Below are 144,179 nucleotides of genomic sequence, written 5' to 3' on the forward strand. Positions count from 1 at the left end.
TGCTTAGGTTGTGTTGAAAAATTTGAGCATGTAAGTTGCATATTTGTTAAAAGTGGAATTGCAATAAAACACCCTTTGTGTGTTTGCAGTGCAGTGTGTTAAATACATATGTAAATTATGGTACAAATTTAGTCTGCTAGGACAGATGCAAACCAAATTGCTAAGTAATATTGTTCTAGTGCCTGCACCATTTGTAATATAAAGTTTATAGTGCACAAAATGTTTATTATTGTGTGTTGTTATTGAAAAAAACTGTTTATGTAATCAAATCAAAAAGTGGCTTTCTTGTGCACTTTTTTTTTCTGGTGTGAAGTGTGTGTTCGGTTCCATTTGTCTCAGCATCTGTGTTTTGAAGTGAAGTACCTAGCATAAGTATTTCAGGGTCTAGCAAAGGAATGGGTGCATTTTTCCAAAGTATTTTTTATATATTTTTGGTTGTTTTGTGTAATTTTTGTCTTTGAGTGTATTTTTTTTAGAGATTTAGTTTTATCAAGTTGTTTAAATCATTTGTGTTCAATGCAAATTTATTTGTTCTCATGTGTTTATTGTTCAAGAATTCTCAAGGAAACTTTAGAACGTGGGGTTTGATTCAGAGATATTGCTGTCTTTGTAAAGGAATCATAAATCCTGGTGTGCTGTTCCAAGCATGTCATTCACTGATCAAACCCTGGAAGTCACGTTTATCCTCTTGTCAGGGTGAATTATAATGAAATAGCATGGAACCAATGTTATAAGTTATGGTATTTATATTTTTTTCATGTATTTGTTCAAGCTATTTTCAAGTGCTTTAAAGTGTACTTACACTCAAGGGATTAATGAGGCTTTTTTTTTGTAAATACCTAATATTATATAAATTATATGTCAAAAATAGTCAGAATATTTAAAAATTCTTAATTTAAACTGTTTTATTTGTACATAAAAAGTTATATTTCGAAGTTATGCCTTTGTAAATTTCGTATCACTCTTGTCACACAAATAAAGATATTTCACAAAAAAAATACAGCCTTTTCAATGGTTTAAGTACTCTATTAGTAAAAATAAATCACTTTATTTTATTTACCTTTAAACCTACCTTGCTAATTGTTTTATGAACTTTAATTTATATGTATATAATAATTTTTATAGGGCTTAAACCAACTTCCTTTCTTGGGAGGATACATATGGTAAGTCAACCATTAACTTAAAAACAGCTAGAATCAACTGACTTTACTGTGAGTGAAATGAGGTATGGATATTCACACAGAACTTCCTAATACAATGTACTTTTTTTATTGCTATACTAGCTGCAGTACCCGGCTTTGCCCGGGCTGAACACCGGGTGATATATTATCCGCGAGCTACAGCAAAATGGATAGCGATATGTCCAGTGTGGTGGACATTAAGAAATGACACACAATTACTGTTTGTGTATCTGTAAACTATGATTTTCTGTTTACCCATGGCGATCGGTTGAAAGGTTTAGAAGTTGTTGCGCTACAGCGCCATCTAGCGGCGAGGTACAAAAAAAATGGATAGCATAAAAACCTTCTCCATGATAAAAACACATCGCTGTGCCAACTTTCATGGCGATTGGTCAAACAATGTAAGAGTTTATCGACTTCATACATGCCAACATCCAATTATATATATTCTTATATTTCGAATTTTTGGGGCTTTCACTTTTGCGGAAAGTGGATGTTCAGGACCTCGAATGGTTTGGAACACTCCATCTCGAAATAAATTATATTTGAAATTCCTGAAATTTTCGAGATTTTGGGGCTTTGTCCCCAGAGGGGGAGGGGTGATTTTGAGGACCCTGAATGGCAGGGAAACACTAAAAATCGAAAGAGAATGATTTTTGAAATTTTTTAAATTTTGGGGCTTTGACCCCTGAGAAGGGGGGAGGGGGTTATGTTGAGGACCCCGAATGGCTCGTAAACACTCCAAATCGAAAGAGAATATGTTTTCGAAATTTTGGGAATTTTTTTTATTATTGGGTCTTTGACTCCTCGTGGGGGGAGGGTAGTTTCAGGACTCCGAATGGCTCGGAAACACTCCAAATAGTAAAAAAGTATACTTAAATTTAAGAAATTTTTTAAATTTTTCGTAATTTTGGGGTTTTGCACTCCCCCCCTCCCTCAAAATTGGGTGGGAAGTCGACTTTGGGTAAAAGTTCCACCATCCCCCGGAGACGTTAGTTCGTAATGACTTAATTTTAATACAATTTCCTCCAATTTTTCTAAATTTTGTGGCTTTCACTTTTGGGGAAGGGGAGGGGGTGGAGGTTCAGGACCTGAAATGTTTCGGAACACCCCATCTCGAAAGAAATTATATTTGAAATTCCTATAACTATCGAAATTTTGGGGCTTTTTCCCAGAGGGGGGCGGGGGGGTTCGAGGACCCTGAATGGCTCGAAAACAAAATTGAAAGAGAAAGATTTTTAAAAAATTTTAAACTTTCGAAATTTTGGGGCTTTAACTACCTTGGGGGGGGGGGGGGGGTGATGTTGAGGACCCCGAATGGCTCGGAAACACTCCAAATCGAAAGAGATATAAAGGAATATAAGAATGTAGGCATTTACTGTACTCCTATCTACCTTAATAACAATATTGACAAATAGAAAAACTTATTACCTACCTATGAATAATGATTTTTTTCTGCAATTTAAATTGTAATATACAAAAACGGTATTGAAAATTGAAACAAATATGGCGACACTACAAACTGTCAAGATCTTCATTTTTTCCTTACTCTCTACTTAGTTCCTTACAATAGAAAAACGTAACGTAATGGCTTGAAAGCTATTGCTCGGCAGGCATAGAGGAATGACACTAACAGTTTGTATATCTATGACACATTACATAAAATTAAGATATATTTTTTTAACCCGTTTAAAGATTATATTTTTAGACAAAAGATATCCTATGTCCATCCCCAGGATATAATCTATCTCCTTGCCAAATTTCATTACGCTCCGTTAAGCCGTTCAGCCGGGTAAAGGTAACAAACAAACAGACATACAGACAGACCACGGTCTAAGAAGGGGAGGTCTGGACACTCGCCAGATAAAAGTGACCACTTACTGTCTCCATAGTTCGTTCGACGTCCGCTATTCAACTCTAGCGCTAGGTGTCTTGCGGTGGAAATATATCATTAGGCGTTATGATGATTTTGTCAATTCTCGTGAAAAACAAACAAGAGGTAAATAATATACGATACAACGATAGTTTAAAATCATCGCCGGAGGACGCACAGTAACGTGATAATCGGGCATAGGGCCACATTTCCGCAACCTAATTTGTTAATGTCTATAAAACTTTAAAAAATACACTCGTTTAAAAAGGTAATTTTTATGCAAATTACTGGAAATATCGCAATGCCGTTTTGCAGAATGATCAGGAATCATGTAAGGAAGTAAAATAAGTTTTGTTTTTACTTTTTTTATTTCCATGGTGGCCCTATACTCCATAATTACAAACGTAGAGAGTTACGACAGTATTTGATGCACTGCAATGAATTTTAATATAATTACACTATATTTTAACATTTAAAATTAAAGGCTGAATCAAATTACATAACTTGGCTGATTTACGTATTTGAATAACAATACCAAACCTGCATTTACAATACATTATTTGCTACACAAATAAGTGCCATCGTCAATGTTTCGTGTCTCATGTCAAGTGTTGACGCTTCAGCTTGGGTGCATATTAGGGACGTATTTTTTAATTTTTTTTATTTACATTGCCTTACAATATCCAAATAAAAAATATATACGTTTTTATAAGTTGTCGAAAACAAACAAGACGCACATACACAGCAAGCAAAAATAATGTTGATAGCCGCATGAATGCACAGGTATTGTAATGTAAATTACAAACTGCTATTACTCCTAAACGAGTTTGAATTCCGTATCTGCGCCTTTTAAGATAACAAAGGAAAGTTTAAAGGACTGAATAAAAGTATTTTGGGATTTTAATATTTTTTTTAAGGAAGAGATCGCACTCGTTTTGCAAATTTTGTATTTTAATAAAAAATGGTGTATTGTCAAACTACTTACAAACAGGTATTATCAGGGTTGTGCTGGTCATTAATAAAATTCGACATCATACATTCCATTTTTAAAAAAGTTGGGCCTATACAAAAATAAGTAATCTTTAGACTTCATTCATACAAATAATAAAAATTAACTTACTATTCCAATGACGTTTCCGAACTGATCTTTGTGTTCCTTTTTTTGTGAGAATGTCGTCTTCCACAAAATGTTTTTCGCATACATAATGGGATCTTTTAAGTACAAACTTGTCTCATGGAATTGCTTTCTGCCACAATTGCCTAACATTGTCATCATTGGGAACTCGGAATATTGCAACTTTCTCGTCCGACTTTGCCTGATAATTTGTTTTGCACCCAGGTGCAACACAAAGGTTAGGCATTTTCACAATTAAAATAATATACGCTTATTCTCTTTACTAAAATCAATGCTCCTTGCTCACAATGAAGTTCCCGCCAATGCCAATGTGGAAACTATACTTCGTAACCTAATTGACCTAATTTATGAAATAATTCCCAAACTTATAAAAAATAAACACATCCAATTTAATACTGTATCGATATCTGGAGATTAATGCATTTTAAACATTTAAATGAAAATTTAAATGATTATTATGTTGAGTTGTTCATAACAACAAAGCTTAAAATACCACCGCAGAACAACCAGCGCTACAGGTCAGATGGTGGAGCGGAGCGGAACTACGGAGACATTAGGTGTGCCACTTTTGCATGCTGGCCAGGTTGGGGAGTGTCCAGACCTCCCCTTCTTAGACCGTGAGACAGACAGACAGACAGACAGAGTTACTTTCGCATTTATAATATTAGTATTGATGTACAAAAGAATAGAGCTAAAAAAAAAAATCTTTATATCCAAGAGGGTTTGTTACTCTGGCGTAACAATAAAGATTAACTTTAGAATTTATTACTTTAGGGCCAATTTAACCACAGTGTCGTTAAACGATTATTAACTAAGTTTTGTTTAAAACTACCTCTCCTTTTTAAACTACTGTTAAGCTTTTACGCTTCACCATACATTTCTACTGTTTCACGAACTTCGATCAGTTAAACTAAATGTTACTTTATTAAAGTTCGTTAGAAATACAATTGCATTCTATTTTGTTCGTTTATAGGTTGTACCAAGTTAATTTTGTTAAACATATATAATTCAAAAAGAAAGAAAAAAATTCATTTCTTAAATATTCGTTATGTTATATGCAATTATTTATGTTCATAGAAACTGCAGTTTGACACACAACCACATATTTTATTATTTTAATATATTAATATTACAAATGAGTGAAATGAGAAACTTTATCAAATTAATTCGGTTACTTTAAATGGTGTATTATTTATTAAGTGTTCAAAATAAAATATAAACGACCTTTCTATTTTGTTCTAACAATTACAGTTACCTACCTTTATTTTAAATCTTGGGAAAAAAATAATTTTACAAATAATTCATTTTTTTAAACACATCAAATATTAAGTTTAGGTTAGATTATTTCTGTTGGATGAAATTGTATACCTTATGCAAAAGTACACATTTTTATTTGTTCATACACTGCTCTGAGCACAGGCACTGTATATAATTATAATAATTAATTATCATGCTCTGGGTCCATAACCTGTTGAGTAGTCGCCATAACCCACGGCATCGAGGCTGAAACCCGGGGCGAGCCTAGTGGATGACTGGTGATGGATGGTTGAAATCTATCCGCGAGGGCGCCAGGCTAGCTTGCAAACCAACCAACTGTGGTTGCATGGCTGTTGTGCCATGCGTTGGTAATATAAATAACATAGTCATTCCCCTCCCACGCACACGTCCGTTCTGTGTGCTCTTGTGAATCGGTAGGTTCGAAAACATGGCGGTCAAATCTTGTGCGCACTGTAACTTATTTTGATTTTCAATTGTGCACTCAGCTTAATTTATACTATTTCACCGGCTGGCCTCTACGTTCAAGACCAGGGCTGACAACCGTGCACACGCTCGTCAGAGAGGGCCAAATATAAATAAAAATAATTACCAACTTAACAAAATAAACCCTAACTAAAGCGAGACAGTTACCGATTCGGGCCACGTTCGCGTGAAACGGTAACAACTAGAAGGGTAGCCATTTTTTAATAACCAAAGAGAAAAAAATAAACATACAAAGAGACATTAAACTACAAGTTCCAACAATTTTCCATTTGTTTGTTCTACATACAGATCTACAGTTCTAATCCGATCTCGTTGAAATTCTGCACTCTTGACCTTCGAAACACGAAGAAGGTCACTGACTGGGTGATATTTCGAGAAAACCAACCCTAAAACAGAATTGAACTACTAATGTTGAAATTTTCGCCATTTCATTGTTGGTGCTTTCTTTTTTCCATGTCTGCGGGCTCATGCACTGTCTATGCCTTGTGAGTGCCCATGGCAACGGGCTCTTGCGGCGACAGTGGCGTACCCTGGAGGAGGGGCGAGCATGTGAGCTGTGCTGGTGTTCGGCCTGTGGACTGTCGTAGCGAAGTGCGGGCTCATAGATTGTTTGAGAATAGGTAGAGACCGGAAAAAATTCGCGAATTCATTTCACGATAGGCTAAAATACAAATAGTTACACCTCAGTGCTGCCTCTGCAATTGGCTCACAACTCATCTGGATGACTCTGGGCCAATGAGAAACAGCCGACCAAAGCTTTATATGAATCACAGGCTGCTACGTTGGGACGTCTCACAAGACAGCAGCCAATGAGTGGGTGGCATTTGACCGAGTGTACGTAGAACTATGAAGTTCATCCTAGAGGTCATTGAAGCCGCGAATTTTTCCTGTCCCTAAGATTAAGGAACAAATGAATATTGGATATACTGTACACAATTTTATTTTTAATTATAAAATACCGTAGCATAAGAAATCAATATTTATGTATACACATACACAACACATACATTTATCACTTGCTTGTTTGACAAAATTTCAAAGCTGACATTAAGAAAAAGAATCACTTCTTGAGTACGTTTTTATGCCTTTGGCAGATTTGAAGAAAAATACAAAATCTTCCTGTCTTTGATAGGGCAAACAGCAATTCATAGAACATTTTAGCTTGACTACTTTCCTGATGAACTGCAACTTAGTCGAATGCTTCATCAACACAAAATGCAGTATCCAAATAAATCAGTTTAGCAATATCAGTTACCCTTAAAAACTTATAGTTCAACTATTCTGAAATAATTTGTTCCCGCCAAACGGACTGTGATGGGAAGTTAGTACTTCATGTTCTAAACTCGACTTCGCTCATTTTCACCAGCGACAATAATAATCGTTTGTACTGTTTACATACAACCCATGATTGAATTTCCAAAAATTGAAGCAGTTGAATCTTTTACATTATAGCAAAGCTAGAAGCGTGTTGTAAAACGTATTTTGTACATACACAAGTCAAAAATTTCGCTGGTGAACCTCGAAAGGTTTTGTTACCACTAATCTCGCAGGCAGTCAATAGTTAAAAGAGCAACACAGTCTTCTTCAAGGACAGAACAGTTACAACGTGTACTTCGCATGTTGTACACATTTAATGTTTACGTAAAATAAGTCCAAAAATTAAAACGGCGGCGGGCAATCACATTTGGGCGATCCTTTGCCTCAGGGCTTGCAGTTCTTCGCTGATCTCCCCTGGAAGGTCCTCTCCCACTTGCTGCTCGAAGTACCTTCCAATGTCTTCCACCTGTCAACAAGTGACACTTACCATCACATGACATTCACCGTGAACACACCCACTGCATGTTTCAAAGAGAATCTGATGTGTACACAATCACTAAATTAACGTTTATTGCATTTACGCATCAGAAAACGAGTTGTGGAGCATTTCAGAACATCACAACTTCGAGCCAATAGCACCGCCACTTTACTTGGTATGGCCCGCCTAGTAGGGGTTGTACATGTGTTAGTGAGGCGGGATGATAAGTGCGGCGCTCGCTCTAAGCAACTGGCGCACTGCATTCACGTTGTGCGTGGAGCAATTACATCTGAGCGGTAACCATGCCATTACATGGCGGAGAAATGTCGATAAAGGTGTAATGCAAGTTACTTGAGTGTGTTTCATGCCTAAAAAAATTGGTTGTCTGTAAAGTCGGTTTACAGACGATAGTTTAACGTTACGTCATAATAAAACATTCATGAAATGATTGCATACTTTTATTAATAAAATTGAATCATTTTTATTGAATTATCACTATTTTGTATGGATACAAAGAAGGAGTGAAATGAAATCTACAATTTAATTTATATATTTACTTTTATTTGCACTCATTAATTCAAATATGTTTATTACTTTGACGAAGAGATTATTTTAACTATAACTTTTATACATGTTTGCTATTTAACTTCTTCCAATCTGTGTTATTCTGTTGAGGATAGGACGATGATAGGAAAAGTAGGAAACGAATGGGAGTGTTTCAAGTTTAATGTGCCTCGAAAAAGTCAAATCGATGGTTGTTCCAATCGAGTGGAAGAGAGATAGATGCGGCGCAAGCGTACAATGAGCGTAACGGGACATAGCGTAACGGGACAATGTGCGTAACGGGACACTTTTTCGTGCGTGTAGCCGGCGTTCATCGATTTATTAGACGTTGTCACGTCAAAATTATAAGAACATACGTTATAGCCATTTTCACTCCTAAAAACACAGTTTAAAAATTAAAAACAGAAATAGTACCACTCATCCGCCCTCAGGGTTTTCTTAAATGCTTTTCGTAAACGGTCACCACTCTGACACCTTGAGCAGTTTTCAAGTCGCTTTCTTTCTTCCGGAGCTCTCCACTCCGCACGTGATAACTAACACTTTTATGTAGGGATGTGAAATAATCATATTACAACGTAAAAGGTTTAAGAAACATTCATGAAGGTTTATAAAGAAAGATATTATTTAAAATTTTCTTATTTTGGGCAAACGATATATTCCATGTACCACCAGAGTATTTAACCAAGGTGAAAAAATTTTGCACTTAACTTGCAATTCATATATGTATATCTTATATTGGCAATTCTTTTTTTAGTATTAGCTATCCTTATTTTCTCTCTACATGCATAAATAATTTTCTATTAGAAAGTCATCTAAAGAAGTATATTAATTGTATTCCAGATAATGAGTGCTATAAAGTGGTTAAACAAAAATCTAAAAGAAAAACACACACAGTTTTTATTTGAGGGTTGAAAATAAAACACATTATAACTATAAATGAAGACTTAAACTTTCTGTTTTGTCCTTATTCGAGTAAATGTCTATGAGAGATATAAGGACAGTCTGACAAGTACTGACAGCAAAACTATCCCTCTGAAGAGAAGCAAGTCTTCGCTTTGCGATATCATTCCAGATTCAAGACATGTATGTAACCTATGATGATAATTAAACTTTTATTTATCACGTCAGCACTTGTGTGTACGAACAGGATGTAATCAGAAGCGTATACAGAATTTAATTTTTTGGGGGGGAATAGAACAACCTTGCCCACTGTTTGCTTTAAAATTATATATTTTTGATGTTGGGGGATGATAGATTATTTTAGGAATTTTGGGTATACAACCCCCCTCCCCCCTCCCTCGTGTACACTCACGTCCCTGGATTTAAGTTTAGATAACTTTGGTGTTAGCAGTTTGCATTCATGTTAAATATTTGTCATTATTGTCGAAAGGGTTAGCAACTCTATGTTGTTGATGATGATGATGGTGATGGTGGTGGTGGTAGTGGGGTGAAGGGGTGATCACCCCAGAAGCTGAACTACACCCCAGGCATCGCCACAGGGAGTTGACCACGGCACGACTGGAGCTGACGAGGCAAAGTGAACCGGCAGTGGTTCGCCGTTGCCTTCCGACACAACACCGATTCCTGAACCCTGGGAAGGAATTTTCCACTAGTGAAACATTCCAGACTCGGTTGAGAATCCAACTCGATAATTTTGGTTCACCAACCAAGAGCTCACGCCACTTTTAATTTCTATATTAAAAACGAAAGATTTTTTTTGTCAGTGTTTGGGTCATTGATAATATTTATAACCAAATAGCTAACTAAATCCATTGTTTTTTTTAATTTGAAAGTTTTATTGACTTTTACATTATTTTTGTGAAAAATTCAGACAGTATAAATTAACACCCATGCCTTAAGCCGGGACTCGAACCCACAAACCGTCGCACTGACTGCCAGCCTGCACCAGACTGCTGCAGCGATCAGCACTAACAAGGTGGACACTGTGAAGCAGAAACTGTTAGACAGCGGTACCGCAGGGGCCTTGGAATTATAGCAAAGTCTCCAGATTCCGTAATTTTTTCCGATCTTTCGAGCTGATCTAAGGTGTCATTCCCAGCAAGACTTTTGGGAAAAATTTGCTTTAAGACATAGATAGGGACCGGAAAAATTCGCGGATTCAATGACCTGTAGGATAGCCTCCATTATCCTCTGCATTTCTCAAGTAAACACGCGTGTTCATTGGGTACTAAATTGTGAGGCGTCTCCACTGGGTAGCTTGTGATTCGACGCTTCTTTTGGTCGATAGTCTCTCATTGGCCCAGAGAGCTCCAGTTAAACTGCGAGCCAATAGCAGAACCAGCAGAATTGTACACATGTTTGAATTTCAGCCTATCACGAAATGAATCCGCGAATTTTTCCGGTCTCTAGACATAGATAGTGATCTGTTATCGTAAGCCTAAATTAGATTAACTTTAATGGGGATTACGCCCTACTATCTTGGATTTTTCCATCATTTTGCAAATAATTCCAATTTGAACTATGTATCCCAATTTTTGGCATGTTAAGGCATAAATCATTTCTCCCGGAACTCAAATACATTGTTTCAACCGCATATTTACTGGCAGTCTCTAGCCTGAAAGCACCGCGAAGAAATAACTTATTATTTCACGTGGGTGACTTCAACTGTCCTGATAACCACACCTCTTCACGAGTGTTGACTTCAACAATTAACCAAAGCTAAGTTCTATGCCATGTCAAAACCAAAAACCAGCGGTATAAAAAATATTTGGAATTGCAGGATGGCGAGCCCTAATCCTCCTTAAAAGGTGCCATTTACCGGCCGGGCGAATGACGGAGTGACACGGAATAATCTACACTGAATAAGAGATGGAAAAAAAATACCACTGCGCCAACTGAAAACCAAGATTACATTCTTATTGTACTCGTGTTATCTGTGCTTGCAGCCTGGCTGCCTCAGACCTGATCACTCCGTGGCCTGACTCCGTATAGACAGAGACCGGAAAAATTCGCGAATTCATCTCGCGATAGGCTAAAATACAAACAGTTATACCTCAATGCTGCCTTTGCTATTGGCTCACAACTCACCTGGATGACTCTGGGCCAATGAGAAACACCCGACCAAAGCTTTATCGAATCACAGGCTGCTACGTTGGGACGTCTCACAAGACAGCAGCCAATGAGTGGGTGGCATTTGACCGAGTTTACGTAGAACTGTGGAGTTCATGCGGTACCTCCTGCGCCCAGAAGCTCTTGGGCAGACTGAAGAGCTGCTGCAGGTCCGGGGTCTCCCGGAGGCCGTCCAGCCGCAGCGACCCGGGCTTGGGCAGCAGGCCGACCGCAGAGCCGAGGGCGATGTCCTCCCCCTCCACCCTCCTCAGCACCCAGTCCAGCACCCGGCAGTTCTCGCCGTAGCCGGGCCACAGGAACCGGCCCTGCCGCGCACAACACGTCCCTCAGGCCACGTGCGGGACCTTCCAGCACTCAGCTCCCCCGTGCTTTCAAACCTCGTTCAGGGGGTGCCTCCCATTTCAGGTCATGATTTTATATTTATATTAATCACTAATCAGCTTTTAGACTTTTCCAATTGTTTAACGTCCTAAAAAATGAAAAATATATGTATACAGCGCATACTTTTTGCATAATTAGCTGTCAAAGTTACTTTTTTTTTTTTTTTTTTTTACGTTTTTGGGTTGTACAAATAAGGAGAACTCAATTCATTGCAGAACTGAAACTTTTTAGGTTTAACTGCAATGCCACTGGCTACTTCATGATATGGTTTGCATTTCAGTCACAAAAACTCATTTCATGTTTCTTGACTGTCGAAAATCGTAACAAATTTGAGAATTTTGAAATGCCAGGTAAAATTAATTAATATTTTCTGAAATAAATTCAAACCATTTCTTGAAGTAGCCAGTGGTATTGCAGTGAAACCTAAAAAGTTTCAGTTCTGCAATAAATTAAATTCTTCTTATTTGTACAACCCAAAAACGTTAAAAAAATATAACTTTGGTAGCTAATTATGCAATAAGTATGCGCTGTATATATTTTTTCCATTTCGTGAAAGTTAAACAATTGCAATAGTCTACAAGTGTATCTGTAATTACTGTAAATATAAAATCTTGGACCTGAAATGGGAGGCACTCCCTTAACAGGCTTCTATGTTCGGGAGAAAATATATGATAGCTTCACAAGAGCAACTGTAACTGCTGTAATCATTACACAGATTCACGGATGTTGACTTCAACAAGTGCCCAGGGTTGCTAGCCCCATGCCGTGTTGGGCCGAACAATATTACATGTAATCTTCACTACGGGCTGTCCATTAGCATTTGAAGAATAAATTCAATGAAGCCTGATCACCCTTCAAGTGCAGGGAAGTGAACAATATATTCCGTTACTGATTATGTATATATATAAACTCACACACTTTCTCAAACCATTAAGTAAAAGAACAAAAAAAAGCAATGGCCTGAAATATTTAAATTTATAGGTTAGATTTTTAGGCCAGTTTTGGGCAAAAATCCATATTTATCTTATAAGATAGTAGCGTCATTTTGCGCGATCATCGTCAATTTATCAAAATATTTTCCTGTTTGAAAAAAAAAAAAAAAAGAAAAACAATATTCAACCTTACAAAAAAAACTTGATAGGTACTATTGATAAGCCGAGTGCAGCTGATGGCTGAACACTGGGCGATACACACCTGGCTGTCCTTCCTGAACCAGTTGACGTGGAAGATCTTCGGCATCTTGGACCCGCCCCTACGCTCCATGCTGCACCAGTGGGCCAGGTACTGGCCGAAGTTGTATCCGAAGAATGGCCGCATCGCAAACGGATCGTGCATGATCACTTTGCCCTAAACAACAGGACCACAGTTCTCAAGATGTGTTTGCACAAGCACATATCTTAATTTTGTTGATGTAAGGTCTTGATGTAACAAAAAACATTTCCACTATGAAAACAATTTGGTTGTCTTTAAAAACGGTTTACGGACGATAGTTTAACATGACAACGTCATAACAAAACATTCATGAAATGATTGCATACTTTTATTAATAAAATTGAATCATTTTTATTGAATTATCACTATTTTGAATGGATACAAAGAAGGAGTGAAATGAAATCTACTATTTAATTGATAAATTTACTTTTATTTGCACTCATTAATTCAAATATGTTTATTACTTTAACGAACAGATTATTTTAACTATAACTTTTATACATGTTTGCTATTTAACTTCTTCCAATCTGTGTTATTCTGTTAAGGATAGGATGATGATAGGAAAAGTAGGAAACGAATGGGAGTGTTTCAAGTTTAATGTGCCTCGAAAAAGTCAAATCGATGGTTGTTCCAATCGAGTGGAAGAGAGATAATTGCGGCGCAAGCGTACAATGAGCGTAACGGGACACAGCGTAACGGTACAATGTGCGAAACGGGACACTTTTTCGTGCGTGCAGCCGGCGTTCATCGATTTATTAGACATTGTCACGTCAAAAAAAATCCTCCTGTATAAATTCATGATCCTGAACGAACATAACCTTTACTGGTGGCTCAAAACAAAGTGTAGAGGTGCAATTCTTTCGCCGGGTAAGGTCCACGGGGCCATACGAAAATAAAATAGGAAAAAAAAAAAACGAAATTTATTTTTTAGACAAATTAACATTAGTTTTTGAGGATTATAGAAATTTTCTCTAGCTACAGGATTTTTAATTTTTTTTCCCCCTTTGGAAGGGGAAGGAGGGTGGTCGCCCCTGTATGCGCTCCTTGTATCACCTTGGTCTAATTGGCACGGCAGTCAGATGTTTGCTGTCCAATATAAAATAAAAAAAATAAAAGGAAAGGATGTAATTCAGAAAACAAACCAATTTTGATTTTGTGATTAAATATTAAATTTAATACTAATCTATATTCCGCCTATACTTTAGAAAATAAGTTCCGATCTAAAATTCGATTCCTGTGATACCAAAATTAAATTGTAGCTAGAAAAATTTGTGTTCCCGTGTAACGTACTAAATATGTAATTATTCAACTAAACATTAAACAGTTTTCTTTCTGTACTTCCATTTATGTTTTTCTGCTAAAAAAATTGTATTAGTATTATAATTTAAAAATTACATAGCCGTTTAATATCTATGGTACCTAAATATTTTAATATCTGGTCACGTATAGTTTTTTCTTATATTTTTATATTTTGAAGTTATAATCCTTTAGGCGCGTTTTGTAAAAAAATATGAGTGAATTTTTACTATGCGCGCGCATTATCCAACGAAATTTTCACAGGATGAAAAAAAGGCTACATACAAAAAAGGCACATACAAATAAATATTACGTATGTGCTTTTAAATCTTATCTTTTAGTGATTGATATGGGATAGTTGTTCATATCATTAAAGACTTTTATTTATTGAATATTAGTGATACAAATTGTATTTATAATTATTTTTCCTGAACATATGACGTATCTTCATTATAATTTATAAATTATTTCATTATTTAAAAAATAATTTAAATTAATAAATTAAACTAAACATTAAGTGAAGTGTCATAGCTGTTGCCAGTTATCCTGGACTAATACAACAGGTCCAGGGAAAAGGTGCAACGATGCGAAAATATAGCATCTCAGCACCAACGTCAATCCTCTGCCTTCTCGCATCCCTGCCTCGGGCATCCTAAATTGTCTGAATGGGCACCATAAATGGTGAATGGGCTGAATCTGCAGGAAACAGCAGGTGCCTTTGAACCATTCTGGGGGGGTTCGACTGCTGAGCCTTTAATGACCGTTGGGTCCCAAAAGCCTGTCTCACTGTGAAGAGACAAAAGGATAAAATTGTAATGGAGAGGACAGACAACGGCATTGGTAGTTATGTCGCAAACGGGGAATTTCAGCTGTAAACCCCTATCGCTTGGAGCAAGCTTTGAGTGTTCCCTGGTCCTGTGAGGAGTTGAAATGGATGGCGACGTCACAGTTCTGGCTTGGAAAGATAGGAGTGGTTGGATAGTCCTCCAACGGACTACAGGTTTTCTGGGCGATTGAGCAGTCCCAAACACAAGTGTTGGATCGGGGTAGGCGCCAGCAGTTCTGTGTCCAAGGGTTCAGGGCACAGTCAACTGTCTAGTTAGCTGAGTGAACTGGGGGGGGGAAGCTGGTGGCGTCGATGCTGGGAAGGGTGGCCTAGCCTCTTAAACATAGCTGGGGTCCTATCAGCTTTTCTGATTGCGATTGGAATGAGCGTATCCCCTTCCGGATCTGAGGCTCTGGACTGGGATGAGCCTGGTGGAACCTAGTACGGTGCAGTCTACTTATGGGTAGAGACCGGAAAAATTCGCGAATTCATTTCGCGACAGGCTAAAATACAAATAGTTATACCTCAGTGATACCTCTGCTATTGGCTCACAACTCACCTGGATGACTCTGGGCCAATAAGAAACGCCCGACCAAAGCTTTATCGAATCACAGGCTGCTATGTTGGGACGCCTCATAAGACAATGAGTGGGTGGCATTTGACCGAGTGTACTTAGAACTATGGAGTTCATCCTAGAAGTCATTGAACCCGTGAATTTTTCCGGTCCCTACTTATGGGTGTAAGGGCCGGTACAGTGGGTTGGTGCTGGCTGGAGTCAGGTCAGTAAAGCCCTGGCGGGGACAGTATTGCTGCGAGGAAGGATGCCCCCAGTGTCCAAATGGAGATGCTGGTTCTCTGACCACACAACAAGATCTGGCCCGCCGGGAAGCAGGCCGAGGACCGGAGGAGGCCAGCGGGGATTCTACCTTGTGCTCCGCCGCGGCCGTGGCCTCGGACCTCATGGCGGCCCCCACGAACACCCCGTGGCGCCAGCTGAGCGCCTCGTACACCAGCGGCACGCCCTCCGGCCGCCGTCCCCCGAACAAGATGGCGTCGATGGGCACGCCTTCGGGCGCCTGCCACACCGGGTCGATGATGGGGCACTGCTCCGCCGGCGTGCAGAACCTGTCGAGTGATCAGAGCCCGTCCGAGGTCTTGGATCCGGCTTCCACGGCGAACACTTGCCTCCAGGTGTTCTGGAGGATTCCGGCAGTGTCTCAAGACTGCGCTGCAGTGCTTCCTGTTTCCAAGGTCACATTTGGTATTTCTGCACTAATACAATTTGGATATGCAGGGGCATGTGTCCTTTATGTCACTCTCTTTAATACACCATTGGGATAAAATGAACATGCTTAAAATACAAATACGTACATCACAATGATGGAGTGATCATTGAAGCCGCGCTTGCCGCTAGCATGGTTTGAGTCAGAGATGGGCAGGTGGTGCCATTGGACCCACAAGGTTTCTCAAGAATAATGCAACTCATTTACCAGGTTCAAATAAATCAAGTACGCCTCAATTTTTGTTAATGCAATATGCAAACCATTCAACACGTCCTAGAATTTAACAATCATAAGCAGAGGCACATATTGTAAAAAAACTATCTTTATCAATATAATTTTTTATATTGGAATTTCAGGGTTATAAGAAGTAACCAAAAAATTAGTTTCAAAGCATCATCTTTTTGAAAATATTTCTGAGGAGAACCACCGGCCTCCGCTGCAATTCCCAGCCAAAATATATTCTTCTAACTAAAGACCCCCTCCCCTCTTGCACAAAACCTGGCTACGCTTGTGGTCGCCGGGCGGGTCTGCCGACGCACCTGGAGTTGGGGTGCGCCGCGGGGCGGCCGCTGCCCCTCTCCCACGGCTGGCCCAGCCAGTCGGTGACCGCGACCCCCTCAGGCAGCTCCGACTCCAGGCCCTCCCAGAACACCCCGCCGTCGCTCGTGGCCGCCACGTTGGTGAACAGCGTGTTGCTGAAGATGGTCCTCATGGCGTTGGGGTTGGTGCTGCTCGACGTGCCTGTGGGAGCAGCACTATGACCTCCGTGCGCATGCGGGGTCGACGTGGTGTGTGTCTGGTGCACGAGCTGGCAGGACCGACCTGGGGCGACGCCGAAGAAGCCCCGCTCCGGGTTGATGGCGCGCAGCCGGCCCTGCTCGTCGAAGCGCATCCACGCGATGTCGTCGCCCACGCACTCCACCTTGTAGCCGGGCAGCGACGGCTGCATCATGGCCAGGTTCGTCTTGCCACAGGCCGAGGGGAAGGCGGCGGCCACGTAGCGCTTCCTGCCGGCGGGGGTCGTGATGCCGAGGATCTGCGGCACGTCAACCCGTCTGCACCACCCTGTCTTCATCTAACCGTCTTTGTCTAACCGTCTTTATCAAACAGTCTTTATCTAACCGTCTTTATCAAACAGTCTTTATCTAACCGTCTTTATCTAACCGTCTTTATCAGACTGTCTTTATCAAACAGTCTTTATCATACTGTCTTTATAAAATCGTCTTTATCAAACTGTCTTTATCTAACTGTCTTTATCAAACAGTTTTTTTTATCAAACTCTTGTTTTCAGAGTAACTTTCAGACGTACAAACCCGGTATGGATTCTTGAAAGCTGTTAAGGGTCTTGCATTACACCCTTATCTTCATTCCTCCGCCATACAATGTTATGATAATCTCTCGAATCTCATAGTTGCTCTATGCATGACGAGAAGACTGCGCACCAGTTCAGATACTATACCGCGCTAGAAACACCAGCGAGCTTCGCACTTGTCATCCCGCCTCACCAACACATATACAACCCTGACTAGACTACTCGAAGTTTGTTTAATAGCTTGAAAATAAGACAGTAAGAAGAACTGTTAAAGAATTGCCGTCATGAAGTGAGTATCGTTTAACAAGCACAACAACGCATCTGCAAGGAATCAGCATTAAACTTTACTGTACCAAAAAATTGTTTTGCTATCCACATAGCAAATACTGTACAGCCACAACTATTATTGAGAGGATTCATTGGGTAGCAAAGTAGACTTGAAGCACATATACAGTACATACGCTTCACACTGATGATAGGACCACGGAGCTATTGCACGCCTTGAGCCAATGTATGTGACCTGGTTATCGCCCAATGAGCACTCTAGAAGACCTGTTAATGTATAAGCAAGTTGAGTCTAGCCTGGAGTGAAATGAATCCACTAAATAATCTTGGCTCTAATGCTGCAGTCGCAATAGCGCGAAGACGCAATGTAATGGGACGTAACTTAAATGAACACTAGCATTTTGTTACACTAGTGCGCTGGTAATATTTTATGTTTATTAAATTAATATGTACAACATATTAAATATGTTCACCCGCAGTGATTTTTCCAATTGAATGTTAAATTTCAATCAAACACTTTACTCTCAAACATGTCTTTTAAACATCTCCAGCAAGCGTTGATGGCTATCGCATGTCTGTGTGCATGTAACGGAAAGAAACATTTAATAATTTAATTGTCTAAGTTTCTTCGTCACGAGGGCGAGAATAACTTGTTCAGATGCTGTCGCGCCAATGCACTATAGTGCCTCCAGCATGGCTTACCAGCATGTGCTCCGCCGGCCCGGCCACGCGGCATGGCTTACCAGCATGTGCTCCGCCGGCCCGGCCACGCGGCATGGCTTACCAGCATGTGCTCCGCCAGCCCGGCCACGCGGCATGGCTTACCAGCATGTGCTCCGCCGGCCAGGCCACGCGGCATGGCTTACCAGCATGTGCTCCGCCAGCCCGGCCACGCGGCATGGCTTACCAGCATGTGCTACGCCGGCCAGGCCACGCGGCATGGCTTACCAGCATGTGCTCCGCCGGCCCGGCCACGCGGCATGGCTTACCAGCATGTGCTCCGCCAGCCCGGCCACGCGGCATGGCTTACCAGCATGTGCTCCGCCAGCCCGGCCACGCGGCATGGCTTACCAGCATGTGCTACGCCGGCCAGGCCACGCGGCATGGCTTACCAGCATGTGCTCCGCCAGCCCGGCCACGCGGCATGGCTTACCAGCATGTGCTCCGCCGGCCAGGCCACGCGGCATGGCTTACCAGCATGTGCTCCGCCGGCCAGGCCACGCGGCATGGCTTACCAGCATGTACTCCTCCAGCCCGGCCACGCGGCATGGCTTACCAGCATGTGCTCCGCCGGCCAGACCATGCGGCATGGCTTACCAGCATGTGCTCCGCCGGCCAGGCCACGCGGCATGGCTTACCAGCATGTACTCCTCCAGCCCGGCCACGCGGCATGGCTTACCAGCATGTGCTCCGCCGGCCAGACCACGCGGCATGGCTTACCAGCATGTGCTCCGCCAGCCCGGCCACGCGGCATGGCTTACCAGCATGTGCTACGCCGGCCAGGCCACGCGGCATGGCTTACCAGCATGTGCTCCGCCGGCCAGGCCACGCGGCATGGCTTACCAGCATGTGCTCCGCCGGCCCGACCACGCGGCATGGCTTACCAGCATGTGCTCCACCGGCCCGGCCACGCGGCATGGCTTACCAGCATGTGCTCCACCGGCCCGGCCACGCGGCATGGCTTACCAGCATGTGCTCCGCCGGCCCGGCCACGCGGCATGGCTTACCAGCATGTGCTCCGCCGGCCCGGCCACGCGGCATGGCTTACCAGCATGTGCTCCGCCGGCCCGGCCACGCGGCATGGCTTACCAGCATGTGCTCCGCCGGCCCGGCCACGCGGCATGGCTTACCAGCATGTGCTCCGCCGGCCCGGCCACGCGGCATGGCTTACCAGCATGTGCTCCGCCAGCCCGGCCACGCGGCATGGCTTACCAGCATGTGCTCCGCCGGCCAGGCCACGCGGCATGGCTTACCAGCATGTGCTACGCCGGCCAGGCCACGCGGCATGGCTTACCAGCATGTGCTCCGCCGGCCCGGCCACGCGGCATGGCTTACCAGCATGTGCTCCGCCGGCCCGGCCACGCGGCATGGCTTACCAGCATGTGCTCCGCCGGCCCGGCCACGCGGCATGGCTTACCAGCATGTGCTCCGCCGGCCCGGCCACGCGGCATGGCTTACCAGCATGTGCTCCGCCGGCCCGGCCACGCGGCATGGCTTACCAGCATGTGCTCCGCCGGCCCGGCCACGCGGCATGGCTTACCAGCATGTGCTCCGCCGGCCAGGCCACGCGGCATGGCTTACCAGCATGTGCTACGCCGGCCAGGCCACGCGGCATGGCTTACCAGCATGTGCTACGCCGGCCCGGCCACGCGGCATGGCTTACCAGCATTTGCTCCGCCGGCCCGGCCACGCGGCATGGCTTACCAGCATGTGCTCCGCCGGCCCGGCCACGCGGCATGGCTTACCAGCATGTGCTCCGCCGGCCCGGCCACGCGGCATGGCTTACCAGCATGTGCTCCGCCGGCCCGGCCACGCGGCATGGCTTACCAGCATGTGCTCCGCCGGCCCGGCCACGCGGCATGGCTTACCAGCATGTGCTCCGCCGGCCAGACCACGCGGCATGGCTTACCAGCATGTGCTCCACCGGCAAGACCACGCGGCATGGCTTACCAGCATGTGCTCCACCGGCCCGGCCACGCGGCATGGCTTACCAGCATGTGCTCCGCCGGCCCGGCCACGCGGCATGGCTTACCAGCATGTGCTCCGCCGGCCCGGCCACGCGGCATGGCTTACCAGCATGTGCTCCGCCGGCCAGGCCACGCGGCATGGCTTACCAGCATGTGCTCCGCCGGCCCGGCCACGCGGCATGGCTTACCAGCATGTGCTCCGCCAGCCCGGCCACGCAGCATGGCTTACCAGCATGTGCTCCGCCGGCCAGGCCACGCGGCATGGCTTACCAGCATGTGCTCCGCCGGCCCGGCCACGCGGCATGGCTTACCAGCATGTGCTCCACCGGCCCGGCCACGCGGCATGGCTTACCAGCATGTACTCCTCCAGCCCGGCCACGCGGCATGGCTTACCAGCATGTGCTCCGCCGGCCCGGCCACGCGGCATGGCTTACCAGCATGTACTCCTCCAGCCCGGCCACGCGGCATGGCTTACCAGCATGTGCTCCGCCAGCCCGGCCACGCGGCATGGCTTACCAGCATGTGCTCCACCGGCCCGGCCACGCGGCATGGCTTACCAGCATGTGCTCCGCCAGCCAGCCCTCCCGCCGGGCCATGCACGAGCCGAGGCGCAGCGCCAGACACTTCTTGCCCAGCAGAGAGTTGCCTCCGTAGCCGCTGCCGTATGACACGATCTCGTTGGAGTCAGGCCTGCGGACACATCGCCAGTTGAACACGCGTGCGCGCAGGTCATCAGGCGCAACAGAACACTTTAAACTGGTATACATTTGCGGTTACAATTATAGTGTGGACTGTCAGCTAGCGATGGGGAATATTTACAGTCGCAGCGACTGTGACTGCAATTCACAAGGCCAGACCAATACTCGGGACATCAAGACAGTCACGTCGCTCTGATGCGCTCTGCTCTTCTGAGCAGTGTCGATACGAGTACACTCCTGCCCATGAGCGGGGTCAGTTACTCTCTGCGACATTACTTGTGAAGTTAAACTTAAAGTGAGCGTCTACCGCTAAATAACGAACAAAACAAAAGGCCAATTAAATAATAATTTATTGCAGCTTCACTTGGGCAGGTTGAGAGGACAGTCTACGTGCTCGCTAGTCTATGGCTCACTGGTGCAGGGTGAGAGGACAGTCTACGTGCTCGCTAGTCTATGGCTCACTTGTGCAGGGTGAGAGGATAGTCTACGTGCTCGCTAGTCTATGGCACACTTGTACAGGGCGAGAGGACAGTCTATGTGCTCGCTAGTCTATGGCTCACTTGTGCAGGAAGAGAGGGCAGTCTACGTGCTCGCTACTCTATGGCTCACTTGTGCAGGATGAGAAGACAGTCTACGTGCTCGCTAGTCTATGGCTCACTTGTGCAGGATGAGAGGACAGTCTACGTGCTCGCTAGTCTATGGCTCACTTGTGCAGGAAGACAGGACAGTCTACGTGCTCGCTAGTCTATGGCTCACTTGTGCAGGATGATGGTGCGCTCCGGGTCGCAGGGCCAGCCGCGCCGCGCCGAGGCGCGAGGTTGCGCCGGCCGGCCGACAGAGTGCAGGCAGCGCACGAACTGCTCGCCGCTTGCCAGGGCCTCCAACACCGCGGCGCTGACGTGCGTCATGACGCGCATGGAGCACGCCACGTAGGGCGAGTCGGTCAGCTCGACGCCTATCTTGGCCAGCGGCGACCCCAGCGGCCCCATGCTGAACGGGATCACGTACATGGTGCGGCCTGGCGGAGGAAGCGCGAACACTGCAGTCCGGCGATAAACCCCGTTGTGGGCATTTGTGTGAGTTATTAGGAATTGTGAGACAACTAGGTTAACCTAACATTCTCTAATACGATCTTACATCATAACGTTTAGTTTCTAATATAGTATTTAATTTTTTTAAATTAAGTTAATATTTTATTACAACGCATAATTAATTGTATTTTAAAGTCCTAGACCCTGAACCCGAAAGATATAATTGGAAACGAAACTAAATTTCTTTGTTTTTATGCTTTTGGTTGGTAGTATCATAATCGTTAGTGACCAACTTCAGAGAGAAAAAAATCATGTTTCACATGGGCGTGTAACCTTTTTACATCTATACTCCTGGGACTGTAGCGTTCGTGGGTAAGAGATGAGGGAAATATAGAATATACAGATGGAGCATAGTGTCCATAAGCATAATAGTTAAAAGCGGAGGGGGACTTCAGTGTACTACACGTACCAATATGGCGTCTGTTTGTTTACAAATGTATCAGCTGTACCTGTGGTGGTTAAATTGAAGAAAAATGTCACTCATATTAACCAGTAATAATTTTATCTGAACTACGGTCGTTAATAAAAGCTGATACAAGTGTAACAAACGTTCGCAATGTTGGAATGTGGAAATGAGGAAAAGGCTCGACGCGTGACAACAATGCACTCGACACTGGGAAGCCTAGGATGTCCATCAAGTTCTGTCCCTGCCCGATTACACCAGAACAATTCACCTTCGGCCAACCTCGGGTTTATTTTTATATATTTATATTTCTCTGTTTATTTTAATGTAGCTTTACTAACCTAACTAACCGTCCACAGTGTTTTAAAGTGGTTTAATGTAGCTAACCTAACCGACCACTTTTAATATTTGAATTCTTTTTTCCTGCGTAAAAATAAAACAAATCCCGAGGTTGGCCGAAGGTGAATCGTTCGGGTGTGATCGGGAATGGCAGAACTCGACACTCACCTGCCATGCAGCCGGGCAGGCGCTGCGAGACGGCGGCGCGCATGTCCTCGGGAGACATCCAGTTCCCCAGCTGGCCGCTCGCGGCGCCACCTGCCGGCACGGCGTCGCGCATGCGCGGTGTGCACACGAAGGTGCGCCCCTCCACCCGCGCCACGTCGGCCGGGTCGGTGCGCGCCAGCCAGCTGCGCACACGCCAGTCGCACCAATCGTCAGCACAACCTGCCACACTCGGGAAGCCTACGATTCACGCCGAGTATTCGACATGCCCGAAGATTACCGAATACCTGCCTTCGGGTGACTTCGGAATTCTTTTGTTTAGGTGAAAAAACGCATTTTTTTTTATTTTGCCGTGTGTTCGTGAATGCCAAATTAATTAAAATGGTCGATTATGTCAGGTCAGTTACATTATAAATACTTTCAACCTAAGCGGACATTAAACTTAATTTGAATTATTTTTAATGGTTGTTTAGTTTTAAAGTATTTATAATGTAACTGACCTGACATAACAAACCGGGACAAAGGTTGAACAGTAGAAACCACGTAATTTTTTTTTTTTACTTATTACTTGCGCAACAATATCCAAACAACAAATAAATCTTAAGTTAATTACATCGCATTTTAATTTGATGACATTGCAAAACGAATGTAAAAGATAAGCAAGTGCGTATATTTACTCAAATATTAGTCTTGGTTTTAATGGCTTAATTTGTATTATTTTCATGAAACTTCCTACCTTTATTTGTTTATGTCCGGCATTTAAAACAGACTTTTTTCACCTAAACAAAATAATTCTGAAGACACCCGAAGGCAAGTATTCGGTAATGTTCAGGCATGTCGAATACTCGGCGTGAATCTTAGGCTTCCCGCTACGCTAAGAGATTAGAGATAGTTACAGATGGAGCATAAGCTCTGAGCACTGTGGCCAGTTTGTTCACGTAAGAAGATGGTGGCCATTTGTTTATGTAGTATATAGAAATGTAGTTTACTACATTCTCTTGTAAACAATCATTTTTTCTCGAGTCAACAGTCTTTTATTTGTTTAATATTCATGCACTTTTACACCACCATACATATACATCACTTATGAGAAAATGCGACTTTCTTCATTGCACAATATGGCGGCGACCTGCTTCCCCCTTACGTCCCCTGGCTTCAGCAGAGATACCTACAAACTGTGTTTATGCTCCATCTGTAACTTTCTCTAATCTCTGGCCACATTCCCATCGAGTTCAGCCACACGCGCTCACACCATTGTTGCGTGCCTAGCGATTTGCGTGCGAGAAAGTCGCTGTCGGCGAGACTCTAAGGGGCAATTGAGCCATCGTAATACATTTTCAGAAAAAAAGCTTCAAAATAATAGTAATGACAAGAAAATGAAATAATCAACTCTAATTCAAGCCTTAATTTTGCCAGTTGTAATCTTCTAGATCACCCCCCCCCCCCCACTTTTTTTTTGTTGGTAGATATTAAGTACGTGTAAAATCTCAGTACTACTACTTGTGCATGTTTATTATTCAGCAAAAGTGCGTTTACGAACGCAAAAACTGGTTTAAAAATAACATGGTAGTGTGAATGTCGATCCAGGAATTTTGTGGAGTGGTAAAAAGCTTCATACACCAGAAAATATCAAACACAACATTATTGAAATAGTCGTAACAAATTATCTTGCTTATACTTAATTTAATAATTTATTTGTATATTAATGTTCACAGTTTTGCTTTCGAGTTCAGCGTGAAAATGTTTACTTAGGGCCTTATCGCGAAACAATGCCTCATTCAACTGGAGAGCCTATGGATCACTGAGTTCTGCTCTCCTAGATAATTTACAAACTTTACAAAACAATGCTTTTAATTAAAAAATCAAAGCTTTTTTTTTTTGCTCCACAAGTTGAAACACCTTCAATTCAGACAGAAATAGAAATAAAGTATTCCATACTCTTGACTACACAGCCGACAGCGGTCGTATTTTATTCTTAAACTGGCTGTACCGGCCCCGCTACGTTAAATGGGAAAGAAAGAAAAGAGAAAGCAGATAATTTTTTTTAGTAATTTGTTTCAAGTTGGTACACATAGGCTATACAAAGAATCTCTCTATTTATGTCTCTCTATAAATCTCACTATAATCCTCTATGTATATCAACATCTCTATATCTCTCTATATCACTATTTCTCTCTCTATATCCATATCTATTTATCAGTATCTCTCTACATCATATCTCTATACATCTGTTTATTTCTCTCTACATCTCTCTATATATACCTCGATATATATATAATATATATACCTCTATATCTATATCTCTCTATGTCTGTATTTACTTATCTATATCTTTATCTTTACAAAGCAGGTGATGAACACGCATTACATAGGTATATAAAAACCACGCATATTCGAAAATTTGAAAGCATTCGGTGTAAAACTTTCAAAGATTTAAGATTTTGAACTAAGGAACCTTTACATGTGTATGTATAGAGATTGTCCACCACAGCGCCTACGACATCTCGATATCTGCAACCAGCACAGCTGTGTCATTAAAGTGGTTGCCTACATGCAAAGGCGCGCCCTCAACTCTCCTGCAAGGTCTAACACAGCTGTTGTGATACGACTCGGCAGTCGCGAAACCAAGAAAAAACATAGAAGATGTACGTTCACAGGCTCACAGAAAAAAAAAATATTTATTTCTGCAATTTAGCACCAGTATGCATGACATATACCTCAATACAACCTGAATAACTATTAATTATCATTCCTCTTTGTAAGAGGAATATAATGTTACGGTAAACCCTCAGATTTCATAGATGTGATATGCAAGACGGGAAGACCACATGCTAGTACCGCGCCAGAAGCAACAGTCAGGGGTGTGTCTATAAGTGCGACGCTCTATGGTTTGGCGCGGTTTTCTCGCCGCGCATAGGACAACTGTAAAATTTGAGTGGCATAGATATTAAGATAAAGGTTGTTTTTAACACATTTTAGCCATTTTAACTCTTGTATAGATGTTTGCGTGTTTATCTGTTCTGACAGACAGTGAAACCAGCAATCGATGTTCCCCGCTGCAAGACCAGTGAAAGGAGGCATGCACCCTGTGTGTGTCTAGATGCGGGCAGGGCCGGGCAACCCAGCAACTGGGCAACCCAGGACCGGGAAACCCAGCAGGATTGGGCAACCGAGGACCGGACAACACAGGAGCGGGCAACACATGACCGGGCAACTGATCCACACCCCGCGTTGGCGCATTTCATTTATATTTTCCTTGGTTGTCCAGTGAGTTCTGTTGACTATATGGTCACTAGTGTAAATTGTTATTAGCTTACTAGAAAAACTTTGTAGAGATTTAATTGCTTGGTATAAAGATGTGATTTCTCAGGAATTTTATCGCAGATACATTAACAGTATTACCTTTACAAAATTTCTATTTGAAAGAGTTTACTTTTAGAAATATTTTCTGGCGGGTGCGCCGGGGAGCTGCATTACAGTGCGACCATAAAGGCATGTGCCAGCCACAGGTGTAGGTGAGCCTCGGATGTCTATGTGCGAGAGTGGTTGCAAGTGTAAGTGGAAGACGCCCGACATAACGCCGCCAGAGTGGTGTGTGTGTGGTGACGAGGAGAGCTGAGCACTGACCAGTTGCTGTACTTGGGCAGCGGCTGCGCGGTGCCTTGTTGCTGTAGCAGCTCTAGCAACCGCCTGTTCTCCTCGGCGGAGCCGTCACACACGTGTACCTTGTCCGGCCGACACGTGGCGGCGCTCTGCTCCACGAACTGCCGCACCTGCGCCCACAGTCGTGCCAACTCACCCATGCACCTCCCACACTCGCCATTTCTTCAGTTGTACAGTTCCTGTGGTACTAAACACCATGGCCTGGCAACTGGTAGTAATGTTCGCAGGCGGTTCGCACGTTTCGGTTATTCCACATTAATTTGCTCTCGGTATACGGAATTTGGTAGAAGTAATTTCGCGAATGGAGTAGGCCTAAGTCACATGAGACGGAAATGAGTAACTATGGTGCTGCTATCTGTGGTGAATGGCTTGAACCAAAGTTAGCACAGACAAAGGGAAACGTTATATGATTAACTGTTTAATGATTTTTTTACCAAGATAAGCAGTATTTTTTAAAAAAAATACTGTCGAAAATAAGGTTTAAAATAATAAGAGTACTCATTGGGAAGCGAAAATGAGTCCGCAGTTTCCCAAGCCATGCGTCTGACCACTTTTTTTTGTTAATTTGTTTTTATTTAAAAATAGAGCCAGTCAGTTGAATCTTGGTACAATTACATTAGTACATTTGGGGGTAGAGGCTCAAGTGCGCATACCCAAAACTTTGCACAGTGTACATTCACAAGGCCATTAGCATTATATCGTTGTATTTGCAGATCAAAAGAAGAAGAGGTAAGGACCAAACTTCGGTTGAAGAGTTTTGTTTTTTACCACAGTACACCGGGCCATACGAAGGGTTTCTGTAAGGTCACGTACTAAATAAGGAGTTTGGGTGTGCAGGGTACAGTCAATAAGGTTCACCAAGAGCCATACCAAAGCTCGAGGTTTTACGGTGGGAAACACTGAACAACGCCACTGCCTTACTAAAAAAACGTTAAAAAGTTAGTTTTTATACTGTACTTTAAAGAGATTTTCCTCGCTTCCTATGGCCCACTCAGGCGAGATACTTGACACCTGCCTGCTTCTACTCACACAGTTTAACCAAGACGATGAGCTTTCTATCGGACCCTTCCCTTAGTAAGATTTCGACTCTAAATTTTGCCGCTTGCCATTTTTTGTCGTTAGGTAGGAATAAATATGAAAAAAAAAATCTTGACGGTATTAAGCCGTCACCTTCATTCAGTGGCGTAGCCAGGATTTGTGTATGGGGGGTGTTAAGAAGCATGCCCCCCCCCCCCCGTATTAAAGCGGGGGGGTCCGGGGGTCCTCCCCCGGGAAAATTTGGATTTTAAGGTGTAAAATAGTGCTATTTTAGCAGTTTTCTGTACTTAAATTTAAATAATGTAATGGTAAAAATTTTATTAATTTTAATATAAAATTTGTTTGAGTGATGAATAAGAAATTAATTAAAGATTTGGTGCTAAAGGGGGGGGGGGGGGTTTGAACCCCTAACCCCCCCCCCCTGGCTACGCCCCTGCCTTCATTACAGCCAGGTGCGATACAAGAGCGAGGCATTCTCTCTCACCACTTTAAAGTAACTAACAAATGCGGGATAATGTTAAGGCATTTAGAAAGCACCCTAACTGCTACTAGCGCCGTCAGCTGCCCAGGATCTGGGGTGACGGTGACTGACCCGGGGTGACGGTGACTGGCCCGGGGTGACGGTGACTGACCCGGGGTGACGGTGACTGGCCCGGGGTGACGGTGACTGACCCGGGGTGACGGTGACTGACCCGGGGTGACGGTGACTGACCCGGGGTGACGGTGACTGGCCCGGGGTGACGGTGACTGGCCCGGGGTGACGGTGACTGACCTGGGGTGACGGTGACTGGCCCGGGGTGACGGTGACTGACCCGGGGTGACGGTGACTGACCCGGGGTGACGGTGACTGGCCCGGGGTGACGGTGACTGACCCGGGGTGACGGTGACTGGCCCGGGGTGACGGTGACTGACCCGGGGTGACGGTGACTGGCCCGGGGTGACGGTGACTGACCCGGGGTGACGGTGACTGGCCTGGGGTGACGGTGACTGGCCCGGGGTGACGGTGACTGGCCTGGGGTGACGGTGACTGGCCCGGGGTGACGGTGACTGGCCCGGGGTGACGGTGACTGACCCGGGGTGACGGTGACTGGCCCGGGGTGACGGTGACTGACCCGGGGTGACGGTGACTGGCCCGGGGTGACGGTGACTGGCCCGGGGTGACGGTGACTGGCCCGGGGTGACGGTGACTGGCCCGGGGTGACGGTGACTGGCCCGGGGTGACGGTGACTGACCCGGGGTGACGGTGACTGGCCTGGGGTGACGGTGACTGGCCCGGGGTGACGGTGACTGGCCCGGGGTGACGGTGACTGACCCGGGGTGACGGTGACTGACCCGGGGTGACGGTGACTGACCCGGGGTGACGGTGACTGGCCCGGGGTGACGGTGACTGGCCCGGGGTGACGGTGACTGACCTGGGGTGACGGTGACTGGCCCGGGGTGACGGTGACTGACCCGGGGTGACGGTGACTGACCCGGGGTGACGGTGACTGGCCCGGGGTGACGGTGACTGACCCGGGGTGACGGTGACTGGCCCGGGGTGACGGTGACTGACCCGGGGTGACGGTGACTGGCCCGGGGTGACGGTGACTGACCCGGGGTGACGGTGACTGACCCGGGGTGACGGTGACTGACCCGGGGTGACGGTGACTGGCCCGGGGTGACGGTGACTGGCCCGGGGAGACGGTGACTGACCTGGGGTGACGGTGACTGGCCCGGGGTGACGGTGACTGACCCGGGGTGACGGTGACTGACCTGGGGTGACGGTGACTGGCCCGGGGTGACGGTGACTGACCCGGGGTGACGGTGACTGACCCGGGGTGACGGTGACTGGCCCGGGGTGACGGTGACTGACCCGGGGTGACGGTGACTGGCCCGGGGTGACGGTGACTGACCCGGGGTGACGGTGACTGGCCCGGGGTGACGGTGACTGACCCGGGGTGACGGTGACTGACCCGGGGTGACGGTGACTGACCCGGGGTGACGGTGACTGGCCCGGGGTGACGGTGACTGGCCCGGGGAGACGGTGACTGACCTGGGGTGACGGTGACTGGCCCGGGGTGACGGTGACTGACCCGGGGTGACGGTGACTGACCTGGGGTGACGGTGACTGGCCCGGGGTGACTGTGACTGACCCGGGGTGACGGTGACTGACCCGGGGTGACGGTGACTGACCCGGGGTGACGGTGACTGACCCGGGGTGACGGTGACTGACCCGGGGTGACGGTGACTGGCCTGGGGTGACGGTGACTGGCCTGGGGTGACGGTGACTGACCCGGGGTGACGGTGACTGACCCGGGGTGACGGTGACTGGCCCGGGGTGACGGTGACTGACCCGGGGTGACGGTGACTGACCCGGGGTGACGGTGACTGACCCGGGGTGACGGTGACTGGCCCGGGGTGACGGTGACTGGCCTGGGGTGACGGTGACTGGCCTGGGGTGACGGTGACTGACCCGGGGTGACGGTGACTGACCCGGGGTGACGGTGACTGACCCGGGGTGACGGTGACTGACCCGGGGTGACGGTGACTGGCCTGGGGTGACAGTGACTGACCCGGGGTGACGGTGACTGACCTGGGGTGACGGTGACTGGCCCGGGGTGACGGTGACTGACCCGGGGTGACGGTGACTGACCCGGGGTGACGGTGACTGGCCCGGGGTGACGGTGACTGGCCCGGGGTGACGGTGACTGACCCGGGGTGACGGTGACTGGCCCGGGGTGACGGTGACTGACCCGGGGTGACGGTGACTGGCCTGGGGTGACGGTGACTGGCCTGGGGTGACGTTGACTGACCCGGGGTGACGGTGACTGGCCCGGGGTGACGGTGACTGGCCTGGGGTGACGGTGACTGACCCGGGGTGACGGTGACTGGCCTGGGGTGACGGTGACTGACCCGGGGTGACGGTGACTGGCCTGGGGTGACGGTGACTGACCCGGGGTGACGGTGACTGGCCCGGGGTGACGGTGACTGGCCCGGGGTGACGGTGACTGACCCGGGGTGACGGTGACTGACCCGGGGTGACGGTGACTGACCCGGGGTGACGGTGACTGGCCCGGGGTGACGGTGACTGGCCTGGGGTGACGGTGACTGGCCTGGGGTGACGGTGACTGACCCGGGGTGACGGTGACTGACCCGGGGTGACGGTGACTGACCCGGGGAGACGGTGACTGACCCGGGGTGACGGTGACTGGCCTGGGGTGACGGTGACTGACCCGGGGTGACGGTGACTGACCTGGGGTGACGGTGACTGGCCTGGGGTGACGGTGTCTGGCCTGGGGTGACGGTGACTGACCCGGGGTGACGGTGACTGGCCCGGGGTGACGGTGACTGACCCGGGGTGAGGGTGACTGGCCCGGGGTGACGGTGACTGACCCGGGGTGACGGTGACTGACCCGGGGTGACGGTGACTGACCCGGGGTGACGGTGACTGGCCCGGGGTGACGGTGACTGGCCCGGGGTGACGGTGACTGACCTGGGGTGACGGTGACTGGCCCGGGGTGACGGTGACTGACCCGGGGTGACGGTGACTGACCTGGGGTGACGGTGACTGGCCCGGGGTGACGGTGACTGACCCGGGGTGACGGTGACTGACCCGGGGTGACGGTGACTGACCCGGGGTGACGGTGACTGACCCGGGGTGACGGTGACTGACCCGGGGTGACGGTGACTGGCCTGGGGTGACGGTGACTGGCCTGGGGTGACGGTGACTGACCCGGGGTGACGGTGACTGGCCTGGGGTGACGGTGACTGACCCGGGGTGACGGTGACTGGCCTGGGGTGACGGTGACTGACCCGGGGTGACGGTGACTGGCCCGGGGTGACGGTGACTGGCCCGGGGTGACTGTGACTGACCCGGGGTGACTGTGACTGACCCGGGGTGACGGTGACTGGCCTGGGGTGACGGTGACTGGCCTGGGGTGACGGTGACTGACCCGGGGTGACGGTGACTGACCCGGGGTGACGGTGACTGACCCGGGGTGACGGTGACTGACCCGGGGTGACGGTGACTGGCCTGGGGTGACGGTGACTGACCCGGGGTGACGGTGACTGACCTGGGGTGACGGTGACTGGCCCGGGGTGACGGTGACTGACCCGGGGTGACGGTGACTGACCCGGGGTGACGGTGACTGGCCCGGGGTGACGGTGACTGGCCCGGGGTGACGGTGACTGACCCGGGGTGACGGTGACTGGCCCGGGGTGACGGTGACTGACCCGGGGTGACGGTGACTGGCCTGGGGTGACGGTGACTGGCCTGGGGTGACGGTGACTGACCCGGGGTGACGGTGACTGGCCCGGGGTGACGGTGACTGGCCTGGGGTGACGGTGACTGACCCGGGGTGACGGTGACTGGCCTGGGGTGACGGTGACTGACCCGGGGTGACGGTGACTGGCCCGGGGTGACGGTGACTGACCCGGGGTGACGGTGACTGACCCGGGGTGACGGTGACTGACCCGGGGTGACGGTGACTGACCCGGGGTGACTGTGACTGGCCTGGGGTGACGGTGACTGGCCTGGGGTGACGGTGACTGACCCGGGGTGATGGTGACTGACCCGGGGTGACGGTGACTGACCCGGGGTGACGGTGACTGACCCGGGGTGACGGTGACTGGCCTGGGGTGACGGTGACTGGCCCGGGGTGACGGTGACTGACCCGGGGTGACGGTGACTGGCCCGGGGTGACGGTGACTGGCCTGGGGTGACGGTGACTGGCCCGGGGTGACGGTGACTGACCCGGGGTGACGGTGACTGGCCCGGGGTGACGGTGACTGACCCGGGGTGACGGTGACTGGCCCGGGGTGACGGTGACTGACCCGGGGTGACGGTGACTGACCCGGGGTGACGGTGACTGACCCGGGGTGACGGTGACTGGCCCGGGGTGACGGTGACTGGCCCGGGGTGTCGGTGACTGACCTGGGGTGACGGTGACTGACCTGGGGTGACGGTGACTGGCCCGGGGTGACGGTGACTGACCCGGGGTGACGGTGACTGACCCGGGGTGACGGTGACTGACCCGGGGTGACGGTGACTGACCCGGGGTGACGGTGACTGACCCGGGGTGACGGTGACTGACCCGGGGTGACGGTGACTGGCCTGGGGTGACGGTGACTGACCCGGGGTGACGGTGACTGGCCTGGGGTGACGGTGACTGACCCGGGGTGACAGTGACTGGCCCGGGGTGACGGTGACTGACCCGGGGTGACGGTGACTGGCCCGGGGTGACGGTGACTGGCCCGGGGTGACGGTGACTGACCCGGGGTGACGGTGACTGACCCGGGGTGACGGTGACTGACCCGGGGTGACTGTGACTGACCCGGGGTGACGGTGACTGACCCGGGGTGACTGTGACTGACCCGGGGTGACGGTGACTGGCCCGGGGTGACGGTGACTGACCCGGGGTGACGGTGACTGACCTGGGGTGACGGTGACTGGCCCGGGGTGACGGTGACTGACCCGGGGTGACGGTGACTGACCCGGGGTGACGGTGACTGGCCTGGGGTGACGGTGACTGGCCTGGGGTGACGGTGACTGACCCGGGGTGACGGTGACTGACCCGGGGTGACGGTGACTGACCCGGGGTGACGGTGACTGACCCGGGGTGACGGTGACTGGCCTGGGGTGACGGTGACTGACCCGGGGTGACGGTGACTGACCTGGGGTGACGGTGACTGGCCTGGGGAGACGGTGTCTGGCCTGGGGTGACGGTGACTGGCCCGGGGTGACGGTGACTAACCCGGGGTGACGGTGACTGGCCCGGGGTGACGGTGACTGACCCGGGGTGACGGTGACTGGCCCGGGGTGACGGTGACTGACCCGGGGTGACGGTGACTGACCCGGGGTGACGGTGACTGACCCGGGGTGACGGTGACTGGCCCGGGGTGACGGTGACTGGCCCGGGGTGACGGTGACTGACCTGGGGTGACGGTGACTGGCCCGGGGTGACGGTGACTGACCCGGGGTGACGGTGACTGACCTGGGGTGACGGTGACTGGCCCGGGGTGACGGTGACTGGCCCGGGGTGACGGTGACTGACCCGGGGTGACGGTGACTGACCCGGGGTGACGGTGACTGACCCGGGGTGACGGTGACTGACCCGGGGTGACGGTGACTGACCCGGGGTGACGGTGACTGACCCGGGGTGACGGTGACTGGCCTGGGGTGACGGTGACTGACCCGGGGTGACGGTGACTGGCCTGGGGTGACGATGACTGACCCGGGGTGACGGTGACTGGCCCGGGGTGACGGTGACTGGCCCGGGGTGACGGTGACTGACCCGGGGTGACGGTGACTGACCCGGGGTGACGGTGACTGATCCGGGGTGACGGTGACTGGCCCGGGGTGACGGTGACTGGCCTGGGGTGACGGTGACTGGCCTGGGGTGACGGTGACTGACCCGGGGTGACGGTGACTGACCCGGGGTGACGGTGACTGACCCGGGGTGACTGTGACTGACCCGGGGTGACGGTGACTGGCCTGGGGTGACGGTGACTGACCCGGGGTGACGGTGACTGACCTGGGGTGACGGTGACTGGCCCGGGGTGACGGTGACTGGCCCGGGGTGACGGTGACTGGCCCGGGGTGACGGTGACTGACCCGGGGTGACGGTGACTGACCCGGGGTGACGGTGACTGACCCGGGGTGACGGTGACTGGCCCGGGGTGACGGTGACTGACCCGGGGTGACGGTGACTGGCCCGGGGTGACGGTGACTGGCCCGGGGTGACGGTGACTGGCCCGGGGTGACGGTGACTGACCCGGGATGACGGTGACTGGCCCGGGGTGACGGTGACTGGCCCGGGGTGACGGTGACTGACCCGGGGTGACGGTGACTGGCCCGGGGTGACGGTGACTGGCCCGGGGTGACGGTGACTGGCCCGGGGTGACGGTGACTGGCCCGGGGTGACGGTGACTGGCCTGGGGTGACGGTGACTGGCCCGGGGTGACGGTGACTGGCCCGGGGTGACGGTGACTGGCCTGGGGTGACGGTGACTGGCCTGGGGTGACGGTGACTGGCCCGGGGTGACGGTGACTGGCCTGGGGTGACGGTGACTGGCCCGGGGTGACGGTGACTGGCCTGGGGTGACGGTGACTGGCCTGGGGTGACGGTGACTGGCCTGGGGTGACGGTGACTGACCCGGGGTGACGGTGACTGGCCTGGGGTGACGGTGACTGGCCTGGGGTGACGGTGACTGACCCGGGGTGACGGTGACTGGCCCGGGGTGACGGTGACTGGCCCGGGGTGACGGTGACTGGCCTGGGGTGACGGTGACTGGCCCGGGGTGACGGTGACTGGCCCGGGGTGACGGTGACTGGCCCGGGGTGACGGTGACTGGCCCGGGGTGACGGTGACTGGCCCGGGGTGACGGTGACTGACCCGGGGTGACGGTGACTGGCCCGGGGTGACGGTGACTGGCCCGGGGTGACGGTGACTGGCCCGGGGTGACGGTGACTGGCCCGGGGTGACGGTGACTGACCCGGGGTGACGGTGACTGGCCCGGGGTGACGGTGACTGGCCTGGGGTGACGGTGACTGACCCGGGGTGACGGTGACTGACCCGGGGTGACGGTGACTGGCCTGGGGTGACGGTGACTGACCCGGGGTGACGGTGACTGGCCCGGGGTGACGGTGACTGGCCTGGGGTGACGGTGACTGGCCTGGGGTGACGGTGACTGGCCTGGGGTGACGGTGACTGGCCCGGGGTGACGGTGACTGGCCCGGGGTGACGGTGACTGGCCCGGGGTGACGGTGACTGACCCGGGGTGACGGTGACTGGCCCGGGGTGACGGTGACTGGCCTGGGGTGACGGTGACTGGCCTGGGGTGACGGTGACTGGCCTGGGGTGACGGTGACTGGCCTGGGGTGACGGTGACTGACCCGGGGTGACGGTGACTGGCCTGGGGTGACGGTGACTGACCCGGGGTGACGGTGACTGGCCTGGGGTGACGGTGACTGGCCTGGGGTGACGGTGACTGACCCGGGGTGACGGTGACTGGCCCGGGGTGACGGTGACTGGCCCGGGGTGACGGTGACTGGCCTGGGGTGACGGTGACTGGCCCGGGGTGACGGTGACTGGCCTGGGGTGACGGTGACTGACCCGGGGTGACGGTGACTGGCCCGGGGTGACGGTGACTGGCCCGGGGTGACGGTGACTGGCCCGGGGTGACGGTGACTGGCCCGGGGTGACGGTGACTGGCCTGGGGTGACGGTGACTGGCCCGGGGTGACGGTGACTGGCCTGGGGTGACGGTGACTGGCCTGGGGTGACGGTGACTGACCCGGGGTGACGGTGACTGGCCTGGGGTGACGGTGACTGGCCTGGGGTGACGGTGACTGGCCTGGGGTGACGGTGACTGGCCTGGGGTGACGGTGACTGGCCCGGGGTGACGGTGACTGGCCCGGGGTGACGGTGACTGGCCTGGGGTGACGGTGACTGGCCTGGGGTGACGGTGACTGACCTGGGGTGACGGTGACTGGCCTGGGGTGACGGTGACTGGCCCGGGGTGACGGTGACTGACCCGGGGTGACGGTGACTGGCCTGGGGTGACGGTGACTGGCCCGGGGTGACGGTGACTGACCCGGGGTGACGGTGACTGGCCTGGGGTGACGGTGACTGGCCCGGGGTGACGGTGACTGGCCCGGGGTGACGGTGACTGGCCTGGGGTGACGGTGACAGGCCTGGGGTGACGGTGACTGGCCTGGGGTGACGGTGACTGGCCTGGGGTGACGGTGACTGGCCCGGGGTGACGGTGACTGGCCTGGGGTGACGGTGACTGGCCTGGGGTGACGGTGACTGGCCTGGGGTGACGGTGACTGGCCTGGGGTGACGGTGACTCACCTGGGGCGGCAGCGCGCCGACAGCGCTCAGTCCTCGCGACAGTCGCGGCGGCAGGCAGAAGCTCGGCTGTGACCGCGCCTTCGCGAACTGCGACGCCGCCTGTCTGCCGCTGGAACAAGCAGTTGTCAGGCAGTTGTCAGGCAGTTGTCAGGCAGTTGTCAGGCAGTTGTCAGGCAGTTGTCAGGCAGTTGTCAGGCATGCTGTCAGCTAGTTCAGGCGTGTCACATCTTAGCTCCCGGCGCGAACCATAGTTCACAAATACAAAAATAAAAGTATTAACTTTTTAATGAATTTTAACAAGATGGACAGTATTTTAATAAAATTCCCTATCTGAAATCAGCTCCAAAACCAGGGCTTAGTACTTATTTGTTTCAATTATTTTTTTACTTTTATCGGAGCCGTTTCGTTGTACAGTTTAAAGTTTCGCTCTGCAAATCGAAATGATTCGACAGTCGACGTTAACTGCGCCGGCAGCGCATTCTAGTAGCGCGTGTGCAAACTACGCGTGATTGGCGTTCAGAAATGTTGTTGAAAACACGATACTCTCAGCATTATTTTTAAAAGAATTCTATGTTAAATTTCGTGTGCGAGTTTTGTGTTACAAGTGTATTTTCAACACGAGAACACGTGAATTTGCTCGTTCGCGTGTTTGTCACCTCGACATCGCCATATCGCCACGTCCAAAGCATCGCGGAAATGATGTTTGACCGTATGAGATGCAGTTTAGCAAGTATGAATTAGAATCTTGTGTCTTCTATCAAATACAGTCTTGGAAACTTTTTCCACAGTGCCAACAACTACATTTCAGCCGATGCTTTACGCAGATCAGTGACGCTAATAATAGACGGCTTCTCTCGGTTACCACGTGACCATGTAGACTAGGCCACGGCTCGCTAGTGCATAGTGGGCTTCAGTGCAAGTGAATCTTCGTTCTTTCTCCATTCGTATTCGCTATTCAATATCACCAACTTCGGACACACGAAAGCGATTTGTTCATATTTTTAATTGTTTTAAACGGATCATAAGACAAGCAATTCAGCATATTATTAAAAAAGTTATATATATATACAGCTATGATCTATGTAGGTAAGCAATAAACAATTCAAAAGTTATTCAAATCTGCATGGAAAAACTATAGAATTTGTTTTTCACTAGCACGTGCAATAGCACCTCTGAATTTATTTTTAGGGCATTGACACATTTTATTTAGATATATTTAGGTGAGACATTGAAGAATAGCATATATTTTTTTTAAACTACTGTCTTTGTGGTATTACACACATTAATTATTCAGTTCACGCGTTTTTCACAAATATTCCGACCACTGAATGAGACTGCAGCAAACACAACAGTCACTGTCGCCACTTTTGTCACTTTGTATCTTTCGTTTTGTCGAAGTCCGGCATGCACAGCAAGTGATAAGAAATCAAATAAAAAAGATATTATAATATTTAAAAATAAAAATTTAATTCCGCTAAGTTGAAAACTAGTAAAATAAAATACTCAATGTAAAAATATTTTCGGCTAGTAGAGTTTTAATCATTTTTCCAAGGTTCCATTTAGCGTATATATAATTTTTAGCCGACAGTGGTTTTGAGGTATAGAGACTATGAAACGAAAAACATAAATTTTTCCGGACGTCACACCATAGAAATGACTGAACCAGATTATATATATAGATTAAAAAGGGGGGGGGGGTTTGTCTGTAAAGTCGGTTTACGGACGATAATTTTACGTGATAACGTCATAAGAATACATTCATGAAAAATTGCATAAGTTTTAATTTTCAAATATTATTTACAGATTTTGCAAATTTAATTTAAATAATTTGTTTAAATATAATGACGAACAATTAGTTTAAAAGCCCGCCTTAACCTGTTTGATATTATAAAAGATTTTTCTCGCACGGTGGTTGGCCGGTTCTTGCACTATCGGCTCAGGCGGAACGTGTAAATGAGTCATGCTCATGCTTTTTCGTGCGTGCAGCCAGCGTTCATCGATTTATAAGACGTTATAACGTCAAAAAATCTAGATAAAATTGGTGAACGCAAGTGTTTCTCATGATAAAAACATGATGTTTCCCAGAAAACATCATTTAATCTTGTGTCAGTTGCAATCAGAAAATGCCCAGCCTCATTAGGGGGGGGGGGGGTGAGGGTAAATCTCATGCACGAAGACACAAAACTGCTTCAACGCAATCAGCACTCGCGAGGGCTTTCCACGACAAATAAACTGTCGTCGCGCGTTTTTTAGCGGACAAACTGCATATCATACGAAAGTATTACATTATGAGCCACGTGATGTTTCCGCGGTGTTAAAAAGTCCGTCTAGCTCCATGTCATTATTTTATATGTATGTGAAATACTGTTAAACTTAAAGAAAATAGTATATATGTATTACATTCGTTTTGCGTAAGATCAGCTGCTAAGTTACATTATAAACATTTTTAGGCAAACAAATCAAGATATCTGAATTAAAGATATTTAGATTTAAAGGAATTATACTGGCTACTTTATTATATATGTTGAAATTGTATCACGAAAATTTATACATATTTACCAATCTTTCAAATTTCTTAAAATTGTGAGCATTATAACAACTTAGTAAAATAACATTTAATGAAATAAATCAAACTATATGATTACTTAGACAATAAAATAGCCTTTAAACTTAAAAAGTTTTACTTCTGTAATTTTTCTAAACCAATAATGTTTAAACCACAAATGTAACTTTGGCACTATACACCAGGATAAAGTGACTACAGTAAAATGTGTAACACTGAATGTTCAGATAATAAGTTCACGCTGACTATGACTAATCATAGAAAATCACTGAACAGTCGCTGAAATAAACAGTGGTAGTTTACCGATTACGTTCGAGAATTTTTGACTGATTTGGAGCAGTTCCATTTATTTCAAAAGTATAATGTCGGTGCTAGCGTCTGTGCCAATACCGAAGACAGGAACGTTCTGAAAGGGCGCAGCAGTTATATCAGTCGTAGCCGAGGGCTTCAGTAACTCGAACTGAGCCCGTAGTTGATGCTGTGTTGAGTTCAATGACTGCATCTTTCTTAGCGCTGCAGCTCGATTTGCATTCAGTCGAAAATGATGGTTGCCGCCTCAGGATATTTGAACAGCAAATACTTGAAAATAAATACCAGACATATTATATAAGATGTAACATATGCTAGTTACAGAAAAGTAAAAAGCTAGTTGCAGGCCAAGAGGTTATTAGATTCTTATAAAAATATAAATACAAACAAAATTGATATCATAACTACTTTTTATAATATTTTTACTAGTATTTCTCCGGTGTTTACATAGAAACCTAGATTTCCTTTTTCTGAACCTCGAACTATGAACCGTTATGTCACTGAAGATGTAATTAATTTACAATGCGATTTATAAGGTCGAAGTTCTTTTCTGCTAAACCAATTAATCATTTTATTTTCAAGAGTTTATCAAGCTAGGTCAGTGTACAAAGTACAATTAAACTTTTTTAGACATTTATTTATCCTGGGACGGTAAATTTGACTTTACTAACCGAGAGAATTTCTTGCAGCTGATATTCATAAGAAATTCGCTGTGATGCCACATTGAGAATAAGGTTTGATACATCTACAGAATATTTGTTTATACAGATTTCATAAGAACAAATATTTGTTGCTGAGTGGATTCTGTTGACACATTTTGTTAGATGCAGCAGATAAGTCTCATCACTCATTAAATATTAGATATAACTAATAAAATATATTGTGACAGAAACTTGGTATTTATTTTATTATGTACAAAACAAATATCTGCATGTTGACTCAGACAAACCTATCACTCGTTGCATACAAAGTAATTGTAACGTCAACGGTGGTGACAGAAATCAAAATATTTTGAGGATTGTATTAACGCAGGGCGTACTTCAATCAAACAATCGATGATTGGACCAAGACTCCTTCTGGGCGTTGGTACGCGTCCAATGATACCCGAGAGGCCGAATCACTACGTGATTCACAACACTACTTTAAATGAAATATTAAAAAAAAAATTTTTTTTCTTAATTCAATGACATTTGGACCATCAACCAACATACAGAAAATATAAACATTAATATTTCCCTACAACTGCAATACACCGCCATATTAAATACTTTTATTATAAAACAATACCTCCATTGACTAAAGTTCTCCGCCAATGGAACTGGTGTTGTAATGCAAGTTGAACGTGTGATTTATCATGAACTATTACGTATTTATTAACGCTATTTTCAGGGCAAACCTAGGAACGTATCTACGTTTGGAATTTTTTTCGTAATGTTATTTTGAATTTATGGAAAAGGCGCTGGAAATACATTCATATACTACTAATACCCTATCGGACATGGGGTTCTTTACATCCCGGAAAATAGTATACTTCCTATGGGATAGTAACAATACGTAACTATGCAATTTCTTAACGTCGTCTCCATGATAACAGCTAATTAATTGTTGATGCTTCCTTCGCCTCCGTGGGAACGGAGATTGCATTGTTGACGCTTTATTTGCCTTAATGACAACGAAGTCGTCTTTGACACAGTTTTACGACGCATTGATAATGGAGAACATTTTTCCTTGGTACTACAGGGGACACGGGAAAAAAGTTACTCATTAATTGGCTTTTTTCTCAACTTGGAAAAGATAATACAGTAATTTTTTTTGTAAATGTTAAAGAAATATTCATGTAAAATTGCATATATTTGTACATTGATATAAAAACAACTGTATCACTACAAAATAGCGTTTGTTGAAATACTGGGGATTCGGATTATTACCCGGGTATTTATGCTTTGTGTTGTCCCAATATCTCCAATTTGTAAACCGTTCCTTGAATAGCCTTCCTAAATAAACTGCGCACATTAATAAGCTTGATAAAAAACAAAATAAAGTCTAATTAAATCTACTAGCTGCAGTACCCGGCGTTGCCCGGGCTGAACACAGGCTGAAGGGGACCTTTTTCGAAATCAAATGTAGTTAGTATTTGTCTTGTTAATTTGAATGTCAAGTGTGCAAAATAATTTATATCACTTTCAGATCCCGACAGACGTTGTTCTACCAGTGTATAGTTATTTACCTGTATTTATCTAAAAATTGGTAGTCTGTATGTAATCTAGTCTCTATAAAGCACTATAGAAAAAGCTGAAAAATAAGAGATTACTAATATTGAAAATATTCCATTATCTAGCAAATGCTCGGCATACATTGCAATTCCTCATTCAGTTTTGTTTTGTAATATGTTTGAAGTAGTTACACATATACAAATCATATATCCATCTCTCTAAATATATATATTTATCTCTATCTACATCTATATATCAATGTATCTTTCTATCTCTATTTATCTCTTTATATATACATATACATATATACCTCCCACTATCTCTATCTCTTCTATATATAAATCTCTATATATAGCTCTATACATCTATATATATCTTTATATAACCTATTTCCTTCTCTCTCCCTCACTCTATCTCAACTTATCTCTCTGTCTCTCTCTATCTCACTATATATATATATATATATCACTCTCTCTGTCTCTATTTTATATTTAAATAAATTGTCTCATGTGTGTGCACTTATACAACAAAAACAGACAATGTGCCGCTATAAAATATGTAATGAACACATTTTTTTTAAAAAAACGATTCGTGCTCCAACTTTTGCAAAATAGTTATACCGTCTCAGAAACCTTCACGGGCATGCGCATAACTCACCAAAATTTCATCGCAATCGGATGAATGGTATAGGAACGCATACGGCACATACAAACGAAAATTAAAGACATCAAACGATGGTGCGTTTAAAATTCAAGGCAACTCTATCTATTACGAAGTTAAGAACAAAACTGTTATGAGCGCCTTTATTTTGCTAGCCGCTGCGAGCTCCACTAAGCGGACTGGTCTCACCAAGGAGAAAAACATGAATTTTCCAGACCTTAATATGTGTATGATCGTGTGGCAGACATAGAGAAATGACACTCACTCACTCACTATTTGTATGTCTATGACCTATGATTTTTTCTGTTATAAAATGAAATTATCACTTTTTCACTCCCTTAGGGATGGTATTTCATATTAATATGTGGTCTATGTGTTAATACAGGTTATGAGCTCGCTGTAGGCCAAATTTCATCCAGATCCGTTCAGCCGTTCTGGAGTGATTGAGTAACAAACATCCATCCATCCATCCATCCATCCATCCATCCAAACTTTCACATTTATAATATTAGTGGGATTCGATTAAAAAATATGCGTAAATTTTCGTAAGAAGTAGGTACTCAGTATTATATATAAAAATTTATTTCATATGTACGAGGGCTGTTTTTTTTCAACCTCCGAAAGGCTATATAAAAAAAGGAAATTTACGTAACATAGTAATTCTACCACCAAAAGTACAGTAGGGTCTTACTTATTTTAATACATAAAAGCCAAAACTATCGAGGCATTTTTCATATCGTAACACAAGCTTTTCTATGCATGTTTCGAAGAAGTTAGCCGCCAGTGAATAGAGATAACAGGACAAGTGCCTTGATCTCCTGCTCCCTCACGACACCACTGTGAGGCGGGTGGACTAATCGCGCGGCGCACTGGCTCCCGCGTCAAGAATTATCGCAAGAATATGAATAATGAGGCACAATACTCCGCACAATTAGTCCACCCGCCTCACAGTGGTGTCGTGAGGGAGCGGGAGATCAAGGCACTTGTCCTGTTATCTCTATTCACTGGCGGCTAACTTCTTCGAAACATGCATAGATAAGCTTGTGTTACGATATGACAAATACCTCGATAGTTTTGGCTTTTATGTATTAAAATAAGTAAGACCCTACTGTACTTTTGGTGGTAGAATTACTATGATACGTAAATTTCCTTTTTTTATATAGCCTTTTGGAGGTTGAAAAAAAAACAGCCCTCGTATGAACAAATAACTTATAGCCATGTGTTGTACAATGTTACAATATCTTTCTTGTAGTGTTACAAACTATTTCTTGACAGGTGGTTTACGAAGGAATCTTTTGTAGAAGTGCAGACAATCACTTTATGTGAAGGGACATAGACTACAAATACTCCCCCAGCCCCCGGCTGAATATGTGACCTAATCTACCCGCGCGAAGCCAGGCAGCGCTAGTAGTGTGAGAACGGGGACGCACCACAATGCCGAAATACCAAATTGACCATAATCCCGACAGCTAGAAAACTGCTGTGTGCCACAACGCCGAATTACCACAACGCCGAAATACACTAACGCCGAAAAATGTCACTGCAGGACTGCCACAAAAGTTAGGTTAGGTTAGACTAGGTTAAGTTAGACTAGGTTAGGTTAGACTAAGTTAGGTTAGACTAGGTTAGGTTAGACTAGGTAAGGTTAGGCTAGATTAGGTAAGCCTAGGCTAGGATAGACTAGGTTAAGTTAGGTTAGGTTATATTACGCTAAGTTAGGTTAGGTTAAGTAAGGTTAGGTTTGATTGTGGTATTTCGGCGTTAAGGTACATTTAAGAAACGCACACAAATTCATTCAGTTGTTATTTCGGTGTTGTGGTACACAGCAGTTTTCTAGCTGTCGGCGTTGTGGTCAATGTGGACATTCGGCGATGTGGTGACGACCCTGGGAGGACCCCCGGAGCACTCACCAGTGGCTGTCGGACAGCGAGCGGGCGAACTCGGGCGGCATGGCGGCAGTGACTGCAGGGCAGACACGCGGAGCGCTCTTGTAGCCCGGCGAGTTCAAGGTCGAGGGAGGGCCGGGCCTGTGACGTTCCGAAGGTCCCGTGTTGACCCCCGCGCCTCCCCCCTCCCCCTTACACAGCCTCGCATGTCGTCACGTGCAGAACACAGAGGCCACACGGGGCAGTTGGGCAACGCACAGACAAATACATAATATGTTTTTTTCTAGCAAAAACTGCAACATGCAACGGACAAAGCGTTGTTTTCAGCGAAGCGCCGTTTTCGTCACCACAACAACTAGGACTGGTAAAAAAAAAAAAAAAAAAAACAACGACCTCTAGGATGGACTCCAGAAATGTCACCAGTTCAATGGCTATTGACTTCCGACACTCTAAAACTGAACAGTTTTGAATTATTATTTTATTTTTTTTAGCCTGTCGCAAAAAAAAATCAAATCGATTTCGGTGTACGCGCGGATGAAAATGAATGTATTGTGTGACTTTTTGTCACGATTCTAAAGATACACTTCTCTGTCGCGGATAAAGGGTAGCATGTAGTTAACATAGAAAGGAAGAGAGAACGCAGCTTACCTGGACGCACACAGAGTGTGCAGAGCTTCACAAAAAACCACGCCCTCGCTATCAGAGCGTACTCTGTTCACGGAAAGCATTTACGGATACGCAGAGGGCAGATGAGCAGTTCAGTTTCCGTGTTTTGTTTTGAAACTGTGTTTGGAGAAGAGCGAAAACGGGTAAAATGTGTGTTTTCAGAGTAATTTTTAGATACTAAACGCCCAGTACAGAATCTTGAAAGCACTCAAGGGCCTTGCAATACATGTTTATCTTCGTTTCTCTGCCATATAATGTTACGGTCACCGCTCAATGCGTGACTAGAAGACTGTGCGCCAGTCCAGAGGAGACACCGCGCTAGAAGCACCAGCGAGCGTCGCGCTTCTCACGAACACAAATACACCCCTGACTGGGCGGGTCCTAAAGAGAATAAATAAGTGATTAATGTCATCGAAGACATGTATGTTCTGTCACAGTTTTCTTGGCTAGTACCTTATGAGAAAATATTGAGAAAACCTAACTGCAGAAACTGCGTGTTCATTGGTGTTAATATTAAAAAATAAGCTTAAATATTTGAAGATATTTATTCAATATTAAAAAAATATATAAGAACATGTGTTTTTTTTTTGTTTCAGTTTGACTATTACAGGAACAATATTTTATTCGTTTGAAAATATGCCATATGGTACGTTTTACATCTTGCGTTTGAACTTGTCTATTCTCGCATGCGTTTTGGACTTCAACTCGTTATATTTTCGTTACATGGTGCGCGTGAATTTTATTGCATGCTAAAATTATTTCTTCAACGCTGCTGAAGAGGTTTAACCTCAAACATTGCAACTTACAGAGGAACTGTCAATACAGTTTTATCTTTCAGGGAAGGTGTGTGGACTGATAAAGGAATTTTTTATGATACGTATGTATCGTAATTTGTCTGATTATATATTCGTTCTGAAACAAAATGTCATTGACTTAACGAACAAAGGAAGGTACTGGCACTTGCTATATAATTTTTTTTTTCAGGTAAGGTTCACTTTTGGACTTGGATCTTTAAAATTGTTCAACAATTTGTGCCAATCCTGTTGTAAAACAAACAAAATAATTGTTAAAATGGCTTGTTATTTTGCTAGTACATGAGTCAGATGCGTGCTTGCCGGCAAAGCTGTGCATAAACCAGAGACGAACAGAGCAGCACGGAGTGAAACACACACGTGCCGGGGTTCGGCCCCACACGTCCACACGGAGACGCGAGGTCTGTGTCTTTGTGCGCGGGACAGAAATATGCATGTAGATTTGTACGTTTACATCGAAACAGCCGTATCACTACAAAATATTGTTCGCAGTAACACTGGGTTCGGATTCTTACCCTTTGTGTGGTCCCAATACCTCCGATAGATGGTGATTTGTAAACCGTTCCCTGAATAACTTTCCAATATCAACTGCGCACATCAATAAGCATGATAAAAAATTAAATTATTGAATATTCGATTAGTTTTTAGATGATTAAAAAATTAATGCTTGAATGGACCATCGATTAAAATATAATATTACGCGCCAATTTTCGTAAGAAATAGTCAGTATGATCTCGAAAAATGTGTTTCATATACGCAAAAATAACCATAGCTATGTGTTGTACAAATTTACAGGATCTTTCTTGTAGTGTTACAAAACATTTCTTGGCAACTGGTTTCCAAAGGAATCTTTTTAAAAAGTGCAGAGAATGTTTTTTTTTTTTTTTGTTTTTTGTGGCACGCTTTGCAACGCGGAGTTCTACGAACTTATTACACGTAACCTACGTCGTTCGGACGCTAAAGGTCCGAAGTACCGATGAACGTCCGAAGACCTTTGGAATGTTGTAACTCCCACGCGTTGTGCGGGCGAAGACATCGCAGCTCAGACTTTGTTCAGTGACGTGATCCGAGAAGGCGGGGCGTCGCTTAGACCCAGGGACCCATGTACCCTCCCCCCCTCACCGCGTGCACTACTTTTAAAACATCAAAATTGAAAGGAAAAAAAGAGCAAGTCTTTCGGTTCTCGCCAGAGATAACCTCGGCAAAGAGCAAATTCCTGAGTTCTCATGTTGTAAATACTTACACTTATAATAGGAAACGCGGACTCTTTAATGCCGAGAATGATAAATATACACAAATTGAGTTTTCAAATACATTTCTTGACTATTGAATTATTCGATTTACAGACCGAAATTTTAAACTATATAATGAAACGGCTCCAATAATAGCGAAATGAGTTTAAAAAAAAACTTAAACTTTTAACCTGATTAACGACAAGGAATTTTATTAAAATACTACCCATCTTTTTAAAATTCACTAAACGGTAAATTTTCCCTATGGCTTTGTGAACTTTGGTTCACATCATCCGTCACAGATGGCAGCACCGTGGTTACACATTTACGTTCCATGGCTACCTCTAGACTCATGAAATTACGCCTACCAAATGTACAACTAGAGCTAAGATGTTACACATCAAACAGATTTGTCCTCTTTGTTTCGTTGTTTTAAGAGCAGGTTTTGTCTCACTGATTTCAGTCCTTATTTACATATGCTACAGGATTGCTCCCAAATTCAACTGCCAGAGTGAAGTCTGTGTGGATGACAAACCAAACTGATTGTATCAGGCAGATTGTGGCATTTGTCTGCTAGGAACACAATCCCTTGCGACAAGTCAGACTACCAAAGAGACGGTGGGTGGAAACAAGACCTTGCAGGGTGGCTTCCAAATGGGGAGCCCGTTTCTTCTCTAGGCTCCCCATGCGGAGGCTATCCGGGGGTTTCTCCGGGGTCGCGGAGTTTTGAAGAAATATTTATTTAAAATTTTTTAAGATAACTGTAGACATATTATGGATCTCATGTTGCATATCCACCGAGAAAAGTTACATAAAAAATGTGAGCTAGTCTTAAAGTACTCGCCAGCATTCTCTCGTATTCCCATGGCCCGTTCCTTGTGTTCCCAAGGCCCGTTCCTTGTGTTCCCATGGCCCGTTCCTTGGCTTCCCATGGCCCGTTCCTTGTGTTCCCAAGGCCCGTTCCTTGTGTTCCCATGGCCCGTTCCTTGTGTTCCCATGGCCCGTTCCTTGTGTTCCCATGGCCCGTTCCTTGGCTTCCCATGGCCCGTTCCTTGTGTTCCCATGGCCCGTTCCTTGGATTCCCATGGCCCGTTCCTTGTGTTCCCATGACCCATTCCTTGGCTTCCCATGGCCCGTTCCTTGTGTTCCCAAGGCCCGTTCCTTGTGTTCCCATGGCCCGTTCCTTGGCTTCCCATGGCCCGTTCCTTGTGTTCCCATGGCCCGTTCCTTGGATTCCCAAGGCCCGTTCCTTGTGTTCCCATGACCCATTCCTTGTCTTCCCATGGCCCGTTCCTTGTGTTCCCAAGGCCCGTTCCTTGTGTTCCCATGGCCCATTCCTTGGCTTCCCATGGCCCATTCCTTGGCTTCCCATAGCCCGTTCCTTGGCTTCCCATGGCCCGTTCCTTGTGTTCCCAAGGCCCGTTCCTTGTGTTCCCAAGGCCCGTTCCTTATGTTCCCATGGCCCATTACTTGGCTTCCCATGGCCCTGTCCTTGTGTTCCCAAGGCCCGTTCCTTGTGTTCCCAAGGCCCGTTCCTTGTGTTCCCAAGGCCCGTTCCTTGGCTTCCCATGGCCCGTTCCTTGTGTTCCCATGGCCCGTTCCTTGACATCCCATGCCCCGTTCCTTGTGTTCCCATGGCCCGTTCCTTGTATTCCCATGGCCCGTTCCTTGGATTCCCATGGCCCGTTCCTTGTGTTCCCATGGCCCGTTCCTTGTGTTCCCAAGGCCCGATCCTTGGCTTCCCATGGCCCATTCCTTGGCTTCCCATGGCCCGTTCCTTGTGTTCCCATGGCCCATTCCTTGTATTCCCATGACCCATTCCTTGTGTTCCCAAGGCCCGTTCCTTGTGTTCCCATGGCCCATTCCTTTGCTTCCCATGGCCCATTCCTTGGCTTCCCATAGCCCGTTCCTTGGCTTCCCATGGCCCGTTCCTTGTGTTCCCAAGGCCCGTTCCTTGTGTTCCCAAGGCCCGTTCCTTGTGTTCCCATGGCCCATAACTTGGCTTCCCATGGCCCTGTCCTTGTGTTCCCAAGGCCCGTTCCTTGTCTTCCCATGGCCCGTTCCTTGGATTCCCATGGCCCGTTCCTTGTGTTCCCATGGCCCGTTCCTTGTGTTCCCATGGCCCATTCCTTGTCTTCCCATGGCCCGTTCCTTGTGTTCCCATGGACCGTTCCTTGGATTCCCATGGCCCGTTTCTTGTGTTCCCATGGCCCGTTCCTTGTGTTCCCATGGCCCTTTCCTTGTCTTCCCATGGCCCGTTCCTTGGCTTCCCATGGCCCGTTCCTTGTGTTCCCATGGCCCGTTCCTTGTCTTCCCATGGCCCGTTCCTTGGATTCCCATGGCCCGTTCCTTGGCTTCCCATGGCCCGTTCCTTGTCTTCCCATGGCCCGTTCCTTGTCTTCCCATGGCCCGTTCCTTGTGTTCCCATGGCCCATTCCTTGGCTTCCCATGGCCCGTTTCTTGTCTTCCCATGGCCCGTTCCTTGTCTTCCCATGGCCCGTTCCTTGGATTCCCATGGCCCGTTCCTTGTGTTCCCATGGCCCGTTCCTTGTGTTCCCATGGCCCATTCCTTGTCTTCCCATGGCCCGTTCCTTGTGTTCCCATGGCCCGTTCCTTGGATTCCCATGGCCCGTTTCTTGTGTTCCCATGGCCTGTTCCTTGTGTTCCCATGGCCCGTTCCTTGTCTTCCCATGGCCCGTTCCTTGGCTTCCCATGGCCCGTTCCTTGTGTTCCCATGGCCCGTTCCTTGTCTTCCCATGGCCCGTTCCTTGGATTCCCATGGCCTGTTCCTTGGCTTCCCATGGCCCGTTCCTTGTCTTCCCATGGCCCGTTCCTTGGCTTCCCATGGCCCGTTCCTTGGCTTCCCATGACCCGTCCTTGTGTTCCCATGGCCCGTTCCTTGGCTTCCCATGGCCCGTCCTTGGATTCCCATGGCCCGTTATTTGGCTTCCCATGGCCCGTTCCATGGCTTCCCATGGCCCATCCTTGTGTTCCCAAAGCCCGTTCCTTGTCTTCCCATGACCCGTTCCTTGTGTTCCCATGGCCCGTTCCTTGTCTTCCCATGACCCGTTACTTGTGTTCCCATGGCCCATTCCTTGGCTTCCCATGGCCCGTTCCTTGTCTTCCCCTGGCCCGTTCCTTGAATACCCATGGCCCGTTCCTTGTGTTCCCATGGCCCATTCCTTGGCTTTCCATGGCCCGTTCCTTGTATTCCCATGGCCCGTTCCTTGTGATCCCAAGGCCCGTTCCTTGTGTTCCCAAGGCCCGTTCCTTGGATTCCCATGGCCCGTTCCTTGTGTTCCCATGGCCCGTTCCTTGTGTTCCCATGGCCCATTCCTTGTCTTCCAATGGCCCGGTCCTTGTGTTCCAATGGCCCGTTCCTTGTCTTCCCATGGCCCATTCCTTGTGTTCCCATGGCCCATTCCTTGGCTGCCCATGGCCCATTCCTTGTCTTCCCATGGCCCGTTCCTTGTCTTCCCATGGCCCGTTTCTTGGATTCCCATGGCCCGTTCCTTGTGTTCCCATGGCCCGTTACTTGTGTTCCCATGGCCCATTCCTTGTCTTCCCATGGCCCGTTCCTTGTGTTCCCATGGCCCGTTCCTTGCCTTCCCATGGCCCGTTCCTTGTGTTCCCATGGCCCATTCCTTGGGTTCCCATGGCCCCTTTCCTTGGCTTCCCATGGCCCTTTCCTTGTCTTCCCATGGCCCATTCCTTGGATTCCCATGGCCCGTTCCTTGTGTTCCCATGGCCCTTTCCTTGTGTTCCCAAGGCCCGTTCCTTGGCTTCCCATGGCCCGTTCCTTGTGTTCCCATGGCCCGTTCCTTGTCATCCCATGGCCCGTTCCTTGTCTTCCCATGGCCCGTTCCTTGGATTCCCATGGCCCGTTCCTTGGCTTCCCCTGTCCCGTTCCTTGGCTTCCCATGGCCCGTTCAATGTGTTCTCAAGGCCCGTTCCTTGGCTTCCCATGGCCTGTTCCTTGTCTTCCCATGGCCCGATCCTTGGATTTCCATGGCCCGTTCCTTGGCTTCCCCTGTCCCGTTCCTTGGCTTCCCATGGCCCGTTCCTTGTCTTCCCATGGAACATTCTTTGGCTTCCCATGACCCGTTCCTTGTCTTCCCATGGCCCGTTCCTTGTGTTCCCATGGCCCGTTCCTTGTCTTCCCATGACCCGTTCCTTGGCTTCCCATGGCCCGTTCCTTGTCTTCCCATGGCCCGTTCCTTGTGTTCCCATGGCCCGTTCCTTGTCTTCCCATGACCCGTTCCTTGGCTTACCATGGCTCGTTCCATGTGTTCCCATGGCCCGTTCCTTGTGTTCCCATGGCCCGTTCCTTGGCTTCCCATGGCCCGTTCTTTGTGTTCCTAAGGCCCGTTCCTTGTGTTCCCATGGCCCGTTCCTTGTCTTCCCATGGCCCGTTCCTCGGCTTCCCATGGCCCGTTCCTTGGATTCCCATGGCCCGTTCCTTGTCTTCCCATGGCCCGTTCCTTTGCTTCCCATGGCCCGTCCTTGTGTTCCCATAGCCTGTTCCTTGTCTTCCCATGGCCCATTCCTTGTCTTCCCATGGCCCGTTCCTTGGATTCCCATGGCCCGTTTCTTGGCTTCCCATGGCCCGTTCCTTGGCTTCCCATGGCCCGTATATGTGTTCCCTTGGCCCGTTCTTTGGCTTACCATGGCCCGTTCCTTGTGTTCCCAAGGCCCGTTCCTTGTGTTCCCATGGCCCGTTCCTTGTCTTCCCATGGCCCGTTACTTGGCTTCCCATGGCCAGTTCCTTGTCTTCCCATGGCCCGTTCCCCATGTTCCCATGGCCCGTTCCTTGGCTTCCCATGGCCCGTTTCTTGTCTTCCCATGGCCCGTTCCTTGTCTTCCCTTGGCCTGTTCCTTGGATTCCCATGGCCCGTTCCTTGTGTTCCCATGGCCCGTTCCTTGTGTTCCCATGGCCCATTCCTTGTCTTCCCATGGCCCGTTCCTTGTGTTCCCATGGCCCGTTCCTTGGATTCCCATGGCCCGTTTCTTGTGTTCCCATGGCCCGTTCCTTGTGTTCCCATGGCCCGTTCCTCGTGTTCCCATGGCCCGTTCCTTGTCTTCCCATGGCCCGTTCCTCGTGTTCCCATGGCCCGTTCCTTGTGTTCCCATGGCTTGGTCCTTGTGTTCCCATGGCCCGTTCCTTGTCTTCCCATGGCCCGTTCCTTGTGTTCCTATGGCCCTTTCCTTGGCTTCCAATGGCCCGTTCCTTGTCGTCCCATGGCCCGTCCTTGTCTTCCCATGGCCCGTTTCTTGTCTTCCCATGTCCCGTTCCTTGTGTTCACTATGGCTTGTTCCTTGTCTTCCCATGGCCCGTTCCTTGGCTTCCCATGGCCAGTTCCTTGTCTTCCTATGGCCCGTTTCCCATGTTCTAATGGCCCGTTCCTTGTCTTTCCATGGCCCGTTCCTTGGCTTTCCATGGCCAGTTCCTTGTTTTCCCATGGCCCGTTCCCCTTGTTCACATGGCCCGTTCCTTGGCTTACCAGGGCCCGTTCCTTGTGTTCATACGGCCCGTTCCTTGTGTTCCCATGGCCCGTTCTTTGTGTTCCCATGGCCCGTTCCTCGTGTTCCCATGGCCCGTTCCTTGGTATCCCATGTCCCGTTCATTGTGTTCCCATGGCATGTTCCTTGTGTTCCCATGGCCCATTCCTTGGCTTCCCATTGCCCGTTCCTTGTGTTCCCATGGCCCGTTCCTTGTGTTTTCCAATGGCCCGTTCCTTTACCTTCCCATGGCCCGTTCCTTGTCTTCCCATGGCCCGTTCCTTGTCTTCCCATGGCCCGTTCCTTGTCTTCCCATGGCCTTTTCCTTGTCTTCCCATGGCCCGTTCCTTGTGTTCCCATGGCCCGTTCCTTGTCTTCCCATGGCCTGTTCCTTGTCTTCCCATGGCCTGTTCCTTATCATCCCATGATCCGTTCCTTGTCTTCCCATGGCCCGTTTCTTGGCTTCCCATGGCCCGTTCCTTGTCTTCCCATGGCCTTTTCCTTGTCTTCCCATGGCCCGTTCCTTGTGTTCCAATGGCCTGTTCCTTGTCTTCCCATGGCCTTTTCCTTGTCTTCCCATGGCCCGTTACTTGGCTTCCTATGGCCCTTTACTTGTGTTCCAATGGCCCGTTCCTTGTCTTCCCATGGCCCGTTCCTTGTCTTCCCATGGCCCGTTCCTTGTCTTCCCATGGCCCGTTCCTTGTCTTCCCATGGCCTGTTCCTTGTGTTCCCATGGCCCGTTCCTTGTGTTCCAATGGCCCGTTTCTTGTCTTCCCATGGCCCGTTCCTTGTGTTCCCATGGCCCGTTCCTTGTCTTCCCATGGCCCGTTTCTTGTCTTCCCATAGCCCGTTCCTTGTGTACCATGGCCCGTTCCTTGGCTTCCCATGGCCCATTCCTTGTGTTCCCATGGCCCGTTCCTTGTCTTCCCATGGTCCGTTCCTTGTCTTCCCATGGCCCGTTCCTTGTCTTCCCATGGCCCGTTCCTTGTCTTCCCATGGCCTGTTCCTTGTGTTCCCATGGCCCGTTCCTTGTCTTCCCATGGATTGTTCCTTGGCTTCCCATGGCCCATTCCTTGTTTACCCATGACCCGTTCCTTGTCTTCCCATGGCCCGTTCCTTGGCTTCCCATGGCCCGTTCCTTGGCTTCGTCACATTCACGAGGTAAGGCCCATACCAAATGACATATCCCCAGAGCTAAGATGTTACACGTAAAAAATTATACCTAGTGAATTTTCAACGGGGCTAGGTTCAACAGGGGTGGGGGGATGTAAACCCTACACAGGTAAGTAAAATTAATCCTAGTAGAAACATTATTAAAATCAGAAATTTAGAATGACCCTGAGTTATACAAATGGTACATATTCAAATACATACTATTGCGTGGACGAAATAAAGGAAGAACTTTTTTTTAATTTACTGAATTTTTAAATTTACTGAAATGCATTTTGATTTTTTGCTCGCACATCGAATCTTTCGAATACTGGTCTCTACCCCTGGTCTCTGCCACTGGTCTCTGCCACTGGTCACTGCCACTGGTCACTGCCACTGGTCACTGCCACTGGCCACTGTCTTGTCACAGTTTTATTATGTTTGTTTTTGGTGTAGACTGTCTCCTTACTCTTATATGTAATTATTTTTGTTTACGAACGCGGGAGACAAGCCTCGACGCGCATCAGTTACCTGAGTGTCCTGGCGGCCCCGCACGGCCAATTACGTAACACGCGCATACCTTCGGGGATTATAGCGGACAGTCTCGGCCCCCCCCCCCTGCACCTGCGTCCTCCTTCCTCTGCGTTGTCATCCATCCCTTTGCGGACTGGGAATTCCGCGAGCTTATTGAGGCTGCCGCGTGGATTGGCATGAATAAGCACCGTTATTCTGGATGCTTCGTGTGTCGGGTCGGCTCGGGATGACGCGACAAGTCACAACCACTCCAGTGGGTTCCAGAAAGACGACCACGGGTATAAAAGCAGCGAGGCCGGCCCCCGCGGGAGTTCCAACAGGCGAGAGAGTGAAGTGATAGTTCGGCGAGCGAGCGCGACCGAGTGGCGCGAAAATATTTGTGTGGACAGGGGTGAGGTGAGAGGCTAACCACTGTCGAGCCTAGCTACAGCGAGGACTGGACAGATACTAAGTGATTAATGAACAGACATTAAGTGTGGTGATTTAATTAGCAATGTAAATATTGGCAGCAATTAAAACTGTATAAAATTAATAGGGCTATCATTACGAATATGTTTTTCCCACTCGTAAAAATATTCTTCAAAATACTCTGTCTGTTGATGTGGAAGAATGTCATACGAGAGGGAAATTAAATGCAATCTTCTTTACCGTATCCGGAGTTTCTTCTGTAAACCATGTCATCACGTGCCCCATCACACTGGAAGCTATATTCTGAGTGAGGTCGAAGACAGTCAGCTGTCTTTGTCTTCTAGTATTGCGTTCCTTGAGGTGTGAAGGAGACCTGAGCCCATCTCATCGGAACCTCTTCCCAGGCGTGGATGGTTCCTGTCAGTGTTCTGTGGCGTGGATGGTTCCTGTCAGTGTTCTGTGGCGTGGATGGTTCCTGTCAGTGTTCTGTGGCGTGGATGGTTCCTGTCAGTGTTCTGTGGCGTGGATGGTTCCTGTCAGTGTTCTGTGGCGTGGATGGTTCCTGTCAGTGTTCTGTGGCGTGGATGGTTCCTGTCAGTGTTCTGTGGCGTGGATGGTTCCTGTCAGTGTTCTGTGGCGTGGATGGTTCCTGTCAGTGTTCTGTGGCGTGGATGGTTCCTGTCAGTGTTCTGTGGCGTGGATGGTTCCTGTCAGTGTTCTGTGGCGCAGATGGTTCCTGTCAGTGTTCTGTGGCGTGTATGGTTCCTGTCAGTGTTCTGTGGCGTGGATGGTTCCTGTCAGTGTTCTGTGGCGTGGATGGTTCCTGTCAGTGTTCTGTGGCGTGGATGGTTCCTGTCAGTGTTCTGTGGCGTGGATGGTTCCTGTCAGTGTTCTGTGGCGCAGATGGTTCCTGTCAGTGTTCTGTGGCGTGTATGGTTCCTGTCAGTGTTCTGTGGCGTGGATGGTTCCTGTCAGTGTTCTGTGGCGTGGATGGTTCCTGTCAGTGTTCTGTGGCGTGGATGGTTCCTGTCAGTGTTCTGTGGCGTGGATGGTTCCTGTCAGTGTTCTGTGGCGCAGATGGTTCCTGTCAGTGTTCTGTGGCGTGGATGGTTCCTGTCAGTGTTCTGTGGCGCAGATGGTTCCTGTCAGTGTTCTGTGGTGTGGATGGTTCCTGTCAGTGTTCTGTGGCGTGTATGGTTCCTGTCAGTGTTCTGTGGCGTGGATGGTTCCTGTCAGTGTTCTGTGGCGTGGATGGTTCCTGTCAGTGTTCTGTGGCGTGGATGGTTCCTGTCAGTGTTCTGTGGCGTGGATGGTTCCTGTCAGTGTTCTGTGGCGCAGATGGTTCCTGTCAGTGTTCTGTGGCGTGGATGGTTCCTGTCAGTGTTCTGTGGCGTGGATGGTTCCTGTCAGTGTTCTGTGGCGTGGATGGTTCCTGTCAGTGTTCTGTGGCGTGGATGGTTCCTGTCAGTGTTCTGTGGCGTGGATGGTCCCTGTCAGTGTTCTGTGGCGTGGATGGTTCCTGTCAGTGTTCTGTGGCGTGGATGGTTCCTGTCAGTGTTCTGTGGCGTGGATGGTTCCTGTCAGTGTTCTGTGGCGTGGATGGTTCCTGTCAGTGTTCTGTGGCGCAGATGGTTCCTGTCAGTGTTCTGTGGCGTGGATGGTTCCTGTCAGTGTTCTGTGGCGTGGATGGTTCCTGTCAGTGTTCTGTGGCGTGGATGGTTCCTGTCAGTGTTCTGTGGCGTGGATGGTTCCTGTCAGTGTTCTGTGGCGTGGATGGTTCCTGTCAGTGTTCTGTGGCGTGGATGGTTCCTGTCAGTGTTCTGTGGCGTGGATGGTTCCTGTCAGTGTTCTGTGGCGTGGATGGTCCCTGTCAGTGTTCTGTGGCGCAGATGGTTCCTGTCAGTGTTCTGTGGCGTGGATGGTCCCTGTCAGTGTTCTGTGACGCAGATGGTTCCTGTCAGTGTTCTGTGGCGTGTATGGTTCCTGTCAGTGTTCTGTGCCGTGTATGGTTCCTGTCAGTGTTCTGTGGCGTGGATGGTTCCTGTCAGTGTTCTGTGGCGTGGATGGTTCCTGTCAGTGTTCTGTGGCGTGGATGGTTCCTGTCAGTGTTCTGTGGCGTGGATGGTTCCTGTCAGTGTTCTGTGGCGTGGATGGTTCCTGTCAGTGTTCTGTGGCTGATGCGAGTGTCCCTGCGACTGTAGTATTACGTCAGTGCAGTTTCCTACTGTAGCATGCAAGCTGGCGGGAAGTAACACTGTTCTTGGACAAATGAAGAGGGAGGACATTGTGATGCCTTAGAAGAGCTTTTATAGCGGAGCGAAATTTCGCACGATATATAATGGAATAGCGAAATATTGTAATGATGGAAAAAAAAATTACCAGATAACCACAATCAAAAACAGGAATTGTGTTAACGAGAAATAGTTTTGTGCAATGTTTATCTCGTGGAAAAATCCTTATTTATGGAGACCGGAAAAATTCACTGATTAATTTCAGGATATGCTAAAAATTTTATATACATTTCGCTATTGATGAGAAAACCTTCGACCAAAGCAGTATCGAACAAATTGAGACGACTCACAAGTCAACAGCTGTTGTAAATAGTACTGTGTAGTCTAACCTGAAGGTCATTGAAACCCGTGAATATGTAAATGTAAACGTGGAAAACGATGGGAAGCGGGTGAGAGACGTACTTTCACTCCCTTACCCCCTGGATTTAATTTCGTAGGTAAGGGGGGGGGGGCTGCCCCCCTGTACACCCCCTTCCTGCTGACATAGCCCTGCGGTCTGGCCGGCCATGCTGGGGGGTAGCCCTACCAGTTGTGGCAACCATTAGAAAATAAAATATACTTGTTAGTTTCTTTGTAGTTTCCTGTAGATTGGTTTGACTTTTAACTTATGCACTGCCAACCGTGTGATTAAATCATATTTTTGTCTTTATGTCAAGGGCTGCTTCCTGCATTCCTTTTTTTTAGGTGGAAAATAACGTAGAGCATACATCTGTATCCGGTTTCTGAACCTTATACGGAGGTTTTAAAGGAATATTTGACTAAAATAATTTTTGGTATTTTACTTTTTTTTTTTTTTTTGGGGATTGTCAATTTGAGTTTCGTTGTATAACTCATAGCTTTTTTTGACGCGATAACGTCTTATAAATCGATGAACACCGGCTGCACGCACGAAAAAGCATGAGCAATGACTCATTGACACGTTCCTCCTGAGCCGATAGTGCAAGAACCCTGCCAACCACCGTGCGAGAAAATCTTCTATATATCAAACAGGTTAAGGCGGGCTTTTAAACTAATTGTTCGTGATTATATTTAAACAAGTTATTTAAATTAAATTTGCAAAAACTATAAATAATATTTGAAAATTAAAAATAATGAAATTTTTCATCAATGTTTTCTTATGACGTTATCACGTAAAATTATCGTTCTTTTTTTGTCTTTATTTTAATCAAACAAGGACTGTACTGTCATTTTTATTTGTCCCTTGTGTAGTGGAAGTCAGTAGGCTCGGCGGACTGCCCTCCTTATAGCCTACATCTGTGATGATAAGACGTATTGGCGCGGCAGGGAGATAAGGGCGACGCTCGCTGCATGTCTGGAGCAGTTCTCTCGCGAAGCTGTGCGTGTGTGCCCGGGAAGGCGTGTTGCCGCCCGCGCCGCGATAAGCCGGTGATAAGGAGCCAGCTCGGGCCGGCGGGGCGAGGCAAGAAGGTGGCAGGCGCAGAGTCCACGCCTCCAGATGACAGACGCTGTTATCAGGGCGCTGACCCCCGGCGACGTGAACCACGGCAGGAGCGCGACAGACAACAGTGCTAGATATTCGCTCGCGAGACGTCACCGGCCCTGCGACTTGAACACGTGAAACAGTAGAGAACACGATTTATTCACCCCGGGCTTCTTACATTTATCACGCAAACAAAATAAATTGTCAATAATTTTATTTAAAAAAAAAATGGGGGTTGTCTGTAAAGTCGGTTTACGGACAATAATGTTACGTGATAACGTCATAAGAAAAATTGACGAAAAATTGCATACTTTTTAATTTTCGAATATTATTTTACATTTTTTTGCAAAATTTAATTTAAATAATTTGTTAAAATATAATCACGAACAATTATTTTAAAAAGCCCGCCTTAACCTGTTTGATATTATAGAAGATTTTCTCGCACGGTGTTTGGCCGGTTCTTGCACGCTCGGCTCAGGTGGAACGTGACAAATTTTCGTGCGTGCAGCCGGCGTTCATCGATTTATTAGACGTTGTCACGTCAAAAAGTTATTTTCAGTGTTAAAAGTTCCACAAGTGTGAACATGGCGCACATAATGTGAAGAACATCGCGCGCTTCTGGGCACCTAACGTCTGCTTCTTTAAAGGTTTTCTGAAACTCAAGCCAAGAACTGCAAGAAGGTTGGAAGTTGTAGAATTTCTGCGTTGCGTTGTTGCACGTGCTGGTACTGCACACCGTGGCCGCTGGACTATCTGCGTGTAGAGGTGCTTGCGGGGTCGGTGAACCCGGCCGGCGGCAGTTAGGCCCCACGCGCGTGGTTCAGCCGCCAGGGGCTAGGGAAGCCTTCATTTCACAGACGAGAGAGCCACACCCGAAGTTCCCCGAAGTTCATGCTCGCTTTTTTTTCGTTCTATCTCATTGCATAAACCAGTGTGGCATTAAATTTTGCGGTCGATTAGGATAGGTTAGCTACATTATAAATACTTTAAAACATTTTGGATGGTTGGTTATATTAGATAAGTATAGCTACATTAAAAAAACTGTAAAATCATTTTATGATTGCTTAGCAAATAACTTTTTAATATGTAGCTATCCAGGACTAGGAAACCGTTTACATGATTTCACAGTATCTTTAATGTAGCTATCCTAACCAAATCAACCGTCCACAATGTTTTAAAGTATTTATAATGTAGCTAACCTAACCTAATTGACCATTAGTTATCATGAGTTACAATGAACAAAAAAAAAACCGAAGATGCACGATCGGGCGTTTGGCTCTCTTGTCTGTGAAAAGTTGGCTTCCCCAGGGGTGACAGTGGCTATCACACATTTAGCTCGCCGAGTTATAGATATGAATTACCTTCAATAATACCAAAAACAAGTTTTATTTTAAAAAAAATTTCAAAGCAGTCATGAGGACTGCCGATAGAAGTGAAAACTTAAAACTATAAACAAACAGTTGTTATTTTTGGATATACAAATGAATTGTTTGATCTTAAACTAAAACTTGGAAATCAAAGTAACTACTTATTATTAATATTAATAGTAGAATTAAGAAAATACAAATATAATTTGAAATAAATACTAAATTTGTAAAATATAATTGTGTAACATAAGAAGATATTTTTTTGATAAAAATCAGAGACTTTTTCGCAATTTTTACGAAATAAAATATTATCACACAACAAATTTGTTTTTATCACGTTCGTAAAATAACTCCTAAATTACTATAAAATACGCATTGCATAGTAATTGTAGGTATTAAAAAAGATAATGATGTTCTTAATGTTTAGGTTATATTGCTACAAAGACTCCGTTTTCTTCGTTATTCAAACTATATATCTATATGAGAATATTAATATATTTTATACTCACTTTTTACTGCACAGTAATCGTAAACTTAAAATTTAAAATGAAAATTGAACAAAAACACAATTTCAACACTAATAAGAACAGATATAGTGTTATTAACACGTCACGTGACCATGTCGATGACGACTTACATGAATTTACTACCTATCCAAACCTTCCCATAGAAGTTTTCACTTCAAATAAAATTAAGTAAAAAAAAATTTTAATTTTAAATATTTCCAGATATATTTTTGGATAATAATAACGTATATTCAAGATGGTGGCCAAAATTCCAAATGGCAGAATCTGCGTTTATAATTAAAAGTTATTGTCATCAGAACTAAACGAGTATCTAATATTTCAGCTCTAGTTCAAGCGAAAGTGGTTTGAATTTAACTTGCAAGATTTGAACTAAACAGAAAACAAAAATGTGAAGTTAAAAAAATAAAAGCTTGTAAAAAAGCAGTTGCGCTTATTGTTGGGAAACAATAACTGTGCAATCATCGCCTGTACACAATCAGGTTTATTTCGAGTGCTCATTGGTTGATAACAAGGTCACGTCCTATAACCGGGTTACATGTGACTGGGTACCACTCCTCCTTGTTTACAACTGGCTCAGAGTTGTCAGGGGCGTGTCCAGAGCTCTGTGGTCCACCGCGAGAGAGATCTATATGTGCTTCAAGTCTATCTTGTTACCCAATGAATCCGCGAAATCATCGTGGCCCTAAAAAAAAAATTGTTTGTCTGTAAAGTCGGTCATAACAAAACATTGATTAAATGATTGCATACTTTTATGAATAAAATTGAATCAATTTTATTTTAATAATAAAAGAATAAATACTTGAAATTATACTAGTAATCAGATTTTTAAAATGCAAGAATAATTAACCTTTATTGCCGAAATTGTTGTAATAAGCAATGAAAATCACATTAATTTTTCACTTCACTTTATAACCAGTCGACGAAACAGTTCACGTGTAGATGTAAGTTGTGTGCTGCCGCTGTCTTTCTTCTCCTCGGACGCATAGGCCAATCGAGTGGAAGAGAGATAGATGCGGCGCAAGCGTACAATGAGCGTAACGGGACACAGCGTAACGGAACAATGTGCGTAACGGGACACTTTTTCGTGCGTACAGCCAGCGTTCATCGATTTATTAGTTGTTGTGACGTCAAAGACGAGCTAGGCGGCGCAGTGGCGACACATCGGAGGGACTAGGTCACTCGCTGCTGGTCACAGTTCTCCGAGAGGCACCGAGTGGTTGCTCGCCCCACGCCTGTATCCCCCTCCCACCAGGCATTGCATCGGGCCAGGTGGTCCGGGGCCTCTGAGGCCACCACTCGCGCTATAAGGGAAACTCCACACTTCAATAATACCCTTGAACTTTCTTACCGTTCGATCGATTTTATTTGAATTTCAAAATAGAAAACACTTTCTTTTTTTGTTTCCACATGAACAAAAATTACCAAACTGTAGCATCGCTTCCCTAGCGCTTGCTGCGAGGGCGAGGAGTGGGGCGCTCAATATTCCTCCTCTTCTTGTTCGCCATCGAGCCCCGGGCCTCTATCTTTTTCGCCTCGTCTCGCCCCGCCGGCTGTACAGAGGTTCTATAGTAGAAGCAACGACAGTGGAGACAAACGAACCACGCCGCGGTAGGCTGGTCGTCCCCCGAAAGGAAGACGCCAAAGAGTGCATAAGTATACAGAAATGTCACTCCCAGGTTAAAAATAATTCCTTTTTTTTTCTCCTCAGAAATCGGTCATTAATGATTCTCACACTACCCACCATACTGAATAAAACCAAAGAAATTTAGTTTTGTCCCAAATCATATCAAGCTCTAGATTATAATTAGAAATCTTCGGGTTCATTATTTGGGTTTATTTATACATTTATACGTTTTATTAAAAGATCATCTAATTTGTATTTTAGTGTCTTGATATTTATGACATAAAAATTAAGTATTTTTATAAGATTTTATTAGAAACGGAAGGTGGTGTTTATTGGTGGCCTAGAACTATGTTGGATTAACCAAGTTGTTTCACAATACATAACCACTGTTGGTCCGTGAAAATCGCGATATTAATTTACATAAATGCCTATCTTATGCAATACACATAAAATGGTTTTATCTGAAGTGGTAGCTACAAACACAGCAATACGCAAATAGGAATGTGCAACTAACTTAGTGCCTTCAAGAATAAACTGATTCTTTGGAGTACACCTGGTCACACTAAAATTAACAGAAATGTTATTTAAACATAAACGATTATTTTACATTTAGGCGTTACACATTATTTGATAGTTATGCATCCTACGTATTATTGAAGTGAATATTCTTTGCTTAGGGGCTACAATTTTCGAGTGTTACGAAAATTCCCACCGTATGAATAGTTTGGTGCGTGGTGGGAGAACCGGTAGAGGAGGAGACAGCAAGGGGGGGGGGGAGGTAGAAAGACGTAACATGATCGCATATTTGCACACTTGCATACTTGCGCAATAGCATAGTTTAGCGCTCGCATACTTCCCTTTTTTTATCTGCGATCTCAGCCAAAGATAATTATGTTTCCGATACTTTATAGCTAGAGACCGGAAAATTTCGCGGATTCATTCGGCGATAGGCTAGAAGTCAAATACATATACCTTTTAGATGATTTTGCTATTGGCTCACTGTTCATCTGGACGAATCTCAACCAATTATAAACCTCCAACCAAAGAAGGATCGAATCACAGACAGACCAGCTGAGACGACTTACAAGTCAGCAGCCAATGAACAGGCGTTATTTGTCCGAGTGTACAGGGGAATATGCAGTCTATCCTAGAGGTCATCGAAAGCGCGAATTTTTCCGGTCCCTAGTTATAGCATAGAAAGCAAGTTTCACTTCCGTCGTGCGAGGAATACACGCGCATACCTTTGGTTTTTTTTTTTTAATTTACGTATTAGACAGACATACACAAAACCCAACTATCTTTTAAAGAGTGCTATTCCAAAAGAACAAGGACTCCAACCTGACGGGGTAACATTTTGTTTCTTTTTGATTCGCACCTTTATTTTAAAAAAAAACATTTGTAAAGTGGTTTCTTCAACACTTGGATGTCGTACGAGTCAAAATAGCTGTGTTAAAGAAAGTAAGATCACAGTTTGTCCACGAGTCACATTATTGTAGATTATTCTGAGCGTGAATGACGCTGTGATGTTGGTAGGCCTGCCCGGCAGGTGCCGTAACGACCGGAGCGCGCGGGAGCTGGTGTGCATGTTGAACAGTTCTGAGGGAAAGCCGTCGGGTCACCGGAGGCGAGGAAAGTGACCTCCCAGACTGCCGCGGCCGGCGTCGGAGCAGCGCTTCAGCGGGGAGTGGCCACCGCCGTCAGACGTGAGACCACGAATAACTAGAGACCGGAAACATTCGTGGGTTAATGACCTCTAGGATGGACTCCATAGTTCTACGTACACTCGGTCAAATGCCACCCACTCATTGGCTGCTGTCTTGTGAGACGTCCCAACGTTGCAGCCTGTGATTCGTATAAAGCTTTGGTCGGGCGTTTCTCATTATTGGCTCAGAGCCATCCAGGTGAGTTGTGAGCCAATAGCAGAGGCAGCACAGAGGTATAACTATTAGTATTTTAGCCTATCGCGAAATGAATTCGCGAATTTTTCCGGTCTGTATAAATTACTAGCTGAAGTACCAGCGTTGCCCGGGCTAATCCACGCTGGGACCTGACTCTCGGAAGGCCTCCCTCTCAGCTCGGAAGTGCCCAGTTTCCAGTCTGAAGAACATATACTTGATAAACGCAACATTTTCAAGAGGCGAAGAATGCATCAACACTGCAATAGCCGTTGCCTTGGAGACGAAGGAAGCCATGAGGATTTTGGACCAATAAAGGGAATTTTTTTTTTGTTTTTAATCCCCCCCGAACCCCCCTCCACCCTTCATTAGGAGATGAATTTTCAAAAATAATGAAACACGTTCTATTTTACTTCTTTTGAAGATTATATTTACAAAATTTCATCTACGTAACTTTAAAAAAAAAAATTATTTTTCATGCAAACTTTACCACCCCTTTTCCCCCCTCTAGGGATGAAAATTCAAAAACCTTCTTCTTATTGCACCTCTAGAGTACTAAAGGAATATTTCCTCCAAATTTCAAAACTGTAGGTGCACCGTGGTTCTGCGTTGTCAGTCTGTCACGGTACTGTTTCAAAGTAAATAAGTTTATAAGAAGTAGGTACTCAGTATTATCCCGGGGGAAAAAACGTATTTAATCTATGCAAAAATAACCAAAGCAAAGTGTTATACAAAGTTAATATATCTTTCTTGTTGTATTACAAATCATGTTTTGGCAACTGGTTTCCAAAGGAATCATTTTTTTTAAGTGCAGATTTTTTGGTACCACAGATCACAACACCCTAAATTGTCTCCAAATAACAATGTTGTATCATGCTCGGTTTTCCGGTTGCTTGTATTTCTAAACGACCATGATTTATCAACTGTCTGCTACAGTTTACCCAGTATACAAGTACATTACTTGACAGAATAATGTGAGGCTTTAAGCCGTCAATCCACACAAATTATTCCAATAAACGAGATAAATTACATTAATTTCCCGATAACTTTAATCCAGCCAACCATTTAGGAGAATTTCCCTGGGAACTGATGTAAGAATATTCAGCTGTCAAACTGAACACGGTGATGAAGTCACTGCCAGATATGCAGTCGCTACTACCCATAACTCATCGCTACTCACTTGACTGATGTTTTTTTACGGTGATGGTTATCTTAACCTTTCTTAGATTACATCCACGTTTCTCCTCCCCCTCGCTCGCGTACGCCCTTGAACCCAGGAGGAGTTGAGATCGAACCCACAACCCTCACTCACGTCAGTCGTGTCAGTGTCAGCTCAGACGCAGGGCCTCTCAGTTCCAGGTGACGTAGCGCTGTCCAAGAAAGTCATTTAGAATTTAATAAAAAAAAATACCAATGCAGCTATACTTGTCGGCTAGAGGTGAAATTTTAGGGAGAACAACAATTATTTCTGGGATTATTGGCGTAGCCAAAGTATACTTGAGCACATATATAGAGTGTCCAAAATTCACGCAAGAAGTGATTTTGATAGAAAATTAAAAAGTGTAATCATTGCTCAAAGTGAAAACGCGTTGTGTAGCGCTCCATTTTTACTAGCCCTGAACTGTCAGCGGTGTCGCTGTTTTTTTTTTTCTCGTTCGTTGGCACCACTTTACCGCACAAACAGCGCTCAATTTAAAATATTGCGTGAGTTTCGGGACAACCTATACTGACGACCCCGAGTCCAATCACGAGCAACTGCCGCGGGACGTGACCAATGAGCGCCGGCCTGCAGTGCGATGGTTCGCGAGCTGCCCGCCAGGTGGGGCGCTACTCACTACTCACTACTCACTACTCACCGGGACAGTAGCACCAGCATCCTCGCCATGGCAGCAGCCAGCCGTGCAGCCGCGCGCTCTCGCCTCACGACTTGATCCGGCCCTGCCACTCGCCTCTTCTGTCTCTCTCTCCCCCGGTCCAGCTGCTTCGTGGCCGCTCGGGGCCGCTCGGCCGTTTCCGCCGAACTCCGGCCGCGCCCCACACGAGCTTCAAGCAGATTTGATTAACTCAAAGCGGACCACGAGTCCAAGTGCCCAGCCCCCCCCCCCCCCCTCATGGTAGACTCTCTTCTACTCTGTCCAACACTTCATCCAGACCATCCTCTGTCTCCTGTGTTCTCCTGCACGTAATGCATGCCATGCCAATTTGCATCCCGCATGAATGCGCCCAGTGTCTATGCAGGTTTTACCTGGGCCAAACCTATATCTAGTTATAGTATAGATTTAAGAGTGAGGGGAGTTGGTCATGGCGCCAATCGCTGCCATGGCTGGCCAATCCCCTCCTAGCACACGATGCATGCGACCCTCTCCTTGCATGGCTAATCCCAGCATGACTAGGCGTATAGGCTTCGGCCTGAAACGCACCTAGGTCCCTCCCTAACCCGGACCCCTCCAAAATACACTTAGTTTTAGTTAGGTTAGGAAAAAATCTATCTTCAAGCAGATATCCTCTTTCTTCCCTTATTCCCTCGGAGAACACGAGCCACACTTGAGCTGCCGGTTGCGCTTCTTCAACAGACGCACCGTGAATAATGTTCGCAGGCTTTCACGGCCATTGTCTGAAGTAGCTTGGCTTCCGGGTTGTAGCCGCGTAGCTTGGCGAATAATTCAACCGACGTTCCGGTCGACATTGCAGTCGCCATCAACAGGGAGCACCAGTAGTTAACTAACTGCTATCTGATGATGGCGACTGCAATTTTCGCCCGAAAAGTCGGTTGAAATTATTCGCCAAGGACGCGGCTACAACCCGGAAGCCAAGCTACTTCAAACGCGCTGTGGTTGGCCGACTTGACTGGCCACACCGAGAGGAGACCCCAGTTCCGCCGTAGCGGCCTGGCGAGAAGATCTTTACAAATGACTTGTATGCACATTGCGCAGTGCAGCAAGTTTCTCTAGCTTATCGACCTGCTAATTCAAATAGGCCAGAAGCACACGCAGGAGTATGGTCGGCCCCCTAGGGTTCTCTGCTTGTTGTGTCAGGGCTGACTGCCTATGTCTAGAGACCGGAAAAATTCGCGAATTCATTTCGCGATAGGCTAAAATACAAATAGTTATACCTCAGTGCTGCCTCTGCTATTGGCTCGCAACTCACCTGGATGACTCTGGGCCAATGAGAAACACCCGACCAAAGCTTTATCGAATCACAGGCTGCTAAGTTGGGACGTCTCACAAGACAGCAGCCAATGAGTGGGTGACATTTGACCGAGTGTACGTAGAACTATGGAGTTCATCCTAGAGGTTATTGAACCCGCGAATTTTTTCGGTCTCTACTCATCTCTACTAGCGACTCGAACGCTTGGAATACAAGCTATCCACGCAGCGCGAACTTGTGGCGGGCAGGCGCGTGCAGGTTCGTGCAGAACACGAGGAGTTAGCTCCGCCCAGGGGCGGGGCCTGCCTTGACACGTGCAGCACAGGCCAGCACAGAACAACACAAGTTGCAGAGAGGCTTAGTGGACTACAATAACTAGAGACAGGAACAAGACGATGTCAAAGGAGCGCTAGACACTATAGCGGGTTTTGAGGAAATTCCAGCTACAGCAAGAATATTGATACGCCATGTACTGCAGATGTGGAAGAAAGATAATCTTGATGATATTAAGTTAATCTCAAGACCTTTGTTAAGCATTTTATCCAAGATGCAAGAAGATAAGATGCGAATAAAATATAATAAAATTGAATCATTTTTATTGAATTATCACTATTATGTATGGATACAAAGTAGGAGTGAAATGAAATTTACAATTGAATTGATAAAGTTACTTTTATTTGCACTCATTAATTCAAATATGTTTATTACTTTAACGAATAGATTATTTTGACTATAACTTTTATACATGTTTGCTATTTAACTTCTTCCAATCTGTGTTATTCTGTTAAGGATAGGACGATGATAGGAAAAGTAGGAAACGAATGGGAGTGTTTCAAGTTTAATGTGCCTCGAAAACGTCAAATCGATGGTTGTTCCAATCAAGTGTAAGAGAGATAGATGCGGCGCCATAGGCGTGCGCACGGTAGGTGCCACAGGTGCCTTGGCACCACCATTAGGGTTAAAGTTATTTTATTTTTTACAAGCAGAAATAATACGAGGGTTATTTTTTTTTTTCAAACTCCGATCGGCTGTAATAATTCATCATTGGTGTTGAAGCGTCGTCCTCCAAGCCACTTTTTCAACGTGGGGAAAAGGTGATAGTCACTCGGTGCCAAATCCGGACTGTTAGGAGGGTGATCAAACACTTCCCATCTTCAACTGAGGTGTGAGTTGGCCGCTCCACATGGTTGGTGTAAGGGGGTTAACACTACGAGACGTGTCGATTCGTGTAAGAGCGATTAGGGTATCGATTAATGGGCATGCCATGGAGAAATGAAACTGTAATCACACTGCAGGGCACTGTTAAAACGTGGCTGAATAGGCAGGAGGCATCATTTTATGCAGAGGGTATTGGAAAGCTGGTGCATCAGTACGACAAATGCCTCAATCTGCACTGTGATTATGTGGAAAAATAGAGTAAAGATGTACGTTTCTTTTGAGATTAAAATAATTTCCCAATTCATTCTCGTTTTTTTATTACAGCCGATCGGAGGTTGAAAAAAAATAACCCTCGTACATACTTACAAAAATCCGTATTATTTCCCAAAAAAATATGTTTTCCAATCGTATCGAGTTACAGATATGTGCTCATAACACTATCAGTATATCAATTATCAATAGAACCAACTATACACACGGAAACAAGCCAGTTGCAATTACTTGTGTTGTACACGCGGGCCGCGGCTACGAAACTTCTGAAATGTAAATACTTCTCCTAGTTCTCCTCGAATTACATAGAATGCACGCTCGGTGTCCACTGTTCACTCCACTCGGCAGGCGCACGGAATAATAGCCGCCGTACGCCTGGTAGCACTACTGTGTAGTGTTTACTCTTACTGTTTACTCATCAGTTTACTGTTCTAATGAGTACACGAGTACAGCCTGTGTTTGTTAAGTGGATCACTCATTGATTAATTATTTTATTTTTACTAGTTGACAGTTGTTATGGTTCGTTAATTTCTGTATATATCTGTCTGTATGATGTATAAATGGGTGATTAAAATTAAAAAGCCGGGTCCCGAAAATGATTACTCAATGACTTATATGCAGTCGCCGACAAAACATTTTTGTTGTATTCCAAAAGTTAAAACTTTTGCCCACTCTTATTTGTGTATTTTTATTATTTTAATATTTTACATATTTGAGGTATGTTACAAAAACTCCCTTGACTTGTTGATTTTAAAACTTAACATTTGAGAATGTTTTTTCTAGCATTTATTTGGCGTCTTCAGAAAACATGTAGGCTAAGTACGGTTTTTCAAAGCCACCAGCATGAATTCCGTGCAAACAATTTGTGCAATTTACTTTATGGCTCAACAAAGCTTAAAACTGTAAATGGTTTAGTAATTTTCCTGGCGATTAAACGTTCAAAGCCATAATTTGTCATAAAAAATGTTAAAATTTTTACATCTGTATATTTAATTTTTTTGTTCGGAAACACCTTAAATAGCACCATTTTGTGCTTTCAAATCCCAATTTTTCCGGGGGAGAACCCCCCCACCCCCCGCTTTAGGCTTGGGTATGTGAATAATAGGGCTGTTGTGTAATCTGGCACCACCACTACTGAAGTCCTGCGCACGCCTATGTGCGGCGCAAGCGTACAATGAGCGTAACGGGACAAAGCGTAACGGGACAAAGAGTCATCCTTTTTTGTGCGTGCATCCGGCGTTCATCGATTTATTAGACGTTGTCACGTCAAAATAATAAAATGTTTGTACCGGACCCTCCCCTCCACTACGCCGCTGACGTGACGTCACGTGTAGTTTCCGGAGTGCTAGGTCGCGCGCTGCGCGGTGTTCACAACATTGGGTGATGGAGGGGAGAGATCTATCATCCCTACCAACAAAAGGGAAGATTTCGAAAGCAAACAGCGGCCAAAGTGGTTCTATGCCCCCCTTCCCCGAAATGAAATAATGCGTACGCTGCATGAACACGCGCGCACGATTAAAACGGAACGAATCTCTACACTTCGCGCTGCGTCCATGCTTCCCTTCGACGGGACAGAATCACTGGTCGCCAGTTCGAATAGCAATCTGTCAAAAATAAAAATGTCAGTTGGGACCGGCTGTAGAGCTGTAAACAATCCCCGCGTCATGTTTATTACCAGTCGGTGTGTTCACATGCCAGATTAGTTGTATTTCTCTCATTATCTGAACTTGTTGACAGTTCTGCGGCTGTTATCGTGGTATTTGTTAATCTCCGCGGTGGGGGGCATGTTTTCGTACAACTGTTCGAAAACATTTAATGTAATTTACGTTATTTTTATCAAGAGTGTTGCTACACAAAACATGAGCTCAATATCATTGCTGGCTTCACTACGCAATGTCAGTGCAAAGTCTCAACTCTCAGTGGTCTTTCATCTACACATTCAGTAGTTCCAGACATATTTCACAAATTGTCTACCTTTACTGTTCCAATCTTGCTAATTGAACCAACTCTACTGTTTCCCTGAAAAACCGCCACTGCTTTTGTGTTGTATGTTAAGGGATACCGCCTGGTCAGGGGCGTATCTGTGTCGGCGAGGCGGAACTGGCTGGTGCTTCCAGCGCGGTGTCTCCTCTGAGCTGGCGTGCAGTCTTCTCCCAGTGCATGGGAGTAGGTGTATATAGTTCGTCCTGGGACACCGGAGGTAGGAGGGGGAGCCAGGGAGTCACGGCGGCCATCTTGGATTACATCACTTCCGGAGGCCATCTTGGATTATATCACTTCCGGCGGCCATTTTGGATTTGACCTTGACCTTTCACCCTGGCTGCCATTTTGTTTTCTAGAACATTCGCCATTTTGTTTTTCTATAACATTCCGCCATTTTGAGTTTCGTCCGCCATCTTGAAAATCTTTATTTATCATCCGATTTTAATGAAAAAAATTTAAAATTTATATTAAAATTAGAAAAAATTATTAAATAAAATTTTAATTAAAAACCTGCGCATCGAACACCCCACTCCTCTACATTACGAATACACCATCTAGCACCCCACTCCTCTGTTACAATGACATCGTCATCGAACACCCTTCTCATCCCTGTTACAATTTTTCGTTACACCACATTCTTTTATTATTTTTATTATTTATTATTTATAATTTTATTATCAAAATAAAAAATATATACCATCGTTGTCTGCTGGAGGCAGCCATCTTATTTAGTGGAGACCGCCATCTTGATTTCATCTGATGGATGTCATCATCGGGTGTAGGTTTCTAAAGTATATTAGTGAATGTAAGGTCGAGTTTCAATTCTCTACCAACATTATTATGACCTTAATAGGCCAAAGAATTTGCAAATTTTGCTAAAATAAATCACAAAATCCACAGTCATTTTGTTGTTGTAAGTGCCATTTTTTCTTAAAGTCAAATCATTTATAGGTTTTAACTAAAATATATGTTATCAATACTATCGTTGTGGATGTGTTAGTTAAAGTAATGATAATTTAAAAAAAAAATTATTACTCCATCTTAGTGGACCAAAAATTTTCCAGAGTCCTAACTCACATGTAATATTCTCTTCTCATGTTTGCGTACTCGTGTTTTAAAGCTGCATGGAAGCAGATATTTTTAATGTTTGTGTATAATTACATTCCTAAACAAGTTCATGTTTGGGTACTCGTATTTAAAAAGCTGCATGGAAGCAGATATTTTTAATGTCTGCGTATAATTTCATTTTACCATTCTATAAGTATCAGTACCTTGGGGTATATAGGTTATAAAAATTAAAAAATAATAAGTAATATATAGGTCAAATCTTATTTATTAAATTAAGAACTTATTTTGTACAGCAAAAACATAAACTGTACAAAAAAACGGAAACTATACAATAAAAACAAACTATACACCAAAAATGGAAACAATACAACAAAAACAGAAACTATAGCCTACAACAAAATCTGAAACTATACACCAAAAATGGAAACTATACAACAAAATGGAAACTATACAACAAAATGGAAACTATAAAAAAAATGGAAACAACAACCAAACTGCCAAACTATTTACATCAAAAACTATTTACAGAAAAAAAATTATTCATGGGGGACTGCGTGGATACCGTCTTCGCATATCCTACGCTTGTCGTCCTCCCAAGTTGTGGCCCACTTAATTTCCTAGGCAGACCTGGAGCAGGGGTTCGAGACTGTCCAACTGGAGGAAACATGCTCACAACTGGGTGTGTCAAGGTAAAAATAGCGATACTAGATTAGATTAGTAGAACCGAAGCTCTCGTCATCCAAACCTGTGACACAGATTGATCCTAGGAATCCCATGGCTGGCGCAGGAGAATGCCACCATCGAGTTACATGAGGGTAAACTCTATGTAGGCAAATGAGGGTGGTGTATGTTTGGACTGAGGCACCCTGGTACACCTGCCCACTATGTTGGCTGTACTGAAGAACAGTGTGCCCCAGAATATGTGCTCCTCTTGAACAGTACCATGGAACAACAGCCCCAAGCTGACCTGCTGTGCCAGACCCCCATAGCAGAACACTGCATCCCCATGGTGCCCCACATGCCCCCATTTACCAAGCCAGTAGGATTGAGACCCCAGAAACTTACAGCTACATGAAACCAGCTTGCTGAGATGCAGATGTATGGTCTAATCGAGCCCAGCATGTCCCTCTACAACTGCTGTATAATGAAGGCAAGAAATAAGGATGACACCCTGGGGTTCTATGTGTATTTAAACTGATGAATGACCTTACCATCCCTGCCCCACAATCTCTCATCAACTTCGCTGGTGTCCTCTCTATGCTGGGCGATGCCCAGGTGTTCATGTCTCTAGTCCTAAATACCAGGTACTGACAGGTGCCATTATGCTCAGAGGAAAGGCCCAAGACAGCCTTCATGGTTCCCAATGAATGCAGGTTCTAGTTCTGCACCATGCAGTTCAGGTATATGGATGCTCCCGCGACATTCCGGGCTATGATGGTTGGCATCGGCAAGTTTGCCGTGGCCTACTTGGACGATGTGAATGTTTGGTCTTGGATGTGGGAGAACCATGTCCACTATCTCACACTGGTCCTAGAGTGGGTGGCAATTCATTGACTTACATACACTCCCCACATGTGCAACATCATGGCGGAGAAACTGGATTTTCTGAGGCATATCTTGAGTGCCGGACCAACTCGCTCTCATTGACGAAAAACACTCACCCCGCTGCAGCAGCTCATGTGCCTTCTGAAATGGCTCCATATTTTCATCCCGAATTTTGCCACTGTCAACCACTCCCATGACAGACTTCATGTAACCCAAACACAAGTTCCGGTGGACCGAGGTCACGGAGCATGTCCTCATCAATGTCAATCAAGCTAGCCAGTGCCCAACCGGCCACCTCACTACCTCTGCAGGTGGTTAGACATCAGTATATAAATGTATGAAGTAAGATACTGTTAACTTATAGCCTGATGTTGTAGGAAATGGGTGTTTATACAAGCAACAAATAGTGGTGAGCGGATCTGTGCCAGTACACGAGAATAATCAAGGGTGGTTCATGACTATGTGGCTGGGAGTCAGCAGGTTCAATATCTTGCCATCACCCGGCCTCTGTAGAAGGCCCCGGGAATTACCTGACGGGCGCTACGGGCGTCACGGTGCTGCTGTTGTCGGGGGGGGGGGGGGGCAGGCTAGTGGGACACTAGGCCATTGGTGATGGGTCGTGGGTACTCTGCCCCCACATGCCCCGCCAGGTACGCGGCTTGAAATCTATCCTGAACTTCCCTACTTGGTTGTGAGGCCGCTCGGCCGTAGGGAGGATGGAGTGGTGCGGAATAATCGTAAGCGATACAGTTTATGTTGAATTGGTGTTTAATTCATGGACTTCTCTGGTGGTACGCATGGGTATGCTGTACTCACTATACATACACTTCGCAGTGGCAGAACCGCTACAAAAACTATGCGAGTGCGCTATGCGGTGTCTGAACCGTTGTACAGTTACATTAACACACACTGATTACAAAACAAAACACGACACTAACATAACGCTGTGAATTTTCCGCGGCAGTCTCGCGGAGGCGTTGTAACTAGTGCTCTGGAGACGGCCAGCACCGAAAGTTAACTGTCTTAGGGGGACTCCGTGAGCGTGATCCTAAATTACACTTTACACTTAAGTGAGGTTGCAGCCGGCAGGCGTGTGCGCGGCGGTCTTAGCGAAAGCGAGTTGGCTGGAGTCGGTCTGTGCCGTAAATTGCGTGGTCCGCGACGCGGTGCGGAACCACTAAGGAAACAGTCGAGATAAGCCTGGGTCCGCGAAATACACACCGAGACGACGTGAGCAGCAAAGAAGTAAAAGGGTTTGGATATTAAATTAAGTACAGAGTGAATGATCGGTGGAACAAAATTGAAAGCTGCCTACGGACACACGTCTTGACACGGCGCAGAGTGGTTGGTGACTGCCGAACATGGCCGCCTCGCAAGGGAGGGAAACTTTCACCTCCTTTGTGAGTCTGCGCCAAAAACTTACATTAACTTAATTTACTCTATTATAAGCTAAAAACACATTCCAGGTGCCCAATTAAAAGGTAGCACCTGGTAATTGGGTGCTTAAGGCTTAACAACTGTTTTAGAGTATTTAATTATTTGAATTGTGGCCTCAAATTGGCGACTGTAAATTTATTAACATATTGTCTCCCTGTGAACTGTAGTGTGGGATTTCTCCTAATCTGACTTGATCATTGTCACGGGCACTTTAATTAAGGTCAGTGGCCATGGTGACTGTTAATGTGGTTCGTTGTCTGCTCCGTGCATGCGGTTCTCGCACGGAGTAGCTACGACGCACTTGTTTAATGCCTGTGAATTAATAATTGTGTCCAATTGTCTTGTTCCTTAATTGTTTTATGGGGTCGAGCCCCCGGGGTTTCGTGCCCTTAAGTTTATTTGAGTCTACGGGGGTCACACCCGAGGCGCTCGCCTGACTCATTCCCCCTGGGCTAGGGGTGTGCTCCGAAAATGGGATCTGGTACTAGCGGTGTGGAGCACGGGCTTAGAGGCCATGGTCGGGACTATGTCAATCTGTCAAAGATCCCCCAAGCTGTCAGCCACTCTAGATACTACATGGAGTTGTAAAATTAAAGGTGGTGTTAGGTAGATGCTTTTATTCAAGACAAGCACTCTTACGCATGTTGTCTCCATGAGTGGCCTTTTCCATACTTAAGAGCTATACTTGTCATGGCACATTACAGGAATTACTGTATCATGGTGTATTCAGGTGGTGATGTTCACAGTCCACGATTTAGCCCATTGCAAGAGGTGCTGTTAATTGTGGTGATGTGGTCAGACAGGTTTAACACATCGGTAACAGAAATAACAATGTCTGTCATGTAGGTGACAAAATTAATGGTTTCAAAAGCCCTAACATAATGCAAAGTATAGCATAAAATGACCCACACTTCTCATAAACATATAGAACACACTGAAACAAAACCCTAATGCAAAAAGGCCACTGACCATTAGTGGGCTAGCCATCACAGGGCAGGAAAGGTAGGAACCCAAAAAGTCCTCATCTGCGAAAGTGCATATTTTATTCAGGGGCGGCCCTTTGCAGATTAAATAATAAACACTTTGTAGCGATACATAGTTAATTGAAGCCTGGCCCACATCCCGCAGCCAGGTGACAAATGAATTACATAGTAAAGGTAACATCCTTTAAGAGGGCACAGTTAATTAAGTTGCACTGCTGGGGGTTTAGTCCGAGTCAATTGGAACTAATCGCGGGGCTACAGGTAAAGGGTTTAAAGATTATTTATACTATTGTAGCTATGATGATGAAACAAGATTATGAAGATCCCTTAGAGCATGCCCATGTCCAGCCCCATACTGGTGGATGACGAACTGATACAGCTTCAGATGGTTGCGCGCGACCAGGGATTACCCATCGCGTACGAAATGTGCAGTGAGTTGCAGTCGTTCAAGGCCACATGTGTAGATGGGATCTCATGATGGAACAACTTTTATTATTAAATAGTGATTGGCGACATAATACATTAACTGTCTGGTAGAAAGAAATTAACTTATATTACATTAACCCTGATTGATTGGCACGCGGGTGAAAATCGACTCACTGGTAGTGGTATTCGTTCGGAGCGTCACATTATATTGCACTCAATTGCACGAGACCCGATTAGGTCACCAAATCTTCACTGGAAGGCGACTATGAGGCATAACATGTGCAAAACCAAGGCAGCACCAAAGGGTATCGACAATAAATATAAAGTACAAAAATTGACAACATATTTTTATAACATTTTTGGAAATATTTCAAATTTTCAGTTATAGAATGTAACATTTCTTAGATAAATCTCAAGTACTTTGTTTGGTTTGAGAAAAGGATTAGCACAGACAAATTTCAGAAGATGTTTATCTTTTTTATTTGTGTTGCCATCGTCCGGGTTCTCGTGTTCGAGATCAGGCGTGGTTCCTAGCGGGAAGGCTGGTTTTTTTACTGAAAATGTTGACGTGTTCCGGCAACAGCGTCCAGTGCTGGGGTGGCTTGAGGTGGGGTGGGACTTCCTCAGTCGTCACTTGAACAGCTCCTGTAGTCGGCAATCCGCCGTGCAGAGAGGGGCTGGTCCTCTTGCTGGGCAGGGATCAAGGAAGAGGAGGGCGGGAAAGGTCCTAGAGCGATATCCTCGAAAGGCCGCTCCAGGGGAAGAGGAATGCTAGAGCGAAATCCCGAAGGCCGCTACAGCGAAGGAATCCAGAGCGTAATCCCAAAGGCCGCTCCGGAGGAAGAAGAGAGAGAATGATGAGAGGGGAGTAGAGGGATGATAGAGCGAAATCCCGAAGGCCGCTCCAGCGAAAGATTCCAGAGCGTAATCCCGAAGGCCGCTCCGGAGGAAGGAGAGAGAAAGAATGAGAGGAGAAAAGAGGAGAGCAGAATTTTTTTTTTGTTTTGGCAGACCTTCATTAGTCCGAGGCGTGTTATGTCTAAGACTAAAGGTTGAAAGGATTGTCAGTCATGCCCACCAGGTATGGTGCTACTGACTGTAAAAAAGGTTGGGGAAATCCTTTATTAATTCATTGGGGCCATTTTTCATTGGTTCCAGTGTTCACCCTTTTTTAGGTGGCCTAGGTGAACACTAACATTCCTGTGTGTCAGGTGTCTTGATGAGTGGGAAAAACCGGAGGTCCCGGTGTAAAAAACCCACTGACGTCATGCCGAGTTCTGGAAGGCGTGTTGAGTGCCAATCTTCTAGTCGTTGAGTCGAACCTGGTAATCTTCTAGGATGTGGTCCGCTGTAAACGGAGCAACGATACTGCCGGGTATAGGTACGGCTAAAGCCCGGATGAGGGGATTGTGGTGGGCAGGAAGTCGGAGGGTGAAGCGGCCAATTTGACGACGAAGGTAGTAGGGGAGGCACTGGACGTTCGCCTCTTATAACAAAATGCGCCGAGGAGTTAGCCAGGGCCATCCAAGGAGAAGCCGAAGTGCCAGGTAGAAAGCAGCGTAGAGAGGACGAAAGGCAGTTCGCCTGGCGGTAGTCCAAATGGGGGCAGCATAAGTGAGAAGCAGCATAAAGTACAGCAGTAGAAGGTTCACACGTAGTGGCAATGGTAGTGGTGTGCCAGGCTTGAGTACTGGGGCGAGGGCATGGAGGGCGCCCTTCGCCTTACCACTCGCGATCCTGATATGGGTGTGGTAGAGTAGGTGGGAGTCCAGCGTGACTCCTAAGTATTTGGCAGTAGACTGCCAAAGAATTTCAGCACCACCAAGTGAAATCTGTTGCATGTGGTCATCCTGTAGGCGACATAAATACACAGCTTGTGTCTTGCTGGTGTGAGTGCGATGCCGATGGATGTAAAGAAGCGACTGACAGTCCCGAAGGCGGTGCGTAGGCGATGACTGAGATGCTCATCCGTGTAGCTGCGCGCAATCAAGGCTGTGTCGTCTGCATACAACGTGATTGTCGTGAACCTCGGGACAGGGATGAGGCGAATGAGAAGAGCAAATAGGAGCGGGCTGAGCAGTGATCCTTGTGGGACCCCGGCCGCAATGGGCCGCAGTTGAGATACGCAGTCCTCCACTCGAACGCAAAAGGTGCGGCTGAAGAGGAAAGAATGAAGAATCCGTAGGAGGTGGTGGGGAATGTCTGCCGCCATCAGATTCAAAATGAGGATGCCGTGGTGAATGGAATCAAACGCACGCTTGAGATCCAGCAGCACTAAGCCTCACCGCTGCTGTTTGTTGAAGGCGGTATGAATAACTCTGGTCACACGAGCGAGAGCATGTGTCGTGGAGTGGTTAGGCCTGAAGCCAAACTGAAAGTTTGGCAGTAAGTGTTTCTCTTGCACCACGGTGGAAAGACGATTGTAGAGAATCCATTCGGCAATCTTCGAGAGACACGAGAGAAGAGATATCGGTCTGTAAGAGTCTGGTAGTTCCGAGGGTTTGCCCGGCTTGGGGATTGGCACAACGACGGCAGTCTTCCACGCAGTGGGGTACAATGCGAGCACTATCATGCTGTTCAAGAGTTTCGTGAGGTACACAATCCCAGCCCGCGGAAGATGCACCAGAACAGCATTGGGAATACCAACCTGACCTGGGGCCGTCGAAGTGCGTAGGCCCGAAATGACCATCTGAACTTCGCGCGGGGTGACAAGCTTAATGTCCAGTGTAGGGGGCCAATGGCGGAAGCGCAAGTGAGAGCCTGGGTTCAGCAGCATGCAGTGTATCATCCGATGATGATGAGGAGGATGATAAAAGCGGCATGGGTGCAGCACGAAAGGTGGTTGCGAGGTGCTCTGCAATCGTGTCTGCCCTCTCTTCTGCAGTGTTTGCAGTGCGCCCGCCAGAGGTAAGCGGGGGCACCTCTGGTGTGGAGGCCTTGAGGCGGCGAACAAAGGCCCAGACTGTATCGCCCCTGCGAGCGATAGCACGAAGTCGGCATTCTTCTTCGAGAGCGCACCACCGCTTATACAGAGTTCGACAGTGTGACCGCAAAATCTTGTAGCCACGCTGGTGAAGCGGGTCCTGTGTGCGTTGCCAGAGTCTGCGAATGCAGTTACGAATGCCCAGCAGTGTTCGCAAATAAGGCGGGAGGGGGTTGTCGTGCACTGCAGAGTCCTTCAGGGGGATGGAGGCTGCTGCCGCAGATTTGATCACTGACACTAACTGCTTGATCCGAAGGTCCAGATCTCGGGGAGTACGGATGGAGAAGTCCAGGATGATATCGCGCGTTATGAGCTGCTGGAATTGGCGCCAGTTAGCTTGCTGGAAGTTAAACCTGGGGGCATAGGACGAAAAAGAGGTTGAAGGTGGATGTGGCCGATAACTGGATAGTGATCCGAAGTACCAACACGCACAACTGTAACATCAGCGATCGTGAGGTTGCTGGTGGTAATGAAAAAGGGCACAACTTTGAACCACCCACATGAGGGCCCTCGCAGTTAGGACACTTAGGGGTGCAGTCCGGTGGATGAGGACAGTCCTTGCTAAGGTGGGATTCGGCACACTTCATACATTGAGGCGTCCTGTAGCAGGCCCGGGCAGAGTGACCATACCGCTGACAGTTGAAGCATTGAGTAGGGCCGTTTGGGGTGTAGCGTTCTGCTTTCACCAGAAAGGGGCCGATGTGGCGAATGGCATGTAAATCCCGTTCCTGTTTGCGGCCCTCAAGGGTTATTACGTAGAGCGGCATGTACCCTGGTGATCGGGTTATTTTGGGGTCACCCAGTTTCCGGATTGTGGCATCGCGGAAGCCCTGAGAGGCCAGACTATCCACAATGTCTTGAGTGTCGAGTCCTTGGGGCAGCCGAAATAATGCCTTCGCATTTCGGGCCGACATCATTGGATAGGTAAAGGGTTCCATCCCCTTATCAATAAGAAGCTGATGAAGTTTTATGTGAACTGCAGGTGTAGAGGGGTCGAATCGGATCTTGTGCCCTGCTTGGTGCACCTTAAAAGTTCCCGACTGTTGCTCCAGAGAGCGAAGGAAAACCATGGGCTTGTCGCCCAGTGACCCACGACAGTAGATCGAGGGAATTTTCGGTGGCCGAGAAGGATGGTGCTCGGTGCTAATAGGGCCAGGACAAGAAGGGTGCTCGGTGCGAGTAAGGCCAATACGAGTAGGGTTCTCGGTGCGAAGAGGGCCAAGACTACCCTCGCTTTGGTTTGGTGGTTGAGTGGTGGTGTTCCTCCAGAGCTTGAGTGGGCGGGATGTGCCCTGAGAGGTGTCTGTTCTTGTAGCTGTCTGTGCAGCAGAAGCCCTGGTGTAAGAGTCATCGGAGGATGACTGTCGGAGGGACGGTTTGCGCTTGGGGTTCTTGACGCGCTGAGAGCCAGTGTTGAGATCGTCAACTCTGGAAGCCCAGTCGGCTGCGGAACCTACGGTGGACATCTCGCCACCATCATCAAAATCGGTGAGGATGCTGAACCGACTGCCGAACAATCGCGATGAGGGGGCGCCACATTGGGAGGAGTCATCCATCTGTTCCTCCAGGTGAGACTCAGCGACAGGGTGAGGCTGAGAGGATGCGAACCCGCTAGAAATTGTTTCATCTAGCAGTGGACGATCACAATAGGTGGGAGCGACATCTATCACTTGAGTAGGTGGTTTCTCATGGATGAGCCGCACAGCAGATATACCTGGTGGGGCATCCCGTAGTGCCTGGGGCTCCGGATGAGCAGAGGCTATGTCACTGGTCAGCTCAGGAGAGCTAGTGTGTCCACTAGAGGAAAGTCCGGTCATGCGTTGCTTCCGAACATTAAGTGGAACAAGGTTGAGTCAAGTCGGGTTTGTGAGCGGAGGCTTTTCCCTACTACTACTGTGCACTTGCGGGGGTCAAAAGCACTGTTCTTACGACTACGACTATCGGAACAGTTGGACGATCTGCCCGACCTATCCGATTCTCCTGCCTCGGTCCCCCCCCCCCCCCCCGAATCTCCGCTACTAATTAATTCATGTGTAAATTTGCTTTTTAATTAATTACTCACTAAAGTTGTGTTAATAATTCTGTGATTTTCTCAAGTGCTTATGCCGTGCTAGTAATGTAATCGCAGCCTGGCGCGTCGCGGGGCGGGCCTCTCCCACGCCGGCCGATTTCCCCTCCGCTCCCCTCCTCCGCGGCCCGCGGGTCTCGGTCGGCTGGCGGGCGGGGGAGTGCAGTGGTGCTCGGGGCGGGATACAGAGCAGACGTGCACGCCGCTCCGCGTTGCTCGTGAGGCGCGTTTTCTCATCTCGCAGTCCGCCGACAGTGAAATGTCACGGGTCGTCTCTGCAGCTGAGCTGCATTTGTTGTATCGCTGGCCGTATTGAGTTTTATGAGTTTTCCGGGACGTCTTCAGCCGAACGTCATAGGCCATGTACGCGCATCTAGTGACCGCCGAACCTCTCAGTCAGTACGAATCTCTTACGTGACGGACCGCGCATGCGCTGTGCATCATTACGGAACAATCGCAACCGGAGCTATAGCTACGGGATTACCTCCCCTGTTCGTGTCGGGACGCATTACAAGACGAGACTTTCTTCCGGGAGTCCGGGTCGTGGCGGGGAGGGCGTTCATTCCGCGACGTGTCCGCCAGGCTGCGGCAGGCTCTCTATGCGACAGTAAAAGGGGCTCGTGGAACGGACATAACCGAGTTATCCTTGGAGCTGCCTATTATTCCTCCTTCTCACCTAAAATTCCCTCCAGGTCCCGTATTTTCTGGTCCCAGCCACATTTGCCTGAACTCACACCTCACCGACGAGAGCTGCACGGGCAAAAAAGGACAATTACTCAAACAGGGAATCAGGGACCTAAAGCAGAGGGACGTCATTTGGCGCCAACTAGTGTGGCCGTAAACACACACGAACGCACGTAAGCGCATGTAAGCGCACGTAAGCGCACGCAGGCAGGACGGAGGCAGGTACAGCCGCGCTGCGTGAGAGCGACGCGAACCCGAGACATCGGCGCGAGATTACGCGACATGGGAGCGACGGGAACCCAAGACGTTGGCGAGAGTATCAAGGCGCGGGAACGTCGCGAACCGGAGACGTTCGGCGCAAGATAACGTGACGTGGGAGCGGTGTGAACCGGAGACAGCGGGCGACGCGACAAGGATCGTTAGCGCGACAGATCACGCGACATGGGAGCGCCACGAACCTGAGACCACGACGCAGCAAGGATCTTCGGTGCAAGTTAACGCCGCGGGAAGACGCAGACTGTATTACCAATCAGCGAGACACTCCCGATAAGCATGGACGATTTCCAGGAAGCGTACGAGACATGGGCGGAAGCGGACTTTCCAGAGCCCGGCGAGAGCTGCGAGCACTTCGCAGATTATGAGTGCGGATTTTGCTTTGAATACCGGGCGTATGGTAGGACAATGTGCGGTGCGGATTCATGCCCCGGCGGGACATCTGATGGGCGGTTCTGCGAGACGTGCGGGAATCTATGGCACAGGGAGTGTTCACAACTGGTCGCGCGAGAAGAGGAATAGATGTCCGGCTTTACGTGTGACCAGTGCCGAGCAAAGCTGTGTGTGGGTGTTGCCGCAAGTGTCTCGACCACGAGGATCGAGTGGTCACACTGGGCGGACGCCGACACGTTGCAGGAGTCGGCGATACTCCCGATGCCACTGCAACCGATGCCGCCTCCGACACCGCCTCTGACACAGCCCCGCCCTATGGGGTGGAAATGCCGAGCAGAAGGACATCGCTGCACACGGAGGGAGCCGCACACGTCCAGCCCCTGTGGTACGACTGTAACGCGACGTCCGGGTGGATACGGCAGGCCGACTCAGACACGCCGCCCCTGACGCCGTCGCCCCCAACTGCCGTAGGGGCTCACGAGGGGCCTATGCGGTGCGAACCGGCCGTGCTGCCACAACTGCTCAGCATGCACGTCAAAGAGGGCGTGCCGCAATCGCTCTGCACGCACGTCAATGAGGTCGTGCCACAATCGCCTGTTACGCACGTCGACGAGGGCGTGCCACAACTGCCCGTCATGCACGTCAGCGAGAGCGTGCCACAACCGCTCGTCACGCACGTCGACGAGGACCTGCCACAACCGCTCGTCACGCATGTCGACAAGGACGTGCCACAAACCGCTCGCCACGCACGTCAAGGGCGTGCAACAACCGCACGATACCAAGGGCGTGCCACGACCACCGCCACGCGCGCACCGCTGAAGGTGCCACGCCCCTTTCACCTTTCACGCGGGCCACCTTGGAAGCGACGCCGCCGCCTGCTGCTGCGCGCACCGCTGAAGGTGCCACACCCCTTCCACCTGTCACGTGGGTCACCTTGGAAGCGATGCCGGTTGCAGCCGCGAGCGCCGCTGAAGATGCCACGCCCCTTCCGCCTCTCACGCGGGCCACCTTGGGAGCGGCACCACCGCCTGACGCTGAAGGCGCCGCGACGCTGTCGCCGCTGCCCACCTCGGCCGGCCCCATGGCGACAGGTAAGGTCTGCACTGACACCACGAGGACGACGGACTCCCCAGGTTAGTGCTCCAGTGCAACGGCCCAGTGTATCACGTCCATGCGAGTAAATGAGAGGCGTTGACGGACATAACGGCCTCGTCGGAGGGGGGACATTTGACGTCGACCCAAGTGTCTCCTCGGCTCCTTCAGGCCGTTATGCCTCGTCAACGTCCTCTCTTGCAATACTAGTGCACCATCTGTGAAGTGCGACGGTCAGGGAAGCACCCGTGTGCGCCCTAGTATGCCAGTGGGCTTCTTTTGTGTAAATAATTATGCTTTTTATGTAGTTTTAAATGGTCATGAGCCTCAACAATTGTGTATATTATGTAATCGCTACTAATTAATTCATGTGTAAATTTGCTTTTTAATTAATTACTCACTAAAGTTGTGTTAATAATTCTGTGATTTTCTCAAGTGCTTATGCCGTGCTAGTAATGTAATCGCAGCCTGGCGCGTCGCGGGGCGGGCCCCTCCCACGTCAGCGGATTTCCCCTCCCACGCCGGCGGATTTCCCCTCCCCTCCCCTCCTCCACGGCCCGCGGGCCTCGGTCCGCTGGCGGGCGGGGGAGTGCAGTGGTGCTCGGGGCGCGATAGAGAGCAGACATGCATGCCGCTCCGCGCTGCTCGTGAGGCGCGTTTTATCATCTCGCAGTCCGCCGACAGTGAAACGTCACGGGTCATCTCTGCAGCTGAGCTGCATTCGTTGTATCGCTGGCCCTATTGAGTTTTACGAGTTTTCCGGGACGTCACCAGCCGAACCTCATTGGCCATGTACGCGCATCTACGGACCGCCGAACCTCTCAGTCAGTACGAATCTCTTACGTGACGGACCGCGCATGCGCTGTGCATCATTACGGAACAATCGCAACCGGAACTATAGTTACGGGATTACCTCCCCTGTTCGTGTCGGGACGCATTACAAGATGAGACTTTCTTCCGGGAGTCCGGGTCGTGGCGGGGAGGGCGCTCATTCCACGACGTGTCCGCCAGGCTGCGGCAGGCTCTCTATGCGACAATAAAAGGGGCTCGTGGAACGGACATAACCGAGTTATCCTTGGATCTGCCTACCATTCCTCCTTCTCACTTAAAATTCTCTCCAGGTCCCGTATTTTCCGGTCCCGGCCACGTTGGCCTGATCTCACACCTCACCGACGTGAGCTGCACGGGCAAAACAGGACAATTACTTAAACGGGGAATCAGGGACCTAAAGCAGAGGGACGTTATAACATAACTATAATACATTGTCTCTTTATATTTACAACTGCCATCTGGTGACGAGTGGTGGCACTACCAGGGCCATGGCTGGAGTGTTGCGCCGCGGACAGGACTGTGACCGGGGTTTTGGTTTAATAAAGAGGAGGTACGACGTCAGTGTTATGTTACGCATATATTACAAGATTTCAGTATGTTTAGATGCATTTCTGAAATAATCTAACTTTGTGTGCTACGTGGGACGGTGACATAAATTCTTTAATATAAAATATTTTAGGATTTTATGAATAGTTTATTTTAATCGGTGTAGCAATAAAGCCGATGTATCAGACGTTAAACCGAGTGGCACATACTTTTCTCTGCAGGATTTGCTGTTGGAATTCAGTTTTTATTCTATTAATGATTTTATGGAAGCAAAACTATGCTAAAAATGTATTATTATTATTATTATTATTATTATTATTATTATTATTATATGATGTACATTATTTGTTTTTTATTATTATTTTTTATGTGTATATATTGTACTGAAATGTGTATTCATAATGTTTAATACTCTTCACGAGTCCTATACTACATGTGCAATATAATTGTATATTTTTGTAGTCGACTTGGACAATAAAATTACTATAGTATACTATACTAAGTTTAAATACAACACCTTTTTACAGCCGAAGGCTTCAAAAGAATAATCGATACTTTGAATTTTTTCGTTGCAGGTTTGTTTATTTGCTTTCCTGTGGAAGGGGAATGTTGCTTGTTTGACAGCTGCGAGCCGCGAGCCACTGGCATTGTAACTTTTTCATAGCGCTCAGCTGTTCCTACGTCACTGGTTGACAGCTGAGAGGTACAACAAGCAAGATGGCGTCATAAAGAGATGGACAAAGGGGCTCTGCGCAGAAAAGAAAGGAATTAACATTTATAGCTGCCACTGCAGACATTTAGTGGAATTATTTAAGTTATTACGAGTGTTGACTTGCAGTGAAGAAATGTTAGAGCTCGATGTGGTGCCTGAAAGGTCTTTGGGGTGTGAACAATGGGAGTTTATTTTAGGTAAAAAAAATTCGTTTACATCATTTTGCGCATTAGAAAAAAAATATTTATTTTGTCAAATACCAGCTTACGTATCGTGAGTTAACTTTATTTCGGTTTATTGTTGCAAGTTATTTAAGATGTTTACTGTCTGTTTAATTTTTTTTGTATTTTAAGCTTTTGTAACATTTAATGTAGAGGTTCTAAAATGTGTATGTCTGAATTTCAGGAATGCATTTTTCTCAAGCAGTTGCAATAATTCAGTCACAAGTGGGGATCATAAAAGGCGTACAAGTTTTGTACAGTGATATGGTAATTATAAATAATTATTTTCATTGTTGTCTAAGTGAAATTATATTTTTTCTCTTTTTTAATTGTTTCTTTTCGGTGTAATTATTTACCATTCTATGTGTGCCTAGGAGTACACACACACACATTTATGTGCACATTAAGCACTAGTGGAAAAAATTTTATTCCATTGTATTGTTAAGTGTTATGGGTGTTAGTAAACAGCTCCCAAAGCATGTTTGACTCTGAGGGACATTTACACACATGATTTTATTTACTTCTTAAAATTTTTAATTTTGAGTATATTTTATAGAATAATCTATATAACCTTGAAGTTTATATTGTTGTTAAATATTGTTACAAGTTATTTCATGTTAAATGTTCATAAAGAGCTGAACGAGTGTATCATTTATGGTAAGTAGGCTACATTCTTAATTGTTTTTTTTAATTATTATACATAATGTATTACATAATTTCACAGAAAACCACTGTAACTAAACTTATGCACCTCATTGGTGCAAGAGCAGAAACATTGTTCATCAAATGATGCATATTGAAATGTAAGAAACACTTTGTGGGTAGAAGGAAACAGTGCTGCAGTGCTCTTCCTCATTTCCCTGTAACATTCTTATCTTTTGACATGATAACATCTTATAAATGTATCAACGCCGGCTGCACGCACGAAAAAGCATGACTCATTGTCACATTCCGCCTGAGCCGAGCATGCAAGCGAGAGCGCGGAACAAGCGATAGAGAGGCACGATCGGCTTGTGACACATCTATCTCTCTCCCACTCCGTCGGCCGATGCGTTCGAGTAGGAGAGAGACAGCTGCAGCACACAACCTACACGTGAACTTTTTATAAAGTGAAGTGAAAAGTTAATGTGGTTTCCATTGTTTATTACAAAAACAGTTGCGGCAAAAAAAGTAATTAATTCTTGCATTTTAAGAATTTGATTAGCGATATCTTATATATAAAATTCTCGTGTCACAGTGTTAGTTACGATACTCCTCCGAAACGGCTTGACCTATTTTTATGAAATTTTGTATGCATATTCAGTAGGTCTGAGAATCGGCTACTATTTTTCATACCCCTAAGTGATAAGGGTTGTCCACCCCTAACATTTTTTGTTTTATTTTTTGGACAAAATTTTATTATTTTATAATGTGGCATTAAAATATGCATACAACCCTAAATTTTCACCCTTCTATCACCAACCCCTAATTTTTAATAGAATTTTATATTTTTCAACCCCGTTCGATAGCTGATCAATTAACACTTGATCAACTTTCCCCGCCTACAGCTAGCTCACTACCTGGATTAACACATAGACCACATATTAATATGAAATTCCATCCCTGGAGTGAAAAAGTGATAATTTCATTTTATAACAGAAAAAATCATAGGTCATAGATATACAAATAGTGAGTGAGTGTCATTTCTCTGCCTGCCACACGATCATACACATAGGTCTGGCAAATTCATATTTTTCTCCTTGGTGAGACCAGCCCGCTTAGTGGAGCTCGCAGCGGCTAGCAAAATAAAGGTGCTAATAACAGTTTAGTTCTTAACTTCGTCAATAGATAGAGTTAGTTGCCTTGAATTTTAAACGCATCATCGTTTGATGCGTTTGTCATGTCTTTAATTTTCGTTTGTTTGTGCCGTATGCGTTCCTATACCATTCATCCGATTGCTATGAAATTTTGGTGAGTTGTTATGCGCATGCCCGTGAAGGTTTCTGAGATGCTATAACTATTTTGCAATAGTTGGAGCACAAATCGTTTCAAAAAATGTATTTTTTTTTTTCATATTATATAGCGGCACTTCGTCTGTTTTTGTTGTTTAAGTACGCACGCATGAGACAATTTATTTAAATATAAAAGAGAGACAGAGATAGAGTGATATATATAGTGAGATAGAGAGAGAGAGACAGAGATAAGTTGAGATAGAGCGAGGTATAGAGAATGAAATGGGTTAGATAAAGAGATACATAGATGTATAGAGCTATATAGAGATTTATATATAGAAGAGATAGAGATAGTGTGAGGTATATATGTAAATATGTAGATATAAAGAGATAAATAGCGATAGAGAGATACATAGATATATAAATATTTAGATAGAGATAAATATATGTTTAGAGAGATGGATATATGATTTGTATATGTCTAACTACTTCAAACATATTACAAAACAAAACTGAATGAGGCATTGCAATGCATGCCGAGCATTAGCTAGATAATGGAATCTTTTCAATATTAGTAATCTCTTATTTTTCAGCTTTTTTCTATAGTGCATTATAGAGTCTAGACTACATACAGACCACCAATTTTTAGATATATACAGGTAAATAACTATACACTGGAAGAACGTCTGTCGGGATCTGAAAGTGATATAAATTATTTTGCACACTTGACATTCAAATTAAGAAGACAATTACTAAATACATCTGATTTCGAAAAAGGTACCCTTCGCCCTGTGTTCAGCCCGGGCAACGCCGGGAACTGGAGCTAGAAATTCCCTAGAAATAATTTATATGGCAAAACAACGTTTGCCGGGCCAGCTAGTAATCTCATATATTTGTTCTTTGATTATTAAAAAAAAGTAGAATCGGTCTGCGAGTGCAGTAATAATTGGTTATGTTACAATTTTGACTAAAAAATATCTCATATAAACGATCGTATAAAAAGTCGACTGCTTTTATTTAGTATTCATTGAAAAAAATTATAATTTTCAATTTATTTCCTTTGTATTATACAGAATAAAGATAATTCAGTGATCATAATTCAATTCAATTCATAAAAGTATGCAATTTTTCATCTATGTTTTGTTATGACGTTATCATGTAAAATTATTGTCTGTAAACCGACTTTACAGACAACCCCCTTTTTTTATTATTATTATTTTTTGTTGTAGAATCCCCTGGCGGCTGACCTGGTGATCAATTTACCCCAGGACGGGATTCGGTTGATATTTGACCCAGTTGTACAGAGGCTGAAGGTAAAGAGAATGTGTGTTGAAGGTTGTGTGACTGTGGTAAGGTTTTTCCAGTGCTCATAATGGTTACTGAATTTCATTTTTACAGATTATAGAAATTTACAATGTCAAGCTTGTGAAGCTGAAATACTGGTAAGTAATTTATGAACAATTAAGATTATTTTTTTTTAGAATCTTAATTGTTTCCTGTGTGTCTGGTTTCGGTAAGAATTGCCTCATTCCAAAATTTAATTAGAACATTTAGGTGAATTTCACGTTAAATTTCCAGTATTTACGAAAGAAAAAAAGTCTCTATTAGGACAATGGCATGTTAACATTATCTCAGAATAGCAAAACTAAATTTTATTCCAGAATTTAGTAGTACATTACCGTCACGGTTCTCATGAATGGCTTTAAGATAGCTTTAAGATAATCCCCATTCAAGCACGTCATAATATTTCGGTGTGTGTGCTTTAATCAATACTTAATTTTGTTTATGTTTCACGGAATAATGTATTTTAATGCGTTTCAGCTTTTTAAAACTGATATCAGTATCGGATAAGATATTTTTAATGTGTTAGTTATATATTATATTTTGTATTTTCTATCATGTGAGCATCTGTGAACAAATTTATGTTTAGTTCAATGACGTCTTTATTTGATATGTGGATTGCTATGTGTATTTTATTAAATTTGCATTTCAAAAAAAATATTTCTGTGTGTAAACATAACTAGTTGCTTACTGACTATGGTTACAGAGTTAGAAAAGCTAGTTAAGCCTTAATGGTGTTTCATATTACAGTGTTAATATGGATTACATGTGCTGCATTAATATGGTTATATATTAAAATTAGGTGAGTAGTTGAATGGATATGATGTGAATCAGGGCTAGTTTAGAATGTTTGGGGATCTGGCAAGCTGGCGAGAAACAGACGCATCACCACTGATGAAGCGGCAGGTCTAATCGCATCCTTTATGCTCGGCTGCAGTGTCCCCATAGTTCTAGTGTTTCACAGTGGTGTGGCCTTTCACTGCCAGAACCCTACCCCCCTTGGCTTCTTTCTGTACCAAGTCATTGAAGGAGGCATGAAAACTGTTCCTGATTTGATCTTTTTGAGTCTTTTGTATAATGAATCCTGCAGCTGCTCTTAAAAGCCACTGTTTTTTGGCAAGCGGTTATGTTAACATGTTTTTGTGGAAAAAGGAACAATGATTCTCAGAATATTGTACTTTTCTCTTACTCTTTTTCTCCTTACGAGTAGAAAACAAAATAAAATGAGATTCCCTCATCCACACTTGTTTACTTTCATGGTATGTCAACTTTGTTAATTTATCCCTGGATCTTAAAATTAAAAAAAAAAAATTTGTATTATTAAATGAATAATTGATTTTTTTTTTACTGAGTAAACTTGTGTAGTGTATAATAATACTTACATGGCAGATTTATGCTTTGCATCTGGTGTGCATTTGGTGTGACGAATTAAATTTAATTTCTTGCTTCATGGCTTCGCATCTCCGTCGTGATGCAACGGTACAGAATTTACTCCCTTATGTGTGAGCTACGTGATGTATTTTGATGAATGCTTGCAGACATCTTGAATGCTGGTTCTATTTTTTTTTAAGTTTGCCTTTGCTTTGGAAGATGGAAACCAGTTACAAAGTCCTGTGGTAGGTACGGACGGAGGTGGGAGTCCATACACTGGTAGTGATAACTTGTGTTCCTGTTATTGCATGCAGTGCCCACCACTAAAGTCTGCGACTGTTGGTGGACATGCGACAAATTCCAAATAAAAAATAAAAAAATAAAAAAATAAAAAAAATGTGTTTACGTTGAGTGCAGTTGGTGGTAGTGCGCTTGACGGATCGCTCAGACCAGTTCGCATCGTGCGCCCCGTTTGCAGCGGCCTGGCGTTCAGCTCCCCCGAGGTGGTGCCCAGCATCGAGCAGATCGAGCACTCGTTCGGGGCCACCCACCCGGGCGTGTACGACTCGGAGAAGCAGCTGTTCGTGCTCAACTTCCGAGGGCTGTCGTTCTGCTTCCCCGTCGAGTCTAAGTTCCAGGTAGAGTGATATTTTACGTTGCCGGACCTGAGCAGAAGAAGTGGCTGGGCAAGTTGCGTGACGCGCCGGTTGACCGACTACGGCTGTCCTTCCCTGCGCAAACTTAGTGAAATTTATGACGTGCAGCCACGTGACAAGTTTGAACGAGTATGTGTCTGTACAGTTAATGCAGAAATGGCACACACCGTGTTAGTAGGAGCCTTCATATATGTATATAAAAGACGTGCATCCGTTCGTGCCTTCAGTTGTCGTTCAACCTGCAAGAAGATGTTTACGTTCTTTCACCCCAGGCGGCTCACGAACTTGAACGGTCAAAACTCGCTTTGGAAAAAAAAAAACATACGTGGTGTGTATGTGGTTACAGGTGCGCTGATGTCTTAATGCAGCTGCTGATTGTCTTAATTCAGGTTCATCAGATGCAGAGGCAGATCCAGAGGGGGGGATGTTCGCGGGGGCAGGTGCCTCTGCCTCCCCCCAGGAGGGTAAAACATGCACTGGATGAAATTACTTCTGAAGTAAATTTTTTTTAGGCTATTTTTTATCTTAAATACATCAAAGTTGGATGTATAACTTATCAATAGAGACAAGATTGTATGTTTTAACACAATTTCTTGGTACGTACGCCGTTGCAGTTTCGCGCTGTTTGTCATGGAAAAAAATTCAGAAATGTGAATTAAGATATAAAAATGAAAACATAAGCTCGGAAAGAACAAGCTTAAATCATCTGATGTCAAGCAGATAAACCCAACGATGAACCTGAACAGGTGTTTTGGACGAGACAATGGTGATAGCGCAGACGAACATAATAGGTTTCCTATGCCAAAACAGTTGCGACATTTCAGAATTGGCATCTGTTACTGTCATCGGGCACAGACTGATGTTGTCACTGGCCGCCGCCGTTTCTTCATATGCTCGGCCGGGAGCGTGTGACAGCGATACCAGGAACTATTATGTTCCCATAACTCACTATGTGGGGAGTCAATTCAAGATTGCGACCCCGTCACTTTGTTCTAATCATTAGAAACGACGGCGGGGCGCGAAATGTGCGATTTTAAAATTAATGGTGGCTCTCGGTCCAGTAAGAAGTAAAGTAGCTGTCGCTATGGTGCTTGGCTTTAATTTATTTAGTGTAGATGTCAGGCGGGGGGAAGATCACCCTTTCCCCCTCAGTTAGGTGGCTAACTGATGTATGAAAGTGTTGTGATGTCTGTATTTAGAGGCTTGTAAAGTATTGTGTCAAAGTGGCCTAGTTAATCTCGTGTGAGTGTAGTGTTAAGCTCCAAGGCCACACGCGACATCACAGTGACCCCTCCACAGGTATGTGCCTGGCCAGTCGCCGAGGAGGCATATAATCGTGAAGAGTGTAGAGTTCCGCTGTGGGAAAGAGGTTAGTTAGCAGGCAACCGCGCGGGATTCTGTCAGTCCGCTCCTGCAGACAGCCAGTGCCCCGCGCGATCGCGCCGCCCCCGAAGCTGACTGTTGCTCCAGTCACTCACCGATTCACTCGTTCAGGTTTCTCTCTCCATCAGCCGACGCACCGGGACCTTTCATGCACGGCGCGAGGTTCCGAGGGTCACTACTCCTCTTCCCCTCCTGCCGACGATGTGCAGCTTTAGAAGTGTGTGTAACGCCAGGCTCTCGTCGATTTACTGCTGCATCGCCGTTAGTGACGACATTCCAGGCCCAGCACGCCGTCCGACTTGAGGTTCCGCCGTCACTTGATCCTCGGGCCACGAAAGCAACCGCCCCTCCCGCCAGATGGTCCACGAGTTGGTATTTATATATTTCCAACAAATCCAGCTGCTCATCACAGCTGGACCCCTGTATTCGCCGACAGGACGCGCTAGATTGCAGTTGGTCGCTGCCTCTCGGCACTCGCCAAGCACACAAAATGATTCACGCACCTCCCGCGCTGTCAGAGGCAATGAACCTCCAGGCAGAGCAGTCAGCTTGTTCCCCAGTGATGTGCACACCACGAGAGCTACCGAGCGAGGATGTTGTCACTGGAAAACAGTGGGTTTTTATATGTACAACCTCCTCACCTAGCACAGCCAATGGCAGGCAAGGTCTCTCCTGATTGGCCACGCACCTATTGCTGGGAGGGTTGTGGGTTTGCAAGTGATTTTTGTGGTAGATGTTTCTTTTTTAATTAAAGGTATCCATATATTTTTTTTCTATGAAAAAACAGTGCAAAACTACAGTGGCGTATGTCCAAGAAATTGTATTAAATCATAAATCCCCATTGCTTGGATCATTTAAAGAACGTAAAAGATTTTATGATTTTATTTTTAGTCCAATTATGTTAGTTAAAATGGAAGATTTCAGTATTAGTGTTTTTCTTTTTATAAATAAAATAATTAACTCCACTAAAATAGTGCATTTGTATGCTGGATTTTTATGATAAAAATAAGTTGTAATAAATTGGTTAAAACTGAATCATTCAGAACAATAAAAATAAATTAAATTAATATTCTGATGTATGCACTTTGGTACAATTTTTGTTTTGTAATAATGACATTCTTTGAATTTAAATTGTTAAAAGAATAACTTTTTTTTTTTGTGATATGAATAAAGGTTTGGTTAAATGCTGCTTAATTCAATGATATAACTTGCATGTCAGTGTTTCAGTGCTATACGTATAGTGTATTAACTAGCTTTGTGGTGTTTGCGGTGTATTGACATGCATTGCAACCCACCATACAATCTTTAATAACCTAGTCTGGATCTGATATCCAGACTAAGTTATTAGTATCTAGATATTAAGTCACATTCCTTTTGTTTGATCGGGAAGCCGGTGTTCGGGACTCCCGGTGGACCTGCTAGAAGTCAATCCTGCATTCTCCCCGATCAGATGTGACTGCACATTTTAAACATAAAACAATGAAGTAGAAACAAAAAAAAACGTGTTAAAAAAATTTAAGAGTATTTAACTTGTTTTAGTGTTTCTGATTTTAACATTATTAGCATTGAATGGAAGCTCTAAATGTTGTTTTATTTTACATCATTGTCGCGGGTTTTACTAAGGACACAGGAAAACCCTAACAAGGAGGAAAAAGGGACGTTTGCGGGTGGTTATGAAATTAGTTGCTAAGTTAAATTCGATCCAATAACAATTTATTGACAAACTTAATAACACCAAAAGGAATTGCACTGATTCTCAAACTGACATAACACTTAAACAAGTCGGGTTCTCGTGGAGACGAACTGCTGTGGTAATTTCCCACTAGAACACAAAATGCACAAATTAACGCTACGTGCTAGATTCCTGAACAATTAAAATAAAACAAAACAATACCCTTAATTGTGGCGAGCCGTGCGCTCGTCACAGCTAACGATCAAAATGCCGTCAATTTCAACTACTAAGACTATACCATTTACAAAGTTACAAGGAACATACCTAATCTCAATATTACTCAATGTTACACGTAATGTAAATACAGATAGTTAATACCAGAGGTTACAAATATATACACGCCACTAGTCGTGTAACGCTGTCAATGTTTATGGGTAGGTTTTCGTTACTCTTCCCCCGGTACCATGTGAAGCTCTCTCCGCATTCCCGTAGTAACGCGTAAGTTCGTTATCTTGTTCACTGTCTCTTGGAGCTACGATTCTTCGTTACCGGCGGTAGAGTTAGAGTCCAAACAGTGTAGCGATTTGGTCGCGATAGTGTCCTGATAGTGTCGTGATTGTGTTAATACTTCCGCTCGCTCGGCCCTCACGGAGTTTGCTAATGCCCGCCCTCTTTGCCCTTGTGGCTGAACTGTCGTTTTTAGTTAATGTTCGTTCTGAAAGATTTTATGCTTACTCCAGCGACGCTTCCACTTGAACTGTCTATAACCTGGGTTACAACTCGGAGAGGTCTCACCCAGTCGATGTCTTGTCGGTCCTCGGGCGGCAGCAACTCCGCGGCGATTGACGGTGTAGGCCGGCGAGCGGTGTCGGAGCAGCGAAGCAGCCTGCTGGCTGGATGTCCCAGTTGTTCTGCTTATCGATAGTCTGGGCGCATGCCCTTTTATACTCGCAGGCTTCCCTGACGAGCTGGAAGAAGAATAGTCTCGTCTATTCGGGGGAAGCCTGCCCAGCTCACTGTGTTGCAGGTGGTATGCCGTGAAAAGTCAGGGGTACAATACTTTGCAAGTGTACGCAGGTACACACGTTACATCATTTTTCAAACATATGTTTAACATAAATTGCAGTTCATATAACAGGGATAATTCCTGTATTATTTTCTTTATTCCAATAAAAATGCCTAATAGTTTGTGTGAGAATCAGAGTGCAGTCATGCAAACAGAACGTCAGGAAAACACGTCTGAAGAGAGTACAGTGTTTGCACGGGGAGAACGAGCCCCCACGTGTTTCTTGGTCGTGACGTTGTAGAACATGATTGTGTGAGTTACTTCTAGCCCAAGTAGCTAGTTGCTTGTCCTGCACTGCCATTCTGTAATTGGTGTCCTGGCCAAGACTCGTAGGTATGAATGTTGTATAGCTGCGATCGGTCATTTAAAAAAGAAGTCCTTTTAACTAGATATGTAACGTGGAGTTTACAGTGAATAATAAATCATTTTAAGACGACTTGCAACACAATACAGTCAAAGATGAAAATCATGAATTCCAAAGGTGACTAAGAAAGTTTTTTTATTCAAAGCAGTGCACTCTGTATTTACACTACAAATAAGTAAATAACATATCTTTGCTTTAAGATCGGAACTGGTGTGTGTCCTAATATTTACAATATATAACTCACTTTCCTACAGGTATTACAAGAAGTATTTTACCAAAGCATGATTATAATTTAAGATTCACAGACAATTTTTACTGCTTATTGTCAATTTACTGGGAGTGATATGTCCACGCATTCCCATTGCACATGCCAAAAAATGAACAATGTTAGTTCCATGTCATCACAAATTTGCAGCCAATAAAGAGATTTTTTCAGTGTTTACTGCGGGGTTCAAAAATACTGATGAGACATAAAGCTCTTAGGGTAGTCCACCACCCTATGATATGTAGTCCAACGGTCAAAACTTTGTGTTTAGGTCCATAGAGGTCTCTAGTTTAGCCTCTCCTTTGAACTAGAGCACTTTTTTTAATATTTTATCCGAGGCAATAAACTTCTAATTTACACAAATATTTCCATTAAAGAAAAATAAAGTACAATGGAAGGTCATGATGGTTCGTCCTCTCGTGCAATAAAAAAATTAAGGAGGCTTTAAGAACCCCTTTACTTAATTGCCTTACTCACTATCAGAGGTAGAAAGAAGCCTATCTGTAATATCACAACATTCCTCAAGAAAATAACAATATTCAATAGTTAATGGAAAAAAAATACTTTTCTTGAATATTTTAATTCAATAATAGTACATTCCTATTGACCATAATTCTCTGGAACACACACACACACACACACACACACATACATACATATATATATATATATACACACATACATACATACATACATACATACATACATACATACATACATACATACATACATACATACATACATACATATAAATGCAACCACATTTATATTTACTTTATAATTTTAAAGAAAGACTGTATAAAACATATTTTAAGTTTAAAGGTGAGACAAAATACAAAAAATTAATTCAAAAACCTTTTTATATAAAAAAAACCTTACCACATGGCTCGAAATTCACCAATTGTACTACACATGCAGAAAGTGTTTTCTGCCAAGTCTGAAACAAAAAAAAATTAACATTCCTGCATTTATCCATTGCTTGCATGCTATCAGTCTTTATTAAGGAGTTATAGATGATTCTTGGTGAAATTTCAGGACTTTTAAGGGTCCTTATTCTATTAATAAAACATTAAAAACTTTTTAAGGATACTAAGGAGGCGTACGAAGCCTGTGACTAATCCGTCATGTTCAAGGATTACTGAACTGCAATATACTTTTAACAGGGTTACAGAGCGTGGAAATGTGAAACATAACCTGCTAGAAAACAGGAAACGCTGTACTGAAATGAAAGCCGACGGTAACAATAAACTAGGAACGAACTGAAAACGAAGTCAGCATAGTAATGGTTACCCCGGTGGCTTAAGTTAACGGAACATGAGCGGCCTGATTGGTGCCATGTAACAGAAAGCACCGAACCATTGAATGCCGTTTCAAGATATTTATTACTGTATTATTTTTTTCTTCAATGAACTAGGTTATCCAGCTATTTACAAATATTTTTTTTCTCAGAGATGATGGAAGGATACTCAGTAAGAAAGTAGATGGAGTGGCTGCCGGCAAGTTGCGCTGGATCGCGGGCTGTCCTGCACGCAGAGACTGTGTCGTGTTGTAGCCGGGCTACGCGCACGGGCTGGGCTCGCTGCAGTTCCCGAGCGGCGCGTCCCCGGTGGTGTCCCGGGTGTCCATCTACGGCGGCAGCGACCCGGCGGGGGGCCGGGCGCCGCCCCTGCCGCTGTGCTGCTACCACAACCACCTGTACGCGGAGCGCGTGGAGGTCCTGCGCGAGCGGCTGAGCACGCGCGGCGTGCGGCTGCACCTCTTCACCGAGGGTCAGTCTCCCTCTCCGTCCCCGTCCCCGTCTCCGATCCCCGTTCTCCCTCTGTGTCTGGTGGCCCGGCTGTAGAGAAGCCAGTAGCACTTCCTCCCGAGTCCACATTGCGTTTATTTTATAAAGTGTATTTATGTTCACCCAAATGAGTTAAGCTTTTCATTCGTCAAAATTATTTGTATGAAACTATTAAGGTTCAAGTTTTAAGATCATGAGTTTGTAAACATTCAACTGCCAACTGCATCCTTTCTTTGCATGACAGTCCCTCCCGAAAAGTCTTCCTGAACCCATCCTTGCTAGAAGTTAAAACCTTTGTTCTTCAATTCGTTAATTTTACGTTCTTTGGTGGTGCAATGAATTAACGTGCTCGTTAAAATGTAGGGATGTAAAGATAATCTTTTGTGGAAAGATATGCAGTAGTCGGAAAGAAAATAAACTATGAAATTTGAGTTTACTATTACTATTACAGTCTTGACTTGAGGCAAAGGAAAGTTTGAAGGCTAAGATTCTGAGTTTCTGTCGATCGCAAAAAGGAAAGAACACAACACGCGTAGTTACCTCCGTCCTCTATTGATAGCACTAGCTGTACGGTTGAGTGCGTTTGGTTTTGAAAAGCAGGGGGGAGATTTTTAGTATAATTTCTTGTTGCCCAGTGGGGTGTCGTGTACGGCGGGTCAGAAAGAAGGGGATGGGGGAAGGGTGTAGATTACCGACCTTGGAGAGCAGTTAGCTTTCCGTTCGCTCTTATTGTCCCTTCTCTCTTCCTCGAAAAAACCCAGACTAGACACTTTACTTCTAAACCCGTAGTAACCGAGTGCAAACCACCAGAATTATAATAAATATTTATTTTGTTTGTGTAAACACACACGCACAAACAAATATTAATAACACTACACATATACAATATACGTATTGTGAGTTTGGTTTGCTTTTCTAGCGGACCTGAAGCTTGTGGCTTTCGATGACTCTTTGTTATTAATAATGTATGATTTTATGATGTTCCAAATCTATGTTATTAGTTACTCAATATCCCTGGCATTCGTTAGAATTAGTTCTTGTAATAAAAACCATTATTAAAATATCCAAAACTAAGCTATCGTGCAGTAATCAATTATTGCAACTTAAATACTGGCGCAAGTATATCTTACGGCCGTCGCGTCTGGCGATATGGGGAGCACAATCATGCTGCCCCTGCTGGTGACGTCAAGCATTGCAGGTTGTTCGTTTTGTATTTATGTACCGCAGGTCAGATAGGCACTAAATTAACTTGAGATTAAATTAATAATTATTGCTGCAAATAAAATTTAACTCACAGAATCTAGCCTGGACTGCAGCTCAGGGACGGAGACGGAGACCTCATGTTCTCATCAGTCACATAATTCCTGATTCTCAAGTTTAAACATATGAAATTTTTCATTTCCTTGAACGACTTTCTTGTGCCTGAATAATACATCCTGGCTCGCGATTCAGCTGTCCCCTGGGATGACATGGGCCAGCGAGCTCTGGCAACAAGCCATTTTTAAAAACTAACTGCATTAATTTTGTCTCCATTTTTCTCTAGCAAGAAACCATTATCTCTCACAATTCTTACTATTGAAATGCCTTTTGTTGTCCAAACAAGAAAGGCTCACCACTTTTCTTCGAGTGATGTACTGAATTTGGCGTTGGGTAACCTATTTCCATTTTCTGCCAAGATTCGTCTTGAAAACACACCAACTCAGTGTCGTTGACCGTGACTGATTGCCGGTAGACCGTTTCAAAGCAATATTATTCCCGCCGGAACTTCTCTGCGGCAGTCGGGAAATCTAGCGGGAGAACTCGAAACTCATCGTGGAAGCTTGTGCCTGACATCTAGCGGCGCAATGCTGAATACACACGACATTTGCTCCTTTTATGAGCTGCATGAGTCGGTCAGTTAAATTCTGTACGTTACGTTGAAGTTTAAGACTTACAGTAATGCTCATGCGTATATTTTTCTTGTCAATGAGAATGTTATGAAAGCTTGTTTTACATACAGTGACTGTATATTAATTTTTCTTTAGTATTCCTGTTGAAACTTCGGCATTTTATAATGTAGCAAAATGGTTAATTCAGTATGGCAGTGATTTTTTTTGTTCCTAACCTAAATTAAAACTAAGTGTGTTTGGGAGGCGTCCGGGTTAGGGAAAGACTAAGTGCGTCTCAGGCCGAAGCCTATACACTCTAATCACGCAGGGTTTAAGCCATGCAGTAGAGGAAGCATGCATCATGTGCTAGGAGGGGGATTGGCCAGCCATGACAGCGATTGGCGCCATGACATAACTCCCCTCACTGACTATTCTAGACTAAAAACTAGATAAGTTGGGCCCAGGTAAAACCTGCATAGACACAGGGAAAACCCTGGTCTCTGACATGCGGGATGCAAAATTTCATGCATTATTGACAAGCAGGTTGGTTACGGGAAAACAGAAGGATGCATCTGGAAGAAGAGTTGGACAGAGTAGAAGAGAGTGTACCATGCGGGGGGTTAGGGGCTTGGACATTGCTGTTCGCATTGAGTATGGTGGCACCGGTTGTTTCGGGGGCAACTCTGGTCGTTTCCCGCCGGGCCGCCAGCCAGTGGTGCCGTGTCGAAGAGTGTCTCTGCGACGACGGGTCGTGCGCAGGTTCGTCGCGGCTGCTGGAGCTGCGGAAGCACAGCCTGTGTCGAGAGGTGATGTTCGGCGACACGTGCCAGGACGTCGCCACGGCGCTCGGCGCCCCCTCCCGGGTCTTCTACAAGGCCGAGGACAAGATGAAGATACACAGCCCCAACGCCCACCGCAGGGTCGCCTCCCGCCACTCAGACTTCTTCTTCAACTACTTCACGCTTGGCATGGTGAGCTCGCATCTACGAGCCTGGTGGTCCCCGGTGCCTGCACATACCGTGTTTTCCCGCATCATAGTCGCACTTTTTATTCTAAAAGTAGGGATGCGACGATTATGCGAGAAAAAAAAAATTTTTTTTAGGTAAAGTTATTCATAAAAACAAAACCAATTCGTGGTATTACGTTTATTTAAAACGTGATGTATAAAAGAGCACTACAAACAAATTAAATTAAAAAGTCGTGCAACAATAACCTTTCAACTTTAAATAGAAAACCAAAATCTGTGATCCAAATGCAAGCCGAACGAACGCGTAACTATCGCCGTAGTAAGTACACACTCCACGAAAGAGAGCGGGCCATCGGATGTAGTTAACTCGGCACTCGACAGAGAGTGCGCGTTGTATGCACTCGGCGAGATATCGATATTCTGCTACGTGTGCGCGCTCTATACGGGACTCAACATAACCAAACATTAATGATTGCAACGAGCACTGGCTACATTTTTGTAAGCGGTATGCTGCGGTAACACAGACGAAAAGATTACGTTGAATGTTTAAAAACGTTTTTAAAAGAAAATTTACGCATCAGACAACTTCATATTTCCGTTAATTAAATAAGTAAGAGGTAATGTCCAAATATATTAGATTTCTGTTTTAAAATACATTGTTTTATACGGAAAAAATACTCACACAAAGCGCTTGGAATCTAATAGCGGAACCAAAAACATCATGCAACGTTTACGCGAGAGTTTTTTTTTATCCAAATTTTGACGCCCAAAAATATGGGTGCGACGATTACGCGAGTGCGACGAATATGCGATAAAAGAGGGTAATGTCTGGAGCACCACGCTTGTGTGATGAGGCAAAACATGATGATTTTATGCCCAACCTCCGGTAAAATTGAAACCGCCGAGGAACTAGCCGAGTTCCTAGCAGTCCTCAATCCATGTGTCGCAGGCAGAAGTTACAAAACCAGACATTCTGATGTCTGCAGCAGAACTGGAAAGTTGTATGTGAACGGTAGTTACGAAAGAGAACTCTGAACATAGGTTTTTGGACGTATCAATATCATAAAATTTTATTTTGCAAATTATTCAGCATTATAAGATTTACTCAAAACGTTCAGTATACCCAAATGGTGGGTTAAGGTGGTCTTACAAGGCAAAGATATTAAGTTTGGAGATAGAACAGAACATGAAATACAATGTAAATAAATGGCCAAGTGCCATATAAAGACATTATGATAATGAACAATGGGTACGATGATACACACGCAACAAATTGCAACCAATCATTTTCTTAATTAAAGTGGAAGGATTCAGTGTTAAGAGTTTTTTTTTTATATAAATGTGGCCAAGTCTAATTTTAAGACAATAATACACTATTAATACTACTATTTTCACCAAAATAGTGTCATTTTTATGATACGAACTGTATTTTTTTTAAAATGATTTTTAATATGAATGTATATAACAGTTTTACTCAGAACAAAACAAATAAAGCTGCAAGCATTTGGCTGTTTAGGCATATATGAGAATCGGTAATGTAAAAGTGAGGTAGTAAGAAGTGCACTATCAATATGAGAAAATTATTAATTTTTACAATCCTCTTGTCTATACTTTTTTTAACAAACTTCATACTAAAATAATAATAATATTCATTGAGTTTTGGAGACTGGAGGATAACATTTCAGAAATTTGGGCATGATTTTGTTTTATTTTAAGACTTACCTTTCATTTTGTAGTATGGGGACATTGAATCACATTTCAGTTTTATCGTGATTCACCAGAATATCTTGTCTTAACATCACTCAGTTTTAACTTATTTTGTGTGCATGTGTGGTTATGTTGATTTGCGGGCAGAAAGTTGAAAGTGGTTTTGCGCCGTGTGTTTCCAGGACATTCTCTTTGACGCACGTACGCACGCAGTCAAGAAGTTTGTCTTGCACACCAACTTCCCTGGCCACTACAACTTCAACATGTGAGACATAGTTGGCTCTTCTCTTGCTCACTTTCGTAGCTCAGTAAGACATAGAGTATGTGCTACGCTTAGCAGTGGGCATTAAAAGGTAAAGTGTTGCCCATGTACGGTAAACACTACGTCATGGAGATATTGTTAAGAGGTGTAACTTGTATTTGTAGGAATATTTGGCTCGGGAAAATGGGTTGTTTGGTATGCAGTTCTGTTATAAATGGAGTGTTGCCAGAAGTAAAAACATATGTGTTATTGTCTGAACTGTTTGCATGCATTCTGCATTTTTAACCTGTGGTTGCAGTGCACTCTTAATTTAACTTGTCCACGTTCTGCCATTTTATACTGTGGTAATTGTGGCTGCCATTGTAGTTTTAACATCGTTGCACTATAATGTTTTTCCTTCAGACATAAGGTATTGTCGTATTGTATATACCAGCACCTGTTTGCAGTTAACCTGTAAGAAGTAGGGATACACGTGTGTGTGTATTTTGTCAGTGTCTAAACATATATACATGCACATTCATCATGAATATTTCTTCTTTTAGGTTCTATATATTTATCTCCACTGTTTTCACCAGTTTTACATAAAAAATATTTAAATCAATAGTTTTATTTTTATAAATGTTGTAGAATAATAAATTCAATTACTGCTGTGTCCTTTTAAACGTTTTGAGATCATTATTTTTTAACTGTCAGCGTAGCACTGAAAAATTTATCGTTTCTTTCAAATTATTGTTGTAAGCTGAAAATAACAAATTAATGACAAGCGTGGTTGTGCTGTTCACATGCCGGACAAAAGAAAAGACACATTGCGTTTACAAATGTTGTTTTATGCTGCCACTCACTTCAAGCAGTAATAATTATGTGGGAGGAAAACATCCTAAAAGAATAAATGTGTTAGTGTGAATATTTTTCAAATATTGATTTAGTATAGTGTAGCTTAAAATATTTCTGCCCTTTGATAATCTATAGAGATAAAATATAGAATCTTTAAATTCTATTTTATGTATTTGTATTATTGTGTCTTCTCAAATGTTAGAATATTTAATTATATGTACATAGAAGTAACAAAATACAGGAGGTGCATAACTTTTCTGTTTTTTAATAGGATAATTTTTCATTTTTGTAAATATTTTTGTGTGAATTGAGTCTTTACTGCGATAACTATGTTTTATATATTTATTTGTGAATAATTTTAAGAAACTATTCAACATTCTTATTTTATTTTTATGTAATATTCTGAGTTATTCCTTATTTTAATTTTATTTGAAAACTGTAAACACAAGATGACAATAATTTAAAGAAAATGCCACTTTTTTACCTGTTGACATTAATGCGTACAAAATAAATGTTTTCTTAATAAGTTATACATAGTTACTAATTTAAAAACTATAGTGACTAAGAATTTAGTATTGTCGTCGCCTGGCCGACTAGTCCCTGAATGATGGTATTTTGCCGGCTACTCAGTGTTCGGTAGAGAGGGGTTCGGGCCGCGTGGCCAAGGGACTTAGTCACCAGGATAGCAATTGATACACTCAAAGACAGTTTCCAGGTTCTTTATATACGGAAAATCAAACCCTTTACAAGGGGCTGCCGCGTTCCCGCCTGTGACCGATCCTTTAGGGCGGAGCCCGGTTCCGCGCTCTGTTGCTGTATGGGAAAATACATGATGTCCCGTTCGTGAGGAGCAAGACCCGAAAATTACAGTGCAAACGAAGGCGAAAATCCAGTCCGCAAAAGAACTCCGCGACTCGTAAACTGCCGGAGAAAACACGCACGCGAGAGAAGTGACTGACTGCACGCCGCGACTAAATGACATGATGACACACCTAAATGACCACACGACTGGGACAGAGGAATCACTTCCTCCCGGCAATGCATGAACTGCAGTGAGACACCGCGCCCGTTCTCACCGTCTCGGAGAGCTCTCGTAGACACATCTGTCGCCTCCTGCGTCCAGCTGCCGACTGACTGCCCACCCCTCCTCGCGAGCCCGCGGAACACGCTGATTGGTCACAGGCGGAAGCCACGGCCTTGGCGCCCGGTGAACACGTGAGAACTAATTCTACATAACATTTCATACAATATAATAAACTATTTACAATAAAGAAAACACGACCCTTCAAATAATAATATAAACAATTTACAAATAAGAATGTTTCTTATATATTTTACATTAAACTTCCCCTAGTGTGCGAATCTCCCCCCCTGCCCTTGCCACACTGCACATCGGCGCACACGCAACACAGGGCAGGAGAAGGCGTTGGCACGGCATAACGGGCTGTGAGAGCTGGGTTGGCACCTGGGTCGACGTCAGTATGAATGAACTTACAACATTAGCAAAGTACTGACATATCGTAACTACATATTGCTTTATTTTTTTGTGACCAAACACGCAGCTGTAAAAATTTAGGAAAATTGTATGTATGCTTTAATGAGGATGTGCATAATAAATTCTAAAATTAGAGGAATAACCAATGGTATTTCAATTGTAGTTCTAGTTGTTTCAAGTGCAGTAAACTGGAAAGGCAATGAAATGAGTAATGTAAATGGTCAGGTTAATGCCTAGAACATCTTGCTTGCAACGTTGTAAAGTTATCTGAGAGTTAATTTTTTTTGTTTGCGAGCAGGTACCATCGATGTGAATTTCATCTTACCTTGCCACCTGACGTGAGGCACGCCAGTGAAAACAACAAGCTGATAGATGTCTCCCCTGTACCTGTGATGGTAAGCACTAAGCTAGTGCATCACTTAAGAATTTTTTAATTTAACGATGGTGTTTATCATGTCTGCAATGATTGCCTTGTAAATGTTTTTACCCGCCATCACTATCAAAAATAAGCCATAGAGTATGTGTTAAGCCATAATATTCATGTGAGTGCGCATCAACAGCCTTCCCCTACTGCGTGCATGAGTCCATCGTACACGATCAGTTACTGCATAACTCTTGCATTTCATTTCTTCATTTGACCACACTCTTGGCCACTTACTCTGTTCCAGAATTAAGAAACTGGTTTTCTTGTTCGGATGGAGTCTGTCAAAACAGTCTTTACCCTTATGGCATAGTGTTCTTTTATTTAATTGTTTTTGTTTAATATTATGATAGTGTTTTGATTGAAAATTTATGTATCGATTCGTTGTTTAAACCACAATTATTTGAAAATTTTTATATATATCAAAATTTAAAGGCCCATTCAAATGCATGGCTGAAGAAACTTGCATGCACCGAGTCTTATTTACGGTAGCCTATAGATAGCTAAAAAATTATATTTGCGCAGAGACTATACCAAAGTGGTTTAGAATCCATTGTACATGAAAATCCCACTTAAAAAAAGAACAGGCATAGAGAATTACCACTGTGCATAAACAAGGGGGGGGGGGGGGGGGGGTTGTAGTAGCAAACAATTAAAATACTCACCTATTCCGAATCATGAAGACTGCTTTCCCCACTGTCTGTATTACTTGCAGTGTTCCTGTCAATGAACATCCAAAATTTATTATTATGTTATCAATTTCAGTGTCAATTCTCCCATCACTTTTCACATAGTCCCCTTCAGTATGCTTGCAACCCTCAATTTTCTTTTACCATCTAGCGATGAAGAGATTCCTTCCTGGTTTGGTTTTTGATTTCTGCCCAAACCAGCGCAACCAGTTTCAAGGCAGCGCGGTGAATGACATCACTGCCACATTCTGTGATTGACGCATCTATTTTGAATGGTTTTGTTACTGACAAAATTTTTTTTTTACTAAAAGCAAAAGGTTTGCTTTCGTCATTGTTTGAAGAGAATGAAACATTGTGTGTTGTGTGTCAGCCACATTTTTGGATGTCTTGTTTTAGGAATTATGCTATAGGTTTTTTGTTCGGCTGTACATTGTGATAACTGGCGTTGTCCAGAACTGCAACCCATTTTTTAGGTAATTTACTTTTCACCCACATTGAAAAGTTTCCAAAATTCATATTGTCACAGTAGTCTACAGATTTCAGTTTTTACTTAAAAAATAAGTAAAGCATTCGGAACAAAGCCTTCTTTTCCACCAGCATGCACAATAATTAATTGTGGACCTTTCCCAGTGGTTTCTGTGACACGTGACCACTCAGGTTCTTTTGCTTCTTGTCGCACTATAGAAACATTCATAGTCTCAGAGTCTCTTCATGGTACGCTTTTTCGTATGCAGCCAGGTTATGCAAAATTCTAACTTTAAACTTTATACCTCATATACTTCTTCACATTTCACATATATACTGCACCATATTCCACTACATAAACTGTTATAATTTTTTTTTATCACTTTACCCCCAACCTAGTTTACATGTACTGTTTCTGTTTGGTTTATAGGGTTCATAAAAAAAATTATTTGCAAGTGGGAAATGTGGTAGACGTTACAGTAGATTGGTGAGTTCTCTCGGCTACTCTTGTTTCCTTCACCTATTCATCCCCTGTCATTGCTCCATTTTCTTTGTCCCTTTCACCCAGGCATCAACAAGACGTGAGGCCGTAAGTTATTCATTCACTCATTCAACCATTCATTCTTTCTTTGGAAAATTTACCCATTTCGCTTTGCCTTGCTTCAGTTTGTTTCATTTTCCTTTTTTTTTTTTTTTTACTTTGTGCTGATTTCTTAAACCTTTAACTGTTCTCATATCTTATTTTTTTCCTCTCTAACACCTTTCCTTCTTACTTCATTCTGGTCTACTCAGTTTTATACATTTACTTTATCTCTGTGGTCATGCATTCAAAGATGCATCAAGGGTCCGTAGTTGAATCCTGTGCTGTGGCATGACTCTAATTAAGGTGCATCAAGTTGTTATCTGTACTTGAAAGTTCGCTTGTCATATGACTTCCTGCGTATGAATGTGCAAATAGAAATCCTACTGTTTCCTTCAAGCCACTACATTTCATTCTAGCCCTCTTCTATTCCTAACCGCTTCTTTTTTTTATTATTGCTTTGTTTGTCTTGTTTTTTGGATATGAATTGTCGTGGAAGGACGAAAAAGCTTTGTGTTGCATTGTTTTGCATTGTTTTCAGAGTTTCCTATTTCCTATGTATGTGTATGTGTGTGTCTATATTTACACGGTCAGCCCATACTCGTAATATTTTGTTTCTTCAGTATGTGATTTAATCACTTTGAGGCAGATCTTTAGAAGTACAGTATCTTCATTGATGAGACTTGCAGAGTGGAAACAGAGCTAGGCCCTTGCTGAAAGGCGTGCAGTGCCACTGCTGCTGACGGCCTGGCTTGTTCCGCAGATATCCGCCTACACGAAGTGGGACGCGATATCGGAGCAGCTCAAGCCGAGCGAGAGGCCAGTCGTTCTCAACAGGGCCAGTTCAACCAACACGACCAATCCATTTGGTTCCACCTTTTGCTACGGCTATCAGGATATCATTTTTGAGGTAAAGGAATTTAAAAAAAAAGGTTGGAAAACACGAGGGTGTTTTGAAAAGTAAATGATATATTGCAGCATATCATTCAAAGGAATTCTGATTGATAAAACCTTCATTACAAGTTGCTGTTACATGCCTTATTTTGCAACTCAGTTTCCGCCTTTGTCCAATTATTTGTTTAGTCTGGGTACAAGCTTTAGAATCCCACAGTCATAGGTGTCGAAACACATTTCAACTTGAGGTTTGATATCTTCATTGTGGAAGTGTTTTCTTGCGAGATGTTTCGTCATACAAGGAATAAGTGAAAGTCACTGGGTGCAAGGTCCGGACTGTATGGCGGATGGTCAAAAACTTCCTACTTGAAACTTTTGAGTAGTGCGTTGGTTTGAAGCATATTGGGTGGTATTCGGAACTGACGCAGCCATTATAAACTCGTGCTAGTCAAACCACACCAGTGTAGAAATAACGAATAATCACGGGGTTGGGGTAGGGTGGAGGAGATGACCATTCACGCTTACAATCCGTGTTGCCTACGCGCTCGCCGAAACTTTCCCTTTCACGCTGTCGCTGGTGTAGCTTTACGTTTCGAAACACCCTCGTAGTTATCTCAAAATGCTTGCTGTGGAACTGCCATTACCATCAGCTTACAACTGGCATTAATTTTTTTTCTTAGAGAAACAATGCCTCTCAGTATTTCTGCGTGTATCATAGTTTGTGGCAGATAAGATGAACTAACCTTTTTAGTGATAACAATCTGAAAATGAATTTTCACCTTTGTACAAGAGGGAGACCTTTTGACTGGCCATTGAAGTGGCATTACCTTGTGATCTAAAAAAAAAAAACTTTGGTTTGCATTTTATGAGGAAATTACATGAGTGTATAATAGCTATAAAAAAGACGGCTTTATTTCAATCACACTCGGATAAGAACGAGGACTTGTCAGCAGTTACGCACAGGGGGCGAGGATGGAGGGGCAAGGTGTTTGTTTTACCACTGCACCCTGACTTGTCGATTAGCCGTCTGAAGTAAATGAGGGAAGGGTTGAACAGTTTTAACTAGCAAGGGGCTGTTTGAGTCTTCGAGTCCTCGAATCCCACCCAATCTCCAGTATTCGAAAGATTCAGGATTCGAGGAAAAAGATTTTTGATTCGAGGTAAAGATTCTTAAAAAAATTTGGAGTAAAAATAGTAAAATAAAAAAAAACAACACTGGCAAACTCTTAAGTTTTACTCAGCTTATTTATGTTAATATTTGTCCTTATTCTAATACCGTTCCCCAAAATATTATTCTTTTAATTGATACTTATGAGTAGATTAAATACATATCATGTACTCATCTGGAAAACTAGCTCACAAAGTGAATATAAATGTATGGTTTGCATTGGCTCTTGGTGGGCACGTGGCAATTAAAATAAAATTAATGAAACCATTATAACAGTACGTAGTATCACACCAAAGCATTTGTAAGTTATGTATTATAGTGGGTAATGGTGTTGTGTGCATGCAGTGGCATAGCCAGGATTTGTGTATGGGGGGTGTTAAGAAGCATGGGCCCCCCGGTATTAAAGCGGGGGGGGGGGGGGGTCCGGGGGTCCTCCCCCGGGAAAAATTTGGATTTTAAGGTGTAAAATAGTGCTTTTTGGTACTTAAATTTAAATATTGTAATGGTAAAAAATGTATTAATTTTAATATGAAAATTGTTTGAGTGATGAATAAGAAATTAATTAAAGATTTGGAGCTAAGGGGGGGGGGGGGGGTTGAACCCCTATACCCCCCCCCCCCCCTGGCTACGCCCCTGCGTGCATGATGCATGTTACATGTTGCGTGCAGGTGATGCCCAACAGCTACATAGCGTCGTTAACGCTGTACACGGAGGAGCGGCCGAACCCTGACGTATGACGATGGCTTTCTGCCACCTACCTCGTGCTACAGGGAAGGTACTGGCAGTTCTGACAACCTTCGCCCTCCGACGTCAGACGAATGCTAGCAAAGCAGGCTGTCCCGTGAGTAACCGCGCACCTTCACAGGAGAAACACCCCTCACGCTCCGCAGAAACAAGTCTGGGAACACTCCGCAGTTTTGGCTTGGCGTTCGGGAAGATCGGTTTTCTGTAGTGTCCCGTGCATGGCTCTTCTTTACATTGCACCTCGTTTGAAAACCACTCGGAAAAAAAAGAAAGTGTGATTCGTGGAAGTTGTGCTAATTTCTATAAATAAGGATACTGTGTTTGTTTTAATAGTTAAATATGAATACGGTTTTTTCAAAGCTAGAGGATTTTAAAAATTGTCTTTTAACTAGTTGTAGTCTGAAAATTGTAATATTTTGAAAGTCATTTTTTTGTTTATAGTCATCTTAAAAATAATATTGTACTATTGTATTTTTAACATATACATTTTTTATATTTTGAAACAAAACTAATTAATATGAATTCTATGAATTTACTTCCCTGTCATATTTATGTGGGCATTGTGTTAATGTTTCTAAATGTGTACTGTATTTAAGCTTCAGAAGTAATTAAACATATTATCTTTGATTATTAATTTAATAATTAGTTCTTATAATTTTTTGTTTGTTTTGCATAAATGTAGCATGTGATATATTTTTCAACTTTGCTTATATTGTTTGTTTGAATATACTTAAAGACATAGTCTGGGGCACTATTTATCTCTATTATTTGAAGTTTGGGAGTGTATGAAATTGTTGTCAAGTAGGACAAAAATGCTAGTGTCAGAATCCAAAATTATTTATATTTTTGATACACAATTTTTGTATCACATATGTTACAGAACAGTTTTTTTTCTCCACATGATTCATTTAGCAACTTTTTAAGTGAAATTATTTTAGTGTGTTAACTTTTTTTTTACAGTTAATTCTGTGACCTATAGCCATTTGGTTTGAACTGTAAACTCAAAAAGCAAAATGTAGCGTAAAATCTTTAATGGAATAGATTGTGTGTTGTGATCTATTACATAGTACGGGAAAGGCTCTCTGGAGCGATTCATGACCACGGAAATGCTGGATAGATGATTTTGCAGTTTATCGAACATCAATATAGTTTTAACAGTAATACCAAAGAGCAATTAATACACAGTACACCTATCCCTCACTTAGCACTGCTTCAGATTGTGCGAATTCATTTAGCACGATTTTAATTTTACTGCCCCAGTCTCAAATAGCACGTCTGTAAACTTCTGTTAGCACGAAATCTCGGCAGGCAAAAAAAAATCGAGCACGACGCCACAAAGTCTGTTTCAACTTCTGTGAACATGTGCTCTGGGATACAGTTAGCCAAACAAGGGGGGAAGAGAATCACGCGCAGGTCTGTCTACGCTATTGGCTGTTGTACAAACATCAGCTGTGGCAAGTTGAATTGCGACAGTAATATTGGTTTCACTTTCAGTAAAGGATGGTTTGGAAAGGTACGTGACGTGAGTTGAAGGTCATGCTCAGGCGGGCAAGTCAGCAAGCCGACTGACGATAAAGTACATAACCACGTATCTCCCGTTATGCGGTGTCGTATTTGTCATACAAAGTGCGATGAGAGGCATATAAAGATAAATGGTGTGACATTTTTATAGTTGAGTGTTATTCAACGCATTTACATTACATAAAGTAGGTATATTCCTGCACAATTTTGGAACACATGAAATAAATTAGCCTTGCTATTTATGGAAACTAATGCTTCAGAATACGCGATTTCGAATAACACAAGCATTTTTAGGAACGAATTAGTCGTGCTAAGTGAGGGATAGGTGTATATAGTATTAAAAAATGTTTTGGTAAGCTGCTCGATACTAGAACAATACGTGTGAACATTGAGCTTACTGCAGGCAATGGAGGGGCACAGCCTGGCTGTCGGAGTCAACAAACACCCAAATCCACCTGCAAAAACTCCAACGTGAGCAGCTTGATCAGTGCCGGATACAAGAGCACCAACCATAGCAGTTAAATTACTTTGCGCTGGCTACAGGATTGGCCGTTTCACTCAGACTCATTCATTCTGTGGCATGGTTTGCAACTTTGTTTGCCGTGAGGTGACCGTGACCATCAGTTTTATTTGTCGTGGATGGCGTTAACATTTTATGTTGCTTTTCAAGTTTAAATTTGTGTTAAAATTAATAATAAAAAAAGCACGTATAACTCAGTACACGTGATATAAGTGAAATTTCTTTGGCAAGTCAAAGATGGGAAGTAGTTTGAATGTCCGAGGGAACATTTACTCTGACTTAAATAAGCAAAACATGTGTATTTTAAATAAATATTTTAATCTGTCATGTGAAAATAAAGTAATAAGAGGTGCATAGTCAAGTTGGGAAATGTAATGAACTTTTTGAGTCCACTTGGGTTGAACGTTTCGTCGTTAAAAACTATATACTAAAATAATGGTAATTTTTATTGTGTTTTGGAAGTCAAAAAAAATTTTTTTGTTATATGAGCAAAATTTTATTTAAATTCTGTTTTTTGTTTCAAGAACTTACCTGCATTTTGGCGCAACAGTGTAACAACTTACATTCCTGTTCTTTGAATGATTGTTGCGTTGGGTAAGAATGATTTAAAACATTATTGTGGACACACACTGTTCTAGTTCTCCTTGTGGCCTAGAGAAAACCTGGAGAACGGCGAAAGAAACAAGATTACACATAGGCACAGAAAAACAAGCCAAACATTTGGCAATGGCTGATTTTGGCTTGTTTTTCTGTGTGTTTGGGTATTCGTCTTTCTTCAGGTTTTCTCTGACATACAGTGTAAACTAGCATTGGTGTGTGTCCAAAATAATGTTTTGAATTTAATTTTTGTGTTACGTGGTGTATTCTCACACATTGCTGTGTTATTTCAGTTTTATTTTAATTTACTATAAAATCTTGGTTTCAATCGTGGAACATGCAGATACTGTTGAGTACGTCTCAACTTTAATTTTGACTCTGTCAGGAATGAATTCATGATACGTATCCAATCAACATTCTGGCAGAGCTCTGTAGGCCATGTCGTAGCCTCAGCAGCTCTGCAGGAACAAAAACACACCTCGTCGTTGAGTGTTGAATGTGGCGCTGTTGCCTGATTTTGGGGATAGGCCAATCAAATCCTCAAATACCATAAAAATGTTTGTATGTGTAAGATTTTATATTTAAAAAAAAAAAAATTGAAAAAAAAATTTAGGAAGGAAAATTTAAAACAAACACCTGTGTACTTGAAAAGGACTACATTGTCTCTACAAAAACAATTAAAGCAGTTTTTGTATTGGCCACCAGCTCTGTTGTCCCGGGAAGGTGGTTCATCTCTGCCGGGAACATCTGTCACACAAAACAAAGTTGTTTGCATCCTAAACATGTAAAAATTCTCCTCAAAATAAAAATATTAATGGTTCGGATGTTTCTTCAAAACTTAAATTTCCATGTTTTTTTTTCTTATATGGTATTTCATTCCTGATTCTAGAGAAGTATGTTCAAATTTGGGGCAGTCTAATAAGAATCAAATTTGAGATTCAGATTTTAAGAAAAGTGGTTTCAACGCATCATTTCAAAATTTAAATAATTATATTACTTTTAGCTGTTACAATTTTTGAGAGCTGATTTAAGTGTTTCAGATTTTAAAAAAAATGTTTTTTTGAGTTTACAGTTTTTAAACAATGTTACTAGTTTAAAAATGATTTTTATGAAGTTACGAAATAAGGGCATTTAAGTTAAATCCAAAATATCATTTGATTAAAACTTTTTTTTTTAGCATTACTTAATTTATTATTTGTTTTTTTTTTTTGTGCAGAATCAATTTTTGGTTTTAGTCAATTTTTCAGATAAAGTATGTGTGTGTGTGTCTCTTCTACTGTACCGATTATATTATTTTTGTTTTGTTGTTTGGATGCCTTCCCCTTCCCCTCCCTCCCTCCCTCCTCCTTCCCCTCCCTCCTTCCCCTCCCTCCACAGTTAAAATAGTGATTTAGCTTTTAGCGGGTTGCATTAGGTTTGACTCGTGAGATTTTTCTGTGTTACTACATCTTGCTATAATCTGATATTATATGATGAAAGGGTGGTGTTTCATCATTTCAAATACAAATAACACATCATCATTACGGAGTGAAACTTCACACCAGATGCATTGAAAATGAAATTGAAACTCGGTTCCAAACAACTCAAAAGTACATAGTATTAGCAAAGTGAGTTTAAAACTGGGTCAGAACTTTCCAGAGGCTTTATAAATAAAATGTTAATAAAAAAACCAAACAAAATAAAAATATATAAAAAAATATTCAAGAAACCATTATTTTGTTTTAAGATAATTCTTAATTATAGTTTAAATAATACATTTTAGACTTGAAGTTGTTTCAGAGTTAAAATTTTTTTTAACGTTTGTTTGTATGTTACATGCATGATTATTATAATCAATGTTTAGAAAAATATATCTAGAAGTGTTTTTGAATTTTAGTATTTTTTTTTAATGTAAGTGTGTGTATTTTGTTATTTTAAATATATTGTATGTTTACTTTTAATAAGTTAGCATTCTTTTGCACAAACCGTGTAAGCATCAGTTGCTTATTTTATCAAGCAATTTACTTGTCAAATCCAAATTAAAGTAATATTTGTACATTATGGTGAGAGTTGCTTAGTGATGTCAACTATTAAGAATTTTTATGGAATGATCGCAGGAAATTGATTGGAAAAGGGTGGTTTTTTACTAATTTTTTTTTTTTCAAATGATGTTAAGACATCACAAACTATGAAGTCTGATTACTTGTACATACAGTCCAGAGTTTATAGTTTCATGTATGTTCAATTTTAAAAGTTAAGTTTGATAATTTTTTTTGTTGGTAATAGTGTATGTATTTGTAATGCATAAATACACTGAAATATGTTATAATTACTCTTGAGTATTCAAAATGTACACACAATCAGCTTTTCACCACATTAATAAATATAATGTTGAGTGCATAGTTTAGCTAATCCCATGCTCAATTAAAAACAATCATAAAATAGTAAAAGTTAGGAATAATTCTGATTAGGCAAAATTCCTCAAATCATAGAGTGCCAAAACAATATGAAATATTTTGATTTTATTACAACACTGATTGCAATTCAAGCTGTATATTTAAAAAAAAAATATGTAAGTGTAGTTGTGAAAATTATTTTTTACCAAACATAAAAATTTATGCATTAAAGCGCAAACATTAGTGATGGGCCAATCAAATGTTCAAATACCTTCAAACTCTGTATTCGAAGGATTCAATATTTGAGGAAAAATATTTGAAGAGAAATATTATAATAAATAAAGCAAATTAAAATTTCAACACTGATAACCTCTAAATTGACTAGGCCAGTTGTTTCTTCATACCTATTCTGTTACCATTCCCCAAGATAATGTTAAGATATAATTATATGTTGATTCTGGAAACTTAGTGAAACAACCTTTTAAAGGGTAGATTGTTTCAGTACCATAGTTATAATTTTTTATTTATTGTATATTGACACTTGACACCCGGGATTCAAACTTGAGATTCGGAAATAAGAAAATTGGGATTCAACCCATCACTAGAAAATATATATTTTTTGTACTAACATGCTTTATAGTTACTATTTGTTTAGATACAAATAACTAAATGATTTTCTTGTAGGTTAATCAAATGTACAGTGTATCTAAACCAGTTCTTGACGTGATAACATCTTATAAATCGATGAACGCCGGCTGCATGCACGAAAAAGCATGACTCATTGTCACGTTCCGCCTGAGGCGAGCGTGCAAGAACATGCCAACCACCGTGCGAGAAAATCATCTATAATATCAAACAGGTTAAGGCGGGCTTTTTAAAAGCAGCAATTTAAAAAAATTTGATTTATTTGTCCAATTTCGTCGTTTCAAATTAACAATTTATTTACATTGATTTGATTTCAGATTATTTCTATAACCAATTGTTTGTGATTATATTTAAACAAATTATTTAAATTAAATTTGCAAAAACTGTAAATAATATTTGAAAATTAAAAAGTATGAAATTTTTCACTAATGTTTTTTTATGACGTTATCACATAAAATTATAGTCCGTAAACCGACTTTACAGACAACCCCCTTTTTATTTGTGTTTCAGCCAGGTTTAGTTTTATTGCTTGTAGGTTTTGCTGTATCCTCCATTTAAATGTTTTCATTTCACCCACTCGAGATTCTTTCTCCATTTGCTAGCAGTATGTGCAAGCACAACAAACACATTTTCCTCACTCACAGTTGCTGTATACCTGTCAGAACTTCGAAGATCGTACTGAATGGTCTGGAGTTAAGTGAAACAAGTGAAAAATCTTTCAAAAGTGAGGTTCTTTGTAATGAGATTCTACCATAACGCATTATGTACCTCCAAGTAGGCAGATTTTCGTAGATTTTCAAACTTGAAAGTGAAAAATAAAATAATGGAAGTATTTTCTTTGCTGTTGACAGATTTCACCTATTTCCTTGAATTTAGTGTATGAAAATACTAGTGAGAAGAATGAATATAACTTAATAAGTGCCCTCTGAGAAGCAACGTGGTGACAAATCGTTAGACAGTTTCATCAAAAAATGGGGCAGTAACGGTTGTAACAAGCATGATTTTTTTTTATTATTAGAACTGTTGAGAAAATTGACATAGCATATCTGCAATGTGTGTGCTGAATTTTGTGCCTAAATTATGACACAGGTTAGTGCTTGGGTTTGTTTTTAATTCACTCTGTGTGTAGCTTTAATCTCATTGAACATGAAAAGTGCTGATACTGTTTGTGGCTAATATTGCTGATGCTCTTTCTTGTTTGTCCTACGCTGGTGAAATTCAGCGGTTTTTATATTAAAAGTAATTTTAAACACATGGTAATGTAAACAACTAACACTACAGAAGTTAAGTGGATTTTACATTGAATGGTATCTCGAATGTAGATTATTTTTACTTGAGTAAGCAGGATATTCCGTGGAAACTTAACTACTAACTACTGTTTGAATGGCAGCCTGTAATATGGTCTCTGCTACATTTAGCCATGACTGCTTGAGGAAAGTGAACAGGAAGTTGGTTTTTAAAGAAAAGAAGTCTGAACAAAATTTTGAAACATATCTGAACAAAAGCTCATGTAGTTTGTGTTGGTAACCATAGAAAAACAATTTGCCAATACCATGAAACAGTGATAAGCTCTTGATGGTCATAACTTGTGAAGTTGTGTTCATACTATCGGCTTTATTTTAAAAAATATTTATAATTCATATGTATGGGTTCTGTACAGAAAGATTGCCATTTTATTATTAAACAGTATTATTTATTGAATCTTGGAGAATTCATGCACACATTTCAAAATGATTTTCCCAGCCATGCAACCTTTTATTTCAAAACTCAGTACCAAACGTACTGGGTTTTAAAGTATGTCCAGTAATAGAATGAGTGAAGTATGTCATTGCACTGTGCTTTGTTCTCGTTCATTGTCATTCCATAAAAACACTGCGTGTTGTGTTGTGGAATCTGTATGCTACAGGGATTTCTCAAGCAAATTATATTGGACTGTATTTATGCTTAGTAGTAGTAGTAGTATGTATGCATTACTTAAAATGATGGAAACAGAGCTAAAATTGGTTTTTGTTCTGAAAGCAATTGATGCACTTTGCAGACAATATGTACCTGTTAGTGACATACCATAAACAAAGCTAAGATTATATTTATAGGCACTGATTATGCTTTTTTTTTCTTTCGTGTAAATAATAAAACTATTTTGTACAATGAGCTAATGACGTAGTAGTGTGAATTATTTGTTTTGACTCTGCATGAGTACCTACATTTTTGTATGTACCAAAACTGGTTGTTGATTCCATAAGACTTACACAAAGCCGAAGTTAGGTTCGCTGTGATTTTTTATCGACTTAAACGTTAAATGTGTGTAACATAGGACCTAAGTAGGTAGTGTTAGCTGCTGTAGTTGTATGTTGTGGAGCAGTGTTAGGTACTTGGTGTGCGCGAGTTTTTGTCGACGGGTGTACAGTCCGCACACATTGCTGACGTGTTTGTACTCCCGTGATTGTTGCAGCGTGTGTGCGTCATTGTGTGACTCGGTCAGCACTTGTCCAGGTATCACCATTCATATTGTCAGAAGAATTTTACTCCCTTCAAAAATTATATCAGTAGCTCATTAATATAAAAAATTGTTATGATGAAGTATTTACCATTTTAATTTCCACAGCCTCACAAATTTCAGTTTTGTGCTGACACAAAATTGTAATTAAAGTCTGTTTTTTCTGTCGTGTACGTTTGCACTGTTGACATGCTTGGTTGAAGTGTTCAAATGAAATATTATTACAGTCAACTCTTGATTCTATGACCTTCACAATTCCCACGAAAATGGTTGTTATTTCGAAGGGGTCGTCAATTGAATTTTGACTGATTTGTGACCATTGCTGTTCGCAAACCAAAATCACATTTTTTTTGCATGAAGTCTGGTCATAAAATCTTTATTAGCACATAAATGACGGGATGTTGCGGCAATGTTAATTTATTTAATAGTCGGACGTCTTGTAAGAAAAACGATAACCCACAAGTGCACATAGGACCTCATCTTGACGTCCAAAAGAAGCATATACATGGCATGTCATGTACTTGGTACGGAACACAAACAAAGAACATTTTCGTTGGCTTGTTACGGTAAAAGCAGAGAAATGGTTCAGATCCATGACCCGGTCGTCGCGACACGGGACGAGAAGGGCGATGCTGTGGTGTAACGAGCGAATGGCAGGCTGCGACGTGCAGCCGGCTGCCTCGCTCCGACTGGGCCGTAGCCAGGGTTGTGTGGAGCAGGGCGTACGTTATGACCTTTATAGCATTTCTTACAACTTGCAACGCTCACGTATAGGAATTTAAGTAATGATTTTGCTTGAGAAAATAATACATTTTATATCTTTGTTTTGCATTAAATTATTTTTAATAGTTTGTTCTTAAGCGTATTGTTTTATGATATTGTCTGAACAAATAATAAATACGTAATTATTCAATTTATTAAATGCATGGAAACACACGTCAAGTTTGTTTGAAAAAGCGTGCTCGCAGTAACACTTGTGCAAATCAACGGTAAATACAGACTACGTACTTTAAGACCACGATTCCTGCCACTTCTCTGTGTGAGGTTTGTCGAGTTACATTGGAGAGGAAACAAGTTACTTGTAGCCCACTAAGAATTACAATGATCTTTCCAAAATAATCTCTTTGTAACCTTACGTAGCTAAGTTTCTGTAATTTTCTTGTTCTATCTTGGCTTGTTTTCCTTTAAAACCTGGAAGGAGGAAGAGCTCTCGCACCTCCCCTGCCTCCGAAAATACGGCTGCTTGCGCGACCGTCGAGTCGACACCGCTTGCCTGGTGACCACGGAAAGAATATCAGCATTTGTCGTTGTAGATTTCAGAAGGAAAACTACTTCGTATTACGTGTTGCATAGTTCACATCGTGTTGTGTCACACGAGGTGTGTGTGATAGTCTCAGCCGCTGCCACCACGCGTGTCCCACTGTATTACGTTTCTCCCCCAAGACTGGCTCTTTTTCATCAGGATACAGATACGTGAAAGTTTAAATGGCAGTAGGCAGTCACAGACATTTGAGTTTATATCTGATGGTAAATTGTGGCAAGTAATGAGGTTATGAGTGGTAAAACAATGTAATGGAACAAATTTGTAAATGACGGCGCTTCTTCGTAACTGCTTAAACTGATTCATTCATATTACATAGACTACCCTTGCTCTGGTGGTCCAGTTTTTTCATTATTTATTCTCGAAATTGCAGAACGAATTGCACAGTCGTATCAGCATTCGTCAGTTTAAATCTGCTGCAGAGTGTCTTTATAAATAGCAGTTGAATAGTGGTTGGAGTTCATCAAGTTTTATTTTTATATCATGATTATAAAAAAAAAACATCTTCATGTGACACTCCTAGGTAGTTAGAAACACGACTATTAAGAAAAGGAGGGAAAACATTATAATGCAACAAAGTTAACTTTTTGACCTATTTCCTTCAAATTTTTCTTATAGTTACCATAAAAGAGGACTGTTACGTTGAAAGGGTAGCTGTTCCTGGGATCACAGAGTGGAAAGTTGACTGTACGTTTTACAAAGAGTAAACATGATGTAATGAAGTGTGGAGTAATTGGTTAGTTCATATCTCGTTATTAAAAAGTGTCAAAATGGTTAATCTTTTGGAATTTGTATTAATGAGGTTTTGCTGTATTTTTCACAGAAACTGATCAGGCCTATTTATGAACACAGTTATAAAAAAAAATCCAATAAAAATTTTGATTTATGAAAATACTGAAAACTAAGTAATTAGCTGGTATATCTTGTGGCTACAGTAACCATCCATTCACAGTGCAGAGGTCTGAAAATTATGAAAATTAACAAATTAAAAATCAATGAATTCTGTTACATGTCATGATGAAGTCGACTACATAGTAATTTTTAACTGAACTGTGTAAATTTATTCATGTTAAATCATTTTATTACACCCACACTTTTGTTTCAGTCACATTAAATTATTTCTCTTCAAATGAGAAAAAAAATTAGTAACCAGATAGAAATGTATTTATTTATGCCAAGAGAAGTTATTAAATGAAAAAAGTGTTTTGACAGCCATTGATTTATAGAAAACTACGTAGTAATACATTTTAAAGAGAAGCTTGATTCTTTCACCTTTACCAGGCCAAAACTTTAATAAAGTAAATATGAGCAAATGGAAATGCCCACATGAATCTGCTATTATTCGCTAAATTTTTTTTTCTTCGTGGTGTGCAATTTCAGGCTTGCCTTATGGCCACTAGAGTGGGTTCTTGTGAACGAAAGCCTCTGTTGTCCGGGAAAGCGTGGTTCCGCAACCAAGAAACCCAGAGTTAGTCTGCCTGTACTTGGTGATTGGTAGAAGCCAGCGGCACACAAAGTGCTGCGATACCCTTCCCACTGCCGCTGTCAACGTTAGCGTTCGTGCATTACGTCGTCCTTTTGCCGACTCGTTTCTCTGCGTCGTTCACCGTTTTCTCTTGTTGTTTTCCTGTGTGTGTACGAGCATGAGAGAGTGGATGTGACGGCAATGCCTCGGTGTGTTTCGCGCAAGAAACTCGCGCACAGTTGCGTGCATTGTGGACGCAAGTGTGTCACCCTTGCCTCTTGTTTCAAATTGCAGTTGTGTACAAAACAAAACAAAAAAAATTTGAACTGAGAATTGTTAATGTTGTGCAGTTATTAATGTTTATGAATTGGCAAAATTTGTTATGTTTAATGAACAATTGAAAGCAAAATATATTGTTTTTGTTGATGGGACCAGCATGGAACTTGCAACTAGGATTTCATTTCTTCCATCCTGCCATAACTGCCTGCCATCGTCATTCGTCCTGTTTGCCGTTCTCCATTCTCCAGTTCTCCATGCATATGTGATTACTCGACTCCTCTCCACTTTCCTTCCTCTCTCTCCGTGTTTGTATGCCGTGATTCATTTTTTAATGCATATTTATGTAAATATACTTGCATATTATTATGTGGTGAATTGTAACCATTGCCATTCTATAAACTTATAACTTTGTAAATGTATGTGCAAAATACTAATTATGTACGTATTTACTATTTATATTTGTTAAATGTGTGGATCTCAGTAGCTATTAATTTATGGATTGCTGTGTAAATAAATGCTAGAACAGACTTGTCACGTTTACAGAATGAATTGTATCTGTTGAATGTTTTTGTAAGCCAACCAAAATAGTCTTGTATTGTGATTAAAAGTCTCAAGTGATTAAAATAAACTCGTGGAATAGGAGTAGGTATGAATATTAAAGTTCGCTAGTAACTGTACTGAATAATAAGTTAGTAAATATGTGTGCATGCATGTGTTTGTGTTGGAAATGTGGTTCGCTCATGGTACTCCCGGCCTTTTTTTCTTTATCAGTATTGTATAGTTCTCAAAATTATGTATTCCTTTTTCATAAGTTTGCTTGCTGGCTCTTAGTTTTGTGTTGTTTTAATTGTTTTTGTATGAGAGTATGGTTTCACCAATAAAATCAGTTATGGCAGGAAGAAGAAAAAACTAAAGTAAATGTGTGGTTTTTCTGTTGACATAGCATGCAATAATGTGTAAGTTAACTATGTCACATTTTTTGTATTTGATTTGGTAAAAAAGTGTTCTAATGTATTCTATGATAATTGTTTTTTCTCAGAAAAGAACTTATATTTAAGGCTTAAATTAATTATAGATTTATTAACGATTAACAGGGCATTAGTTACATCCTGCCATCATGGTATGTAAATTTAATTCAATTTAAAGCCTGTAAATGTACTTGTGGAGAGATAGTCATACTAAATTCATTTGGTTGTAAATTTTAGTGCCAAGCAAACAGCTAAGATTTTGGTTGGATGTTAACGAAAACAGGATAATGCTTTGCAGAAAGCTCTGAAAATGTTTTTGCTTGTGAACAGCCATACATTGTATTTCTCAACCATAAATCCTACAAGAAGTTGGTTCCTTGTTAGCAGCTCAGTTGCTGCTGAGAAGGTTGTGAGTAGCATGGGCGAGTTACAGCGTATCAGACCTGCTATTTACATGTTTTGTAATCATTACAGGGAAAAATGTGTTTGTGATTTAGTCACCATTTGAAGAGTGTAGAATTTATACTTATGAGTATTTATCATACAGTTTAGTGAGATTGGAATAAATTGGTAAAAAAAAAAAGTACTAACAGCGATGGGAAGATAAATAAATTGCATTTTAGTTGATATAAACACCTGCTATTTTTGGCTAACTTAGAAAAGATTTTTTTTTATTACAGGCAAAGTTGTTATGAAATTATTTTTATGTACGGTTCTCTCAACAAAAATAAAGCAAAAAGCTTACTTCGGTTTGTTTTATTATAATTCAGATTGATGCATAAGAGAGTTCACAGAATGATCCTAGACAAGAATCTTGTGGGATAAGATACCTACTAGTTACTCAGTAGTAATCTAGTGTTGTTCCATTTCTAGTGTAATCTTATTGGTTTGACACACTGCAGTAGGATTACAAACATATTCGGGAGTCACCTCATAGTGTGCTTTCGTGTCTGAATGAATAAGATACACTTCTTTTGACGTGACAATGTCTAATAAATCGATGAACACCGGCTGCATGCACGAAAAAGTTTCCCGTTACACACAATGTCCCATTATGCTGTGTCCTGTTACGCTCATTGTACGCTTGCGCTGCATCTATCTCTCTTCCACTCAATTGGAACAACCATCGATTTGACTTTTTCGAGGCACATTAAACTTGAAACACTCCCATTCGTTTCCTACTTTTCCTATCATCGTCCTATCCTTAACAGAATAACACAGATTGGAAGAAGTTAAATAGCAAACATGTATAAAAGTTATATTTAAAATAATCTCTTCGTTAAAGTAACAAACTTATTTGAATTAATGAGTGCAAATAAAAGAAAATTTATCAATTAAATGTATTTCATTTCACTCCTTCTTTGTATCCATACAAAATAGTGATAATTCAATAAAAATGATTCAATTTTATTCATAAAAGTATACAATCATTCCATCAATGTTTTGTTATGACGTCACGTTAAACTATCCTCCGTAAACCGTCTACAGACAACCAATTTTTTTTGCTTACGTGTAAGTCTCGTCAACAGCATTTATGCTGTATCAGAAGTAACGAGTAACGATACGATAGTAACGACTCGTTTAATAATGCGTCTCTTTTAATAATGCGTGTGTTTATTTACTTATATTAGATTACTTCATTTAAAACCAGAAATAACTTATTCGCCTCATTATGTTATGTAGAGGTGTAAAAGTAACGAAAAAAAGTGTACCCCTATGTATTCGTTACTATAACAATCAGTAATCGTTACTGAGACGTCGTCGCACGTATTTGATCTTTTCTTAATTATGTAACAATTTTCTTTAAATATAACTGCACTTTGCAGTAGTTTTGTCATTGTAACGCTTATAACTGCACTTTGCAGTAGTTTGTAAAAATGTAAAACAGTTTGAATTGTAATACTTGACACTGCTTATAATTCACGTCAACTGCTGCTATAGGAGAGCTCTCGGGGTGGGATAAATGGAAATTAACAGTATTTTAAAATAAATTGTGATTGTATATAGCATATGAAAAAGGAGTAAGAGTTCACGCACTTGTGGTGAACTTGTGGTGAAGCCTGTGAACCCACACTACAAAAAGAAAACTCTACCCACCTCTATTAAAGTTTTTGTCTTGTACCTGAATTTTGAGATTTTAAGTTCATTTTGATTGTTGTAGTAAAGTTTTTGTATTTGAGCGCTGTTGAGATGCGCATATTAGTAGTTGTTTGCAAAATAATTAAAATATATTTATACCACTGAGCTCTGCTCTTTGTTTTGGTTAACGTAACCTTTTCTTTCCCTTTGATTTAGTACCCTTGGGCCAATTGTTAGGCCAGGTTCTCCCTGCTGTTAGGGTAATAGGTAGAGAAGGGTTACAGGCTGCGCCACTCTGCTCAATAGAGCAGTAGTCTTAGTGGTGATCGTTTTGGGTATTTCTGTGACCTACGGTTGTGAGTATTCATAGCACTCGCCATGCCCACTGCGTGGATTCAGAAGTTAAGCAAGGCTGAGCTTAAGGTAAATTTGACAGCTGCGGGTTTTGATGTTGATGAGTCAGAAGATATGGATTCACTGAGGAAAAAGTTTGTTAATTATTTAAAGGGAAATAAGGGGGAGCAGGATGAAGGAGACAGGGGTGGCAGGTCCATGAGGGGGGACGCAAATTTGGCGTTAGCATTATCATCCATGAAAAATATTCCTTCCTTGCATAGTTACGAGCCAACCACCATTTTGCAGTTCATCATAGAGGTCGATAAGGTGAAGCGCAGTCTATTATGGGAGTCGGACGTAGATCTGCTTGAAGGTTTATTATCCAAATGTTCCGGTTTAGTACTGGAGTTGATGCTAGAAGGGGTCGAGAAGAAAGAGTCTTGGAATGAGGTAAAGAGTAGGTTATGGAGGGTGATGTGTCCTGTCAGAGAAAAAGAAGATCTCATCAACCGTTGCATCCGTCGCTTTCAACGCAAGGGGGAGCGCATGGTTGAGTACATCCAATCTCTTAAAGAAAATGCTACAGCTTTGGGGGTGAGTAGGAGTACTGAGGATCTCATCGCGTGGGTTGTAGATAATATGGATCCAGGGGTGCGGCCACAGTGTGCTTTCCTCAATCGCCCAAGAAACGACGAGGAATTGGGATCCTAGGCCATACAAGTCGACAACCTGGTGTATACGTGTAGGGTCTACGATGAGCAAACTGGTGGAATGAACGAGGGAAAGGTTCCATCCACAAGAGATGTTAGGAGTGCTCAGGAAAGTGTTGCTAGGTATCCAAAAAGGGAAGTTTGTAGTAATTGCTATAAACCGGGGCATTCTTCGAGGGACTGTTGGAATCATAAACATGAAACTAAGAGATGTTTTCATTGTGAAAAAATGGGGCATCTGGTCAGGGATTGTCGGATTAAGTCTGCTGATGAGAGGATGAGAAGGGACGGAGAAGTGAAGAGAGACTTTCGGGGTGGACAAGAGGGGCAAGTAGTAAAGGGGTGGCAAAATCGAAATGTAAGGGAGCCAAGTAAAGCGGAGAAAACTTCGGAGAAGGAGGATGGAGGACAAGTCGCCGTAATTAAAGCCAAGTCTGGGGGGAAAAGGTATAGAAGTTTTTGGGTAGATATTCAAGTGGGTGAGAATAAGTTCCAAGCTATGGTAGACACAGGGGCTAGTGCCAGCTTTGTCAGCCAACATTTTGTCAGCAAACTTGTGGGGATGATGCCGGAATTGAAGACCCGGGTGAAAGTGGGAAAGGGGTTCGAGTTGCAGGTTGCAAATGGGGAAAGTTATCAAGTCAAGGTTTTCTTTTTAATGCATTTTTAAATCGCGAAATTCTCTTGGACACGGAGGTTTTGGATTCTCCCTGAATTGATTAGTGATGTGATCTTGGGACTAGATTTTCTTAAGAGACTCGAGCGATTCTCAACTGCGGCAACCACCAGCTCACATTTGATTTTGATAAGGATTTCGTTATAGAGGTCGTGGAGAAGAGGTCCAAGAAAGAAATTTGTTCTCGAATACAGGTCGAGGAGGGAAGGTTGAGCCAGAAACAAGAACAGCAAATCCAGAGAGTTATTGGGGCTTTTCCTGATGTTCTAACTTCAAGGCTAGGAAAGTGTGAATTACTACCATACCGAATTAAAGTCAGCGACGAAGAACCCGTGAAATGCAAACCATACCAGTGTTCTCCTCCTAAGTTGTTGGCTTTTAAAGAAATAATCCGTGATTTAGAAGAACAGAAAATCATCAAACGAACTTTATCTCCGTATGCATCGCCTGCCTTTTTGGTCAAGAAGAAAGAGCCTGGAAAGTACAGACTCGTCCTCGACTACCGGCTCCTGAATCGAAAGATTAAGGTGGACCCTTTCCCATTGCCCAACATCGAAGTTCTATTCCAGTATCTCAGTAAAGGCAGATACTTTACGGTTTTCGATTTAAACTCTGCCTTCCATCAATGTGTTTTGGATAAAGCAAGCTGTAAGTATACACATAGGCGTGCGCACGGTAGGTGCCACAGGTGCCTTGGCACCACCATTAGAGTTAACGTTATTTTGTTTTTTACAGGCAGAAATAATACATACTTACAAAAATCCGTATTATTTCCAAAAATAATATGTTTTCCAATCGTGTCGAGTTACAGATATGTGCTCATAACACTATCAGTATATCAAACATCAATCGAACCAACTACACACACGGAAACAAGCCAGTTGCAATTACTTGTGTTGTACACGCGGGCCGCGGCTACGAAACTTCTGAAATGTAAATACTTCTCCTAGTTCTCCTCGAATTACATAGAATGCGCGCTCGGTGTCCACTGTTCACTCCACTCGGCAGGCGCACGGAATAATAGCCGCCGTCCGCCAGGGTTTATTTAAAAAAAGAGAGAGAGTTTAGTTAGTTAAAAGGATAGGCTTACTCGATGACTAATATGCATTCGCCGACAAAACATTTTTGTTGTATTCCAAAAGTTAAAACTTTTGCCCACTCTTATTTGTGTATTTTTATTATTTTAATATTTTACATATTTTAGGTATGTTATAAAAACTCCCTTCATTTGTTGATTTTAAAACTTAACATTTGAGAATGTTTTATCTAGCATTTATTTGGCGTCTTCAGAAAACATATAAGTATAGTTTTTCAAAGCCACGAGCATTAATTCCTGCAAACAATTTGTGCAATTTACTTTATGGCTCAACAAAGCTTAAAACTGTAAATAGTTTAGTAGTTTTCCTGGTGATTATAACGTTTAAAGTAGAGGTGGGTTGGGACAGCAATTTTCGGTATCAGTCCCAACCTGATACTGATACAGTAATGTCCCTAGGTACAAGTCTCTGATACTTCTGTATCAGACAGTCCCAGGAGGAAATAAAGCTCCGCGTACGCAGACCGTGCGACCGGAAGGAGAATCTGATACATTATTTATCACGCCTGGTAATTCTCTACCTCTGATACTCTCATGCCCGCCTGATACAACCAGTATCAATCAGTTCAACATTCACTGCAGTTCGTCCTGGCCGTGTATCACCATGTTGCGGGCTGTCATGCTTTGTAGTTAGTATTTTTATAGTGAAATAAGGAATGGATAAGTGCACGAAAAAGACTTCATTTGTGTGGAATTTTTTCACGGAAAATAATGAGTTTGCTAATTGTAATTTGTGTAAACAAAAACTGAGTTATAAATCATCGACTAATCTGAAGAAACATTTGAAACGTAAACACTGATATAGTATGCTCACTAATGTACCTATCTGTTTTTTTATTTTCTTATTTTTGATAAAATCGTGAATTTTTAATGTATAAAAACACTAGTTACTAATTGTTATCGAAAAAAAAAGTCCATATGTTGATTACATCTGTTATTAGTGTCAACTGAGAATTTATTTGCATTTTCATAGCTGTTAGGTGCACAAATATAAATATTATATCTTGTATTAATGTACTTTTTAATATTAAAATTTCATTAGTTTTATTATTGAACGAGACAGTGCACGCACTGCGCACTGAGTGTACTAAAGTAGGACAATAAACAAAACGACTTGTAACCAGGGCTGCCACTCTGATATTCATGAAAAACCTAGATAACCTAAAAAAACCCCCAGACACATGGGTAAAAAACCCAGATGCGTCTAAAATGCTATCGTTGAAAATGTTTGCGTACTAATTCAAAAATATAAACATAACTGGTTTTAATATAAAACAATTAATTACCTTACAAGACTGAAAACTGTTAAATACAACCAATACAAGAAAATTACACTGCAGCAAAATGGCTGTATAAGTAATTCTTGGACCAGCACATATCATAAAAAAAACCTACAAATATATACATGACAAAACAAACACCATCACTGCATACTTTAAACCGGTAAATGTTTTTATAAAACTGCATCATGTACGTTAGTCTTTATTCAGAGTCTGATTCTACAAGATTGGTTTGAAGGTTAATTGTTGCATTGGTTTTGTGTTCTGCAAGCCTCTTTGAAGAATGTGTCTAATTTAATATTCGACTTAGCTTCTTGAAAACTAGTTTTGTGTTTATATGTATTTTTGTGTGTGAAACACATAGACTTGTTTGCATTTATCAAACAGATATTGCAACAGATACAGTAGCTACTACCTTTATTATTGTTTTAGGTATAAAAATAATTAAAATTATAAAAAACCTAGAATTGTTGGAATTCATTATTTAAAAACCCTGAAACCCAAACACCATTGGAAAAACCCAGATCTGGGTGGAAAAACCCATGAGTGGCAGCCCTGCTTGTAACAATATCGCTTTGCGCCTCTCCTTCAAGGCTTCAACGCCTTCCCCTGCGCTTCCTCCCCTACATTCTTTCCCTTCTTTATCCCTTATTCGTCGTTCCTGCTCCCTCCCCTTTCACAAGCTCCGCCCAAGTGACAGTCATCTGCGATCGGGTACTGCGCTCATTGGCCGTGGTGTTGTTCCAGGTGAATTCTGAACTGATACTAAAGTCTCTGATACTTTTCAAGTGTACTCGTTTGCCGATCCTGATACAGGCGCGTATCAGTGACAAAGTATAAGGTTGATACTTTTCGACCCACCTCTAGTTCAAAGCCATAATTTGTCATAAAAAATGTTAAAATTTTTACATCTGTGTATTTAATGTTTTTGTTCGGAAAAACCTTAAATAGCACCATTTTGCGCTTTCAAATCAAAAAATTTTCCGGGGGAGGACCCCCGGCCACCCGCTTTCGGCTCGGGATCCGTGAATGACAGGGCTGTTGTGTAATCTGGCACCACCAATACTGAAGTCCTGCGCACGCCTATGAGTATACAGGATTCGTCACTCCATGGGGACACTATGAATGGGAAAGGGTGCCTTTTGGTGTAAATTTCGGGGGACAGTGCCTCTCGAGAATTCTGCACTCCTTGCTAGAGGAGTACCAGTTTGACTTTCTTGTATCTTTTCTAGACTATATTTTGGTATTTTCGGAGACCTTTGAACAGCATTTGGTCCATGTGGAGAAGGTATTGAAGAAGTTAAGGTTTGCCGGATTTACAGTCAACCCCGAGAAGGTGGTGACGCCGTCCCCGCTACCTCTGAGTATTTAGACGTGATTTTGTTCAGTTCGTGATCTCAGGGAAGGTTCGGCCTTGTGGCTAGAGGTAGGGGTCAACGCAGTAGGGCCCCCCGAGCTGTTGAGGCCACTCGGGACGCCTGAATAATAACACAAAACCTCTTCAGATAGTTGGTGAATTTAATACAGCACAGCCCAATACATGGTGCTGCCCGTTCTGGCCGTAACGGTTTGCCCGACGCGACTAGTCACACGCGCAGCTCACTTCCTCAGTGGCGGCTCACGATTCTTATGCGCGTGAGGGGCAGACTCGTATACGTGACGCGAAAGTTACAAAAGACACTCTGACATGGCACACGATATTTTGAAGCACAATACACTACACTAATACCTAGCTCTGGATAAACTGGGCTAGCAACACGTAGGCCCGTGTCTCCGGCGACTCTACGTGGTGACTAGGTGTGTCCCAGGGACTGAATCGTTATTAAGTTTGGTGGCGCACTGCAGTACGACGGTGATACATAAGCCCTGACATGACGAATTACACTTAGGCGAACAACTATTCCGCTAACACATTACACTTGATAAACTGGGCTAGCAACACGTAGGCCCGTGTCTCCGGCGACTCTACGTGGTGTCTAGGTGTGTCCCAGGGACTGAATCGTTATTAAGTTGGATGGCACGTGTCGCCTGCTGTCTGCCCCGTGCGGGCCAAAACTAAGTAGCCTGTAGGCTAGGTTGGGCGTGAAGCGCCGACGTAAAAACACATACTCTCCCCACAGTACTTACGTATGACGTAAACACTCATCTCGGAGCACTGATTGAATTAAGTTAAGTACCTCATGGTAAATTTAGGCCGACCGCGGAACTGTACAAAAGGTTGAAAAGAAATTACACTATGGAAAACTACATGTCGGTGAATGCAAAGGTTGAAGGTTCCGTGTTGCGCGCAGGCTGCCGGCCTGGTTGAGCTCTCGAAGGACACTAGCGGTGTCGCCGCGCGCGACCCCCCTCCCCCGCCAGCCCTCCCGCGGAAACGTGTGAATTTCGCGGGAAACTGAACCGGCCAGGTTCGGGACAAATCGCACATTGAAACATGATTTTGCAAAGACTTAATTATTAATTAATAAAAAATAATGTTTAATAAAATCCTGTGGAAAAACATAATTATAACAATTTGTTGTAGTGCGGCGGAAGGATATGCCACACCCGGCCGGATCCTTGCGCCGGTGTAGCACTCGTTGTATGGCGTTCGCCTCGTCGCACGAACTGCACTTTGCTGCGTGCACGGGCGCGTTCGGTGCACACGCTTTTGCGAGACGTTGATGAGGCATAGCGGTCTATGCGACAGAGGAGCATTGGCGGTCGGCGTCAAATGCCCCCCCCCTTCTCTGAGACCGCTATGTGCATCAACGCCTCGCTTCACACGCTGAGCACTTCACTGACGTTCGCCGCACTGCGAGCCCTACACTACGCGGCGGAGTGGTGGTGTGTTGTGATGTAAACATTCTGCCCTGAATACCTCTCCCACTCAATGAATGATAAGGGGTTACGCCCTGACCCGTGTCCTTTCCCCCCCTGGGACTGGGCAGCGACGTGCGCCTCTTCTAGCTCAATATGGTGACAAGTGGGTGGGGGGGTCAGTGTGGTCGGGGTGTGGCAGGGTGGTGGAATGGATGACGTGGGCGGGGGGAATGATAGGGGTCCGGCCACGAGTGTTGGCACACCTGGATTGCCCCTTACGGGCCGCGCCCGGGTGGAGTAGCTCGACGGGGACCTGGACCACTCGTAATCCGCCAGGTAGGCCGGGGGTCGGCGGGCCCTCTGTGGTCGTGTGGTGGGGACTGTGCTGGTAGGGGTCTCCACTGTGCAGAGTGTGGTAGGTCCCCTCGTGTCCGGTTGGGTGGTCGGGCAGCTCGCCTCCACGGCGGGGACAGGAGCGAACTCTACCGGCTCGCTGTCGTCCGCGCAGTACGTCCTGACCGGGGCCCGACGTCTGCGGGTGGGGCGCCTATCCCTACTGTCCGGCTCCTCCTCCCCCTCCTCGGGCTCGTCCACGGATACCCGGAACGTGGCGTCCGCCAGGCTGAGGTCCAGCGGCCACAGTGGCTCGACGTCCTCCTCCTCACAGACCTCCTCCCCCTCCTCGTCAGGAAACCAGACCAACGGATTCCCCACCTCCTCGGGGACGTGCGGAACTGTGGCCAGCGGCACCGGGGACCTGCTCGGGGTGTCCCGGAGGTCGGGTTGGTTGCACTCATGTGCCTGATCAGGGCTACCCACGTCTGTGTCGCCCGTGTGCATGTCCCCCCGGGTGGTGGGTTCAGGTGCTGCTCCTTCCCGCGGCGTATCTGTGGCTTCCTGGAGTGTGGGGGATGGTGAAGAGGGGGTCTTTGGGCCAACTCTGACCCCGTGCGCGACTACGCGCAGGTCGTCCCGGTGCACTTTAGCGGGCCGTCCCCTTGGCGTCCGGACCGCATAGGATGAGGGGCCCGTCCTCCACAGGACCTCCCGCGGCTCCGACCATCGAGGCGCCAACCCCGCACAAAAGTTACGCGCCCCGGACGACAAGTGGTGCTGCCTGACATATACCAGCTGACCTGGCTGGATGGGGGGTGGGGGGTGACTAGTCATGGGCGTGTGGGCCGCCAGGAATTGGGCCTGCCGTTGTCTGGCGTGCTCCCTCCCCTCCTCATGATTGGGGCGCGCCACCGTGCCCATGGCAACATCGGCCACCCTGCTTTCCCCGGGCAAAGCCAAGTTCTTCCCGTACAGAAGCTCGGCAGGGGAATGACCGGTGACAGCGTTGGTGCGGCGCCGGAGGCAATACAACAGCTTCGGCAGGTGGACGTCCCATTTGGAGTGGTCGTCCCCCAACCTCAGCCGCAGCTGCGCCTTGACCTCCTGGTTCCGCCTCTCAGTGGGGTTGGCCTGGGGATGGTAAATGGGGGTGGTGTGGTGGTCGAGACCCCAACGGCGACAGTCAGCTCTCCAGCGCCTCCCGCTGAACTGACAGCCGTTGTCCGTCAACAGCACGCGCGCGAAACCATACCGCGGGAATATCTCGTGGTCCAGCAGGGCGGCTATGGTTCCGGCGCGCACGTTGGACACCGGGAAGGCCTCGACCCACCGGGTGAAAATGTCTGTGATGACGACCAAGAACCTCCTTCCCCGGGTGGTCCGCGGGTAGGGCCCCATTATGTCCAGGGCCAGGGTGTGAAACGGGTCGCGGGGCCGTCGGGGGCGCTGCTGCTCCACCCCGTCAGACCGCCTCGTCTTCCTCTGCTGGCACTGCTGGCAGCGCCGCACCAGGTCCCGTACGTCCCGCGTCACCCCCGGCCAATGGAAGGTCTTACGGATGTCTAACTGGGTTTGGTGCGCACCTGGGTGTCCCGCCAGCTCGTGCGTGTGGTGGAAGCCCATGACCTGCTCGCGGGCACCGAGCGGCACATGAAGGCGCCAGGCGTCCATGTCCCCTGGTACCCGGGTCTCCAACACCCCGTCCACGCACCTGTGGTAGGGGTGAACCTGCTCCCCACATGACCGCACCTCGGCCTGTGTGGGGTCGTCTGTCCGCTGGGCCTGTTTCACGAATTCCACTAATCTGCTCAGGGTCTCCACAGGCAAGACGGCGGGATAATCGGGGGCCCTTGGGATGTGGAATAAAGTTGCGGGCGCCTCCCCTGGAGTGACCGGCGGCGCGACTCCCCCTGGCGGCAACAGCCCCTCCCAGTCCTGGTCATCCTGAAACGTGTTGTGTGGGTCGGGATGGCGCGACAACTCGTCGGCGAACTGGTTGTCCCGTCCAGGGACGTGCTCGACCGCGAAGTCGAAGTTCTGGAGCATCAACGCCCACCTCGTGAACTTCGACTTGCGGCCCTGGGCGGAGTCCAGCCAGCGGAGACACTGGCTGTCCGTCCGCAGCGTGAACCGGCGGCCCTCCAGGTGGTGGCGGGTAGCGGCGCATAGCCCAAACGACGGCCATGCACTCCTGCTCGTTCACATGGTACCGCCGTTCGGGCTGGCCGAACTTGGCGCTGGCGTACTCCACCACCCGGCGCACGCCTTTGTCCCCCACCTGGTATAGGACGGCCCCCATCCCCTCCTGACTGGCGTCTGTCTGAAGGAACAGGGGAAGGTCAGGCTGCAGACGGGCGAGCTGGTGGCACTCGCGGAACTGCCGTTTCACCGCATCCAGGGCGGCGTCCGCTTCGCTGGTCCACTGAAACCGGAGCTTGGGTGACAGCAAGTCCGTCATCGGGGCGGTGACGCTGGCAAAATGCGGAATGAACGAGCGCAGCCAGTTGAGAAGGCCCATCAACTTCTGCAGCTGCTTGTGGGTTCGAGGGGCGGGTTTGGACTCAATAAGGTTCAGGTGCTTTGGCAGAGGGCGGCAACCCTCCGCGTCCACCATGTGCCCTAGGTACTCCAGTTCAGCCGCGCCCACGTGGCATTTCTGGGGGGCACACGTGAGGCCGTGTCTGGCCAGCCGCTCAAGGACCAGGCCGAGGTGCCGGGCGTGGTCCTCCCACGACCGTGACCAGATGATGACGTCATCCAGGTACGCGGCGGCGAACTCGCCCGCGTACCCGTCTAACACACGCACCATCATGGCCTGGAAGGTCGCGGGGGCGTCCATCAGCCCGAACGGCATGGCACAGAACTGGAAACGCCGGCCGTCAGGGGCAGTGAACGCGGTCTTCGGGCAGTCCTCTGGACGTACCGGCACCTGCCAGTACCCGGACTTGAGGTCCAGGGACGTGAAGATGCGGGCGTCGCCCAGCCCCGCCAAAGCGTCTGTTATGTTGATGAGCGGTGGTGGGGCGGGTATGGTTACTGAATTGACTGGTTTGAAATTCACACAAAAACGCATGGAGCCATCTTTCTTGTTTGCCATGACAATCTGGCAGTTGTATGGCGACTCACTGGGTTCGATGACTCCATCGCGTAACATTTCCGTGATCTGGGTCTGGATGACGTGCCTTTCAGTGGGTCCGAACCCGTATGGTTTTACGAACTGGGGTTGGTGAGGTCGGGTGGGGATGGTGTGTTCCGTGGTTGTGGTACGGCGGAGCATATCTGTGGCCGCAAACACCTGTGGCTGTTGAGACAAGACATTGTTTATGAGCTCTACATGGGCAGCGGGCACACCGTTCCTCAAGTCCGCGAGCGTGATGGGTGTCCCCTGCTCGGCGGGTGGCCGATAGCCCAGGCTGTAAACTGTGCGCCGCTCGTGGTGGCCAACGTGCAACCTCCCCTCCCTGACTTCCACAGTGGCATCCTCCTGCGCCAGCCAAGGCAGACCTAGGATCAGCATCTCCCGTAGTCCCTCTACTACTAGTGCTGTTGTGTGACTAACATGGTCCCTGATGGAGAGGGTGATGTTCGAGCGGCCAACAATACGCGCTGTCGCCCCCTGCGTCGCTAACTGTACCTCCTCCACATCTGAGACAATGTCCCGTACGCTCGAGCATTGAGCCGACACATACGTGTGGCTGGCGGCCGTGTCGACAAGAGCATGCACCGGCTGTCCATCCATCCTGACGGGAATCCGGAGTAAATGCCCCGCCCCAGGTCCCAACTGCCCTAATTGGAACGACTCACCACACTGCTCCCGGGGCGCTGCCGCTGCCGTCAGGCGGTCCGCAGGTGCTGCCGGTGTCGCCGGGGTCACCTGGTGTCCGGTACTGCTCGCCGACGACCCGGTGCAGGCCGCTGACGAGTCGGGTGCGCCGCGCCCGTCCGTCCTGACGGGGCGTGCCGGTGTGTCAGCGGACACCGCAGGTGCTGCCGGTGTCGCCGGGGCCACCTGGTGTCCGGTGCGGCTCGCCGACGACCCGGTGCAGGCCGCTGACGAGTCGGGTGCGCCGTGCCCGTCCGTCCTGACGGGGCGTGCCGGTGTGTCAGCGGACACCGCAGGTGCTGCCGGTGTCGCCGGGGCCACCTGGTGTCCGGTGCGGCTCGCCGACGACCCGGTGCAGGCCGCTGACGAGTCGGGTGCGCCGCGCCCGTCCGTCCTGACGGGGCGTGCCGGTGTGTCAGCGGACACCGCAGGTGCTGCCGGTGTCGCCGGGGCCACCTGGTGTCCGGTGCGGCTCGCCGACGACCTGGTGCAGGCCGCTGACGAGTCGGGTGCGCCGCGCCCGTCCGTCCTGACGGGGCGTGCCGGTGTGTCCGCGGACACCGCAGGTGCTGCCGGTGTCGCCGGGGCCACCTGGTGTCCGGTGCGGCTCGCCGACGACCCGGTGCAGGCCGCTGACGAGTCGAGTGCGCCGCGCCCGTCCGTCCTGACGGGGCGCGCCGGGGTGACAGTGGAGGCCGGGCTAGGGTTCCAGGGACAGTGGCCAGCCATGGCACTACCCCCTAGCGGGCGTTTCCCGACGTAAGGCCGCCCGCCCCACGGGCTTGCCAGACAGCTGCCCGCGTGGGACAGACGTCGTGCCAGTGGTACCGCTCCTCACGGCAGTACTTGCAGCGCGGAGCCCCCTGGTTTGGTGCCCCGGTGTTCTCCCTGGGTGCGGTACGTCGGGACGGCTGCTCCCCCTGTTGCCTCGGCACTGGCTCCACGTACGGTACCAGAGCCCTGGAGACCTCGGGGGCCGCCAACATCGGTGGCGACGCACCTGGCCGTCGGGTGGGCGGCTCGCGGCTGCGACGGACAGCTTGCACGTCGCGCTCCACCTCGTTCGCCAACCGCACGAACGTCTCCAGTCCCTTGTCGGTGGCGGCCCTAAGGAATGGCCGCAGTTCGGGCAGCATCAGCTGGACGACTACCCCTAGCATGCTGCTGTCGTCCTCCCCTTCCGCCAGCCGTCGGTGGAGCCGCGCCTTAGACCTGATGAAGGCCTCCGCGCTCTCCCCCGCCTCCTGAGGCCGGCAGAACAGTGACTGTTGACACCGGGCCCGGGCACGGGCGTCGTTGAAACGCTCCTCCAGTCCGTTGGCGAAGTCACCCCACTCCATGCCGTATTCTCCGGCTGTGGTCCACCAGTCAAGGGCACACCCCCTCAGCTGATCGCACGCCTTCTCCGTCCACTCATCTGTAGGCACCGCGTATCGTGCCAGCCTGTCTCGGCATGTCCGCAGGAACTTTGCGGGGTCCTCGTGCTCCTGCCCTCCGAACTCCGGCAGCTTGAGGGTGCCGCCGGGGCGCGGTGCGACAGGGGCCGCCGGCGTCGCTGACGGTCTGTCCAGCGCGAGCTCGCACGCGCGGCACATGAATAGCCCATTCCGGAAGTTAAGGAACTCCCGGGCCTCGGTGCACGAGCGGTGCCTCACGGTGCCGCACTGGTGGCAGAACGCCACCTCATCGGGCCGCCGATGACATCCCCTCGCGCCGCACTGAATTGTAGACGTCGGCCCTGATTTTCTGTCGTCAAAGTCTGTTTTGTGCTTCCTATCTGTGTCGCAGGTACAGGTGGCGAAAACCCCTGCCGCGGCATGATTTATTGGCAACCCTGGCAGAAGGCATGCGTGGCATACCCCTTCCATGTCTATCTTTACCGCTCCGTCACGGCTCATGTTCGTGCTCCTGTTCGGCGCGTAGCAGCTGCGCAGCTGCGCCACCTGATCCGTGTGCGAGGCGCGCGGACTTCCGCTCCCACAGCCGTTATCTCGCCTGACGCGTAACTTGATGCGCGTCTGGCGTGTAACTTGACGCGCGCCTATCGCCAGGTGCCCGCTCCTTTGGCTGTCTGCGCGTCGCGTCCGTTTCCGCGCGATTCCCGACTTCCTACGCGAGCCCTTACTGGTACACTAATTTGAAGTATAAAATTTGAAAAATTTGAGAAAAAATTTGAAAAATTTGAAACAAAATTTGGAAATTAATTTTTAGAAAATTAAAGCCACACTAGTCGGGCGCCAATTTGACGCCGTCCCCGCTACCTCTGAGTATTTAGACGTGATTTTGTTCAGTTCGTGATCTCAGGGAAGGTTCGGCCTTGTGGCTAGAGGTAGGGGTCAACGCAGTAGGGCCCCCCGAGCTGTTGAGGCCACTCGGGACGCCTGAATAATAACACAAAACCTCTTCAGATAGTTGGTGAATTTAATACAGCACAGCCCAATACATGGTGCTGCCCGTTCTGGCCGTAACGGTTTGCCCGACGCGACTAGTCACACGCGCAGCTCACTTCCTCAGTGGCGGCTCACGATTCTTATGCGCGTGAGGGGCAGACTCGTATACGTGACGCGAAAGTTACAAAAGACACTCTGACATGGCACACGATATTTTGAAGCACAATACACTACACTAATACCTAGCTCTGGATAAACTGGGCTAGCAACACGTAGGCCCGTGTCTCCGGCGACTCTACGTGGTGACTAGGTGTGTCCCAGGGACTGAATCGTTATTAAGTTTGGTGGCGCACTGCAGTACGACGGTGATACATAAGCCCTGACATGACGAATTACACTTAGGCGAACAACTATTCCGCTAACACATTACACTTGATAAACTGGGCTAGCAACACGTAGGCCCGTGTCTCCGGCGACTCTACGTGGTGTCTAGGTGTGTCCCAGGGACTGAATCGTTATTAAGTTGGATGGCACGTGTCGCCTGCTGTCTGCCCCGTGCGGGCCAAAACTAAGTAGCCTGTAGGCTAGGTTGGGCGTGAAGCGCCGACGTAAAAACACATACTCTCCCCACAGTACTTACGTATGACGTAAACACTCATCTCGGAGCACTGATTGAATTAAGTTAAGTACCTCATGGTAAATTTAGGCCGACCGCGGAACTGTACAAAAGGTTGAAAAGAAATTACACTATGGAAAACTACATGTCGGTGAATGCAAAGGTTGAAGGTTCCGCGTTGCGCGCAGGCTGCCGGCCTGGTTGAGCTCTCGAAGGACACTAGCGGTGTCGCCGCGCGCGACCCCCCTCCCCCGCCACCCCTCCCGCGGAAACGTGTGAATTTCGCGGGAAACTGAACCGGCCAGGTTCGGGACAAATCGCACATTGAAACATGATTTTGCAAAGACTTAATTATTAATTAATAAAAAATAATGTTTAATAAAATCCTGTGGAAAAACATAATTATAACAATTTGTTGTAGTGCGGCGGAAGGATATGCCACACCCGGCCGGATCCTTGCGCCGGTGTAGCACTCGTTGTATGGCGTTCGCCTCGTCGCACGAACTGCACTTTGCTGCGCGCACGGGCGCGTTCGGTGCACACGCTTTTGCGAGACGTTGATGAGGCATAGCGGTCTATGCGACAGAGGAGCATTGGCGGTCGGCGTCAGTGGTTTGGGCCAAACAACAGGTGAGGTTCCTGGGTTTTCTCGTGACAGGTGGTAACCTGGTGATGGATCCGGAAAAGATAGGGCCGATCATAAATTTTCCTGTTCCCAAGAATGTGAAAGGGGTGATGCGTTTTGTGGGAATGCTAGGATATTTTTCGAAATTTATTTCAAACTATGCGGAACGATGTGCTCCCTTAAACTCATTAAAGAAAAAAGATTTTGATTTCGTGTGGGGTAGTGAACAGCAAAAGGCGTTTGAGGATTTGAAGTACGCTATTTCGCATCCTCCAGTTCTCAGACTGCCTGATTTCGACCAGACGTTCACGCTTCAAGTAGACGCTAGTAGCTTAGCATCAGGGGCGGTATTGTTGCAAGGAGAGAATGGAAATTTAAGACCAGTTGCTTATGCTGGAAGAGCGTTGAACAGGTGCGAACAGATGTATAGTAGCTATGAAAAAGAAGCTCTCGCGTGCATTTTCGGAATGGAACGTTTTTCAAACTACCTCGAACATACAGAGTTTCACTTGCTTACAGATAATCAAGCGCTTACCTGGTTATTCTCACACCCCAGACAGCTGGGTAAAGTTGGGCGCTGGATTATGCGGTTATCCAGGTTCCGGTTTAAGATCGCACACGTCAAGGGCAGTAACAACGGGGTAGCCGATGCAATTTCACGGATGTATGATCCAGGGGAGTTCAAAGTTGAGAAGGGGGAACAGGAAGGGGAAGTAGAGAAAGCCTGTGCAGTCTGGGAAAAGGAACAGCAGAAACAAGAAGAGGGTAGGTGCTTGGCAATTCATACTATTCCCCAGTCCTTTGTGGATATAGCTAGATGGCAACAGGAGGATGATGAAGGCCGAGAGTTGAGATCAAAAATAGAGAAGGGAGAAACAAATGATTACATTTTACAGAGAGACATCATCCACCATGTGAATAGGAAGGGGAAGAAGAGTGTATGGGCGCCTAGGGCTATTAGGGAAATGCTTCTTCGTTATTTTCATGATTCCGTGGTGGGAACGCACATGGGAATTAAAAAGACTGAGAGCAAGATTAGGCAAGAGTTTTTCTGGGACGATATGCACGAGGAGGTGAGGAAGTATGTGAAGGAATGTAAACACTGCCAGTTAGCTAAACAACCGCTAAATAGCAAGGTAGGGCAGTACTCCGTGCAAACCCCTCGAAGAGTTTGGGAACGGGTGTTTATTGACATATTTGGCCCCCTTCCTCGGTCTAGCAAAGGGATGAATTGCATACTTATTCTGGTGGATGCTTTTTCTCGGTTCGTGATTCTGTTAGCATTAAGGGACATGAAGGCCATTTTGGTCAGTACTAAGTTAGAAAATGAGGTACCTATGGAAAATTTTTGGGAGTCCGGAGATCCTCGTTTCAGATAATGCTACATACTTCACCTCTTCAACTATGAGAAATATGTGTTTCCGATGGGGGATAAAGCAGGTGCACACAAGCCCCTACTATCCTTGTTCCAATCTGGTAGAGAGGGTGAACAAGACGGTGAAAGTGGCGCTGACCATTTTCCACCATAGAAATCAAAGAGCCTGGGATTCAGAGTTGTCTTCTCTTAACGTTGCTCTGAACTCTGTAATACATGGTGCTACGAGTAAATCGCCCAGTTTGGTGATGTTTGGGCGGCAGTTGCCACATCCCTTGTTGAGTATCTGGGGAATTCCCCCAGAGTGTTTGGAAAGTTCGGGAAAGGAGTTGGAAGAGATCTGGATGGAAACGGATCAGGCTCTAGAGAAGGCGCGCGCTGTGATGGCGAAGAAGTATAATAAAGAAAGGATAGAGTCAGAAATCAAGAAAGGCGATTTAGTGGTATGCAGGAAGGTCGTGTTAAGTAAAAAGGTTGATTTTATTAGCAGTAAGTTGAGCCCTGCATATGATGGCCCTTACCGCGTGCTTTCGTTCCTTACGCCGGTCACTGTGAGCTTGGGAGATCCTGATAAGGGGTTCATTATAAAGAAGGCACATGTTTCTGCAGTGAAAAAGTTTGTCTCTTCTCAGTAATTAAATTGATTGTCTATGCTTAGGATTCTTGCTTTTGTATCCTATTGTTTGTTGTTAAGTTAGGGCTTTTCTTCTGGAGTTTCTCAGCAGTCGTTGTTCTCTCCTAGTGAGTGAGTTTTCTTCTGGTTGTTGTAGGTGTTTGTTTGTTGTGTTTTCCTCCTCTATTTGTCCCACCGGCGGGGGACGGTTTAGGAGGGGTGGCTGTGACGCCTGTGACGGCGTCACACATATTTTTTTTTGTTCGTGTCCGCGCGTTGTCGGAAGGTGTGACTTATCGCGCCATCTATTAGTGTTTTGGGTCGAGAGTTGTAGCTAGCTAGAATGTAGGGGAGGAAGCGCAGGGGAAGGCGTTGAAGGAGAGGCGCAGGGCAGAGCGAAATTGTTACGAGTCGTTTTGTTTATTGTCCCACATCAAAATATGCTCAGTGCGCAGTGCGTGCACCGTCTCGTTCAATAATAAAACTAATGAAATTTTAATATTAAAAAGTACATTAGTACAAGATTAAATATTTATATTTGTGCACCTAACAGCTATGAAAATGCAAATAAATTCTTAGTTGACACTAATAACAGATGTAATCAACATATGGACTTTCTTTTTTCGAAAACAATTAGTAACTAGTGTTTTCATACATTAAAAGATTACGATTTTATCAAAAATTAAAAATAAAAAAAAACAGATACGTACATTAGTGAGCATACTATATCAATGTTTATGTTTCAAATGTTTCTTCAGATTAGTCGATGATGATTTATAACTCAGTTTTGTTTACACAAATTACAACTAGCAAACTCATTATTTTCCGTAAAACAATTCCACACAAATGAAGTCTTTTTCCTGCACTTATCCATTCCTTATTTCACTATAAAGATACTAACTACAAAGTATGACAGCCCGCAACAATGTACATGGTGGTAATTAATACACGGCCAGGACGAACTGCAGTGAATGTTGAACTGATTGATACTGGCTGTATCAGGCGGGCATGAGAGTAACAGAGGTTACCGGGCGTGATAAATAATGTATCAGAGACACCAATACCTTTTTACGCTGGTATTGACGGCACAGAGGATGTGTACCCTGTAACGAGAATGCTGGTACCTTGTCGCTTCCTGGGACCGCTACTGCTCTGATACAAAAGTATCAGAGACTTGTACCTAGGTTAGAGGTGGGTCGAAAAGTAACAACCTGGTACTTTGTCACTGATACGCGCCTGTATCAGGAATGGCAAACGAGTACACTTGAAAAGTATCAAGTACTTAAGTATCAGGTCAGAATTCGCCTGGAACAACACCACGGCCAATGTGTGCAGAACAGGATCGCAGATGATAAGTTGGGTGGAGCTTGTGAAAGGGGTGGGAGCAGGAACGACGAATAAGGGATAAAGAAGGTAAAGAATGTAGGCGAGGAAGCGCAGGGGAAGGTGTTGAAGGAGAGGCGCAGAGCGAAATTGTTACAAGTCGTTTTGTTTATTGTCCTACTTCAAAGTACGCTCAGTGCGCAGTGCGTGCACCGTCTCGTTCAATAATAAAACTAATGAAATTTTAATATTAAAAAGTACATTAATACAAGATATAATATTTATATTTGTGCACCTAACAGCTATGAAAATGCAAATAAATTCTCAGTTGACACTAATAACAGATGTAATCAACATATGGACTTTATTTTTTCGAAAACAAATAGTAACTAGTGTTTTTATACATTAAAAATTCACGATTTTATCAAAAATAAAAAATAAAAAACAGATAGGTACATTAGTGCAGGGGTGGCCACAAGGGGGGGGGGGGGGGGGGTAACCACTCAGACTGCGTCATTAAAATTTCAGAGGGGGGGGGGGTGGTTAAAAGACGAGAAAAATGGATATATTATTTACATAATTATAGCTTCTAATGTGAAAATACGTTTCTGGTGCTTGATAATTGAAAGGGATCTTGTAAATCAAATTGACAACCCCGCACTTTCCTCAACAAAAGCAGTTTGGCATCTGTCGGTTCAGGATGGAAATATTACCTGATATGACCAAAATTAATATTAGAAAATCAGTTTTAATTAATGCAAAATGTGATAAAATATAATACTAAAAAAGTATAATATTATAAAATAATTGAGTAAATCATTGAGAAAATGGCATAAAAAATTTCGGGAGGGGGGGGGGGGTGCGCATCATTAGGTTTGGGGGGGTGGGCACCTCTGATTAGTGAGCATACTATATCAATGTTTACGTTTCAAATGTTTCTTCAGATTAGTCGATGATGATTTATAACTCAGTTTTTGTTTACACAAATTACAATTAGCAAACTCATTATTTTCCGTGAAAAAATTCCACACAAATGAAGTCTTTTTCATGCACTTATCCATTCCTTATTTCACTATAAAGATACTAACTACAAAGCATGACAGCCCGCAACATGGTGCTGATACACGGCCAGGACGAACTGCAGTGAATGTTGAACTGATTGATACTGGCTGTATCAGGCGGGCATGAGAGTATCAGAGGTAGAGAATTACCAGGCGTGATAAATAATGTATCAGATTCTCCTTCCGGTCGCACGGTCTGCGTACGCGGAGCTTTGTTGCCTCCTGGGACCGTCTGATACAGAAGTATCAGATACTTGTAACATGGTACAATGCTGTATCAGTATCAGCTTGGAACTAGAGGTGGGTCGAAAAGTATCATCCTGATACTTTATCACTGATACGCGCCTGTATCAGGAACGGCAAACGAGTACACTTGAAAAGTATCAGAGACTTTAGTATCAGTTCAGAATTCACCTGGAACAACACCACGGCCAATGAGCGCAGTACCCGATCCCAGATGATAGTCACTTGGGTGGAGCTTGTGAAAGGGGAGGGAGCAGGAACGACGAATAAGGGATAAAGAAGGGAAAGAATGTAGGGGAGGAAGCGCAGGGGAAGGCGTTGAAGCCTTGAAGGAGAGGCGCAAAGCGATATTGTTACAAGCAGGGCTGCCACTCATGGGTTTTTCCACCCAGATCTGGGTTTTTCCAATGGTGTTTGGGTTTCTGGGTTTTTAAATAATGAATTCCAACAATTCTAGGTTTTTTATAATTTTAATTATTTTTATACCTAAAACAATAATAAAGGTAGTAGCTACTGTATCTGTTGCAATATCTGTTTGATAAATGCAAACAAGTCTAAGTGTTTCACACACAAAAATACATATAAACACAAAACTAGTTTTCAAGAAGCTAAGTCGAATATTAAATTAGACACATTCTTCAAAGAGGCTTGCAGAACACAAAACCAATGCAAGAATTAACCTTCAAACCAATCTTGTAGAATCAGACTCTGAATAAAGACTAACGTACATGATGCAGTTTTATAAAAACAATTACCGGTTTAAAGAATGCAGTGATGGTGTTTGTTTTGTCATGTATATATTTGTAGGTTTTTTTATGATATGTGCTGGTCCAAGAATTACTTATACAGCCATTTTGCTGCAGTGTAATTTT

At 45.0% G+C, this 144,179-nt stretch overlaps 3 protein-coding genes across 6 annotated transcripts in view; 2 read left to right on the plus strand and 1 right to left on the minus strand.

Annotated features, from left to right (window-relative positions):
• Nucleotides 1-998, plus strand: part of LOC134528539 (ras-responsive element-binding protein 1-like) — a 129,198-nt gene extending 128,200 nt beyond the window's left edge. Inside the window, exon 5 of the mRNA XM_063362256.1 lies at nucleotides 1-998. This exon is cut by the window's left edge and continues 2,394 nt beyond it. The gene's annotated coding sequence lies outside the window, so the exon portion shown is untranslated.
• A 5,867-nt stretch (nucleotides 999-6,865) lies between these two features.
• On the minus strand, nucleotides 6,866-66,018 carry LOC134528540 (phosphoenolpyruvate carboxykinase [GTP], mitochondrial-like). 2 transcript variants are annotated; one of them, XM_063362258.1, is made up of 12 exons: nucleotides 65,843-66,018; nucleotides 36,911-37,019; nucleotides 27,005-27,150; nucleotides 23,381-23,562; nucleotides 22,136-22,397; nucleotides 21,239-21,371; nucleotides 17,220-17,433; nucleotides 16,937-17,138; nucleotides 16,041-16,239; nucleotides 12,975-13,127; nucleotides 11,504-11,704; nucleotides 6,866-7,733 (listed from the first exon to the last, which is right to left on the minus strand). In XM_063362258.1, exons 1-12 carry the CDS (start codon nucleotides 65,869-65,871, stop codon nucleotides 7,629-7,631), a joined length of 1,935 nt encoding a protein of 644 aa, XP_063218328.1. In that variant the 5' UTR covers nucleotides 65,872-66,018; the 3' UTR covers nucleotides 6,866-7,628. The 2 variants fall into 2 exon arrangements, with proteins under 2 accessions (XP_063218328.1, XP_063218327.1); XM_063362257.1 differs by lacking the exon at nucleotides 65,843-66,018 and adding an exon at nucleotides 44,566-44,635.
• A 19,471-nt stretch (nucleotides 66,019-85,489) lies between these two features.
• On the plus strand, nucleotides 85,490-122,667 carry LOC134528541 (PHAF1 protein CG7083). 3 transcript variants are annotated; one of them, XM_063362259.1, is made up of 12 exons: nucleotides 85,490-85,782; nucleotides 85,991-86,073; nucleotides 88,967-89,050; nucleotides 89,136-89,179; nucleotides 90,928-91,087; nucleotides 91,495-91,602; nucleotides 97,408-97,624; nucleotides 100,269-100,480; nucleotides 102,366-102,448; nucleotides 105,073-105,169; nucleotides 107,693-107,839; nucleotides 109,660-122,667. In XM_063362259.1, the coding sequence occupies exons 1-12, from the start codon at nucleotides 85,719-85,721 to the stop codon at nucleotides 109,726-109,728; spliced, it is 1,368 nt and encodes a 455-aa protein (XP_063218329.1). In that variant the 5' UTR covers nucleotides 85,490-85,718; the 3' UTR covers nucleotides 109,729-122,667. The 3 variants fall into 3 exon arrangements, with proteins under 3 accessions (XP_063218329.1, XP_063218330.1, XP_063218331.1); XM_063362260.1 differs by lacking the exon at nucleotides 91,495-91,602 and having other exon boundaries at nucleotides 85,522-85,782; nucleotides 109,660-110,374; XM_063362261.1 differs by lacking the exon at nucleotides 91,495-91,602 and having other exon boundaries at nucleotides 85,522-85,782; nucleotides 97,441-97,624; nucleotides 109,660-110,374.
• Nucleotides 122,668-144,179: the final 21,512 nt, after the last annotated feature.

This window comes from Bacillus rossius, chromosome 1 (assembly GCF_032445375.1).
Source record: "Bacillus rossius redtenbacheri isolate Brsri chromosome 1, Brsri_v3, whole genome shotgun sequence".
Lineage (NCBI taxonomy): Eukaryota > Metazoa > Arthropoda > Insecta > Phasmatodea > Bacillidae > Bacillus > Bacillus rossius.

Excerpts from the sequence above, each read along its gene's own strand:
- LOC134528540 (XM_063362257.1), bottom strand. The coding sequence starts at position 44,606 with ATGCCGCCCGAGTTCGCCCGCTCGCTGTCCGACAGCCACTG. Across the intron at positions 16,240-16,936 it reads GCGGCGCACCCCAACTCCAG|GTTCTGCACGCCGGCGGAGC; the intron begins GTGCGTCGGCAG and ends ATCACTCGACAG. Across the intron at positions 13,128-16,040 it reads CGGCCGCGGCGGAGCACAAG|GGCAAAGTGATCATGCACGA; the intron begins GTAGAATCCCCG and ends CCTGTTGTTTAG.
- LOC134528541 (XM_063362259.1), top strand. The coding sequence starts at position 85,719 with ATGTTAGAGCTCGATGTGGTGCCTGAAAGGTCTTTGGGGTGTGAACAA. Across the intron at positions 85,783-85,990 it reads ACAATGGGAGTTTATTTTAG|GAATGCATTTTTCTCAAGCA; the intron begins GTAAAAAAAATT and ends TCTGAATTTCAG. Across the intron at positions 105,170-107,692 it reads TCTCCCCTGTACCTGTGATG|ATATCCGCCTACACGAAGTG; the intron begins GTAAGCACTAAG and ends CTTGTTCCGCAG.